The sequence below is a fragment of the Marmota flaviventris genome, chromosome 10 (assembly GCF_047511675.1).
Source record: "Marmota flaviventris isolate mMarFla1 chromosome 10, mMarFla1.hap1, whole genome shotgun sequence".
NCBI classification, from domain to species: Eukaryota; Metazoa; Chordata; class Mammalia; order Rodentia; family Sciuridae; genus Marmota; species Marmota flaviventris.
This window is the reverse complement of record NC_092507.1, coordinates 27,232,426-27,373,299: the sequence shown is the minus strand read 5'-3', so window position 1 is coordinate 27,373,299 and position 140,874 is coordinate 27,232,426. Positions and strand designations below refer to the sequence as shown.

General features: G+C 47.2%; 5 protein-coding genes and 1 long non-coding RNA gene across 9 annotated transcripts; 5 read left to right on the top strand and 1 right to left on the bottom strand.

Annotated features, from left to right (window-relative positions):
* Positions 1-20,627: 20,627 nt before the first annotated feature.
* Csf3r (colony stimulating factor 3 receptor) lies at positions 20,628-34,399 on the top strand. 4 transcript variants are annotated; one of them, XM_027937536.3, is made up of 17 exons: positions 20,628-20,810; positions 22,255-22,309; positions 24,125-24,208; positions 26,129-26,425; positions 27,714-27,837; positions 27,989-28,176; positions 28,818-28,969; positions 29,051-29,204; positions 29,298-29,377; positions 29,779-29,998; positions 30,902-31,090; positions 31,452-31,553; positions 32,309-32,455; positions 32,567-32,707; positions 32,862-32,955; positions 33,190-33,268; positions 33,664-34,399. In XM_027937536.3, exons 3-17 carry the CDS (start codon positions 24,145-24,147, stop codon positions 34,141-34,143), a joined length of 2,511 nt encoding a protein of 836 aa, XP_027793337.2. In that variant the 5' UTR covers positions 20,628-20,810; positions 22,255-22,309; positions 24,125-24,144; the 3' UTR covers positions 34,144-34,399. The 4 variants fall into 4 exon arrangements, with proteins under 4 accessions (XP_027793337.2, XP_027793334.2, XP_027793336.2 ...); XM_027937533.3 differs by having other exon boundaries at positions 20,630-20,810; positions 33,187-33,268; XM_027937535.3 differs by lacking the exon at positions 22,255-22,309 and having other exon boundaries at positions 20,630-20,810; positions 33,187-33,268.
* A 1,848-nt stretch (positions 34,400-36,247) lies between these two features.
* Positions 36,248-43,301, top strand: Mrps15 (mitochondrial ribosomal protein S15). The gene is made up of 8 exons (XM_027937302.2): positions 36,248-36,495; positions 36,781-36,822; positions 37,866-37,941; positions 38,898-38,946; positions 39,293-39,377; positions 41,212-41,270; positions 42,705-42,896; positions 43,134-43,301. Exons 1-8 carry the CDS (start codon positions 36,366-36,368, stop codon positions 43,284-43,286), a joined length of 786 nt encoding a protein of 261 aa, XP_027793103.1. The 5' UTR covers positions 36,248-36,365; the 3' UTR covers positions 43,287-43,301.
* A 3,488-nt stretch (positions 43,302-46,789) lies between these two features.
* Oscp1 (organic solute carrier partner 1) lies at positions 46,790-78,387 on the top strand. The gene is made up of 10 exons (XM_027937547.3): positions 46,790-46,988; positions 57,506-57,660; positions 63,414-63,581; positions 64,086-64,166; positions 72,640-72,743; positions 73,380-73,508; positions 74,570-74,639; positions 76,582-76,721; positions 77,619-77,682; positions 77,919-78,387. The coding sequence occupies exons 1-10, from the start codon at positions 46,877-46,879 to the stop codon at positions 78,033-78,035; spliced, it is 1,140 nt and encodes a 379-aa protein (XP_027793348.1). The 5' UTR covers positions 46,790-46,876; the 3' UTR covers positions 78,036-78,387.
* LOC139707443 (uncharacterized) lies at positions 63,565-80,423 on the bottom strand. Its single transcript, XR_011709011.1, has 3 exons — positions 80,379-80,423; positions 64,006-64,203; positions 63,565-63,635 (listed from the first exon to the last, which is right to left on the bottom strand). It is a non-coding gene; the product is annotated as an uncharacterized lncRNA (long non-coding RNA).
* Positions 80,424-85,351: 4,928 nt separating this feature from the next.
* Lsm10 (LSM10, U7 small nuclear RNA associated) lies at positions 85,352-88,149 on the top strand. Its single transcript, XM_027937290.2, has 2 exons — positions 85,352-85,476; positions 87,450-88,149. Exon 2 carries the CDS (start codon positions 87,474-87,476, stop codon positions 87,843-87,845), a length of 372 nt encoding a protein of 123 aa, XP_027793091.1. The 5' UTR covers positions 85,352-85,476; positions 87,450-87,473; the 3' UTR covers positions 87,846-88,149.
* A 6,862-nt stretch (positions 88,150-95,011) lies between these two features.
* On the top strand, positions 95,012-138,622 carry Stk40 (serine/threonine kinase 40). Its single transcript, XM_027936985.2, has 11 exons — positions 95,012-95,193; positions 116,202-116,321; positions 118,621-118,706; positions 119,067-119,210; positions 121,456-121,683; positions 122,618-122,670; positions 129,651-129,766; positions 134,192-134,336; positions 134,472-134,591; positions 134,952-135,036; positions 136,314-138,622. The coding sequence occupies exons 2-11, from the start codon at positions 116,210-116,212 to the stop codon at positions 136,530-136,532; spliced, it is 1,308 nt and encodes a 435-aa protein (XP_027792786.1). The 5' UTR covers positions 95,012-95,193; positions 116,202-116,209; the 3' UTR covers positions 136,533-138,622.
* The last annotated feature ends 2,252 nt before the right edge of the window (positions 138,623-140,874 follow it).

The following is a 140,874-nucleotide window of genomic DNA, read 5'->3' as shown; positions in this document are numbered from 1 at the left end:
AGGATTCTCAGTCCCCATCTCAGTGCTAAGTCAGCTTTGCAGGGGACCCACTGTGGCCACAGGCATGGGGGAGGCAGAGGGGCACTGGGGCCACACCCCAGGCTGCCTTGAAACAGCAGCTGCCCCATCACGCGCAGCGTCACTGTCCTCTGACCTTGGCAGATCCCACTCTGCTCTGTTCTGCTCCCCCAAGTCCATCCCCTCCCCCTCACCTCTGCAGATCTCATCCAACCACGGAAAAGCTGTTGAATCAAACACCAGACCCAAAACAAGATGGGGGCTCTGAGGGGGGCTCCCAGCAGAAGGAGCCCCTCCCCCATAGAATGAGGCCCACCGGGAGTCCCAGGAGGGCCAAAGGGCATAGGCTGGGAGGGACAGCTCACTCTGAATGCCCATCCCTCCTCTGCCCTGTCCAACAGAGCTCTCGACTTCTCTGTCCTCTCCTCCCCTCTCTCTTCCCTGCCCCCAAGAAGTTGGCACCTGAGACGTCTGGCTCCTTCCCTCTTCCATGCCCAGAAACAGAGCTCACCTAGGTCACCTGCACCTCACAGAGGCTTTTTCTCCATCTTTACCCTCCTTGGCTTCTCTTCCAAATTCTATGGACTTATGCATGTACAAACTGAGGCCGGGGCGGGGCTAATTACAAGTTCCCTGGTTCCTCAGCTGAAGTTGGGGACTCCACTAGACACCTGCACAAGGGCCTGGGCAGGTGGGACAGGCAGAGTGAGGATCTGCACTGAGGAGGTCTGGCCCCAGAGCCCGCGCTCTGACTGGCATCCCACGAGGTCTCAACTGACCACGCGGTTATGGTAGATCTCGAACACCTAAGTGCTTCAACTTCTTCCCAAAAGGACAGGACGCGGCTTTAACCAGGGAAAGGTTAATCCGCTCATCAGATCCTTACTGCTCAAGAGGAAGAACAACAATCTTAAGGGTCGCCATAGATGCTGGGATTGATCCTGAAATGTGGCTTTGACCTTCCTGGAAGTCAGGGCAAAAAATAAAACACCGAGTTGTGACAGTCTCACTACGAGAAGAGGAAGCAGGTCGGTTCCTCCACAGGGACAGATGTTTCCAGGAACCAGTTCTGAAAGAGGCTCCTCATACAGGGCCTCATGTCGGGATGTGGTATGACGTCACAAAATCTCCTAAGTCTTCTAAATAACTTGACCACAAGGACAGTAGAGGACTTTCAGTGTAACTGGGGGGCACTGAGACAGGTAATGTTGGAGGTGACATGTGGACTGCCTGTTGGTTGGAGCTCAGAAAAACTAGAACTTGGCCCACAGGTCTCAGTGGGCTACATTTTGTCTTTCAGAAACACAAGACGATGGTTGGTTTTCTGACAGGTCTCAGAGTACTGTGGGTAGGACAAAGACCCAGGCGTGGAAACTAGAGGTGCCCGAAGAAGGGGACTGACTGCCCTTCTGAAAGTTGAGAGCCGGGGTACATGTTCGTTTGTCAGGTGTCTATGAAGTGCCAGGACTTATACTAGGTGGAGTGAGGATCAGTGAAGGAAGTCATACAGGGATCTAATCTCCAAGAATTCAGTCATTAACAGGAAAACCCCAGATTTGGGGAGGGCACCTACTATATATCAAGCACGGAGCTGAGTATTTTTCATCTAGTATCTCATTTAATATTTCTGCCAGGCGCTATAGCACATGCCAATAATCCCATAGACTCAGGAGGCTTAGGCAAGAGAATCGAAAGTTCGAGGCCAGCCTCAGCAACCTAGCAAGATCCTCAGCAACTCATCAAGAATGTGTCTCAAAATAAAAAATAAAAAAGGGGTTCTGAGGTTGTGGTTCAGTGGTAGAGTGCTTACCTAGCATGTGTGAAGCACTGGGTTCGATTCTCAGCACCACATACACATAAATAAAATACAGGTGCATCAACCAACTAAAAACTATTAAAAAAAAAAGGGGGGGCTGGGGGGCCGGGCATGGTAGAGCACACCTATAATCCCAGAGGCTCAGGAGGCTGAGGCAAGAGGATCGCAAGTCCAAAGCCAGCCTCAGCAACTTAGTGAGGCTCTAAGCAACTTAGTGAGGCCCTAAGCAACTTAGTGAGACCCTAACTCTAAATAAAATATTTAAAAAGGGCTGAGGATGTGGCTCAGTGGTTAAGTACCTTGGGTTCTAATCCCTGGTACAAAACCAAAAGCAGGAATGTGGCTCAGTGGTTAAGTGTCCCTGTGTTCACTTCCCAGTACCAAAAATAAATAAAAATTAAAATATATATAAAGGGGCTGGGGATGTGGCTCAAGCGGTAGCGCACTCGCCTGGCAAGCGTGCGGCCCAGGTTCGATCCTCAGCACTACATACAAACAAAGATGTTGTGTCCGCCGAAAACTAAAATAAATATTAAAAAATTCTCTCTCTCTCTCTCTCTCTCTCTCTCTCTCTCTCTCTCTCTCATATAATATATATATATATATATATATATATATATATATATATATAATTTCCAACAAATCTATACAAATAAATTGTTATTGATAACCACAGCAGAGGTACAGACAGCAAACAAATCATCTCGGAGCACGGTCTCCCCAGTTGAGGCTTCAGGATTCCCAAAGAACATCCATATAAATCCACTCTTTAAAAACTATCACCAAACACAGAAGAAGGTGGTTGTCAGCAGGAAAAACAAACAGGAGATTTAAGTCTCTAAGGATGACAGAAATTGTATTCTATTACAGCCTATGAAATAACTTATAATTGAAGTTTTCAAAGAAACAAAATATCACACCAGGAAAATGATCAAGTAAAAAGAAATCATTAAAGAGACCGATCGGATTTGGAAAAGAACACAAAGGAATTTTTAGAAAGCACAGTGTTAGCTGTCAAAACTGAAAATCCCAACAAATAGGCTAAACAGCATATGAGACCTAGGACTGAGTCCGTGTGAGCTGCCAGACAGATCTAAAGAAAAAACAAAGCTTTTAGCAAAGACGAGCAGCTGAAAATAAGAAATAGGGGTTAAAAATTCTGGTGATAGAATGAAAGTCCCAGAAAGGAGTTGAAAGAGGGAGAGAAAGGAGAGGGGGGGATATTTGAAGAGACAATAGCTGAGAATCTTCCAAAACTGATGAAAAGCAGGACTTCACAGATACCCAGAGCACAACTGATATCTAACAAGGTAAATAAAAGGGAATTCACAGCTAGTCACCGTGGAGAAAGTGAGTAACACCAAAGAGAGAGACCTTAAAAGCAGCCACACAAAAATCCTACAAAGGAGGGATAATTAGACAACACACCTCTCCAAAGCTACACTGAAAGCCAGAGAACCGGAGTGTCTTCAAAGCTCTGAGAGAAAATAACTGTCAGCCTAGAATTGTGAACTTAGCAAAAAAATGTCTTGCAGAGGCTGAGGGTGAGACAGAGACATGGGGATTGTTTTCAGATAAAGAGAACCAAGAAGAGCTTATCAACTGCAAATCTTTACAAGAGGGAGCTCAGAAGAACGTGCTACACTAGAGACTATTCCAGAAGGGAGGGCTGATGTGCGAGAAAGAATGGTGAGAACAGACACGGGGGGATGAGATGGATGATCTGGAAGGTCGGATGATCTGTGGGTAGATCTATATAAACATCACGTAAGATAAGGACAACCTGGAGGAAGAGAAAGGAAAGAATTGAAACGCCACTCCAAAAAGCGTGCAAATCTCTAGGAGACCATCAAAGCCCAAGAGTCCCAAAGTCCTTGTGATTTGGGGGAAGCCGTTTAAAATGCTAATAACCTTAAACTGTATTGGGTATGCAGGATAGAATTTTAAATGCAAACACTGGGAATACAGAAGTAGGGTCTATACGCTGCAAATCAGTAAAGGGGCAGGAGAGAACAGAATAAGAAAATAAACAAACTCTATAAATCCAAAGGGAGGAGAAGTATGGGAGAAGGGGAGAAAAGTAGGTTAAGAGAGATCATAAAAATAAGTCAAAATGCGCCGATAATCGCAATCAGCTTCAAAATTCTAAATATGCCATTTAAAAGACATTGTCAGATTGGATTTTTTAAATTCAACTCTGCTATGTAGAACAGTGCATCAAAAACAGAGAGAAAGACAAAAGACCATAAAAACACTAACAACAACAAAAAAATGCTGGGACAGGGACAGTAAAAATCAAAAGGAAGAAAGAGACTTCAAGACGCAAAGTAATATTGACAGAACAGGTCACTATGTAAAGAAAGACTAAAAGTTCATTTGTCCTGGAAAACATGACAATTCTAAATCTGCATGTACCCAATAAAATGCTCTCAAAAACGACAGGACTACTGGGCAGGGTGGCAGGTGGTGCACGCCTGTAATCCCAGCAACTCAGGAGGCTGAGGCAGCAGGATCACAAGTTCAAAGCCAGCCTCAGGAACTTAGTGAGACCCTCAGAAACTTAGCAAGACCTTGTCTCAAAATAAAAATTAAAAGGACGGGGGGTGTAGCTCGGTGGTAAAGCAGCCCTGGATTCCATTTCCAGTACAAAAAAAAAAAAAAGATAAGACTTCAGTAGAAACAAGAAAAACTCACTGTCTTGGGGATAGATCTTAATGCCTCTCCATGATTGGTAGGTCAAGCAGACAGAAAATTAGTCAGATAGGATTGGAACCATATAACTAGCGAGCTTTAATGGGACTTAACAAAACTCTGCATCCAATCACTATAAAGGTTTGTTGTTATTGTTGTTGTTTTGTTTTGTTTCAGTCCTGGGGATTGAATCCAGGGCTCTGTGCTTGCTAGGCAAGTGCTCTGCCACTGAGCTGCATCCCCAACCACTTTCTAAATCATTTTAATTAACCACATACGAGGTTATAAAGCAAGGCTCAATCCACAGAATCATCACCTCCCAGACTCTCTTCTCTGTGTTTAAATTAGAACTCAGTACAATCAAATTCAAAATCAATCAGTTCAGAATCCACATACATTTGGAAACGCTAAGGCTTTCTTCTAAGTAATTCATAAGTTACAGAAGAAACCATGATGAAAACTTAAAGACATTTAAAATGATAATACAAATAGCTGTCTGTCAAAACGGCCAAATTGGCTGGGTGTCCAGGTGCACACCTATAATCCCAGCAATTCAAGAAGCTGAGGGAGGAGGATTGCAAGGTCAAAACCAGCCTCAGCACATGCGTATAATCTAGGCGGCTCAGGAGGCTGAGTCAGGAGGATCACAGGTTCAAAACCAGCCTCAGCAAAAGCAAGGAGCTAAGCAACTCAGTGAGACCCTGTCTCTAAATAAAATACAAAATAGGTCTGGGGATGTGGCTCAGTGGTTGAGTGCCCCTGAGTTCAATCCCTAATACCCCACTACAGAAAAAAAAAAAAAAACAGCTTTAGCAATTTAGTAAGACTTTCAGTAATTTACCAAGATGTTGTCTCAAAATAAAAACTAAAAAAGGCAGGGGTTATAGCCCAGTGGTAGAGTGCCCCCGGTTCAATCCCCAGTACTGTTGGGGGCGGGAAATGAGATTCACAGGTGAAACCATAAGAAGTTTATTTCCTATAAGTAAAGCGTAGAACAGTAGTTACCACAGGCTAGGAAGGGGAGCCAGAGAGGGCATAGAGAAAAGTTTGTTAGTGGGCACAAAAATATAGTTTAAGTGCTAATGTTCCATGGCATTTTAGGTTAACTATAGTTAATAATTTATTGTCTATTTCAAAATAGGTAGAAGAGGGGATTTTTGCAAGATCCTGATACAAATAAATGGAAAGTTTAAGGGTGATGGATACACTAATTGCCCTAACTTGATCATTACACATTCTATACATGTACAAAATATCAAACTGAACCCACAAATATGCAAAATTAGTATCCATTAAAAATACATTGATGGGGCTGGGGATGTGGCTCAAGTGGTAGTGCGTTCGCCTGGCATTCGCGGCGCTGGGTTCGATCCTCAGCACCACATACAAATAAAGATGTTGTATCCACCGAAAATTAAAAACTAAATATTAAAAATTTCTCTCTCTCTCTCTCTCTCTCTCTCTCTCTCTCTCTCTCTGAAAAAAAAAATACATTGAAAACTAAGATAGAGCCAGAATAGCACTTCTAATAAAATGTAGAGCCTTGAAAATTTTGGAAAAAAAAAAAAGAATGAACCCAATGGAAGTAATAATCAAAACTAAGAAGAGAAATTAATTAACTCAAAGCAAAGAGATAGTAAAAAAAAAATCAACAAAGTCAAAAATTGTTTTCTTTGGAGAACTAATAAAAAGACAAATGTCTGGCAGGATTGATTTTTTTTAAGTCACCAAAAATTGTTATTAAAAATAAAAAGGAACATATTTACAGAAGAGATTAGAAAGATAGGAAGTAAATACTATGAACAGCTCCATGTCACGGGGCAGACCATTCCAACTTGCCCAGATTAAGAGAGAACAGAAAAGACAGTGCTCAGTCCATTCTGAGGACAGTATAACCAGGCTTCCAAGATCGGATGGGCAGACTGTGAGGAGGAGGAGAACTACAGGGACTTCACTCAGGAGCAGAGACTCACAAGTCCGGACAAGCAGTGTATTAAATGAAAGAAGCTACAGCCAAATTGGGGAGATCCTAGAACTGCAAGACTATTTTAGTACCATAAATCTTGAAATGATCTTATCACATTAACAAACTCATGGAGAACACCTGCATCATCTTTTCCTGTTTTAAGTTATTTTCTTGTAAATTGACAATTTCTAATTGAATTTATGAGATACAAAGCCTTGTTGTGGTTTCTGAGTACCATCAAGCTAATTACCATATCCACCACCTCAAATGCTAATCTTGTCTGGCTGTAATAATATTTGATATTTGCTCTCTTAGCAATTTTGAAGTGTGCAATATGCTATTGTTAACTATCTTTCCAACAGATGCACAAGTATTTGGTGCGATTTAACCCATGATTTTTTAAAAACCTGAATGATAAACTAAGAGTAGAAGGGAGATTTCTTAAATAATAAAAGGTGATCTACCCAAAACCTCTCGAAAACTTTGTTCTTAATGGGAAATTTGCATTCCCTTTACAATAATGAAAAGATGAACATGCTCTCTGCCACTGCTTCTCTTCAAAGCCAAGCTGCCAGTGCCAGCCAGCGAAGTGAGACAAGAAGCTGAAATAAACCATATAAATATTGGAAGAGCCGCAAAGCTGACTAATACACTATGGGTAACACTTCTTCCATTAAAAGAGGATTGCAAGGGGAAAAAAAAAAAAGATTGGAAGGACAAAAATGTGCATCGCTCATGGATTATAAGTTTATTTACATTAAAAACTCAAAAATCTACAAGTGTTAGAATGAGTCAACAAAGTTGCTAGTATTTTAAAACATTAAATAAGAGCAATGGACCGGGCATGATGGTACATACGGGTAATCCCAGCAAGTCAGGAGGCTGAGGCAGGAGGAGTGTGAGTTTAAGGCCAGCCTCAGCAATTTAGTGAGGCCCTAAGTAACTCCGCAAGATCCTGTCTCAAAATTTAAAAATTTTAAAAAGGGCTGGGGATGTGGCTCAGTAGTTAAGTGCTCCTAGGTTTAATCCCTGATACCAAAAAAAAAAAAAAAAAAAAAAAAAGAGCATTGGAATTTAGGAGATATAATTCAAAAAACTTAGCATAAAAAGAATCATAAACCTGAAAGACAGAAAATACATACATCTAAAAAAAGAAAAAAATTCTTCATGGATAAGGAGATTCAGTATGTGAAGACACTAGATTCCAGGCTGGGGTGTGCTCCAGGGTCGAGCACTTGCCTAGCATGCATAAGACCTTGGGTTCTATCTCCAGCAGAGCAAAAAAATAAATAGGTAAATGAAGCTGTTGACTTCTTCTAAATTGGTCTATAATGTCAATGTAATGCTAATCAAGGTCATAACAGAACGGTTAGTGGATCTAGACAAGCTAATTCTAAAATTCCTAGGAAGAACAAAAAAACAAAAGTAGACACTGCTGGAAAAGAAAAATAAGGCATAGGGACTTCCCCTACCAAATATCAAGGTAAAGCCGAGCATTGACACATGAATGATCAAATAGACCCAGGGAGCAGAATGGAGAGGTCTGAACACCAACTATATACACAAGGGAATTTGATATAAGACATGGGTAGCACTACAGGTCACTGTGTGGCTTGGTGATAGAATGCTTGTCTAGCATGTTGAAGGTTCCAGGTTCAATCTCCAGCACTGGCAGAAGAAAAAAGGAATGATTCATTAGGGGAGTGGCTGGATATCTGGAATAAAGTTGGATATTTTTATTTTTTATTTTTGGTACTGAGGATTAAACCCAGGGTGCTCAACCACTGAGCCACATCCCCAGCCCTTTTTATATTCTATGTTGAGACAGGGTTTCACTGAGTTGCTTAGAGACTTGCTAAGTTGCTAAGGCTGGTTTTGAACCTGTGATCCTCCTGCCTTAGCCTCCCGAGCCGCTGGGATTACAGGTGTGCACCACTGCACCCGGTTTGTAGCTGGATCTTTTCCCCACATCCTAAATGGTACGTATTCCAGGTGGGTTAGAGATTTCAATGCAAAAGGCAAAATTTTTTTTTTTTAGAAAGACTGGAAGGGGAAATAGCTGTTTTCTAAGGGAGTCTGGATCACAAAGTTGACCTTGAAAACCATTCACTGGTAAAGAGATACTGGAACTTACGAGGCCACAGAGAAACCTATGAACATAAAACCTGCTCTTTTCTTTTTTGTTTTTTTAAGAGAGAGAGAATTTCTTAATATTTATTTTTTAGTTTTCCGTGGACGCAACATCTTTGTTTGTATGTGGTGCTGAGGATCGAACCCGGGCCGCACGCATGCCAGGCTACCGCTTGAGCCACATCCCCAGCCCAAAACTTTTAAACTCAGAAGAAAAATATAGAAAAATGTCTTTCTGACCTCCGAACAGAAAAGGCTTTCTTCAACAAGATAAAGAGCACCAACATAAAGAAACTATTCACAAATTACATTAAGAAATTTTCTCCACCAGGATATTACAAATAAAACGAAAAGACAAGCCACCAACTGAGAGGAGTCATTGGCAACATATACCATTGACCGTGCAGCTAGAAACATGAGCCAAAATGTGAACAGGCATTTCCAGAAGTGGAACATGAAAAAACCTCATTGATAATCAGGAAAATGCAAACTAAGACAACATATCAGAAATCTTCTTCTTTTTCTTCTTTTTTTTTCCCCCAGCACTGGGGATTAAACCCGGACTTCCTTGTGTTCACTAGGCAAGGGCTTTATCACTAAGCTACATCCCCCACTCCTTTTGGTTTAATTTTCTTTTTTTGAGACAGTCTTGCTAAGTCACCCTGGCTGGGCTCAAACTTGCAACCCTCCTGCCTCAGCTTCCCCAGTGACTGAATCTACAGGCATGCGCTGTCACACCCGGCCCATGAGATACAATTTTACACCAGTTAAACTGGCACAAATGAAGAAGGCTGATGTCCCAAGGGTTGAAAAGGACCTGGGTCAATGGGAATTTCTACACTCAGCTGGTAGGGATGTAAATTAGCACAAGCAGTTTGGAAAACAAAGTGGGCCCATTGGTAAGTTTGAACATCTGCATGTCCTACCTGCTTAGCAATTCTTCCAGAGAATCTCATGAACTCATGGACCAGGAAAGATAGACAAGAAAGTCCATCCTCAGGGGTGGGGGGAACTACCCCAAAAGCCATTAACGAGAAATGGATAAAACTAATTTGGAGTATAGTTATACAATGAACTATACAGAGGAAAAATTAGATAAGTTTTGTCAAAAGACAAAATTACAAAAAAAAATTAGTTATGAATCCAATCAGCTCTTATTCCAGATTCCTGCGCAGGGCAGCCTCCATTCTGCAAAATGGTACGGCAGCTCCCCTGGCCCTTGGCAGAAATGTGGGCTTTGTTGAGACGGAAATAAAAGAACAGGAAAGATTATCTCCTGTTACTTTTTTGTAAGGGTTAAAGCAGCAAGGTCTTCCTTTTAAAATCTTATTTTTCATAAAACAGCTTTACTGAGACATAATTCACATTATCATACAATATGCCCATTCAAAGTGTACCCTCCGACGGTTTATAATATGTTCACAGAGTTGTGTGACCATTTCCACAATCTGAGAACATTTTACCGCCCTCAAAAGAAATTCCATAATCATTGGCAGTCATTCCCATTTCTGTCGCCTTCCTATCCTCTCCCTCCAGCCCCCACATCCCTCTGTCCCAGGTAATCGCTTCTCTTCTTTCTGTTCGTATATATTTACCTATTACAGACATTGTAAAAATATTCCTCCTATCCTTTAACCAACATCTCCCCACCTGCCACCACACCCCAACTCCCAAGCCCCATTCTACTTTCTAATTCTCTAAGTCCAATTTTTTAATTTCCACATATGAATCAGATCAGGTAGTATCTGTCTTTCTGTGCCTGGTTGATTTCACTTAACGTAATGTCCTCTAGGTTTATCCACGTTACTGCAAATGACAAGATTTTGTTTCTTTTTTATGGCTGAATACTACTCCATTCCACATTTTTATAATCCATTCATCCATTGATAGATAGTTAGGTTGACTCCTTATCTCAGCTGTTGTGAATAAGGAGGCTCCAATAAACACTAGCATACATATAACTCTTCGACATGCTGATTTCACTTCCTTTGAACATATACCCAGTAGTGAGATTGCTGATCAGAGGGGACTTCCTAATTCTGCTGACTCAGCTACACTGGAATTTCTTGTTTTCAAGAAAAACTAGTCTGTTTTGGGATCTACTACCTGCTTCCTTAAAGTTTCAGTTTGATCTTGCGGTATTTAGCATGAATCACTCCATTTTATTTTGATCTTGTTTGTTGGGGCCTAGTGCAGGGAGCTCAAGCCCAAACTATAGCCCCCCCCCCAGGGGGCTGCCGATGGAGCTCAGTGGTAGAGCACTTGCTGGGCATGCCAGAGGCCCTGGGTTCAATCCCCACGCCCAAGGCTAAGAGAAAAAAAAATACTACAAACAGCCTCCCATAAAATTTTAATAGCTTCAATCACCCATCTCAAGACGGCAGAAGTGTGGTGTTTCACAAAACAAGCAAGTCATGAAATACTGTATACAGAGGAGAGCATTTTTATAAAGTTTGAAAACAAACAAACCACCAGGCGCTACGGCACATGCCTGTAAACCCAACAGCTCGGGAGGCTGAGGCAGGAGGATTGTGAGTTCAAAGCCAGCCTCAGCAATAACGAGGCGCTAAGCAATTCAGTGAGACCCTGTCTCTAAATAAAATTCAAACTAGGGCTGGGGATGTGGCTCAGTGGTCGAGTGCCCCTGAGTTCAATCCCCCGTACTCCCCTCTCCCCACACCAAAAAAAAAAAAAGAAAAGCAAACTAAGCAATGTGTTGTTTAGAGAAATGTACAAATGCACGAAGTACAACAGATTTTTTAAATGCAAAAAAAAAAAAAGAAATACAAAAATGTGATCACCCTATTTTGAAATGGAAAACAATGATAAACACAAAACCCAAGGTAGTGGTTACCTCTGGGAGCTGAGGAGACCGAGAAGTGGACAAGGAAGGAGTTTGGGGAGGATGAAAGGTCTGGGTGGTGTTCAGGAACTGCCTTCCCAACGAGCAGCCGTTAACACATCAGAGTTAAATCCAGGGCTGGGGATGTGGCTCAAGCGGTAGCGCACTCACCTGCCATGCGTGCGGCCCGGGTTCGATCCTCAGCACCACATACAAACAAAGATGTTGTGTCTGCCGAAAACTAAAAAATAAATATTGAAGTTCTTTCTCTCTCTTTAAAATAAATAAAGTTTAAATACAATGTAAAACTCAGTTCCTCAGTGGCACTAGCCGCCTTCAGGTGCTAGAGAGCCAAGGATGGCCAAGGCCCCCATGAGCTGCCCAGCACAGAGGAGGGCCGTTTCCCCATGGCAGATCTCCTGGACAGCCAGCTCTCCCCCAGGCCAGAGGTGGGCAGACTTTGTGTGTGTGTGTGTGTCAAGGGCCAGGTGGTGACTGCTTGGCTCCACTACTCAACTCTGCTGTCATCCCTCAGAAGCAGCCACAGGCAAGTTGTAAAGGAATCAAGGTCTCCACGTTCTCAGGTTCGTTCCTGACCTTTATCACTGTACTGTGGTCCTAGGTAAGATAATGACCTTGGTTTGTGGTTGCAGTTTTGTTGTTTGTGATAATGGGAATTGAACCCAGGCGCTCTACCTCTGAACTATGTGCTCTCCTAGCCCTTTATTCTTTATTAGTTTTTTAAAATTTGGAGATAGGTTTTGTTAAGTTGCTGAGGCTGGTCTCAAACCACTGATCCTCCGGCTCCGGACTCCTGAGTGGCTGCGATTACAGGTTTGCACACCCAGCTCATGACCTTGTTTCTTAAAAAATACACAGTGGGGTCTGGGGGTGTAGCTTAGTGGTAGAGCTCCAGCCTAGAGCGTGTTAAGCACTGGGTTCAATCTTCAGCACCACCTAAAAATAAATAAATAAATAAAGGTATTGTGTCCATCTATAACTTAAAAAAAATGTTTTAAAAAAAAAGAATAGAAATATATGATGGAAGAACCTAAGGGTAGAGAAAGATCACGTATACAACTTGCTCTCAAAGAGTTCAGGAACAAACATCATATAACATACACATGTATCCGTATCCATGCACACATCCAAACACATACAGAGACAGACAGACTGCCTGATACAGAAGAGAGATCAAGAAAGCAAATATGGTAAGACGGTGGGAACACTTTAAGGGTTGGTGTCATGGGTGTACAGGAGTTTTTAACTATGCTTGCAACTTTTCTATAAACCTCAAACCTTCTATAAAGCTCAAAGTAAGAGCTCAAAAACATATACAAATAGTCATATACGTTTATAATAATAAGGTTTAAATTTGCAATTAAAATTTTACTACAGTGTATAGACGTTATTCTTCAATAAAAAGTTTAAAACTCCCATCCCGAGGCTCAAACTGGACAGGGAGGTGGAAGGACAGGATTGCAGAACACCTGCGGCTCAGGTAAGGGACTCACCAGTGAGTTACCACTGGGTCAAAATTGGGGGCGGTGGTTAGGACAGCAGGAGTGGCTGATGACAGGAAATAGAGGGACAAGGTCTCAGAGGACTCTGAGCCCAGAAGGCAGGAGCCGGGGGCGGGGCTGGGAGCTAGTGGAGGAGTGAAAGGGGGGGTGGCAGGGTAAGGTAGTAGAGCTGGAGCCGACCCAGGTGATGGGAGGTCCCGGGTGGGTGTGAGCGAGGTAGGGAGTGGCTGAAGTGGAAAAGCCCCTGGAGGTGACCCAGGAAGGAACTGAGAAAAGAGCGCATGGGCACATCACCCATGCAGATGGCGGCAGGGTGGTGTAGAAAGGAGAGCAAGAGGCAGGTGGCCCAGTGGGGAGAATAAAGTCAAGAGGCGGAAGGCCAGCAGCGGGGAGAATGGGGACAGGTGAAGGCGAGGGTCTTTATTCTGTAACAGGGATTGAACCCAGGGGTGCTTAACCGCTGAGCCACAACCTCAGCCACACACACACACACACACACACACACACACACACACACACACACCTTTTTCTTTTTTTTCTTTTTTTCAGACAGAGTCTCACTAAGTTACTCAGAGCCTTACTAAGTTGCTGAGGCTGACTCTGAACTTGGGATCCTCCTGCCTCAGCCTCCAGAGCTACTAGGATTGAGGCTGGGGCAAGGCCCTGGGGTCACACTGGATACAAAACAGGACTGGGTTCCCTCTCCCAAGGAAGCTCATCATGAGGGCTGAAGCTGGCCTAGGGACCCTTTCCTTTGTCTGGCTGCCCAACCCCATCCACTAGCCACCAGTCTGCAGAAGGAAGGGTTTCCTCTGGGCCAAGATAAGCATCAGAGCTTTTATCTGACTTCAGCCTCAGATTTCCCCACCACCACAGCCGCCATCGCCATTCCCTCCCCAGCGGAGCCAAGGCCAGGAGAACAGAGATAAGGCCCTCCTGGGCAGCAGACCGCAGGTAGGGAGGACAAGAGGGAGGGAGGGCTTCCCTTTCGCCCACTCAGAAGCAGAATTCTATTTCCTTTCTCAGAGAAAGTCCCCCAGAGAGGGTCTGGGCACATGTCCCAGCCTCTTGGCAGCCTGGGGCCCTACAATTTGCTCACCAGCATTCAGCATCAATTATGTCCTAATTAATTCATTTCTCATTTGGGGCTCCAATCAAGGGCGGAAAATCCTGCCAATCTGAGCACCAGGGAAGCAGAAGAGCACGGTGCTGGCTGCCATAAGGTAGAAGAGACCACTCCAGACCTCTCAGCAGGTCCCTGGATGCCACTGCCACCCCACACACCCAGGACCCAACTTGCTGTCCAAGTTGTACAGCAGCTTTTTTTTTTTTTTTTCTGTACCAGGGACTGAACCCAGGGGTGCTTAACCACTGAGCAACATCCCCAGCCCTTTTTAAATATTTTATTTAAAGACAGGGTCTCACTAAGTTGCTTAGGGCCTCACTAAGTTGCTGAGGCTGGCTTTGGACTTATGATCCTCCTGCCTCAGCCTCCCCAGCCGCTGGGATGACAGGTGTGCAGCACAGCAGCCTTTCAGAGACACCTGCTCCCTGCCAGGCCCCAGGCTGGGAACTGGGGTCACAGATCCATTCCTGCCTTCAGGGAGCACCTGGGAGCCCAGAAAAGCAGCCACCAGTGCAGCCTGGGGAATCTGGGGTTTGGAGAGATGAAGGGGAAATAAGGAGAAGAGCGCTCCAAGCAGAGGACACAGAGCAGGGAAAAGGTAGCATGTGACCTCAGTGCTGGGAAGAGGCATGGACGATGGGTCCCGCTAAGACGAGGAAGGGGCGTTGGGAAAGGGCGAATCCAGAACTGAGGCCCCAGGGTGCAGAAGGTCAGGGGTCTAGTTTGGAATGGCCTCCAAAGCTATGAGCAAGGAACCGACGGATGGTTTCAGTTGGGCGGTGCCCAGCTGGGAGGTGAGGTTCTGAAGAAGCCACCAGCTGAGTGGAGTGTGCGCAGCATCTCGGGATCGGAGACAGGGAGACCAGGAGGAAGCCATCGTGGTCATCCAGACAAGCCATGGATGGCAGCTGGAACTTCTGCAAGGACCAGAAGATTGCAGAGAAGGGGCAGCACCCAGGGGAAGGCGTGCCGGGCCGGGTGAAGGGAGCAAGGAGCAGGGAAACTTCGGAACCAGTCCTGGCCTGCACACCATTCACCAAGACAGAAGGGCAAGCTTCCCCGAGAAAATGCAGAGGAGTTCAGCCGGGGACGTGACTGACGGGGGATGGCTGCGGAGTATCCAGGGGCAGCTGGACCCGAGAGGCAGGACTACAGGGTGCTTCTCAAAGGCATGCAGAGTCAGGGCCAACTATGAGTGGGTCCAGAATGCAGGTTCCCCCAGGACACAGCACTCCCAGGCCTGGGGGAGCCCCTTCGACTTGTTTGATGGTCCCCACATGCGTGATTCCCACTCCAGCCTCTACTCTAGGCCCTGAATCTTGCTGTTCCCCTGACCAGCACACCCTTCCCTCCTGTTACAAACCCCACCTGTCACTCATCTTCCAGCTGGAGTGCCACCTTGGCTCAGGGCTTAGAGCCAAGGGCAAGGGTGGGTCTGAAAGGGAGGTGGTGAATGCAGTCTGATTTACACACCAGCTGTGTGGCAGGGCAGCTCACTTTCCCTCTCTGGGCCTTAGTTTCCTAACCTTTCTGGAAAGATCTTTGAAATTAGGGAACTTATCATCTACAAAGATTCATACGATCAGATATGACCAGGACATTAAAGGTGTATCAGATGCCTTGAATACACAAAGAAGAAAAACTTTGCCACATTTTCTGAGCCTGGAAAGAAGATGAGGTGAGATTTCAACAGGCAGAGGCGGAGCCAGGGAGGGCCCTCCAGGTAGAGGGAACAGCTGAGCAAAGGCGGAGAGCTCAGGGTGTGTTCGGGGCAGCATGAGTGTCCAGATTCTGGTTTCTTTCTGAGTCAACAGCTCCAGTGCTTATAGTAAGCGGGCCACCCAAGTCCTGCAGGACAGTAAACACCTGTTTGCACAATCGAGGTCACACACAGGGGCTTGTTTGCACAATGACCTGTTTGCACAATCTCAGCCGACTGCTGTATTCCAGCCAAAGCAGGGCCTGGCAGAGGAGCACAGCCTCCTCTTCCGGACACTTCCGCTGGCTAGTCCACCCAGCCCAGCCCAGCCCCAGGTCCCCCTAGAACTCCTGGCTTTTGGGCCCACCCTGCAGCCCCACGCATCTCAGGCAATAACAGAAACAATGAGGACCTTAGCAGCTGGGCTGCTGAAGACAGGGGTTCCCTGCCAGGTTCCCTGGGGGAGATTCCAACCCACAGGCCACAGGCAGGGTCTGATGGAGGGGGTGGGGCAGAGGGCAGGACGGCCAAGGAGGAAGTATCCACAAAGCAGATACTGGGTGCCCATGGAAAGGATGACTCCTCATCTGTCTTGTGCTCTTCAGTTCATCATAGTAAACACTTGTTGAGCACTTACTGTTTGCCTGGCTCTGTTCCACGAACCTTACATGTCACTGATTTCTCTCAAGAATCCTATGAAGCGGGTACTATATAACCCCTCAGAGGTCCAACAACTTGTCCAAACAGGTATTGTAGTGGCACCCCCTTTCTCCACAGAAAAGTCTTCACTGGCCTTCTCCAGAAATCTTCACCAGGGCTGATTTTAGGACTGTCAGCAAAAGAGTCTCTACAAAAGAATTCAATGTAGATAAACTTCCTATTTTTGAGTCGCCCTGTTTTACTTGGCCACTGGCCGGGAAGAAATCGGCACTCCAGGTGCTGGACACCCACTTACTGGTTTTTCATAAACATGTATCCAGTATAGTAGTTTGTAGAAATGTGCAAACAAGGCCTCTGGCCTTGAGCTGGGCTTCACAGAGATGTCTACATTTTTAAGATAAGTTACAATTGGGCTCCATGGTAACAGCTGGCAGGGGGAGGAAAGAAAGGGGAGAAGAAGCTCCCCCCTTCTCAGGTGTTGTCCTTGAAGGGTTAACCTGCCCAGAACAGTGAAAGAAAAAGCTGCTTTATGTGAACTTCTGCAGACTGTGAACTTCTGAGCCCCTACCCTTACATGCTGGGTATCAAATTCTGAAACTCGGGGTTCAGGGGATTGATTGATTACAGCAAAAGCTGTGCCCTCTGAACCTGGCTGCAGCCAAATAAAGCTGTTTCCTGCTGTCTTAGGTGTCTTGCCTCGTCTGTCCCTACAACAGCATTAATCCCAAAACTAAGCAGTGTGACTTCTCAGCCCACGCTCTTAACCTCTTTATACTCAAGCGCCTCTCCGCAAAAGAAAGTTCTTCCTTAAATCTGACTTTCATTTCTGTAAATGTAACTTTCATTTCATATGTTTCAGTTTCATTTCACAGTGCAGGTCCTCAAAAAAGAGTGGAACACCAGTGAGACCAGAAAAATCTTGCTCCAAAATATTGAAGTGTGCAGAGAAAGGAAACAAGGAAAGCAATTTTATTGAACAGCTACTTTGTGCTGGTTACCAAGCTAGGCATTGAGCTTCTGAAAGGTCATTTAATCCTCACAAAACCCCTTGGGGGGGTAGTCATTATCCCTGTGACAGAAAAGGAAACAGAGGCTTGGAGAGGTGAAACCACTTCTCCAAGATTGGCAGCCCCACAGATAACCATTAGGTAGGTCTCCTCTTGTACCCCCCACGGTGCTGAGCTGGGGAAGCAGAGACAAGAAGGCCATTTCTTTATATATATATAAAATTTTATTTTTCTAGCTGTAGTTGGACACAATACCTTCATTTATTTATTTATTTATTTATTTATTTTTATGTGGTGCCGAGGATCGAACCCAGGGCCTCGCACGTGCTAGGCAAGTGCTCTGCCACTGAGCCACAACCCCAGCCCGAGAAGGCCATTTCTGCCCACAGAGTTCAAGCCTCATGCAGTGGGCGCAAAGCCAACCGTCCACTGCAGTGTTACAGGATGGGTGAGGAGGGGGGACCTGACACAGAAGCCCAAGCTGGTCAGGCACCGGGCCCAGCCAGCAGAGGTGATGGTCGGCAAGGGCACAGGCACCGGGCAGGCAGGGAAACGGGAGATTCAGCAAGATGAGAGCTTGAGGTGGTGCCTCTGGGGAAGCGGAGGCCCGGGAGGCAGGAGGGGGACTGGGGAGGCCCGTGTGTGCTGTTAGGAGTCAGGATGAGATGAAGGATTCTGCAGAGAGGCAGGGGGAGGAGAGGAGCCGCAGAAGTGCTGGCAAGACGGAGGCAAGAGCCGGAGCTGCCCTGGCTCACAAGGGCCCCGCACCCTCTCAACAAGCACTGCTTCCCAGCCATGAGCCAGGACCCTCCCCGGGAACACCTGATGGGAGGGGGTACATGGAAGAGGGGGTGGAAGGATGACTGATGAGGTCCTGGGGTGGGGACCTGGGGCAGGAGGGGATGGTGGCTCATTCACCAAGACGGGGCTTGCAGGAACTGGGGACAGGTTTGATGAAGCGGGGGAAGATCCACCCATTCAACCACTCATCCAGAAAATGCGTACTGAGGTCTCACTGTGAGATGGGCAGAGTCACCGAAGCCAGAGGTAAAGTTTTAATAGCGCAAACAACCACCACCCTCAAGGAACCCCTACCCTTCTAGGCAGGGTAGGGACAGCTAATACCAGATGCTCAAAAGGGAGATAGAGGAAAAGAGAGATGGGGAATGGGGGAGAGGCTGCAGTTTTCTTAAAGGAATCTCAGAGAAGACTTCAGGAGAAGGTGACAAGTGAGTCAAGACTTGAATAAGGGGAGGGAGTGACCCCATGTAGCTATCAAGAGGAAAGAATCCGGGGGTCAAAGAAATAGCAAGTGCAAAGGTCCTGGGGCAAGAAGTAGCCTGACATGTTCAAGAAACACATGTCAGGGGAAACAATGGCTGGGACAAATCAGCAAGAGGGACAGTAATAGGAGAGGGGCCAGGCAGGAAGCAGGGGTGCCTAGCAGACCTTGAAAGGGCTTTGACTTTGATGGACACTGAATGAAGTGGGAGCCACCAGAGGGCTGGGGCTAAGAGTGACAAGACTTGACTATTTGATCACCATCACTCTGGCTGCTGGAGAAGAGCAGACAGGTGCAGGAGGAGGAATAAATGGACACAGAAGACCAGGAAGGGGGCCGTCACCACCATCTGGGCGACAGGGAAGGGTGGCGTGGGCCTTTCTGTCACTGGCATAAGCGGTGAGTTTGTTTTCCAACATGTTGTCAGCAGGATATTCAACACAGCAGAGCCGCATTTCAGCGTGAGCGCCCATATGCCCAGGGCTCTGGCTATTTTCTGAAAGAAGAGTCATGGGATCTGGGGTGCACGGAGCCTGTGGAATGTGCCAGGGAGACGGCAGCAGGCATCTGTCTCGGTACTTGGACCCGGAACCAGACTGACACCTAGGACTGCCCCCTCACACCAGCCCCAGAAGCCCACATCCGCTAAAGGACGGCGTTACCAACAGACACACTGCCACCCTGCTGGTACCTGACCTTTAGTGGGCGGTGAATCTGTGACGCTGAGCAGATTCACAAAAAGGCACAAAAAGGCATCTGTCAACAACTGCAGATGAAAACCATAAAAAGTAGTTTATTTCCCTCAACTGGAAACATTCAGTGTAACACTGTGAGTAAACATCAGTCGTTTTTTAAAATATTTTATTAGCTGTTGATGGACCTTTATTTATTTATATGTGGTGCTGAGAATCGAACCCAGGGCCTTTCAACAAAATCCTAGGCCAGTGCTCTACCGCTGAGCCCCAGCCCCAGCCCCAACATTAGTCATTTTTAATGAGCATATGAAGACCCCAGGACGTACCCCATCAGGACGTACCTGTCTTGTCCCTGGAGCCCCCATTTCTCCATCTGCCTGGCCACGGGCAATGGCGGAGAAGATGGAGTGAAGGGGGGCTGTGTCTTGCTATAAACCCTTCAACCTGGAGGGCACCCTCCTGATGGCCACAAGGATCAGGGTCCTAAGATGTGTGTGGAAAGAGCTGGGGACCGAGGGAGCCTCAGAGCCAGGTGTGTTTCCCAGTGACACTCTCCCAGTGTTACGGTTTGGATGTGAGGTGTCCCCCAAAAGCTCACGTGGGGTCAATGCAAAAGGTACCGAGGGGAATGACCGGGTTATGGGATCCTTGACCTGATCGGTGGGTCGCGCCCCTGACGGGCTACGCTGAGTGGGGGCTGGAGGCAGGAGGGGCTGGCTGGAGGGGGCATGGGTCCGCGCCTCTGGGGTGTGTGTTTTGTATCTGGTGACTGGAGTCCCTCTGCTTCCTGATCGTCACGTGAGCCGCTTTCTTCCACCACTTCGTCCACCTCACCTCGAGCCCTGAGGGATGGAGCCAGCCGCCTATGGACTGAGATTTCTCAAACTCCGAGTCCCAAAATAAACTTTTCCTCCCCTAAAACTGTTCTCGTCAGGTCTTTTAGTCACAGCTGCAAAAAAAAGCTGACTCGAAAACCCACGGCGGGGGCACAGGGATGGCTCTGCCGGGCTGCAACCTGGTCCTGCCTGGCCTCCAGGCTCCGAGCCCAGGAAATCCGGAGGTAGGAGAGGGGGACACGGTTGCCACATACCCAGCCCTTAAGACCCTGGAGGCAGGAAGGCCGTCTGGCCTCACCAGTTGCCCTCACAGGCACCTTCCTGGGAGGAAGGGGCTGCCTGTGCCCGCAAAGGCACAGGGGAGGGACGAGGGAGGACGGGAAGGTGTCGCAATCCCCAGGCCCCCGGCCTGTCATTAACGACAGGGCTGGGGAAAGAAGCCCGACTGTGGCCCATTTCAGGAACTTGCCTTGAAGAGTGGAGAGCAGGAGGCCAGGCACGCCTGCCACGGGCTCCAGAGTGAGTAGGGGACACCCAGGGAGGGCTGAGTCCTGATCCACTCCCCCAGCTCTGCCAGGTGCCCGTGGCCGTGGGCCGGGCCAGGCTCCTGTCTTTGAGATGGGTCCCTGGGAACCAGGTGTCTCTCTGGGATTGCATCAGGGAAGTTGCACATACCAACTTCTCTGTGGGGACACGGAGCTGGGCTCACATCAGGGATGGCCGTAACCGTCCCCCTCTCCTGTCTCTGTCTCTCCGAGGCCGGTGTGGCTGCCTGTGCCAGGCAGCCAGCTCCCGTCTGGGTTTGCTTCACTCTCGGTTCCCATCTCTTCCCCTCAGCCGCCCCCTCTCCGAGTCTGTCCGTCTCTCGCACTTCTGTCTCTTAACCTTAAATTTGAGATGTCAGGTTATTTTCTTGGCCTCTGAGATGTCTCTGGGTCTCTTGGACTCTTTTTCTGTCTTTTGGAAACTCTATTTTGGAGCCTCTTCATTTCTTCTTCTTTTTTCTATTTTCTTTTTAACTGAAGGTTGAACTCAGGGGTGCTCTACTATTGATTTATATCTCCAATGCTTTTTTCTTTTTCTTTTTTTTTTTTTTTTTTTTTTTTTTTTGAGCCAGGTTCTCACTAAATTGCTTAGAATGGCCTTGAACTTATGATCCTCCTGCCTCGGCCTCCTGAGTCGCTGGGATTACAGGCACCTTACAAGGGGAAGCCAGAATGAGGCTTTGAAACTGCAGTGTGACTCAGCCCTCCCTGGGTGTCCCCTACTCACGCTGGAGCCCGTAGCAGTGCCTGGCCCACCTACTACCTCTCCAGCCTCATTCTTTATCTCTGTAGGTCTCTACCATTTCCAGCCGTGCCTACCTCAGTCCTTCGGTCCTGCTTTGTTTCTTTTCTGGTTTCTGTTTCTTTGTCTCTTTTCCTTTCTGCCCCTCCCTCTCTTTCTCTGAACCACCTTTGGGAAGCCCTCTCCTTTGACTCACTCCCAGCCCCATCCCCTCCCTCCCTCCCTCCCTCCCTCTTCCCACAGAAAGAATTTCAAAAGAGCAGCAATGGAGAAGGGAGCAGAGGAGGGAAGCAGAGTGTGCTGGGAGGAAGGGAGAGGGGAGAGAAAGAGGGTGGGGCAGCAGCCATTGCAGGCATCCTGAGTGCTGGGGACCGAGGGTCCAGGGAGCTGCAGAGCCCAGCAGAGGTGGCTGGAGTGGCAGGCACAGAGGGACAAGAAACTACAAGGGGAAGCCTAGAATGGGGCTTTGAAACTGCAGTGTGACCCAGACAAAAACAAGGTGGCAGTCCTAGGTGACTGTGACCATTCAGCCAGGGAGTAGGGGACTAAGCCATGCTGGGCTCCATGAGATGGCATCCTGCTTTATGGCTCATGGAAACCCCGGTGGTCACAGAGAGCCCATTTCATTGTCCCAACAACACTGAGAAGCGGGCACTATTGTCACCTCTTTACACAGATGGGGAGACTGAGGCTCAGAAGAGTGAAGTAACTTGTCCAAGGTCACGAAGCTGGTAAGTGGGAGAGCCAGAGGCCGGAGCAGGTGATCTGACTCGGCTCTGGGCTCCCAGCCTCTTTGCATCCTGGCCCTCTGGAGAGTAAGACTGTGCTCCAGGAAGTGGCAGCTCCCCTGCCCCTGGGTACCCAGGACTGCTGTGGGGACCAGGGACCAAAAATGCCCACATTCAGCAACCCAGGGGGAGGAGCCAGGGCTTCTCCGGGTTGACTGCCCACTCTGGACAAGAGCCAGTGTGTACCTCCCTAGGCAAAGCCTGGGCCTGCAGCTGACCCTTGCTAGGGCAGCAGAGCCAGAGAATGACCCAAACCACAGGGAGATGGGAACCAGGATCCCAAAATCTGCGTCTAAAAGGCTAAATCTTCCCCTGCCCATGTGTGTTGGGCCAGGGGGATAACCAAACTAGTGTGCGCTAGTGAGAAGGTTGCCAACCTCTGATTAGTGCTCTGGATGGCTGTGCAAGATTCTCGTGCACAAGTTACCTGGGTTAGGAGCAACTGGGGACTGAAATCCAGCCTGTCCCCCAGTTGGCAGAGGAAGGGGTGCTTTTTCCTCTGATTTGCACAGAGGTGACCTGGGGGCTAGCAGTCATCAGGTATCCTGATACTGCAATACGTAATGATAAATTAGGGGTTCAGGCAAGGCCCAGACAAGCAGGTCAGCCCATCAGGGCCATTCTTATCCAGTCCTCTGTCTGAGAGGGAGAGAAAGATTCTCCTAGCTTTCTCCCTGCAGAGCACAGGAGATCTGCTGGGGCCATGCAGGCTGGTCAGCGATCCCCACTGATCGGACATAGGGAGCCAACTAATGCTGGAGGATCAGGCATATGGCATGAGACCCCAGGGGCAGCAGGGTTGAGGGTTAGGCTGGACACCCACCCTGGTGATAAAAACATGTGTATACTCCCTAAACTGGAGCCAAAGCTCCCTCCATTTAGACACTGTGACAATGACTACAGAAGTCTGTAGTCATGTGCCCCCCAGAACTGGGGGCACTTGGGACGCCTTGTGTGCCCCACTTGATAGCCTCGCAGTCTGCTCTTTCCTGTAGCCGTTGCCATGGCAGCCAGCTTCCTGCGGGTGAGACCTGGAGCCCTGACCTCAGCCACTCTGTGGAGCTCTTAAGGGAGTCTGGGAGGACCTGGCAGGGCTCACCTACAGGACCTACTGGTACTCACAAACATGCAACTGGAGAGGCCAGGAACCTACGCCAAGGGGCCTCTCTGGACCAATGAACGGGAAGGCAGGAGTCAGTGAGGAGAGGTTTCTGTCCTGCCTCCCATCCAAGGGATAAATTGTCCCTTGGGTAGACAGTTTGGAGCAGTGTTCTACAGGGCTCCTTGGTCACTTTCAGTAGATCAACCCCAGTTGTCCACAGAGGACAGTCGACATCACAGCCCTAAGTTGGCTTGCCCTCTTGACCTGTTTCAATCTTGCCAATGTCTCACCTGCTTCTAGGATCTTCCCAAAATAAACTATCTGCATGAAACCCTTGTCTGAGGCTTTCTGGAGAGTGCCTGGCTTAGATAGAGGGAAAAGGGGAAGAATGTCACTCCTTGCTGCTCCTGTCCCTGCCCATTCCTGGAAGGCAGTATGATGACTATAGGGGTCACAGAGTCATTTTCTAATGGACCAGCACAGTGCAAAGCCCTTGTCTTTTATTATTTCGTGTCTTCTTCTCAAAGCCCTGTGAAGTATAGGCTGCTGTTAACTTCATTTTGCAAAGAAACTGAGGTTCAGATAGGTCAAGTAAGTTGGCTAAGCCAGCTCTGACTTCAAATCCTTCACCTTGACTACCCCCCATTTGCCTCCAGGTGAGCACCAAGTTGGCACTATGGCAGGGCTGGAAGCCTGCACCCTGACCAAAGCTGCCCTGATCATCCTGCTGCTGCCCGGAAGTGAGTGTGGTAGGGAGGTGGGGGGTGGGCAAAGAGGCGGGAGGATTATAGGAGCCATAGGTGGGGTAGCTGTGCACCCACCTGCAGGCCTCACCCACCAAGAGGAATGGTGAGAGGGCCTGGGGGGTCAGCCCAGGAAAGGTGGGGGTCCTACAGGTCTTATCTATACATCTCTACCAGGCTGTCAGACAAAACCTCTGGGTCTTTTGTAAGCTGCAAGGGGATCCAGGAGGAGCCACAGGAGACAGGTTTCATCCTAAAATGAGAAAGCCCAGGGAGAGTCCTCCAACCCCAGAAGCTCTGTCTTGAGAGGTAAAGAGCTTCCCATCTCTGAGGGTATGCAAGCTGAGGCCAGGATTGACAGGGGTCAGCAAACTTTGAGAGTAATATTTAGACTTTTCAGGCCATATACAGTCTCTGACATTCTTATGTGGTTTTTATTTTATTTGTTTTTATCCATTTAAAAATATAAAAAGGTTTCTTAGCCAGCAGACCATACAAAAATAGCTTAGGTGGTGTCGGGTAGTGTTTTGAAGTATACAACTTCATAGAGTCCCTTCCAGCCTGAAATCTGAGTCTGTGGAACAGTTAAAGCCCCACGTTGAGAATCGTGAACTTGCTCTGTCACCTTGGGCAAACAGCTCCTCCTCTCAAGACCTCAGCATCCCCATCAGCAAAATGGGCCTCAGAACACCTGAGAGAGGAGAGAGGCATCCGTGGGCCAGGTGTGTGTCCACTCATGATTCAAGAAATAGTCCCCACAGGCCTACTCTATGCCCAGAATGTAGCACTAAGCAAAACGGTCGAGGTCTCTGGCCTCACAAGACTTGAGAGTCTAAGTGGGTGGGGCGCAGTGCCTCATGCCTGTAATCCCAGCAGCTCGGGAACCTGAGGCAGGAGGATCGAGTTTAAAGCCAACCTCAGCAACTCAGCAAGGACCTAAGCAACTGAGACCCTGTCTTTAATTAAAATATAAAAAAGAGCTGGGGATTTAGCTCAGTGGTTAAGCACCCCTGGGTTTAATCCCCAGTACAAAATATATATATATATATACACACACACACACCCCACATGGCTGCAGCCAAGATGATGGTCTGAGTTGGAATGGAGCAAATGAGGCAGGGGTTCAGGTCACAGGGCTGGGAGAAGGATCCAGGTCTTTATCCTAATACTATCAGCAAGCACCTACATGCCAGGCACTGGCACGAGACCCCAGGGGCAGCAGGGTTGAGGGTTAGGCTGTGCCCAGGTGCCTTACGTGTGTGACCACATCTGTTTCTTCCAGTGACACTAAGGTAGGGACCATTTTTATCACCCTTTTATGGTCGTGAAAGGTGAGGCACAGAAAAACCTTAGTGACACACGCAAGAGTTCCATCATTAGCAAGCAACAGGTCCAGGATCTGAACCTGAGCGGTCTCATTCCAACGTCCAGGCTCTGCCCCGCCATGCCATGCTGTCTTCCACACTGGCGTTCCTTTCGAGGGCTGTGACAGAGGAGGGCTCACACAATCAGATTTGCCTCTTGAGGAGACTGTGGTGGCTGCAGGGTTCTTATCACTCTAAACATTGCTTTCATCATGCTCCGGGAGGGGACTCTGGTGGAGAGCTGGGCTGGCTTGCAAGGACTGATTGTGCACCCCTCTTCCCTGCTCTGGTTTGACATCAGTTGTGATGAGCGCATTCACACCATGGGAAGCAGCACGTGCTACAACTCAGGGTCTATAGAGCCGCTGACCATCACTGACCAGCACCACTGTTAGCCTCAAGCAGTGCCCATACCCACCCCCCCTCCAGGTCCCATGTCTTAAGGGACGAGGCAGGGAGATGAGAGCCCTGAACCCAGGCGTGCCCAAGGCCTAGACCCAGCGCAGGTCTGCCAGGCAGAGGAGTCCTTCATGGCCCACTCTCTTCCACCCAGGCTGGGAGGAGTGTGGGCACATCAGCCTCTCGGCCCCCATTGTCCGCCTGGGGGACCCCATCACAGCCTCCTGCATTATCAGCCAGAACTGCAGTTTCCTGGACCCGGAACCACAGATTCTCTGGAAATTGGGAGCACAGCAGCAGCCTGGGGGGAGTCAGCAGCGCCTGCCTGATGGAACCCAGAAGTCCACCATCACCCTGGCCCACCTCAACCACAGTCAGGCCTTCCTCTCCTGCTGCCTGCGCTGGGGCAACAGCCTGCAAGTCCTGGACCAAGCTGAGCTGCGGGCAGGCCGTAAGTCCTGCAGCCATCTGGCTGCTCTCCTCCAGTGCTCTCCTGCCAGCCCCAGTAGGTGCAGTTACCCAGGAGCTCTTGCTGGATAAGCACTCCATGGGTCTGATCCCAGGGAACTGTCCCTGTCAGTGGTAATACTATTTCGCCCCATTTTGCAGATAAGGAAATTGACATCTGGGAAGAATAAGTGACTTGCCAAAAGTCACACGCTAATAAGGTTGGAACAAGATTTATATCAGGCAGTGTGGCACTCAAGCAGGGTGGCAACCGCTACTTCTCTGTGGCTGAATAAGCCTCAGACCTAGGGGCGGGTCCAAAGAGGGCAGCCTCACCCACTAGGCTTGTGCCCAGCTTCTCCCCCATCCAAGTCTCAGCCTTCTTTCCAAATTGAGCAGGATGGAGTCAAGCTGAGGCATAAGGAGAAAACCAGGACCAAGGTTCTTATTTAAGAATCAGTAATAGCAGTTGGGCACAGTGGCTTACACCTATAATCCCAGAGGCTTGGGAGGCTGAGGCTAGAGGAATGAGAGAGTTTAAGGCCAGCCTTAGCAACTTAACAAGGGCCTAAGTAACTTAGCAAGACCCTGTCTCAAAATAAAAATTGAAAATTGAGGGCTGGGGTTGTGGTTCAGTGGTGGAACACTTGCCTAGCAGGCATGAGGCACTGAGTTCAATCTTTTTAAAATATATTTTTAGTTGTCAATGACTTTATTTGTGTATTTATATGTGGTGCTGAGAATTGAACCCAGTTCCTCACACATGCAAGGCAAGGGGATGTGGCTCAGTGGCTAAGTGCCCCTGGGTTCAATCCCTGGTACCAAAAAAAAAAGAATCAGTAATATCAAGTAACAGGTATGTAGGTATATAGCGCTTGCTACGTGCAGGACTGTTCTGAGTACTTCGTGTATGGAAGGCATTCAGTCATCATGATGACCAACAGCCCAGCTTTATGGATAAGGAAACGGAGTCACAGGGCAGCTAAGTAACATCAAGATCACGTGGCTAATGAATGGCAGCGCCAGAATGAAACCCAGATGCTACACGGCCACAGGAAAGGGGCCTGGGGGTGGGGAGGGTTAGATGCCAGGACCACAGGCTGGTGGGGTTTGGGATGCTTGGCCCTGTATATGCCTGCAACTGGCTTCCCCCAGAGATTCCCCTCCGTGGTCACACTGCAGTGGAGACCGGGGAATGGACAAGGTGACCCCAGAGGGACTCGCCCAGGCAAGAAACAAAGCAAGCAGAAGCTTTCTGAGTGGTCCCACCCAAAGCCCTCCATTCTTCCCAGACCCTCCTGCTGTACCCTCCAACCTGTCCTGCTTCATGAACCTCACGACCAACAGTCTCACCTGCCAGTGGGAGCCAGGACCCGACACCCACCTGCCCACCAACTTCACCCTAAAGAGCTTCAAGTGAGCAGGGGCCCTGGCCCAGCCCCCTTCCTCTGATCCTGGGTGGAGCCTGAGTGGGGCCATGGGGCTAGAGGTCCGGTGGCAGAGGTGGGAGGAGCAGGGGGCATCGTCTCCCTTCTCTGCTTGGCACCCAAGCCTGGCCTGTTGGCAGGAGCCGGAGCAACTGTCAGACCCAGGAGGACTCCATCCCGGACTGCGTGCCTGAGGAAGGGCAGAGCTCCTGCTCCATCCCCCGCAAACACCTGCTCTTGTACCAGAATATGGTCATCCAAGTGGAGGCAGAGAATGCGCTGGGGACCAGCCTGTCCCCAAAGCTGTGCCTTGATCCCATGGATGTTGGTGGGTGATACTGGGTGCAGGGGAGGAGAGAAGTCCCCAAAATGGGCAGACCCAGAGATGCACACAGAGAGAAACACAGACCTGGGGACAGACAAGGAGACCCCAGAAGACCCAGATAGAAAGGCAGAAAAGAGGGACCACAAGGGTACAGCTGGAGACAGGCATGAGGACACAGACCAAGAAACACATTCATCCTTTCTTTCTTTCAGCTAATTTCTTGAAGTGCCTACTGTGTACTAGGCACTGTTTGAGGTCCTAGGGATACAGCGGTGAATAAAACATCAAAAATTTCACCCTCAGAATGTTACATTCTGGTGGGCCAAATAAATAAAACAGAAGGTCAGATGACCAAGAAGGTGACAACTAAGTAGATCCTTAGAGAAACCAAGGGAGTAAGCCACTGCATAATTTGAGAGGAAAGTATTCCAAGCGGAAGTGACAATCAGTGCAAAGGCCCTGGGACAGGAGTATGAAACCACAGAAAAGTAACGTGGAGAGAGTGAAAAGACAGAAAGAAACAGAGACCACATGGATGGAGACCCAGGAAGGAAAATATAACCATGGACAGGGAGATAGGGAGAGCTAAGGCAGAGCTCTCTAGGGTGAGTCAGGGAGAGGTCTGAGAACCCCACTCCTTGCAGTGAAACTGGAGCCCCCTACACTGTGGGCCGTGGTCCCACGTCAGCCAGGCTGCCTGTGGCTACACTGGGAGCCATGGAAGCCGAGCCTGTTCATGGACCAGGAGTGTGAGCTGCGCCTCCGGCCACAGCGTGGAGAGGCCAACTGGACTCAGGTGAGGCGGGGGCACCCTCAGGGCCTGCAGGGGGCTGAAGGGAGGATCCAGAGACCCAGGCTCAGACTCCCACACCCCCAGGTGGCCACGCTGCCCTCCAGCATCCTCCAGCATGAGCTCTGTGGGCTCCCTCCAGCCACAGCCTACGCCCTGCAGATGCGCTGCATCCGCTCTCACCTGCCCGGCCACTGGAGCCGCTGGAGCCCCAGCCTGGAGCTGAGAACGGCTGATCCGGGTAAGTGGGAGGTGAGGGGTCTGCAGCAGCCATCAGGACCCTCCCCAGGGCCCTCCCCGACTAGACCCCCTCCTCCTCTCGCTCCATCCACAGCCCCCATCGTCAGACTGGACACATGGTGGCGGCACAGGCAGCTGGACCCCAGGACAAAGGGCGTGCAGCTGTTCTGGAAGGTGAGTCCCTCTGAAGCCAACCCTCCAACCCAGGCAGACCCCTGCAGCGGGCTCAGGACTCCAACAGGCCCAGGAGGCTTGGGGCATTTACAGGTGACTTGCAGTTTGCATGTGCCTAAGAAGCCGAGTAGTGACCCTCAGCAATGCAGCAACGCAGGACTCCCCTGGGCCCCAGAGTTCACTCAATGAGTGGTTAAAGGCCTGGAATGGCCACTGGCTTCTCCCTTCCCTCCCCCCTAGAACCTGGCACAGGGAACGGGGGAGGAGGGAGGGAGGAAGCTGGAAGCCTGGCTCCCTCTGGGGCTCAGCTCCTGTGACCTGCCCCCCCACACTAGAGGCTCTTCCCTGCTCAAAACAAGCTGAATACCCCCCTCTCTATTTTCCTCCTCTGCCTGCCACAGCCAACACCCCTGAAGGAATACAGTGGGCAGATCCAGGGGTACCTGCTCTCCTGGAGACCCTCTGGCCAGGCTGAGACAGCCCTGCCCCTCTGCAACACCACAGACCTTAACTGCACCTTCTGCCTGCCTTCAGAAGTCCAGGAGGTGAGCCTTGTGGCCTACAACACAGCGGGGACCTCTCATCCCACTCTCATCCCAGTGGACTTCCTGGAGAGCATCGGTAAGGGGAGCTGGCAGCCAGAAGAACACGGTGGGGGTGGGGGTATAAATTTGAAGGCCAGACTTCCTGGGTTGAAATCTAGTCCTCAAACTCACTGACAGTGTGACCCGGGCAAGTTACTCCCTTCCCTGGCCTCTGTCTACTCGAGCTCACAAATGGGGACGAAACTGTGCCTTCTGAGGGTCCTGACAAAAAGTAACTGCACCATACAGGTTAGCTATTAATACCATCATCAGCCAGAATCAGGTGGTGGTGTCAATACACACACACAGACACACACACACACACACACACACACACACACACACTGAGCTCTGCCTAGAAAGCTGAGTGATAAAGCCCTGAGCTTTTCCACCTACAACATGGTCCATGAGCTAACTGATCACCCACCACCCCTGCAGCATCCCTAAACATGGGCTCTCCTACTGCGGGATGCATAACCACAATATCAACAATAACAACTAAGGCTAGAGCTGTGTGACCTTCAATAAATCATTCAACCTCTCTCTGTTTTTCAATTTCCTCATTGATAAAATGGGGACAATAGTGGTACCTCCCTGGTGGGACAGTTAGAAGACTCAGTGAGTTAACCCACATCAAGGACTGTGCCTAGCACATACTAGGAACTCCACAGCGTTCAGGTCGTCATCCAGCACTGCTCACACTTGTCATTGTGCTGTGCCCGTAGTGCACACCATCTCACTTAATCTGCATCAAGACCCTACAGGACGGGAAATTTCATCATCACTTCCACTTTACATATGAGAAAACTGAGGCTCAGAGGTTGACCTGCCCAAGGTGTCCCAGCCAATAGGCAGCAAAGCTAGGATTTGAACCCAGGCTTCGGGTTCCAATGCCTGTGTTCTTCTCACCTTCATTCCACCGTGTCCACTCTGTCTCCAGGCCCACCCCTCACCAGACTCCAAGCCACAGCCCGAGATCCTCACAGTCTCTGGGTGCACTGGGAGCCCCCCAGCCCTCGGCCTCAGGGCTATCTGATAGAGTGGGGCCTGGGTCCCCCCAGCCCCAGCAGCATCAATAAGAGCTGGAAGATGGAATTTGACGAGAACATCACGGGGACCCTGCTGCAGGGTGAGATGGGCCTGAGAGGTGGGGCAGCTGGGCACTGATGGACAGGAGCAAGGGCAGCATCAACCGCCCTCGAGGCAGAGTCCCCAGCCTTGCTTGGGCCCTCCTCCTTCTCACCTCACATCCTCACATCCAGAAGTTCTTCCTGCAGTCCAACCTGGTCCCCTCTCTACAGTCCTGACCCACCACCCTGCTAGCGCTCTCCTGCACTTTTTCTCCCTAACCCCATCAAATGATCTAAGGAAGGGAATGTGACATTGAGCCCTGAGGCCAGGTTAGCCATGGCAACAGTCGGAGGTTAGATCCTGGTCCTCAGCAGAGGTCAGCCCCAACCAGAGCGCCTGCCCCCATTTTCTCTCTACAGAGAACATCAGGCCCTTTCAGCTCTATGAGATCACTGTGACGCCCCTATACCAAGGCACCGGGGGACCCTCCAAGAAAATCTACGCCTACTCCCAAGAGATGGGTTTGTCAGCCTTCAGGCCCCTCCCCCAAACCCCCTCCTCTCTCCTCCAGGGCCTGTGTGGGTCCCAGCAATCACAAATATGAGGGAACATGTCCTGCCTCTCCTGACTCCTGGCCCTGGAGAGGGTCACTCCCAGTCCTAAGATGACCCTCAGTTTACACCAGACCCCTGAAATCAGGTGGTGGGCTAATATAAAGTGGGACCAAATTGGCAGATTTCAGAGATGAAGTCTCATAAAATTGATCAATGGCCCTGACAGAAATCAGGTGCCACATCTGATAGATTCAGAGGGTGAGTGGCAGAGATCAGACAGTGAGTCAGACAAAAGCAGACCTGGCAGAAGCCAGCGTGGGGGAGTAGGTTTAAAGTCAAAGAGAACTGGACTCAAGTCCTGGCTCTGCTCCCTATTAGCAGTACATGTAATTGATAAAATCCCTGCAAAGCCAAGCGCAGTGGCACACACCTGTAATCCCAGCAACTCAGGAGGCTGAAGCAGGAGGATCCCAAGTTCCAAGTCAGCCTGGGCAATTTAGTGAGACCCTGTCTCAAAATAAAAATTAAAAAGGACTGGGGGTATAGCTCAGTGGTAGAGCACCCCTGGCCTCATCAGGACTGGGGGTGAGGGGAGGAGGATGTCCCCTTGGACTCTCTTTTCTCAGCCATCCACAGTATGTCCCAGTTCCTGGGTTCAGGGACCACAGAAGTCCAATCAGTTTCTTTGCCCTGAACCCCTCCCCTGTACTCTCTTCCCACAGCCCCCTCCAGTGCCCCAAGGCTCCATCTAAAGCACATTGGCAAGACCTGGGCACAGCTGGAGTGGGTACCTGAGCCCCCTGAGTTGGGGAAGAGCCCACTCACCCACTACACCATCTTCTGGACCAATCTCCAGGACCAGTCCTCCTGTGAGTCTATCCTCAGCCTCCCACAGTCCCAGAAGGCCCAGGAGGGGGTGCTTGGCAGTCACAGAGGCAGCCTCAGCACCCCAGCCTAAGCTGGCATGTGCCCCATCCCAGCCACCATCCTGAATGCCTCCTCCCGTGGCTTTGTCCTCCATGACCTGAAACCCGCAAGTTTGTACCACGTCCACCTCATGGCTGCCAGCCAGGCTGGGACCACCAACAGTACAGGCCTCACCCTGATGACCTTGGCCTTAGGTAAGGGGAAAGGGGGACTGGGCAGTGGAAGGGTGCCCACTCAAAGGATCCTAATTTGGAAGTAGACCTGGTCCTGCCTGGGGACCTGAGCCTGAGGAAGGAAACCCACCCTTCCTCACATGTCCTCACCTCTCTGGCTTTCCCCTCTCCCTAGGGGAGTCAGAGCTGTACATCTTCCTAGGCCTGTCTGGCCTCCTGGTTTTGTCCATCTGCCTCTGTAGAACTGCCTGGGTCTACTGCAGCCCCAGGTGAGTCCTCTGGGAGGAGTGACACCCAGCTACCCCTACCCACAGGGCACTGCAGGCCAGGGTGGGTCATCTAAGGCCCAGCCTGCCTAGACCTTGGGGCCCATGTCTGGGAAGCCTGACCCTCCACCTCCTCCTCTCTGCACTAAGGGGCAGCTGCTGGGGGAGCAGGACAAAGGATGGAAAGCTGGGAAGGCGTGCCTGACCCCGCCTTTACATGCCCCCCTTCTCCAGCAGGAAGAATCCCCTCTGGCCAAGCGTGCCAGACCCAGCCCACAGCAGCCTGGGCTCCTGGGTGCCGACCATCATGGCAGAGGTGAGGAACTGGAAGAGAGGGGACAGGGGCTGGAGATGTGGGAATCCCTTTCCTTCCCGAGGATGAGCGCACAGACCTCCCCGTCACTTGAAACAAGAATCCTTCCCTGTGGAGTGAAGCCACCCTGAGTTTGAGTCCCAACCTGGCCCATTTCAAGGATTCGGCCAGTCACCTCACTGTGAGATGAGAATATCCACAGTGCCAAGTCTGAGCAGCACATTGCTGCTCCTGTCAGACAGGTGTCAGGAATGTACAGGTGCCTTGCAAATATGATCCTGTGTGTTCCGCCAGATAGCAGCGGGGATGTCCTACAGCTGCCCCAACTCAAGAAGGGACAGTGGCTGGGGCAGACACCTGACATGAACCGTATCCTCACTCCATGTCCTTGTGTCCAGGAGACCTTCCAGCTGCCCAGTCTTTGGGACCCTGGCATGCCAACCATCACCAAGATCACCGTGCTAGAAGAAGAGGAGAAGAAGCCAGGGCCCTGGGAGTCCGGTGACAGCTCAGAGACCTGTGGCCTCCCCACCCTGGTCCAGGCCTATGTGCTCCAGGGGGACCCAAGGGCAGTTTCCACACAGTCCCAGCCCCAGTCTGGCACCAGTGACCAGGTCCTTTATGGGCAGGTGCTGGGCAGCCCCACCAGTCCAGAGCCTGGGCACTACCTCCGCTGTGACTCCACCCAGCCTCTCTTGGGGGGCCTCACCCCAAGTCCTAAGTCCTATGAGAATCTTTGGTTCCAGACCAGCCCCCTAGGGACCCCAGTGCCCCCACCCCAAAGCCAGGAGAACGACTGTGTCTTTGGGCCACTGGTTGACTTCCCCCTCTTGCAGGGACTCCAGGTCCATGGGGTAGAAGAACTAGAGAGCTTTTAAGGCTCCCTGAGTCTCCCCACCTGGGCCTGCCTCTTTAAGGGCCTGGACTATCCAGAGGAAGGGTCAATAAATCCATTCATCCCTAAAAACTACCTAGCCCCAGGAAAGGGCCCCCTGTCCCTCTCTTTCCCCCAAGTGACCATGTCCCAGGCCACCTGCATACTTTAAAAAACAGATAACACTCTGTTCCCCCCCACCCTCTAGCTTTTTGTGCTTGTTTTCTGTAATAATCGTCGTTTAAATTTTTTTATTTTTATTTTGGGTTTTGTTATTGTTTTTGGAAACTCTTGAGTGTACTTGAGTCTCTGTTTCTTCTCAGGGCCCTAGCAGTCGATTACAGTCTCCAAATCATCTTCCTCACTTTCCTCCCTTCCCTCCTTCCTTCTTTCCTTCAGCCAGCTCCTATCTAGCATCTAGACCCTGTGCCACAGCAGGATTTAAAAAATGGCTCAGCTCACTCGCTCTCTGAGGGCTCCCATTCTGATGATAGAGACTCAAAACTGATCATTATGGAACAGCAGTAAGTCTTGTGTGCAGGGAGTCAGAGCACTGTGGGACGTGGTAAAGAGACCTTGGAAAAGACTAACCCCTATTGGGGATCCATAATTGAAAACAAAATCTCCTGTCAACTCAGAAACCTTCCCTGTAAGGGCAAAAGAGCAAGAAAACAGTTTTATTATTGAATAAGAATGTGGTGTGCAGGGCAGGCAATCCACGAAAGAGATTGCAAAGACAGAAAGAAATGTTACCATTCTATAAAGCCAAGTGGATACAACTCATGCACATACTTTTTAAAGATGAACAACAACTTGAAGGGAGAATTTATAGCTGGAGGAGGTGGTGCATGCCTATAATCCCAGTAGCTCAGGAGGCTGGGTCAGTAAGATACCAAGTTCAAGGCCAGCCTCAGCAAAAAGCCAGGCGCTAAGAAACTCAGTGAGACCCTGTCTCTAATAAAATACAAAATAGAACTGGGGATGTGGCTCAGTGGTCAAGTGCCCCTGAGTTCAATCCCCAGAACCCCCAAAAAAGGAGAGATAAATAGTGTTCAAGTAAGAGGAGGACTTGATAGCTCCATTTGTCACACAGAGTTCATCCTAAATTCATCTGGTAAATGGGTTAGCTACCTGGGTTTGCTAATTTGCCTCTGGGCAAAGTAAAAATAAACTTTTCTTTATCACAGAAAGATTTGCAGATGGGAGACAGGCATCCGCAGGAAGTTAGGGTCCTACTCTCCCAAAGAAACCAGGAGAGAGATAAGGCACTAATATCCTTCAGGATTACATATCCCAGGCCCTTGAGAAATACCTTCCTGGGTTGTAAAACTGGTAAGAGGTTTACTTACCTTATAAAAAGATTTCCATGCATCTCAAAAGGAATAGAGAAAGAATTCACAATTACAAGTTTTCTTAAAAAAAAAAAATGCTCGAAGAAAAATGAGGGGAGAAGAGTCTTTTCGCACCGGTGAAAAATTAAACTTTAATTCTTATTTTTAATTTACATTTGCCCTTACACCCCTCGTTTCACAAATATTATCATAGTTAACAGTTATTGAATGTTTACTATTTAATCGAAGTGTTCTGCAAACAACTGCCACGATTAATCCTCTCTACAACCTAAAAGAGAGATGCTGTTACTACCGTTCCCACTTAATGGACAAGTACCTGGCCCAGAGAGGTTAAGTGACTTGCTCACAGAGTCACATAGTAACTGGCCGACTTAGGATTCCCGGACTTCCAAAACCGGCGATCTTAGTCACCAGGCTACAAGGCTGCATGAAACGACCCTGTGCCCCATTGATTCTGACAGGGTCTCATCGCGGACCTTCTGGGAGGGAGGGCAGAAGGAGAAGACGAAGAAGGTTACGGAAATTCCCCCTGAAAGCCCCGAAATGACCGAAGCACGAGGCTAGGGACGTAGGGATTAAGGTAGCATGCACGTCCAAGAAAAAGTAGCACTTTCGAGTTTATACAGCGCCGCACAACACTAACCACAGGGCCACGCCCCCAACCTGGCCCGCCTCTGACCAACTCCACCTAACGATCCGCGAACTCACCAAGTCCTGCCCGCCAATCCATTCTCTCGGTCCTCGTCTGCTCAGGCCGAGCAACTGCCTCGATTGGTCGAGCCTGAGCCATCATGGCGGCGCCCGTGTAGCCTTGTCCGTAACCGCGAAGGGGACGGTGGCTGCGGCGCGGGCCCGGTTGGGGTCGGAAGTCACCATGCTGAGGGCCGCATGGAGGGCCCTGAGTTCGGTTCGAACCCAGGCAATAACCCAGGCCCCAGCCTTTGGCCTGCTGGGGAGAGGGAACGCCAGGCTTCTCTCCGACCAGTGGGGCCTGCAGCCTCCAAGTGAGGAGCCGAGAAATGGGACTGCGGGAGTCGGGAGTAGGGGCCAGCAGGGATGGAGGATACCCGGGAACGCGATAGGGGAGAAGAGCAGCGACAGGATGAGGGAGAATGGTGGCTGGCCAAGGAGTGAGACGAGGTCGGGGAGACTTGGGCAGGGGCTGGAGGAGAAAAGGGGCCGGCTCAGCGGCACACCGACCGTGGAGGAAGGGTGATGCGAAGGGCGCAGAAAGAATCAGGGCTGGGTAGTTTAAGGAAATGGGTCTCAGTATTCTCTGTTCTGCGTAGGTCTCCTACAGGCGGCTCGTGGATATGCCGTCCAAAACCCAGGTAGGTGGACTTGGGGCAGGAGAGGCCGCCTGGAAGGCTTGGGGTGGCCAAAGGGACCCTGATAGCGAGTTAGAGCTATTTGATGGGTGGGCAAAGGGGTCAGAAGACCCCTTCAGAAGACTACGTCAACAATATGTAGATCCCTAAGCCAGAAGCCTTCATGAGGGTGGGGGAAGAAGGTATGAACAAGAGACTTCAAAGGGTGAATGCCTGAAAATGAGCTAGCCAGCAAGAGTGCAAGGCTGATACCACCCAGGCCTTCCTAGAATATAGCACTTTATGTCTCCCTTTGCATAACCATTACTAGGTAACTAAGTTGTTTGGGACAAGTTACTTTCTTTGAGTTTCATTTCTAAAATGAATGTAAAAGTATCCATTGGGGAGCTTTATTGTTAGGATTCTATGATAACACAAAGCAAACTTAGCACTGTGCTTAATAAATAATAGTATATATTAGAACTTACTGCTACTAGTGTTGTTTGTATAGCAGCAGAGCAGAGTCTGACTAGAGAGGACAAGTAGATCTACCCCATGTGTATCCCTCACCTCCAAGGGACAGCAGGGATGCAAACACCAAAGCTCAGCTTTTCCTGTGCTCTATACTTGATACTTATGTTTCAGCTGTCCTAAAGCTGTCCTTCCTCAACCCCCTTATTTAATTCTTGAACCAGCCAGCAAGTGTTTGTTGAAAGCTTATTCTGCGCTGGGCTATGGACTAGACTTGGGGGGGGGGGGGGGGTTGTACAAAGGGCATCGAACTCAGTCCTGTCCATTGGAGAGCCCAACCTAGTGGGGAATCTGATAACAGTAGAACCCAGGCAGGTATTTGAGAGGTGCAGGCACAGGTATGAGGTCTTGGGAAAGACCATCTCTTTGCAAATGAAATATCAAAGGAAGTGCCCACAGGGTTTGCAGAGGAAAAACTAAGCCCAGAGATATCCAATGCCGTGTCTGAGACCCTGGATGTCTCTCATAGGGTTGGGGAATATGTGAGGAGAAGCAGTCAGAGTTGACTTGGTGTTTTCCATCCCTATATTTGACAGTCCAGCCCAAGCAAGACAATGATCCACCCCCTTCCACGCTGCTCAAAGACTACCAGAACATCCCTGGAATTGAGAAGTAAGCAGGAAGAAACCCACTTGAGGAGGCAGGGAAAATTGGTGGGAGTGGGGAAAGAGACTTGACCTACTGTATCTTAGGCTTGATTATAAAATGAATAAGAGAGATATAAAGACCCAGGTATAGTCAAGGTGAATGGGCAGCAGGGACAGATGGGACTCTTGGAGCTCAACTACTTGCTTCCCCCCCACACACACACCCCAGTACCCTTGAGAGAAGACCTACTACTAGATAGCAAGGAGCTAACATGCTTTGTGGGTCTTTGTAGAAATTTCCATCTCTTGATCCTCACAAAAGCCCTGTGAGAGAAGAAACCATGTCCCCTGTCTTATAGAATATTAAGCTGCCCCATGTCATATATCTCCTAAGAGGCAGAGCTGGGGTTTGAATCCAGTGCCAATAGACACTCAGGTCCTCCTCAGTGGAAGCAGTGCTTCCACTCAAGGCATCCTACAGTCTCACTCAATGTGCAGTTTTGTCTTGAAGTGTCTCAAAGACATATTGACCCATGTCGTAGCTGAAAATGAAAATCCTCCCTTTGCCCTTCCTATGATAAGACTAGAACACTCAAGCCAACAGCTGCAATTTTCTGTAATTATCGTATCACTCCATGTTCTCAGCCCAGCAAGCCAGAGCCATGCAGACTTTTAAGCCCTGGAAAATGGCTCCCCACCTCCAGAGATCCTTATTTGTTGTAGAAGGAATTTCCAATCATCCTTTTTTTTTTTTTTTTTAATTATTTTTTAGTTGTAGATGGACACAATACCTTTACTTTATTTACTTTTATGTGGTGCTGAGGATCGAATCCAGGGCCTCACACGTGCTTAAGCAAGTGCTCTACCATGAGCCACATCCCCAGCCCCTCATCCTTGCTTTTTAAACTAAAGTGAAAACAGCATTTCTTCCACTCCCCCCTCCTCCCACACTTGTCATTCATTGCTCTGGTTTTTCCACAGGGTTGATGATGTTGTGAAGAGACTTTTGTCTTTGGAAATGGCCAACCAGGTGAGTGTCTGTGCCTTGGCCTCTCTAGGGCTCCCTCCTACCCTGGTTAGCACCCCACAATCCATGTTTCTCCAGTCTCAGCATGCATCCCAGCTTCACTCTGTGTCTACATGTCAGTACCCCCAGACTGAACACAAGCCATTTCTTTATAAGTGGCTTTAGCCTTGGGCTCATCATATGTGGATAGCCATGTTGTTTGACCAAGGTCGTCATGAGCCCTGTGCAGTCCAGCCCTGAGTTTTCTGGGCCTAGTTGCTATAATGGCAGGTATGGCCTTGCAGGCAGAAGGGCTAGTTCTTAGGGCATGACATACTGCACAGATTTTCTTAATCTTTGTCTTCAACAGAAAGAGAAGCTAAAAATCAAGCAAGAACAATTGATGAAAAAAGTTGTGGAAAACCCTGAGGACACCAGATCCCTGGAAGCTCGAAGTTGGTCAGAGGGCTCTTGGGGAGTGGGGGTGCAGGGGTGTCTGATAGCTGGTACCTGATCTAGGGCTCAAGTACACTTTATCTTGTGAAAAGGAGATATAAGGACCTAGGACAGTGAAAACTGGACTCTGGATCCAAGCTGTGTGTTCTGGAGTCAGCACCCAGGTCCTGCCTTGTACTTCTCTGTGAGCTTGGGCAAGTCCTCAAGTCCTCTCCAGAGCCTCTGTTACCTCTTCTGAATGAGCAGGAAGTTGCAGGTTAGGGCACAGTACTGCTGCCTAACTCATGGCAGGATTGAGAAGCTAGAACACAAAACACACCTTGGAAACTAAAGTTCAACTCTCTGATAAGAAAAGTAAGACAAAGAAACTAAACAAAACAAAAAAAGCAGGCTGGGGATATAGCTCAGTTGGTAGAGTGCTTCCCTCGCATGCACAAGACCCTTAGTTCAATTCCCAGCACCACCAAAAAAAAAAAAAAAAGGAAAAGACACATCTACAGAGCCCTTATGTTCCAGAGAGACACTATGAGCACTCCCGAGGGCATAATGTTCCTACTGAGGTTTCCAGCTGGAATTGGCAATAGTCCCCATTAGATGTTCTTGAAAAGCCCCGCCACCTCCCCCTGCTTTTGGTGGTGTTGATCTCCATCGACCACTAGGAGCAATGAGGTAGACTGGTGAACCTCTGGGGGGAGGGGTCTTTGTGTTTCCTCCCCCTTGCCTTTGGACTATATTATAGCCTCTACTTCCTTCTCCCCACCCCTGCCTCCACTCTGTTCTTCTCCCTGGCCAGAGATTAAATCTGGTGAATTCTTCTTAGCAAATAGCCAAAGCTAGACCCCAAGGAGGGGGTCTGGAGGCCCAACTCATGGTCCTTTCTAGCCCCTTTTGAAAAGGTGAGTTTCCAATTCCCTTCAGCCTCCCTGAACCCCTGACTGGCCTGGGGACATCTCATCCACCTAAGGGCTGCTTATCTTACCCTGCCTGTTTCTGTCTGATCACTGCTGAAATCTCCCAGGTTGGCAGGAACAGATGGGCTGTTTGTCAAGACATCAGTGAAGTGGTAACTAGAGTCCTCTTTAACCACAAGCATCGGTGCTATATCACTCAGTTTTCTGAAGGCCAGGCATTTTTTGCATAGTGTCTGCTCTGGAGATCCCTCAGTCTCTTTCTGCTCTGTAGCTAAGGTGGTATGCAGGGCCATGTGGTCAGAGCCAAGGTTCCCACTGCCCTCCCTGCAGTACACGCAGAATTCTGTGTGTGTCCTGGGAAAATGCCCACTTGAGTGACAGCTTCTCTGTGGAACCAACTTCCGCTTTTCCCCACTTTACAGGTGAGAATCAAGTAAGGTGAAGGGGATGTAGTCCAGGGCCTTGGGAGACAAGTGAGAGCTGACAGTCCTCGAAACTCAGTAGTGAAAGCACAGAAATAAGATGGCAGCTGGAAGAGTTCAAGCAAGGAGTAGATCCAGACACTCCTGGGATCCCATCAGCTGCATTGGCTGGACCTTGAGTACAGTATCAAATCATTAGCCATGAGAGAATGATGTGCTAGTTTCTGAATTTAACGAGAACGCTCTGAAGTTTTACCATTAAGAATGCTGTTTACTATGATTTTTAGATGATACCTTTATAAGATTAAGGAATTTCCCTTCCTAGAGGAAAGACAATGTAAAGTCTTTTGAGATCTTGTAATTTAAAGTGCTTTGGGATTATAAAGAGCAGTACAAGAGCATTGGTGATTGTTACTCCTTCATTTCTCAAAACATAATGCAGGCCTGGGCCCTTCCTTCCTCTGTGCCCAGCTCTCATCCTCTGTGGTTTGTGGTTTCAGTTGTTGCCTTAACCATCAAGATCCGCAATTATGAAGAACACATGCAGAAACATCGAAAGGTAAATCCTGAGCATCATTCACAGTTAAACAGCAGCATCTGGGGGAAAGGAGTCTGGGAGGTGAAGGGCTCTGGGTCCTATGAAGCCAGTGGCTGTAACATGATAGTGCCCTCATCAGCGTCAGTGGGAAAAACACTTCCCTCTGGCCTCCAAAGGGAAAATGGGAACCTTACAGAGCTGGACCAACTCACTAGTGGTTAAGAATGATGTTAAGTTGGGGTTGTGGCTCAGTGGTCGAGTGCTTGCCTAGCACATATGAAGCATTGCGTTTGATCCTTGGCACCACATAAAAATAAAATAAAGTACTGTGCCCATCTACAACTAAAAAAAAAAATTTTTTTTTTTTAAAGTTTAAAAAAAAAAAAAAGTTTAGAGCATGGTCACTGGGTCTGGCACACTGTGGGTGCTGAATAAATATTTGTGGAGTGCATGAATGGAGTCAGATTGCCCTGTTCAAATCTCAGCTCTGCCACTTCCATTTAACTAGCTGTGTGACTTTGGGGAAGTTACAGGTCTGAGCCTTGGTCTCTTATCTGTAAGTTGGGGAATATGAAAGTACCTGCTCACAGCATTGCCTGGGCTACCTGAAATGATAATAGCAGCCAGCATGATGGATAGGAAGTCTTGGGCCCTGTGCTGTATGCTTTACCTGCATTTCTCATTTTTAACCCTATAACTGTTGTTCTTTCCCATTTTACAGAGGGATAGTCCAGTCATGGAGAGATTACATTTTTCCTCAAGGCACACTACTAGGGAAGTAATGGTCAAGACTTGAAACAAACGAGTCAGCATTGCTGCAGATCCCACATGCTTGACCATTATGCCCTATCAGCACAGTGTCTAGCACAGAGCTGCTATAATTAGGCAAATTAGGCAGTTGTGATTTGTGTGTGTGTGTGTGAGTGTGTGTTGCTGGAGATCAAACCCAGGGCCTTGTGCATGTGAGGCAAGCACTCTACCAACTGAGCTATATCCCCAGCCCCAATTGTGATTATTTTTAATAAAATACACTGGCACTTTAGTGCTCTCTGGAGCTAGTTGCTCCTTGGAGATCACATTGGGTGTGGAATACCAGCCCCGCTGCAGAAGCCCCTCATAAAGCAGCCCCCAGCCATGGGCATGGATCTCCAGGAAGAGTACAAGGCCTTCCTTTGTCTCTACCCTAGCTAACAGTTTGCTAGCTGTGGAGAGACTGAGCAGGTGGTATAAGGGAAAGAGCATAAGATTTGGAGTTAGCTCAGTAGACCCGGATTCAAGACGCTACTTCAGCATCAACAGGTTTGAGGACCTTTTGTAAATCATAACATCTTTGAACCTTTATTTTCCCATCTGTAAAATGCAACCAACAATGACAGTGCCTTCTTCGGAACTGCACTAACATTTGTCACAACAATAACACTTAGAATACTAAAAGTAACACAGATTTTCCTGCAGGATAAAGCACACAAACGCTATCTACTGATGAGCATTGACCAGAGGAAAAAGATGCTTAAAAACCTTCGTAAGACCAACTATGATGTCTTTGAGAAGACATGCAGGGAACTGGGAATTGAGTACACCTTTCCCCCTCTCTATTACCGAACTGCTCACCGCCGCTTCGTGGCCAAGAGGGCTCTGTGCCTCCGGGTATGAATCAGAATTGCTCCTTTGGTCAGCCTCACTGGGGCTTTGATAAAGGGTGCAGAAGGGAGAGATAACCTGTCTTTGTTAGAAGCCTAGAACTGGCTTCAAGGAGGTCACAGGTCACCAACCCCATGGAGGAAGCCTGGGCTTACCACCTGAGGGAGATGGTTCCTACCTGACCTCCAAGTCATAGGTTTTGCATATGATTACAAAGTCTTCCTGCCTCCTTCCAACCCGCAGGTTTTCCAGGAGGCAAAAAAGCTGAAGAAACAAAAAAGGATATTAAAAGCTAAAGCTAAAGCTAAAGCTGCAGCAGCCCCAAAACAAGATGACCAGGAGAACCCAGAGAGCTCTTCCAAAGCCTGTGCAGATGTACTCAAAGAAAACCAATAAAGTCTGTTAAAATTATTTAATTCTGCCTTGAGTGATAGAAGACTCCATTCTTTTTGGCCCAAGAAAGAAGGGGTGGGGGTATTTTCTCATTGAGCTCTAGGATCTCAAGGGTGTCTGAGTTCCTGCCCTCTACCTCCTGAGAACACAGGCATACAGACCTGTCATCCAGGAGCATGTGTATCAGGGCAGGCAAGGCTGAGCACAGGGCAGCATGGTAGAAGAGTGGCTGGCTGGATGGGAAGGCCAGCTGTAGGAGTCCTAAAGGATGAGTAGGAGTTCACTAGGCAGAGAGGGAGGGACAACATCCAGGCAGAAGGGACTGCAGGTGCAAAGACAAGTCTAGAAGTGCATGTTGTGTTCAGGGAGCAGTGGAAGGCAAGCTAAGCCAAGAAACCTTCACGCTGTCCTCGAGGGAGTGGAGAGGAGGTTAAAGTCAAAACCAAAAGAGTGATGCTAACAGCAGGCCTCTGTTTTTAGTAATTAAGCAGCAGCTATGAGGAGGGTAGATGGGAAGGGAGAGATAAGAGAAATTCATTATTTGGGGGATAGGGGTTTTGGTGTTCACATTGAAAATCTGATTTAAAAAACAAAAAACTACTAGTCCTAGTAGTTTGCACGCCTGTAATCCCAGCTACTTGGCCAGGAGGATCACAAAATAAAAAGGCTAGGAATGTAGCTCAGTAGTAAAGTACTGGAGTTATCTCAAGGTCCCAAAAACGAAAACAAAAAACTATTAGTCCTATCATCAGGAAACTAAACTACACATATACAAACATTGCTTTTAAGATCCGTGTGTGTTGGGAGGGAGGTTTATAAATAACTCCTTCCCCATAAATCCCACCCACTTACACCAAGTGCCAAGGCCTCAGAGCCTGAGCATACTTTAGTGTTTGAAGCATCCAATGAAGACAATGTGTCAAATTCAGTGAGCAAAAGAAGAATAAGAAGATGAGGTCAGCAGACATCAGATACAGAGCTTTCTGGGTATGAAAATCTGCTCAGGCTGCCAAAACAAAGGACCAAGGACTAGGTGGATTGAACAACTTGTTTTCTCACAGTTCTAGAGGCTGTGAAATCTAAGATCAAGGTACTAGGCAATTTCATTTCTGGTGAGGGTGCTCTTCCTAGCTTGCAGAGGCCACCTTCTCATGTCTTTATATGGCCTTTCCTTGGTTTGTACACTGGAGGGATAGAGAAAAGGAAATCTCTTTTTCCTCTTTCTCTAAACCCATCAAGAAGGCCCTGCCCTCATGGCCTGACTCCTGTTACCTCCCAAATGCCCCATCTCCAAGTACTCTGTAATGGTGAAGTTAGAGCTTCAACATGTTAACAGCGGGGGTTGGGAGGGAGGACATAAACATTAAGTCCATAACTTGAGAAAAGACTTTGGACTTCTGAGAAGGGAAGCCATAGAAGAAAACCAATAAGGGAGAGGTAAGTTAAAGCACTATCCAAAGAGCAGTTAGAATAGATTCCAGACTCAGTAGGGAGGTTAGGACCAGAGCAGCTTGCAAGTTGCTAAGGTGGTTGAAACCATGAGTGTGAATGAAATTGCCTAGGGAGGGAGTGCAGTAGAAAAAGGGCCAGATTGGCATTAAAAGGATGATTCTCGAGGGCACAGCCTTACCCAGAATAGTTCAAGTTGAGAGGAAGGTATGGGTAGAACAGAGAGCCTGGGATCCTGCAGAATCAGAAGCAAGACAGAAGCTCTGAACAAAAAGTGAGCTGTTCTGGTATCACCTCCAAGAATAGTAGGGAAGGCCTTTAAAAGACAGGACTTCCAAGTGAACACAACTACTAAGAGATCTTATGCTAGAGGCCAAGCACCAACATTTTAGGGGGCTAGTGGAGGGAAAGGAGGAAGAAAAGGAAGACATGAATATATCAGGCTCTACAGAAAAGGCACTGCTTTTAGTGCTGGCTTAGGTACATTACCTTAACTACTAGTCAAAGCCATCTTTATACCTTACATTGGCTGATTATCCACATTTTACCATGAGAGAGGTAAGGCTCAGAAAGATTAAGTTATGTATCCAAGTTCACACAGCTGGTTAGAGACAGGTTTAGGATTCAAGCCAAGCTCCAAAGCTCATATTCTGCCCACTACAACATACTGCCTAGGTACTGAGAAAAAGTCTAAGAAGCTAAGAGAAGAGCCTTCACTATAGCAAACACAAATGCCTTTAGGAGCCAAGCTGGTAACAAATTCATGAAGGACTAGCACAAAGTAATGATGCTGTTTATTCTATTCCTATCCTAGTTATATTTCCTTTTAACACTGTACACAGACAAGGGGAAAATGACCAAATCAAAGATGGGCTGGCAACTTTGAACAGATCATAGTCCTTATGTTGATGTGTCAGTTAAGAGAAGGACCAAATAGTATTTGTGGTAAGGCAGTCTCAGTGAGGTGGAGGGAGCTTAATCCCAAATACTGTGAGGTGGGGAACAAAGATGTTAAGGAAGCTCAGAATCTAAGTGCAGACGATTTCATAAACTTTAGCTGGGAAGAGAAGGAAAAGAAAATAACTAGAGAGGGTGAAGGATACAGGGAGAAAGTAACATAGGAAGGACTTGAGCTTGGCTCATGTCAAGGCAAGGCTTTCCAATGGTATGGTTATGAGGAAGAGAAGGGGAGCAAATTGCCCAAAGGGGATAACTTGCTGATGAGAGGAGTTCTAAAGCGAGATGGGGGCAGGGTGGTGAGGATGACTCTGGAAAGGTCGTTGGGAGCCAGAGAGTCTTGGATGCCATGCCTAGGCATCTGGACTCTGGTCAGCCAAACAGCAAGAGATATGTCATATTAAAAGTCATGTCTTCTAGTCGGGCGCAGTGGCAGACGCCTGTAATCTCAGCAGTTTGGGAGTCTGAGACAGGAGGATGGCAAGTTCAAAGCCAACCTCAGCCCAAGGCGCTAAGCAACTCAGTGAGACCCTGTCCTAAATAAAATACTAAATAGGGCTGGGGATGTGGCTCAGTGATAGAGTGCCCCTGAGTTCAATCCCCAATACAAAAAAAAAAAAAAAAAAATTCATTGAGTGCTTTTGTGGCCTTTCCCATGATCTCACTGATTTCCTCTTCAGGGGTGGGCGTTACCTCAATTTTACCAACGAGTTAGCCGAGGCTCAAAAACCTACCCGAAGTCACCCAACAAGGAGACCGCGGAACAAGGCAGCCCAGGTCAGTCCGAGCGGAGTCGGCCGCGAGACGTTTTGCTGCGGCTCTCCTCGCTCACTGCCGGCAAGGCCGGAAGGGATGAGGCACGACCCGGTGGGCTGTGCGGGCCGAAGGACCGCGTCTGGACGGTGGCTGCGACCACCGCGGCTTAAGAAAATCCAAACCAGCGCGCCCCAAAGCAAGCCAGCGACCCTGCGGCACTCGGCTCGGACCAATCCCCAGGGCGGTCGCTGCCGCCCAACCCAATGAGCGTCCGCCCTCAGGGCACCTCTCACCAAACTGTCTTCTTATTGGCTCGCTCTTCCCGTCCGCGGCGTCGTCTTAGCAACCAGGCTACAAGACGCGGCTGGGCCTCCAGGCCCCTGTCTACAGTGCCCCAGGGCTCCTCACCTGCCCTACTGGCTTCCAGCACCATGTCTGTGCGGACGCTACCTCTGCTATTTTTGAACTTGGGCGGGGAGATGCTTTACATCCTGGACCAGCGGCTGCGGGCCCAGAATATCCCCGGAGACAAAGCCCGAAAAGGTGAGAGGCGCCGGGCAACACACCAGACCCGCACCCGGGTTCCCTCGCCCGCACTCTTAACACCCACAGCCAGACCTGCACCCTTCAGCCCAACTCCTCAACCAGGCCCACACTCCTTGCACACTTCACCCCTATAGTCAGAGACCTTTCTCACAAGCCACAACTCCCATCCAGTTGGAGACTCTCGGAAGTCAAATTCTCCAAAAGCGTCTTCCATTGGAATTTAACACCTCCATTGGATATAATTAGAGTCCCTAGCCTGCCTAATTTCCCTATTCCTCCAAATGGAAGAGGTGATCTAACAATTTCCCTTGAAAATAGGTCCCTTCCAAAAGTGGGAGTCCCAGCTGCTCACCATCTAGCAACATTATCCTTCGCCAGACCAAGCATCCTCTTTAACCTCCAGGAAAAGTTTCTGATTCTCCATTTCTCTATGTTGTGCCCTCCCGCATAAGCTGGAAATCAGTCTTGCTCATTTCAGAAGACATTTCTAGAAATGTAAGGTTCTAAGCCCAGCGCAATGGCCCATGCCTGCGACACGGGAGGCTAAAAAAGGAAAATCTCAAGTTAGAGGCCAGTCTCTGCAACTTACTGAGACCCTGTCTCAAAATAAAAAATAAAAGGGGCTAGAATGTAGCTCAGTGGTAGAGCACTCCTGGGTTCAATCCCAGTACCAAAGAAAAAAAAAAGAAGAATGGAAAAAAAGAGAAGAAAAAGAAATGGGTTCTAATATAGTGAAGATAAGTAAGAAAACATAAGGAAGTCATGTCTTTGCCTTAACAAGTGTTAGAGGGGAATGCAATTGTGAAAATATTTTGCTAGAGCTTCTAAATTGCAGAATCTGGTTTCCATATATGCCACATGTAATTCCCAGAGTAGTGACAACCCAGAACAGTCTGCCACTCTTTTCAACACTCTCTTTTCCTCATCTCTCAGCAAATAATTGTTTTCACCAAATTTTCTCAGATTAAATAAGAAGGAAATATTAAAATTCAAAGTAGAGGAGGAAAAGTTGATATCAAGGCAATTGGTATGACCACTGATTAAAACATCTATTCTCTACAAAAGTCTATGCCCAATTGATGTTATATATACATATTCAGATATTAATTATTGTATTCGTGTGATTCCAAGTGTGTGAATAAAAAGATAAGAGAACTTCCTATTGTACACCCCATCCATTCATTTTGCACACTACTGCCAGTGGGCTTTCTGGATTTTATCCAGATTTTATCTAGATCTGTTCAGACATCCCCCTGCTTAAAACCCTTTATCACACCTGGCAAGTTCAAAGCCAGCCTCAGCAATTTAACGAGGCCCTAAGCAACTTAGCAAGACCCTGTCTCAAAATAAAAAATAAAAAGGGCTGGTTTTTTTTTTTTTTTTTTTTTTTTTTTGAGCACCCCTGGGTTCAATCCCCAGTACCAAATAAAATAAAACCCTTTGTCAGTTTTCTTCTGCTGTCTGGGTGGAGGTCAAGTCCCTGTGCAGCACATTTTGGGGCCCTTCCGGATCTGATCTCCCACCACTGGCTGCCTCCTACTTCATATCCTAATAACACCAAACTACTTGTAGATCTCCACTGAAGCCATGTTCCTTCATGTCTCCATTCTTGTAATCCCCATCTCTCCATTCTTCCCTTTCCATTCTGAATCATCGTTCTTCAGGAGGCCTCCCCACAAGGGACCTGCCTATGTAGCACCTTAGCTCTTTTTTTTTTTTAAAGAGAGAGGGAGAGAGAGAATTTTAATATTTATTTTTTAGTATTTGGCGGACACAACATCTTTGTTTGTATGTGGTGCTGAGGATCGAACCCGGGCCGCACGCATGGCAGGCGAGCACGCTACCGCTTGAGCCACATCCCCAGCCCACACCTTAGCTCTTATAGCCCTCCACACCTGCTTCTGCCTAATCATTTGGCCATCTTATGTGAGAAAGATCTGTGTATGTCTCCCCCACCTGATTTTCTTATTCATCTTTGCACTGCAATGCCTAGCATAATGCCTGAATAAATCAGTGTTCGGTAAATGTTTGTTGAACCAATAATCTAAATTGGCAGTTTTATATGGCATTGTCATTTTTTTCTCAAGAGAGTTGTTTACCTTGGTGCCTATGTGATGTGATTTCATTCAGGCTAATGGCACCAGTGGGATAACAGGCCATGGTTTTCTACTAGTAGTCTGCATCTTGGAAAAGACAGTGTAAATTAGCAATTAAGAGAATATTCTCTGGAGTCACGTGGATCTGGGTCCAATGCCAGCTTTGCAGCTTTGCTATTTAACTAGTTGCATGACCTTGGGATGTAACCTCTATAAGCCTTTTACTTAAAAAAAAAAAAAAAAAAAAAAGTAATAATACATACATACCTGAAAACAAAGTTGTAACGATTGAATGAGACAGTGTATTTAACATGTTTAGCATAATGAATAATAGGTGTCATCTTTCAAGAGGAGATCTGGGTAAGGCCCTGTGAATAAAAGGACTGGCTTTGTCTTTAAGAGATATAGTCCCTCCAGTTTTTCAAGATTCAATTTTAGGGAATTTCAGCCTTCTATAGTAACTTACTGTCATACATTCGTTCCCCATAGTGTTTGACTGTCACACTGTGCAAGATGCTGGGTGGAACCTGATCCAGCCCTTCTATGCTTTCCCTGGAGGCAGGGCTATTGGTCAGTCAGTCCAAGTAACTGATTCTAAAACTGGGGCTATATCTTCCTAATGACAACAAAAAATGAAAAGACAATTTTTTAAATGAAGACTTTACCATTTACCAAAGACTCCTCTTAAATACCTTAGTGCCCACACTATTCTATCCACATAGGTAACATTATATGTTAGAGGGGAAACTAAAGCTATTTTGCCCAGGTTTACATAGCTGGTAAGAGCAGGAGTAAAGAATTTACCAAACCCAGAACATCAGGTTCTAGAACTCATACTCCTAACCACTGTGCCCTTAATTGCTGCACTATGCTGCCATATCTGGGGGGGGAACCATATCAGAATCTTTATGGGGCTTGTTAAATCAGGAGGAAAGGGGAAGCTTTGAAAAAAAGATATCCAATATGCCTACTGATCTTACAAAGGAAATAACAGAAAGTAGCCAGCGGATGGGATCTGTAGGCAACAGAGAAAGCCAGCTAGAGAGCATAGGGTTCAAAAAGCTGAGAACCCCTCATCTATTTCACTGTTAGCGTTGATGTGACTACAGGAGCAGGAGCCAGAGCTGCTTGACAGATGCCGTACACAGGCCTATAAAACACCAGACATGGTAAACTAGCCCTTGTGGAAGCCTTGAATGGAAATCGTATTTCTTCTAGATGTTTTCATTATCTTACACAACTAATTGGTCTCCTGGAGGCCATCCCTGTTCCCGCAAGGCTGATGCCAGGGTTGCGGCTCCCCTCACGAGGCTGCTCTAGCTTAGCATTCAGCAGAAGGAAGCGCACTTTTTATGGGGCAACTCTGAGTGTTGCATATTGAATGTTGTCCCACATTTGAAGCAATTGCAAAAACAATAAAAGCTACCTTTACCTCACTCCTGGCCTCTTAGAGACACTCACAAATTATATCCCGTTGCACTTCATTTACATCCCTCCTGTACAGGAGAGGAAATGGAGGCATGGGGGCCTTGAAGCGATTTTTTTCAAGACATGCAGATCCCAGTGGAGTACTGAGCAACCAAGTGGTGGTGAGGTTCTGTTTCTGAATTTCTAGTTCAAATTTCACAGTCAGCCCTCAATAGCCTTTGGGTTGCCTCCCACTCGAAACATAAGTAGAATTGTCACAAAGGAGTCATCTGGAGAAATAATAGAAAATGGAGCATGGTGTCTCTGGCCTGGATCCTCAGTAGGAAGGGCGCTGGGAGCTCACGGCACTGCAGAGCCCTCTGCTGGCGCCTCCTTGCCAGCGGGAGTGTCCCAGGGCCCCACAGCAGGCGCTGTCCAGTTCCATCTCCTTTTCAGTAGACGGTTCACATCCCTGAGAGAAGAAGGGTCCCTTGCAGCGCCACTGTCCTCAAACAGACCTTCAGAAAGATCAAAACTCCCCTTCTCCAATCACCTGTGCTAGACCACCTGTGGAATAACTGAAAGATGGAGATGTGACATTATGCCTAAGAAAACAGACTTGCTTTAAGAAGGCCAAACTTGGTGCTGCTTGCCCGATATTTTCTCTCCAAGAGCCTGTGATTCTTGGGGGAGAAAGATGGTGACTTTTCCGAGGAGAGTCTTGACCATTTGTGGCCAAAGGGACATGGCCCTGGGTGTACTTGCAGACTGGTTTTGTAGAAGGAGCTCTTGGTGCTGTGTAGGGAAGGCATGTCTGTGCTAAAATGTTTTTAGTGTTTTTAAAACGTGGATCTGTGTAGAACTCTATTTATCTGAGGGTGTTTTTTCTAAAAGGAAATCTCCCCCAAAAAAATAAAGAAAAAAATTCATCCTTAGGTAGAATCCAAAGACCTTCAGTAGAAAAATAAAAATGGAACTAAAAAAGAATCCAGTCAAGTGTATGATGTATGTTATCCATTTATCCCCCCAACCCTATGTGGTATGTGCTATATGATCCCTGTTTGAGGAGACTGAAGTTAAACAATTGCTTGAAGTATATATAGCTAGTCAGTGGTAGAGCCAGGTCTCACCTACAAAAGGTCTTGCTTCTCACAGATCTTTCTAACCAAGTACATTTTTCCTAATTTCGTATCCTCTTGGCCTTTCCCTGACTACCGTAGTTCTCAGAAGCTTTCTTTCTTCAGAAGCATAGTAGAGTTCACATCTTTAGTTTCTTCTTTTTACATGGAGATCATGTATCCATATATAAAGAAGAAAACTGAAACAAATATTTACATAATTTCCTTTTAATTCATATTTCATGTTTTCCAAACAGTTCCAACTGTACTCAAGAAGAGGAAATTTTACACTAATAAAAAGTCAGATTGTGTACAAAGACCCCTTTTCCTGCCTGTTCTTGGATTATTCTTCCTTGGGGTGTTAGTGTTGTTAAAGGCCTGCTGTGGGTGACGTGTGTTCTTGTAGCATTGAGGAGGATGACTTCCAGAGCTCTCAAGGTGAGCCTGGAGGTTTGGCCCTCCTGAGTTTCCTTTTGTCCTAGACTACTCCCTATGAGACCTTGACTTTCTTTGTGTTGTTTGTTTGTTTGTTTGTTTTGGGATATTATTATTTATCTAGTTTTTAAAACTTTTAAACTTTTTAAAGTTTCAAATGGAAGTCAGCATTCACGTTGGACATTAAATACAAACGTGAAAAAATAAAGTTTTGTAGACTCGATAATTGGATTGGTATTTGCAAAGCCTCCATGAAAATAATGTTCTTGCTTCATGAACTGGTGTTTTCTTTTTATATGCTTCATGTAGATGAATGGACAGAGGTGGACAGAAAACGAGGTATGCTATCTCTGGGCTGCATGTATTCCGTCTGTATCCACAGGTTCACCCAGTCTATCATCAGTGGGGCTAAGTGGGACCACTCTAAATATTTCTAAGTAAGAAAATAGGCATGAGTTTATGTATAGCTGAGACATGGGATATACATTTGAATCTTTTACTTAAGAGGAATAAACACATTGTGTAAGATGAAAACCAAGCAAATTTTGGCAAAAGGGCCACATTACATCTAAAGGACCTTTCTCCTCTTATAGTTACAATCATATCAGGGGCAGCTAGGCAAAGCTCCACTCCTGGGTAGGGTGTCCTATGTGGTAGTCCTAAAACAACTTTATTATAGTATCATATAACCAAAGAATTGTGCTTCAAAATTAGTGACCCTCCCCAAGCCATTCTTAACACACAGAGATACCTGTTGAGCAACAGAGAATCATGGAAGCATGTGGCTGCATGGCTGCCAGGATCGTGGGCACATGGGGTGACATCATGCATGCAGTAGCCTTATCATGCTAAATCTTCTGTTTCCCCTTCACACACAACTAGCAGCAAACCTGAAAATGTTGTCAACTGCTCAGAATAAAACCTTAGCTTTTCTCATCCTTGCTATGTCCAATACCTTTACATCATTTGACACTTGGGTGTGGTTTATGCCTGTCATCAGCCATCTTCCTCAATATTTAAAGGCTCTTATCACACCAAATATGCTGGGGAGAAGATGTTTAATACCTAAGAGCACAGGCATTAGAATAAACAGACCCCATTCTAATTTCAACTCTACCACTAACTGTGTGACTTTGGATTTTAATTTGTGTGTGTGTGTGTGTGTGTGTGTGTGTGTGTGTGTGTGTATGTTGCTAGGGATTGAACCCAGGGCCTCACTTATGTGTGGTAGACTAGCAGCTTTACCACTGAGCTACATCCCCAGCTTCTGATGTTGGATATGAAACTAAGACTCAATTTTCCTCCTCAATAGAATGAGGATAATAATCAGAGTTGTCCTGGAATTTAAATGAGGTAATATATATAAAGTTCTAAGCCAGGTGGTGGAACATGGTAAGGATTCAAAACTAGGTAACTATCCAGCAGAGTTTCCTAACTTTTTTTATCCTTAACTCCAAATTGCATGTTCCCATAAACAAGTGAATTTAGAGCAGAGGTAATTGATTAAAAATTCTATTGCTTCCATCAAGATAATTATTTCATCAGACTGGGCTCAAAGAGAAGCCCAATTGAAGTGCTTGCTTGATATGCTTTTATTATATTTCATAACCATCTTTTGACACCTCTCTTGAGCAATTTTTGGCTCATCCCTTGAGGCAGGGCAGAATTTTAAGTGCAAATTGTAGATCTTGAGAGTTTTCATATGCATAATTTAATCACTGGAATTTTCTTAATCTAAATGTGCAAAAATAATAAACTGACTTTATCATTTGATTCCAAGACTAGAAGCTTGATGGCTTGTTTTGTTATTGTTGTTCTTTCAGTACTGGGGATTGAACCCAGGATTGTTCTATCACTATGCCACATCCCCAGCCACTTTTATTTTTATTTCATTTTATTATTATTATTTGTGTGTGTGTGTGTGTGTGTGTTTTACTAGGAATTGAACCCAGGGGTGCTCTACCACTAATCTACATCCCCAGTCTTTTTATTTTTTATTTTGAGATAGGACCTTGCTAATTTGTGATCCTCCTGCCTCAGCCTTCTGAAAATCTGGGATTACAGGCATATTCTAGAAGCCTGATATGTTAAGAGCCCTGTTACCACTCTCCTGATATATTTGTGAAAAAAAACCTTCTGTCCCCTGCCTTAGCCTCTCTTCCTGATGAGCTCAGGGCTCCCACTGTGTTCCAGCTTAGAAATATGCAAATCTCATTTGAGTGCCAAAAACTAACCAAGACAAACTAAGAGTGTGATTAGAACTGTTGTTCCACAATAGCCAGGTTATGGAATCAGCCAGGTGCCCATCAACAATAACAACAACAAAAAAAAATAGATAAAGATGATGTGGTATATATACACTCAATGGAGTTTTACTTGGCCATAAAGAACTAAATTATGGCCAGGTGCTGTGGGACATGCCTTTAATCCCACAGACTTAGAAGGCTGAGGCAAGAGGATCCCAAGTTCAAGACCAGCCTCAGCAACTTAGCAAGGCCCTAAGCAGCTTAGTGAAACCCTGTCTCAAAATAAAAATAAAAAGGGCTGGGGATGTGGCTCAGTAGTAAAGTACCCCTGAGTTCAGTCCTCAGTACCAAAACAAAAACGAACTAAATTATGTTATTTGCAGAAAAATGGATAGAATTTGAGAGCATTATGTTAAGCAAAATAAGCCAGACTCAGAAAACCAAGGATTGTATATTTTCTCCCATATGTGGAAGCTGGAGAGAAAAAAGTGGGGGGAAAGCAGGAGGAATGTTGTGGGGAGCTATCTCATGGACACAGAAGAAGACCAGTAGAGGAAGGGAATCGGGGGAAGAAAAGGGGAGGTACTGGGGATTATGTGCATGTGTGATTGCCACAAATTAATCCACTAGTACATATTATATTACTATTATAATGTACCAATAGAAATTAATTTTTAAAAAGAAGAAAGCTCAAAGCAAAAAAAAAAAACTATGTAACTATGTTCAGGTGTAAATATGACGTGGGCTCATCGCAGGGCAAGGCTAACATCTTCTTCCTCTGCCCATGGTGTTTACCTCAATGTCTGGCACATAGTAGGCCTGCCTCAGCTGAGTGCCAGGGAAAGTAAGTCACAAGGAGAAGAAAACATGTTAATTGTGCCTCCACATTCCTTCCAGAGAATGACATGTGAAGTGGGATCCCAGGGCCCAACCGTATAACTTCCTTTCCCTCTTTGAGGGCATGTATGTGCACTGCTCTGCCCGAAGGGGCAGACCCACTGTCCTCTCCTCAACGGTGAATCTTCTGCAGCTCTTGTGCCGGGAGCTATGGTGATATAGAGCTTCTTCACCTCCCAGGGGAAAGGCTTCATTTTCTTTTTGCTTTTCCCAAATAGCTAACAATCACCTTGGGGTTCTCTTTCTTTTAGAATCAATTTGGGCTAAGCTACTTTCCTAGATCCTGGTAAGAGCTCAAAGACCCTAGAGAAAGGACTCAGCCCTTTGTAAGCATTAGCCCATCACAGCCCACAGGAGGCTTTAACTCAAATTCTTCCCCTTTTGCACTCCTATGCTTACCTACAGAAATCATGGAAATTCTTTACATTCTCTCTTCTGAGGACATATGTATGGCTTTTCAGTTGTATCTATTTCCTCACAAATTCTGCTTTTTTTCTTTCTCTCTCTCTCTCTTTTTTTTTTTTTTTGTACCCACGGATGCTTAACCACTGGACCACATCCCAGCCTTTTTTAATTTTTATTTTGAGACAGGGTATCACTAATTGCTTAGGGTCTCACTAAATTTCTGAGGCTAGGCTTGAACTTGCAATCCTCCTGCCTCGGCCTCCTGAGCCGCAGGGAGGGTACACCACTGCACCCAGTAAATTCTGCATTATATACACAGGCTGTGGTAAGAAGTTAGAAAATCCAGTTTATTGCAGGTCTTTGCTTGTTTTGGTCAAAGGGAAACAGCCAGGCCTGCGACAAAGCCAGAAGGTCCCTGTGTCTCTGAGCTGCCCACCTGGGGGCATGTTCCTCCTGCTAAGGGTGAGCTGTGGTGGTTGAATTGTCAGAAGTGAGGAACATCCCTGTTGGTAATGAACCTGTTTTTTCCTCTCTGAGGAACAGGATGGAGTCTAGAGTAAAATCCAAAGGTCAAGTGTCAGTTTAGCACTTCTATAAGGAGTCACAGTTGGTCAGCCCTTTGTGTCCTCTCTCCCCACTCTCTGAAGCCATTCCATTTAAGATTTAAGTACAGCCAGCCCCCAGCTTCCCTTCCCCCATAAAATGCCTTGAGGTGCTTTCAAATGCTGGTCTGAGCCCTCAGGTATTCATGTCAGTTACTACAGGTAGAGAGCCTGAAATAATAAGCCCCTGCTCCGCCTCGCTGTCACTCAACAGGTTCCCAGCCTCAGCCAGGCACTGGCATGTCCCAGGTGTTCCACGAAAGAAGGAAGAGTTTATGGCTTTCAGAAATAATCACTCATCACTCATGTTGAATAATTGACTTTGTATAATTATTTACAGCCCAGTTTTCTTTCAGATTTTAATTACTATGAATGTATTTTCTTGACATCTGCAAACTCTCACCTTTAGGCCAGAATAACTGGCTTAATTAAGAATAACCTGGGCTGGGGATGTGGCTCAAGCGGTAGCGCGCTCGCCTGGCATGCGTGCGGCCCGGGTTCGATACTCAGCACCACATACCAACAAAGATGTTGTGTCCGCCGAGAACTAAAAATAAATAAATAAATATTAAAAAAAAAAAAAAAGATATACATAAACGCTTAGTTGATAAAAAAAAAAAAAAGAATAACCTAGCAGTGAAAATATCTAAATGAATGAGGATCTAAAATTATAGCACTTTGGTTTACATATTCCTTTTACTCTCACCAGATGGAAATTTTTATTTGAACAACAGTTTGAGATATTTGACTATGGTATAAAATCAATATTATACACCAAGACATCTTAAATTATATTTCTGTAGAAACATGAGAAATGTTTTAATCTATAAACAATGGATAGCTATGTCTATTTCCAGAAAATGTTTTTTTAAATCAATTACCATTATTTGTCCCATTTTTATGAAATTTAATTTTAAGTAAAAATGTCCACATTAGCTTTTTTGAAAATGTGCTATTTCTCATTTTAAGGAAAAACTCTAATCTAAAATGCTACAGAAATGTTTTTTTCAAGGAAAAAAGAAACATTTCCTTTATTATCAAGTCAGATAATGTTTGTGAAATTGGTTTGTAACCTCTGAAGCGCAACCCACTTGTACATTGTCATCTTGGATGTTTGTCTGAAATGGTATCACAAAGCATTCTCGAGCCCTGCTTCCTCCTGGGTCCCAGTGTGAGCTGATCACACCAAGCACACAGCAACCAATTCCGTATATGCCCCACTGCCCACTTCATACCCAGAGAGCATTTCTGAATAAAGCTCCCTCTGGTACCTTCCTTGCTCAGTTGTATTCTCTCTTGTCTCTGCAGTACTGAATGACATCATTTCAACCATGTTCAACAGAAAGTTTATGGAGGAATTATTCAAACCCCAAGAGCTCTACTCCAAGAAGGCCCTAAGGACTGTCTACAACCGCCTCGCTCATGCCTCCATTATGAGACTGAACCAGGCCAGCATGGATAAGGTGAGCACACAGCCACTGTCATCATAGCTACATTTCTTGCACCTTTCATGGATGATCAAGACTGGGGTCAGATGAGATGATATTTGCAATGGTGCCTTGCAAAAAAAATAGGCACTTATAAATATTAGTAGTGATTGCTGACTTTTAAAGTTGGGAAGAACCTCAGAAGTCATCCACACCAACCTCTCCATTGGTTTATGTCATTCTACCTGCCCAAAGAGAGTACTGGTTTCATACCCATCATTATGAGCCCTGGAACCTATGTCTAACCCCAAACACAACCTCAAAACTTAATTCTGTTTCATTTATAACAAATTTCAATTCTGCAGTGAGGAAACCAGACTTTTTTTTAAGCAAATTAAGCCCAATGTGAGGCTTCACATCTACAATCCCAGCAACTCAGTAGGCTGAGGCAGGAGGATTACAAGTTCAAGGCCAGCCTGGCCAATTTAGAAAGACCCTGTCTCATGTAATCCCAGCAGCTTGGGAGGCTGAGGCAGGAGGACAAGTTCAAAGCCAGCCTCAGCAATTTAGCGAGGCCTTCAGCAACTCAGAGACCCTGTCTCTAAATAAAATACAAGAAAGGGCTGGGGATGTGGCTCAGTGGTTGACCACCCTTGGGTTCAATCCTCAGTAGCCATCCCCACTTAAAAAACCCTATCTCAAAATAAAAAATAAAAAGGGCTAGGGATGTAGCTCAGTGGTGAAGCACCCTGGATTCAATCCTCAGTACTGCAATAAATAAATATAGGGCAAATTAGGGGCTGGGGATGTGGCTCAAGCGGTAGCGCGCTCGCCTGGCATGCGTGCGGCCCAGGTTCGATCCTCAGCACCACATACAAACAAAGATGCTGTGTCCACCGAAAACTAAAAAATAAATAAAATTCATTCTCTCTCTCTCTCTCTCTCTCTCTCTCTCTCTTAAAATAAATAAATAAATATAGGGCAAATTTAAAAACAAGCAGTCTTAACTTATAGCATGAACATAGCCATTTGGGAAACAAATTAGGCATTCTGGTTTTTATTTGTTTTTTGTTTTTCTTTTTCTTTTCTCAGTACTCTAGATAGAACCCAGAATGCTCTACCACTGAGCTACATCCCAACTCTTTATTTTGTTTTGAGAAAAGATTGTCTCACTGTCCTTGAACTTATCATCCTTCTGTCTCAGCCTCCCAAGTAACTGTGCCACCACACCAGCTGATTTTTAAAATAATATCACATAAAAAAGTGGCAGAGGATAGTCAAGTCTTTTTAGAAGAATTCCAGATGTTTTACCAGGATATTTTACCTTCAGGGAGGGAAAGCATTACTCCTACTCATGAAGTATGGGCTGCACTTAGTGACTTCCTTTCAAAGAATAAGTTATGGGGAAAAAAAGGAGAAAACAATTAGCTCTATAGTGCAAAAACCTGACAAATGACCTCACTCAGGGAGTCAAGGTTCACACAACAGCGATGTGTCACGTTGATAGTGTGTACCCTGACATGCCTCATCTCTGTAGTCTTCCTCCCCAAACCCATAGTCCCAGTCTAACTATAAGAAAAGCATCAAACAAATGTCATTGTCATGATAGAAATACCTGACTGGTATTTAAAATATCAAGGTTACCAAAAACAAGAAAAGTCAGAAAAACTTTTATAGCCAACAGGATCCCAGGAAGATATGACAACTAAATATAATGTGGTATCCTGGGTGGGAGCCTGAAACAGAATAGGATGTTAGGGGGAAACTTGTGAAATCTCGTATAGTCTTTATAACTGTAATAACAAGTCCGTTTTAATATCTTCCATTATGTGCATTTTTTAAAATCATGAGGATTGACAACCAGTAGTAGGTGTGCAAAATCAATTCACTTATTCTTGGTACCTAGAAGAAGCCTCAGAGAGACAGAATACCTTTAACTACACCCTCTTAACCTCCTGCCACTTTTCTCTGGAAAGTTACTTTATCTCCCTGAGCCTGTTTTCTCACTGTACAATGAGGGGTAGACAATACTGAGATACAGACTTCCTCCTCTTCCTCTGCCTGCCCAAGTAAGTGGCAGCCATCTGCCACTCGGCATCACAGTCACTCTCAGACCTCTCACAAATCCCAAGATCATCAAAAACAGGACCAAGAAGTTCATCCAGTGCCAGTTAGCCCAGATTCGGGGGACAGGGAGCAAGTGCTCTACCACTGAGCCACACCGCCAGCCTAAGGATCCAGATCTTGGTGCCCAGCATTGGTTATAGGAACAAGAAGAAAACAAAGCATATGCTACCCTGTGTCTTCTGGAAGCTCCCAGGCCACAAGGAGCCAGAAGTGCTACCAGTGTGCAGCAAATCTAACTGTGCTGAGATTGCTCAGGGTTTCTCCCAAGAACCACAACACCATCATGGAAAGAGCAGCCCAGCTGGCCATCAGAGTCACGGATCCCAGTGCCAGGCTGCACAGGGAGGAAAATGAGTAGATAGCTCATGTGCACATTTATTTAGATAAAACCATTAAAACTGCATTTTAAAAATGAGGATAGTTATAGCTACTTGACCAGTTACTGAAAATTATTGCTCATCTCACTCTGCCTTTGAGAAGGTTTAGAATCAACATAGCATTTAGACTAAAAAAAAATCCCGAAAGCAGGGCGTGGTGATGCAGGAGCTCAGGAGGCTGAGGTGGGAGGATCACAAGTTCAAAGCTAGTCTCAGCAATTTAGTGAGGCCCTAAGCAAATCAGCAAGAACTTGTCTCTAAATAAAATGTAAAAAAAGGGCTGGGGATATGGCTTAGTGGTTAAGCACCCCTGGGTTCAATGCCTGGTACCAAAAAAAAAAAAAAAATTCCTGATTTCAAGTCTTAGCTGTGAGACCAAATTTACTGAATAACTCTCAACTTTTATTTCTACATCATAATGTGTTTTTATCATTTATTCCTATCACAGGGCCCCTATACACAACATGCACTGAAATTTTGATAATAATGGCAGAGTCTCGAGTCTATATCTCAGTATTGTACACCCCATCCTACACCCCTATACATGAACCATGCTGTCCTAGTGTAATCCACTTTCTAAGTGGAAATGTTTGGTTGCATGTTGAAGTAATGGGAGTGTGTAAAGGGTCTAGCAAGTGTCTTGGAATCTGGTCATCTTGGGCTGGGGAAGTAGCTCAGTGGTAGAGTACTTGCCTAGTTTGCCCAGTGCCAAGAGCAATCCCCAGCACCGCAAAGATACAAAAAGCCTGATCACCCTGAGCCCATCTCATGCTGCCACTTTCCAGCTACGTGGACTTAGGCAAGTTTCCTCCTTTTTTTTTTTTTTTTCTTTTGAACTGGGATAAGACCCACCTCATGGAGTTCTTGTGAATATAAAGTGCTGATCAAATGAAGGAATGTATACACATGTGCTTGACCCAACATTCAGATGATAGTAGTGTATATTCTCAATCCTGCCCCAGACATGTCCATACTAGACGTCATCTTCTCCCCTTCCTCCTCCTATCCTCCGCGCCCACTGATACCCCTGGTTATGGGTTATGGTGACCAGTCCTGCTTCCCCACATGTTGAAGTTTGAACATAGAGAAGCAAGCCAAGGCAAGCATATGAAGCAGGGTTTATTTAAAAAGGGGCAACATAGACTTCTCCTGCGAGGGAGAAGTGGGCCATAGTTGGTATCCTGGCATCCCAAGAAGCGAGGTGTTCTGCCCTTTTTATATGTCCTAGGCTTCCTTTGTTCTCCTGCTTTCCCCCTTATCTTTCTCCTTCCTTTGTACTTGACTAAGCCCAGGAATGCTCAGTGGGATGGCCAAAAGGGGGAAATAGGTGGGCTGAAGGGAGAAGGGCAGGATGGAGCAGCCAAGGACACATTAACAACCTTATAGCTCCCTGTAGGGAGGGGAGATTCCTAGGCAGGTAACCTTGGGAACAGATTAGAGCAGGGGCAGGTTCTTGATAAGATCCCTCAGGGGACAGTCTCCAACTTCCCAGACTCACTCAAAATTGGCCTCTTAGATCCGACCTGACTCAGTTTACCTACACTGACTGCCTAATTCTGGCTTCACCATCTCCTGTCCATTAGAGGCATCATCCCTCTCCCAGATGCTAGGCTGGAAATGCTGCAGTCCATTTGGATCACCCTCATTGTCATCTCCAAATCTAGCCAGACTGTCACCATGTACTAACAGCTTTTTCTTCTCAACGTGAAGAAAACAAAGGAACACAATCTTCTTTTCCTGCCTTCTCCATTCCCACCATTTCTCTTTTAGCCTTAGGTTTGGATTACGCCAGTGACATTCCTTTCCTTTGTCTAACCAGTAGACATCTATTCACACCTAGTAGGAACCAGGTATTAACTGGCCCCCCTAACTCTAGTTCCTCTCTTCTCTCTATCTCATTGCCAGAGTGACTAATCTTGTTTAATCACCACTTTGATTGTGTCAGCTCAGAAAACTTCAATAGTCCCCTAATCCCCACCATTTTTACTCTAAATTATTTTGCTTGCCTTTCCAAAACTTTTAATATTCTAACATTGCCATACTTCCCAACTTTATTTCCCACCATCCCCAACATGAAAATGACATGCTTCTTGGTGCCTCCAGGCCCTCACATGCCGCTATTCCCTCAACTGAGTCACCTTTCCTTTTCCTTTGGCCAGTCTGAACCCTGACACTTCCTCAGACCCATATCAGTCCACTTGTGCCACAGAGCCTGTCTTTTTTTTTTTTTTTTTAAGAGAGAGAGAGAGAATTTTTAATATTTATTTATTTATTTGTTTAGTTATTGGCGGACACAACATCTTTGTTTGTATGTGGTGCTGAGGATCGAACCCGGGCCACACGCATGCCAGGCAGGCGCGCTACCGCTTGTGCCACATCCCCAACCCTACAGAGCCTGTCTTGACCAGTTTGATCGTCACCAGTTTCGCCCCTTGGTCTTTCCTGGATGTTTGTACCACACATGGGGCTTGTTGCCATCTTAGTAAATGCTGTTCACATTTAAAAGTGGTCTTATATAGTTGTAGAACTTCTACTTGCCACTTTGACATATATCATCTCATTCCTTTCAGCAACCCTGCAATATTGGGAAATTGGGTAGTAGTTTTAACAGAAGAAAATGCAGGCTCAGAGACATTAAGAAAGCTGGCCAGGGGGCTGGGGATGTGGCTCAAGTGGTAGCGCGCTTGCCTGGCATACGTGCGGCCCAGGTTTGATCCTCAGCACCACATACAAACAAAGATGTTGTGTCTACCGAGAACTAAAAAAATAAATAAATATTAAAAAAAAAAGAAAAAGAAAAGAAAGAAAGCTGGCCAGGGCTGAGGGGTAGCTCAGTGGTAAAATGCATGCTTAGCATGTACAAAGCCCTCGATTCAATCCCCAGGATCTCAAAAAAAAGAAAAAGAAATTTGGCCAGGGTCATACAAAAATGTCAGCAGCAAAGGAGGACTTGAATTCAGGTTTCATTCCTTCAAGTTCAAGGGCCAGACCAGGACGCCACAGCTGCCAACATTGTTTCATATGTGTCCCATCAGCAATACATGTCACATGACCGGAAATTCTGGTTTTCCCAGGAATGCCCCAGGTTACTCCTGTTGTTCTGGCTTAAATACTAATATCACCCCCTTTTACTCTCAGAAGAACCTTGGCTTGGGTGATATGGTCACTTGAGCTGTGTGCTAAGCCCGGAGCTGGTTTTCAGTAAATGCTTGATTGAATCATTGTCAGAGACCCTGACATCTACTTTTATGGTCCTATTTATTTTGTTTTTGTATGGGTTGACAGCTCTATGACCTGATGACTATGGCTTTCAAATATCAAGTATTGCTGTGTCCACGTCCCAAGGATGTGCTGCTGGTCACTTTCAATCATTTAGATGCCATCAAGGGATTCATCCAAGACTCCCCAACCATCCTGAACCAAGTGGATGAGACTTTCCGACAGCTGACAGATGTAAGAGTACCACCAGTTTATCACCTCTCAGCTCCCAAACTTGTCCTCACTCCTCTGTAAGAGAGAACAGGGTGAGGAATGACAAAGGCAGCTACCCTTCTAGAACATTCCAAAAATCTTTAAGTATCCATTTTGTTAATATAGTAGGCATTATCCTCTTATGCCCTCCACTGTCACCTTCATAAGTGGAAAAGCAGCAGTACAGAGCGTAGCCATTTCTAACTTACCTGAAAGGGAGTTGGTTTCATTTTGCTAAACCTTGGGGAGCAAGCTCTTCAGGTGTGGAAAATGGGGGAGACAAAATGTATCGCTGCTCTGCTGTGGTATAATAGGGTTTTTCCACTGGGGAGGAAGGGTGCTGGCACTCCTGCTGCCCCTCTCCTTGCTTATCTGTCTCCCATCCCTGAGCACCCCCCACCCTCACCTGTCCACAGGTGAAAGTGAAGCACCCTTGTGTCACGCCTTATGAAAGTGAAGCACCCCTTTCTGTTTTGCCTTTGGCAGACGTACGGGGCTCTCTCTGCTGGGGAGTTCCAACTGATCCGTCAGACACTCCTCATCTTCTTCCAGGACCTGCACATCAGAGTAAGTGAGTGGGCAGCAGGGACTCTGCAGCTCTAACCTGGGGAAACATGGGTCATCAGGGCAGACAAGGGTGGAGACTTTGCCCACTTAGTGATGTCCATCATGGTTTGAATCCATGATAATACACATTCTGATAATCTAATAATACATAATCTGATAAGACAGTTTTTAAATGGACCAAGGAAAGGCAGACATAGTATATGCAGACAGATTATATGTAGTATATGCAGTATAAGGCAGACATAGTGGCACATGCAGGCTATAATCCCAGCAACTCGAAAGGATGAGGCAGGAGGATTTTTGCAAGTTCAAGGCCAGCCTCAGCAACTTCGCAAGACCTTGTTATAAAGTAAACATAAAACTATACAAACATACATATATGAAGGGCTGGGGTTGTGGCTCAGCAGTAGAGTGTTTACCTAGCACCGTACTGGGTTCGATCCTCAGCACCACATAAAATAAATAAATAAAATAAAGGTATTGTGTCCACCTACAATTAAAAATATTTTTAAAAAAATAAATATGGATATAAATTAAATAAAACTTTAAAAATAAAATAAAATGATAGAGTAGTAGTAGAGCATCCCTAGGTTCAATCCCCAGTACTGCCAAAAAAGGACCAAGGAAGACAATGATGCTACCATTCTTTCCCAGTTATGAGTTTCTTTGAAATATATTTTGGTGCCAGGCATGGTGGTGCACACTTGTAATCCCAGTGACAGGAGGCTAAAGCAAAGGGATCGCAAATTGGAGGCCAGCATAGGCAACTTAGTGAAACCCTGCCTCAAAATAAAAATTAGAAAAGGGCTCAGGATGTAGTTCAGTGGCAGAGTGTCCCTTTGTTCAGTCTCCAATACAGAAAGGAAGGAAGGAAGGAAGGAAGGAGGGAGGGAGGGAGGGAGGGAGGAAGATGGTTTTGTCTCTTGCTTCTCTAGAGGAAGTTGCTCTCAAAGCCTCAGTTCCAGCCTGACCTCAGTTCCAGAGTTCTATCCACCCTTATCATCCTCAACTTCTTCAGCACCACACACTGTCAAAAGGTTCCCTCCCTCCCAGGACACCACACCCTCCCTGCACTTCCATGCTCCTCCTCATCCTGGCCTTCCCTTCCCTTGCCCATCTCAAGGCTTCTCACTCCTTCCTTTCTCCCTGCCTATCTCCACTCCTGCCTCCTTCTGCCTCTGTCCACCCTCTGCTTTTTAGGCATCTCCCACCCCACCTCCTTAATCTGTGACTTCGAGTCTAACCTCTATTTTACCCTTGCCCAACACTGCCCCCAGGCTCACAGCTCCACCTGCTTGTAGTAACTCTCCGTAAGGATGCCCACCCCACCAGGTGAACAACTCAAGGTCTTTCCTAAATTCTGCAGTTCAAATGCTGTCCCAACTTTCAGCTTTTTTTTATGGGCACCATTGCCCCACTCCCTTGTCTCAGAAGCAGAGTGCCACCTTTGATTCCCCTTCCCTAATCTTCATCCAGTTGCTTCTAAGGCTCATAGAGTCTGCCCTTCCACAGCCACATCCTCCTTTCCATCCCTGCTGCCCCAGCCTAGCTCAGATTCCCATACTTCCTGCTGGCTACTGCCTCCCAGCTCATTCTCCCTCCTCCTGCAGACAGTTCTATATCTTAACTTTCAAAAGCAAAGGGATCGCAAATTCTGAGTTTGTAAATTTGTGGCCCATCTTTCCTGAACCTGATTTTGTTCTTTTCCATAATTTAGCAAATGAGATGAGAAAGATGGTATGATTGGCAGAATAAGCCCAGGCTTTGGAATTAGACATTTTTTTCTTCTTTTCTTGGTGCTGGGGATTGAACCCAGAGACATTCTACCACTGAATTACATCCCAGCTCTATTTATTTTTTATTTTGAGACTGGGTCTCAATAAGTTGCCCAGGTTTGGACTCAAACTGTGATCCTCCACCTCCTGAATAGCTGGAAGGATCATGGAGCTAGTGCCAGTGGTATATCTGACTCCATCTAGGCATGGTGGTACTTGCCTATAATCCCAAATTACTTCACTTGAAGCTTAGTTAATTCATCTGAAAAAATGGAAATTACACTAGCCAATTTAGTTTGTTAGGTGGATTAACTGAAGCAACATATGTAATATGTGTGTATTTGCTGATGATGCACAAATGGTGTAACGTGTTTCTGGAAGGTTATACAAGAAACCAGTCACGGTGGTTGCCTCTTGGGAGTAAGGAACTGAAAGGAGGACAGGAGTAGCAAAGAGACTTACTTTCTTTTCATCATATATACCCTTCTGAACCTTTTGAATTTCACACCTGTGCATGCATAATGTATTCACAAAATGAAATTCAAAAAAAAAGAAGAAATAGAGTATGTTTACTGCCTTATTATATTTCCCTTCTATGGGCCAGGAAAGACAAATAGATTTCAACTCTGCTGCCAATTTTATTTTTAACCCTCATGAATAATTTTGATGTATTTGCTATGGATGGAGTAATAACATCAATATAAATTAAGACTCTACTAGTCATCGATTAAGACAAAAAAATATTAAAGCTAAAGAAGATTAAGTTTCACATCAAATTTAAAATCAATTTTAAAATATTGAAAATTTCATATAGTATTGTTCTCAAGACCATGCATATTTTGGCATATTTTATGGATCACAATAATACAAACAGCTGTATTGATTTCTCAATTCTGACAAGATAAAATTCATAATAGTGAAAAGACTTACCCAATAACAATTTTATAGCAAAATCATTAAAATACATTAAACCACAAAATATATTAAGCTTTAATTGTTAAATGGATGGGCAATGAAACATCAGAATGTTTGCCAAGAAAAATAGGAATCACATGTCTTGGTAATATTCTGCCACTGATCTGTAACATCTGGGCTGGTTTTTCATGTTTGGTCTTTAATGGTATTTCTGCTCAGCTGCTATTTGTGATTGCCTATACAGATTTTCTGTTTTCAAAATGGTTTTTAGATTTGTAAGCAAAACAACTAAATCATGAAAACAGCTCTGCTCTAATAGCTCCCTGCTTATTAACCACAGCAAACACAAAATTACCTATTCAATATCTAAGCTTTCTGTGATATCACCAAGTAGCATGAAATGCGCTTAACATGCCCAAGCCCTGACCCGTGTACCAGAGCCTGAATAGAGATGACTACACCAATTCCACTTGGAATCCTCCATAGTTGTTTACAACCATCTCAATTCTTGATCCCCTGAGGGCTACACTCCGCTGACCTCTGGCCCACTCCCCGCCCTCATTCCTACTCCCGCATCCTTCCATCATGGACTTCCTTTCTGTCCTGTCCATTGTTTCCACTGTTGGAAAACATCATTCCATCTTAGGCTCTCCACAGAATAAGAAGAGACTGTACCTATGTCTGCACTCCATTATCCACACTCTTTAGGAATATTTCATCCCTGGAAAACAATCTAGTAAATATATATTGATGGCCTACTGTGTGCCAGGCACTGTTTTAATTGTTTGAGATTCACAATTTAGAAATATCAAGTCCCTGCCTTGAAGAGGTTCTATGCTAGGAGGAAGAGACTGGGAAGACAGATATGTTATGTTCTTGTACGAGAGCTTTTAGGAAGATGATAATATTGGGTAAAGTTATAAAAGGCAACAGGGGTGTTGTTGTATTAGACCAGCACTGTCCAATAGAACTCTCTGGATGATGGAAAAGCTCCATATTTGTGCCATCCAATTTGATAACAACTTGCCAGATGTGGCTCTTGAGCATTTGGAATAGGGACTAAGAAACTGAATTAATTAATTAATTTGTTTGTTTGTTTGTTTGTTTTGTAGTACTAGAAATTGAACCAGGGCCACCCCATGGTAGGCGAGTACTCTACCACTGAGCCACATCCCCAGCCCTTAGTTTAAATTTAAATAGCCACACTTAACTAGTAACTACTGCTTTGGAACAGCCCTTCTTTAAATGATAGAGTTAAGGACAGCCATAAATCAGTAATTTTCTCATACTGCAACAGTAATTCAGCCAAGGAAGAAATCAGGAAAACTGTCCCAGTCACAGTAACCTCAAAAATAAAATAAAATACTTGGGAATTAATCTAACTGTGGAGGTAAAAGGTTCTTCAATGAAAACCATAGAACACTGGAGAAGGAGATTGAAGAAGACTTTAGACAATGGAAAGACTGCCCATGTTTTTAGATAGGCAGACTCAATATTGTCAAAATGGCCGTATTACCAAAAGCAGTATGTAGATCTAATGCAATCCCCATCAAAATACCAATGACATTCTTCAGAGAATTAGAAGAAAAAAAAAATTCTTAAATTCATTTGGAAGAATAAAAGACCTAGAATAGCCAAAGCAATACTTACTTAAGCAAGAAAAGTGAAGTAGGAGGTGTAAGGACGCTGCACCACACTACGAATGGGAGACACCACACGACACAGATCACCGAAGAGGTTCCACTTTATTACAAAAGGCTGTGGGTTTATATAGACCTAAGGAGAGGTAGCAGGGCTGAGGTAGATAACGGGTCACCCGTTTATTGGCAAGCTCTTCCATATGTCAGTTCCGGAGCCCAAGAAGTTAATATTGGGGCTAAGGTTTCCCACCCGCAGGATTTGAACATTGGCGGGGGGTGGGGAGGGGGGGGGGACACTTTTCGCGCCAGTGAAAGGAAAAAAAGAGGAGAAAGAGGGTCGTTAGGCGCCATGTTGTGGTTTTTCTCTGGGGTGCTGCTGCCGTTATATGTTTTCCCAACAGGAGGCAGCCCAATACCTACTCTGAAATTACACTACAGGCTGTAGTAACAAAAACAGCATGGTATTGGCATCAAAATACACATGAAGACCAGTGGGAAGGAACAGAGACAAATCCACATACCTACAGCTGTCTGATATTTGACAAAGGTGCCAAAAATATATTTTGAAGACAGCCTTTTTAACAAATGATGCTAAGAAAACTGGATAGCTCTATGTAGAAAAAACGAAACTAGACCCCTGTCTCTCACCTTGCCCAAAACTCAAATTGAAATGGATCAAAGACTTAGGAATTAGAGCAGAAACTTTACAAGTACTAGAAAAAAACATAGGATCAATACTCTATCATATAGGTGCTGGCACTGACTTCCTTAACAAGACCTCCAAAGCACAAGAAGTAAAACCAAGAATCAATAAGTGGTATGTCATCAAACTAAAAAGCTTTTGCACAGCAAAGGAAATGTTATAAGTGTGAAGCAAGAGCCTACAGAATGGGATAAAATCTTGGCCAGCTACTCCTCCAGTAGAGGATTAAAATCCAGAATATACAGAGAACTCAAAAAACTTAACACCCAAACAACAAATAACCCAATCAATAAATGGGCAAAAGAACTAAATGGAAACTTCTAAAAAAAAAAAGAAACATAAATGGCCAATGAATATATGAAAAAAATGTTCAACATCTCTAGCAATCAGGGAGATGCAAATTAAAACTGCACTGAGATTCCACCTCACTCCAGTCAGAATGGGCAATGATCAAGAATACGAACAACAATAAATGCTGGCGAGATTGTGGGGAGAAAGGTACACTTGTACAGTGTTGGTGGGACTGCAGACTAGTACAACCACTCTGGAAAGCAGTTTGGAAGTTCCTCAAAAAACTAGGGATGGAACCACCCTATGACCCAGCTCTCTCAGTTCTCACCATTTTCCTAGAACATCTAAAATTGGCATACTAGAGTGACACAGCCACATCAATGTTTATAGCAGTATAATTCACAATAGCAAAATTATGGAATCAACCCAGATGCCCATTAATAGACAAATGAATAAATTATGGTACACACACACACACACACACACACACACGGGAGTTCTACTCAGCCATAAAAAAAGGAATGTAATTATGACATTTGCCAGTAAATGGATGGAAATGGAGAATATCATGCTAAGTGAAATAAGCACTCAAAGGTCGGATGTTGGGCTGGGGTGGTGGCTCAGCAGTAGAGCACTCGCCTAGCACGTGCAGGGCCCTCAGCACCACATAAAAATGAATGAATGGAATAAAGGCATTGTGTCCAACAACAACTAAAAAATAAATATTTTTTAAAAAAGAAAAAAGTCAAATGTTTTCTCTCATGTGTGGAAGCTAGAGTTAAATAAAGGAAGGAGGCAGGGAAGAATAGACAACATAAAGAACCTATCAAATATAAATTAATGAATGAGTGAAAGGAAGTCTAATAGAGGAAGAAGGATGGGAGGAGGGAGGATGGGAGGGAAAAGGAAGGATCATGAATTGAAATTGATTTCCACACATGAATGAGTTTGTAGGGATGAAGTCACACTTCGTATAACTGTAAAGCTCTAATAAAATAAAAAGGAGGGAGAGTGTTTAAAACAAAGGACACCCTAGGCAGGAGGCATGGCTCAGTCAGGCACTGAGGCATGTGACTGCCCGGCATAGGAGGGGAGAGGTGCAAGCAATTGAGTGTGGGGAACGCAGGATTCGGGAACATGGCTGCTCAGAGGGACAGGCCAGCTGCACCATCTAGCAGACAACAGAGAGCTGGTCAGACTTAAGAAGGCCAACAAGGGTAGAGAGTCTCTTTCACAGCAGAATGGAGGCTGGATTAAAACAGGAAGACAGAAGGCAAGGACACCCAGTAGGAGGCTCCTGCTGTGGCTGCAGGGGATGGCAGAGGTCTGCAGTGGGGAGCAGTCATGGGATAGAGAAGAAGGGATGGTTGTTCGATTGACAGGGCATGGCGGCTTCTCGGATCAGGCAGGGTGATGGAAGGGGGCTCAGCTTGCTGACTAGGTGATTGGGTGGTGTCATTTGCTGAATTCCAGAGGACCAGCTTGGGGAAGACAAAGGTGAGTCTTTTCCTGAGCAGCATGAATGTGGGGTGCATTTTGTGGAATCTTCAGGAGGACATGTCTACCGGGCAAGGATGGGTGAGTCTGGTGTCCAAAAAAAGAGGCCGAGAGGAAGCTTGAGGTGCAGAGGCCATCAGCAGAGAGGTGCCCTGGAGTATGGGGGAGGATGAGAGCACTAGGGAAAGAAAGGGACTGTGAGCCCCACCTCCAGCTAACGCCTGCAGAGGGGCTGGCGGACAGACAGACGGACCAGCGGTCCTGTGCAGCCAGACAGATTCTCAGGTCAAGCCCCCAGCCCCCAGGCCCTGCTTTTTATACATTATCTGGCTTAACTGTCACACTAACCCATTGATTAGGCTCTTCATTACTCCCAGTTTACCAAAAAGAAAACACATATACAGAAAGATCATGTCTCTTACAAAAGAAAACAAGAGCAGGGAGGAGGGTGTAGAGCACATGCTTTTATCATGTGGGAGGCCCTGAGTTCAACCCCAGCTTGGAAAAAAGGAAGGGAGGGGCTGGGGTTATAGCTCAGTGGTAGAGCGCTTGCCTGGCACATGTGAGGCACTGGGTTTGATCCTCAGCACCACATAAAATAGAATAAATAAAATTAAAGGTATTGTGTCCATCTACATCTAAAAATATTTTTAAAAGCCGGTGGGGGGGACCCCAGAGCCAAGAAGGCCCACGGATATTTGAGCCCAGACAGTCTAGTATCAGTGTGTCAAACTGCCAGTCTACATATCTCTGCACCATGCATTTCAATGCCTTGCACGCAACAGAGGCTTATTCTTGATATTACTAATAGAAACTTGTGGAACTGTAGAGTTGGAAGGGATCTTCAAGTTTATCTCATTTTACAGATGAGAAAGCCAAGACCCAGTAAAACTGATTAACTGCTGCAATCTTTATTGGGGTTTAAAGTGTGAATGGGCAGAACCTCAACACAGAATAACAAACAGAGAGTGGAAATGCATAATGTGTTTTCGGCCATGTGAAAGACCTGGGTGCACCCTGCTCTGGCCTCCACTGCTAGGCAGGCCAACATGTGGGTAGGAGCTCAGGGTCCAGTCAGAAACAGGAAAGGCGGACTCCGCAGCTCTGCCCTTTATGAGCGGGCTATCTCAACCTTGGAGTGCCAATTCCTCCTCTATAAAATGGTGATATGAGGTTCTTACAACACAAGGCTGACAGCTTCACGGAAAGTGAGCAGGGAACCAAGTGAGCAGGGTGTGGAATTTGGAGTCAGCCTTGGTTTTGAATCCCAGCCCTACCTCTTGTGCTCTCTTTGGGCAGGTCACTTCACTCTGAACCTCAGTTTCCTCATCGTCAAAATGGGGTAACATGGGCCGGGATTGTGGCTCAGTGGCAGAGCACTTGCCTCACACATATGAGGCACTGAGTTCGATCCTCAGCACTATGTAAAAATAAATAAGTAAAATAAAGGTACTATGGGGTAACAATGACTTACCTGGAAGGTTTACTATATGGTTCAAAAACCACTATAATTGTGCATGTTATTTATATAAGATCTTAGTGCTATAATCTCACAAGGTAACATCCCCAAACCATTACACACTTTTCCTCCTCAAATGTTTATGTTTATGAAAACATATTCATAAAAATAACACTAAACATATTTTTTCCAGGTGTCCATATTTCTAAAGGACAGAGTTCAAAATTCTAATGGTCGCTTTGTGTTGCCAGTGTCCGGACCTGTTCCCTGGGGAACTGAAGTGCCTGGACTCATCAGGTGAATTCTCAACAGTAATTATCCAACAGCTCTAGAGATGCCAAGAACCAGAATGTGGGCTCCACACAGGATGTGACACTGCCAAGCCCCCAGGTTCTGCTTGTCCTGCCCTTCCTGCAGCAAAGCTTAGCGATTAAGGAGGTCAGGCCAGGTACCGTGGTACATGCCTGTAATTCCATCGACTCGGGAGGCTGAGGCAGGATGATTGCAAGTTAGAGGCCAGCCTCAGCTACTTAGCAAGACTCTGTCTCGAAATAAAAAAATAAAAAGACTGGGGCTGGGATTCAGTGGTAGAGCACCCCTGGGCTCAGTGCCCAGTATCATATAAAAGGTTGGGATCTAATCCCAGCTTTCCTCCTTAGCAGAAGAGCTTGTGGCAAGGCACCCAATTCCCCAGGATTCATTTCCTCATCTTAAATGGGTGCTATGAGGATAAATAAGATAATCATTCCCTAAAATGTTTACATAGCACTTGGCACATAATATATGTTCAATCAATATGATTGCTACTATATTATGTATCTTTTTCTTGAAGAAGTGTATAAATATTTTTTGTTCTATTGTTCAAAGAATAAGGAAGCCTCCAGGACTACCCAGCTTGGAGAATATTCCATCATGTCATACTTTGTATTTCAGAATGTTCAACAACAAAGGGGAAGAAGTGAAGAAGACAGAATTCAAGCATGGTGGAAACTACGTCTCTGCACCCAAAGAAGGTTCTTTTGAACTTTATGGAGACCGAGTCTTGAAACTGGGAACTAACATGTAAGCAAGTTTTCCCTTCCTAAATGAACTCTAAAGGAGGTCACTTAAAAAACCTACCTGACTTCTGCTATGAAAATCCCTGCTGACAACTGGGGTACTTTCCCTAGATAAGTGCATGCAGGGCCCTGGCTTTTCCTAAGGCCATTCACAAGTATAAGGCAATCAACAGGCCAAAAAGGCGTATGCATTTAAATAGTCATAGAAGAGCCAAGCCAAAGGCTCCCTTCCTGTGAAAATCCAGAAACACACAGTCTTCATGTAATGTTATATGTCCTTTTTAAAAAAAAAAAAAAAAAATATTTTTTTAGTTGTAGATGGACACAATACCTTTATTTTATTTGTTTTATTTTTTCTTATGTGGTGTTGGGGATCGAGCCCAGTGCTTCATGCATGCCAGGCATGCACTCTACCACTGAGCCACAACCCCAGCCCCATGTCTTTTTTTTTTTTTTTTTCACCAAGGATTGAACTCAAGGGCACTTAGTCACAGAGCCACATCCACAGCCCTTTATTTTATTTTATTTAGAGACAGAGTCTCACTAAGTTGCTTAGGGCCTCCCTAAATTGCTGAGACTGGCTTTGAACTTGAGATCCTCCTGCATCAGCCTCCTGAGCCACTGGGATTACACTGCACCCAGTGCTACATGTCTTCAGTGATACTAAATAAAGCATTTCCACACTGTTCCCCAGCATTCTTCTCTGGAACAAAGTGAAATCTGAGTGGCTAGCACAAGGTTGTATTCTGTACTCATAACACCTTTATGAATGACATTTAATGTTTCAAAATAAAACTTATGCCTAGGGAGGCTGAGTCAGGAGGATCTCAAGTTCAAAGCCAGCCTCAACAATTTAGTGAGGACCTAAGCAACTGAGCAAAACCCTGTCTCAAAATAAAAAATAAAAAAGACTAGAGATGTAGCTCAGTGGTAGGGCACCCCGAGTTCAATCCCCAGTACCAAATAAATAAATCAATAAAAATAAAACTATGAACTGTATTTCCAAGTTAGAAGGAAGTCAGTGAAAAGGGACTAGATAACAACACCATTTTCTGTTGACACCAGGTACAGTGTAAACCGGACTGTGGAGACCCATATGTCTGCAGCATCAAAGAACTTAACCTCACAGACACAGGTGAGCTTCTGCCTCCCTCCCTTACCCTCACTGCTTCTTTCTAGGTACATAAGTCAGCATGAGGAAAAAGGTGGGAACTCTAGATTTTAAAACAAGCCAATATTTCCCTCATTGTTTGCAGTCTTTTCCATTCAGCCTTACAAGCACACAGGTTTTTAATTGTAGCTGTTCACAGAGCCTTCCAGTGATCTGACTAATTAAGTGATTTTAGGCTTGGTTCAACCACCATAATTAAGCAGGAACCACCCACCAGGACATGTGAAATAGCATTGTACCAGTGTCACGGGGTCCGCGGTTGCGGAGTCCAGCACTAGAATGTATGGTAATCATTAAAACATCCCTTTTCAGTGTTTCTCTATATGATGATGTGGTAGCTAAGTTCAAATGGGGGTTTTGTTTCTCTGAATTCCATCTTTACAAATTTTGTCGAACTGGATACCAGTTAGCTAGAGGACAAATCATGGAATAGTCAATTTTAAGTGAACATTTATTGAACTGCCTCTGTGGGCTGAGGACCCAGGGATATAATAAGCTAACATCAGCCAGGCACAGCAGCACAGGAGGCTGAGACAGGAAAATCGAGAGTTCAAAGCCAGCCTCAGCAAAAGTGAGGCACTAAGCAACTCAGTGAGACCCTGTCTCTAAATAAAATACAAAATAGGGCTGGGGATGTGGCTCAGTGGTTGAGTGCCCCTGAGTTCAATCCCTGGTACTGCACCCCTACCAAAAAAAAAGACCTGATATCAATGTGGTCCCATCCTGAGGGAGCTCATAGTTTAGTTCCCTGGGAAAGACAGCAATGGGAACAAATAATTATAATGAGGTGGAAGATGAGCTTGCTGGGTATTCTGTGACAGAAGAACATAGGTTCTGTCCAGCAGGGTGGGGGACAGGGGACAAGGATCAAGATGGCTTCTCAGGGGCTAGGGTTATGGTTCAGTGGTAGAGTGCTCGCCTACCATGCATGAGGCACTGGGTTCCATCCTCAGCACCCCATGAAAATAAAATAAAGGTATTATGTTCACCTACAACTAAAAATAAAAATTAAAAATAAAAAAAGAAGGCTTCTCAGAGGAGATGATATTGAAGTGGGGCTCCAAAGTGGGTAAAATGCTGAACTGCAAAGGAGGAGAAATGGTCATGCAGCTGGAGGTGACAGGAGGAGCAGCAGCACAGAGAAAGGAAAAAGCATCCTGTGTAGGGAAGCAGGGAGCCAGCGGTCTCCACATGGCTAGATCACAGCAGTCCTGAGCAGGAAGCCGACTGCACCAGACAGGGGCAGTGGGCCTGATTAGGGAGGGTATTAAATAAGTTGGTTTTGTTCTTTAAACAGGAATCAAAACAGGGTTTTGAACTTCAAAGACCCCTTTTTTCTCTATATATCTTTTTCAATCAAGTGCTACATGAGACAAGATCTGTGTTTTAGATAACTGGATTAGAGATTGCCAAGAGTCAGGTAGGAGAGCTGAAGGTGGGGTAAGGACAGTGAGGTGGGGAATGGCCTCGAGGGTGTCTTCCTAACTCTCACCACCAGAGGGCAGTATGGGAGCTCCTCAGGAATGGTGCCCTTGAAGCTGGAGACTTGAGCTACTTGTGATGCTGAGGGAAGTAGGTTGACATTAAGAGGAAGCAGTGTTCTTCTCTCCTCCAAGGAGGAAGGTAGTCTGAGGAGAAGTGTAGATCCGTGGGAACTTCCGCTCATCTTGAAAGAATGAAAATCTCTGGCTTGCTGCATTGTTAGATTCCCTCTATTGCTGACATGGATTAATTTTCTTTTGGTTAAGTCTGCTTTTATGCTTTTAGTTGGACCCAGGGATAAAGTGGTTTTTTTTTTTGTTTGTTTGTTTTTAATTATTTTATAATACCTCCATGGGTCTTTGGGGCCTTAGCAGGAAATGTGATCACCTTCGTGTGGTTACAAATCATGCAATTGTTTCTGCAGGAAAACATCACTCCAAACCCTCTTGCTAAAGAAGAGCTGAATTTCCTGGCCAGGCTGATGGGAGGGATGGAGATTAAGAAACCCAGCGGCCCAGAGCCAGGATTCCGGTTGAATCTCTTTACCACTGATGAAGAGGAGGAGTATGTTTTAAACCTGTTCTTTAAAGATATATAAAAATCCTAGGTGTGATAAGAACCTAAATATTACAATTACAAACCAATGACATATAAATACAGATATAGAGATCACAAATGAAATACCAACAATTTCAAAACCGAGCTAAAGACACCCCCTGCTAGGACTAAATGGTCTGAACCTTCTGGAATATTCAGGAAAAAAAAAAAAAGAGTGCTAATGTTTTACTTACCAGAGCATGGTAAGCATCAGAAGTCAAAATGATCATACTAAGAAAAGTTTGTTAAGAAATTAGAGAGAAGTTAATGTCTTTGAGATTTGACAGCCTCACCCAAACCAACCCAGTAGTGATTTGCCAAGATTTGTACAGTGTTTCAGTTGACAAAGCACTTTTACATTTTGAATCTCATGTGAGACGGAGGCTGCCTTCTACTTCCCTAGTCACTGAAATAACTTCTTTCATTTACTTCTGTGTGACAGGCACTCTGGTAAGTGTTGGGGACACCAACCTGAAGGGCAAAACCTAGAGCCTTTCCTCAGAACACTCCCAGCCTAATGGGAAAAATGAAGAAGTGCTTAAGTCATTTCAGTGCCATGTCATGAATGCTCTAATTGAGGACACAGTGACTGTTTTGGCACCAGTGGATTAAAGGGGTTGGAGTTTGCCAAGCAGAGGGAGAGGGAAAACATTCTTGGCAGAGTTTAGAGCGTGCAGCAGCTCAAAGACATAGAAGGACTTTCTGGGGGCGGGGAGGAGGTTGGTTGGAGATAAGGGTGGAAAGGTGAAGACAAATGGTAGAAGGCAGAGAAAAAATAGTTTGCCAAATTATCAAGAGTCAGCTCACAATGCTAGCAGGAAGACAGCTCTGACCTTGGACTCTTTTCTTTACCATCCCACCTAGACATGCAGCACAATCCAGGCCAGAAGAGTTAACCTACGACATTATCAACATACAAGCTATACAGGTGAGTACAGGGGATTTCACAAGAAAGATTCTTATTCTCCTCTTCATCTTTAATAACCTTGAACTTCAAAGACTCCTTCTCTCTAATCAGACTGTAACTAAAGTCCCTATTCTAACAAACAAGTGGGCAATTAAAGTGCATACCAATGGTGAGACTAAGAATCCAATACCCACTGCCCAAAGAGGCAGCCCTGCCCACACACCCTCTTCGTCCCTCTCACCTCATTTCTCTAATAGGACCAGCAACAAAAGGAAGAGCTGGCTCGGATCATGGGGGAGTTTGAGATCAAAGAGCAGCCAAGGCAGAGCTCCAGCAAGGGGGATGATCTGCTCGCCATGATGGATGAGTTATAGCCTTGCTGCCCGGGTGCCTCCTTCCAACCCTCCGGGGAGGGCTGCCTGATGAAGACCCCTGGCAAAGAAGGCTCCAGGATCCAAAATGATGCTGCTAGTTTTCCACTAAAGGAGGCTGTTACCTCTGGTTCCTGTTCATGATGTAAAGGACTCTGCAGGTCTCCCCCAGAGAGCACACCCTCTCCTGAAGGCATATGCATACACGTGTCTTCAGCAAAATATATTATGCCTTTGAAACCAGATTTTTCCCATTTATTCCTAACTCCTGGCAATCATTCAAAGCATCCTGGGCCAGACATTGAGCCCCAGAGTCAGTAAGGGGTCACTCCCATGATCATTTTCAGGTTTATGACTTCACCTTTCCTGTGGGAACCGACATCTCACTGATGGTTATAAATATATTATATAACAAAAACATCAGCATTTTCTGGGGTGTATTCTGCCCTGTATATGGTCTGAAATAAGAGGAAAAGGCAGTTGCCTCAATCCACGGGGCCCAGTTTAGACAGCCTTCCTCATCCGGCTCACTAGGAACTGTTACCTCCAAGGCAGGGTGAGCCAGGCCATGGAAGTCACCCTCAGCCAGGCCCCAAGTAGGGCACCTGGGGCATCTGTGCTTCTCTGCACATCTGCCTGTGCACGTGGCTTTGTCCCATTTGGAGTTGCGCACCAAGAGGGTGTTTGCCTGTCAGCCTCATTCTGTACTCCTTACCCCCAGAGGCTGCCTCAGCCGCGTAGTGTGCTTGCCTTCTAAAGACGCCAGCCTGGTGTGCAGTGACATCTGTCTCCTCTGTTCACTGTCAGTCACCAGGCAGAGCCTCGGGTTGGGTGCACAGGAAGCACATGTGGTGTTCTACTTTCCTTTGGGACCCGCAGAGCAACTTCCCTTGGGACCCTCATGAAGGATCTGGGGCCCAGCCTTGATGTTCCAGGAGGGAGCAGCAGCCCTGCACCACCACTCCCTCCCAGGACTAGGGAACAGTGGGTCCAGAGCCAGGCAATATCAGGGGCCTTTCATTCCTATAGAAGAGATTTCCAGATTGACAGAGGGTAGTACAAAAACTAAAATGAGCTGGGCATTGCCTAACACAGAGCCAAGTACAGGGATTGCTGTGGCCCCCACACTCTGGGAAAAATGGGGACAAACTTAGTTCTGAAATGTGAGGGCAGGGAAGCTGCCCCTCAACTGGCCCAAGGCATAGGGTTTGGATACAGAAAGATAAATGCGGGGGACAGGGGATACCAGGGCACTTAACCACTGAGCCTCATCCCCAGCCATCCCCTTTTTTTAGTTGTCAGTGGATATTTATTTATTTATTTATATGAGGTGCTAAGAATCGAACCCAGTGCCTCACACATGCCAGGCAAGAGCTCTACCACTGAGCCACAACCCCAGCCCCATCCCAAGTCCTTTTAATATTTTTTTTTTTTTTTTTTTTGAGACAGGACCTCGCTAAGTTGCTGAAGCTGACTTTGAACTTGCAATCCTCCTGCCTAGGCCTCCCAAGCTGCTGGGATTATAGGCATCCACTGCCACCATGCCGGCCACCAAATAAATTTAAATCACTTCCCACCCATTAAAGTTACACTTCCTTATCTATAAAGATACTACCTCCCCCACCCCCTGAAATAGTTCTGTTGGGAGGAGAAGCCTCCCTTGCTGTAACACCCATGCTGCACAAGTTCCTAGTGCCTTCTGATTAGTCTCCTTGAAGCAATCTGACCTGACTGGATGACAGGTGAAAGGAAAAGTTCTGTCCTGTTCTGAGCCTGGCTCTCTCCATGCTGCCACATTGGGAACCACATTGTCTGCTCTGAGCATATCCTGGGCCTTGGAGGTGGGCCACGAGCTGCCCAGAAGCAGCAGCCTCCTCCCTCCGCCTACCCCAGAGTGCTGGTGATTTCAAACGCATCCATCCTCTCACTAAATAAACAAGATACAGATCTCTGGTGAGGCAGATCTGTGATGAGGCAATCTTTGAGTTTCATGTCTCTAGACTTGCACAAATATTGAGAAAAACAGTTTATTTGCATGGTGGTTCAGGGCAACCTTGGAAAGCTGAGAGTCAGAAGGAGGTAAGAAGAAAGAAGACGGGGCTGGGATGTAGCTCAGGGGTGCAGGGCCCGGCTTCCATCCCAGTACTTCAAAGAACCAAACCAAAACCAAACAAAAAGGTAGATTCCTCCACCTAAAACGTGGGTAAGTACTAACAACACACGGGTGTTCACTGAAACTCGGGCCAATGGGGTGCAAGGGTCTTAGGCAACAGTGCCCAGTATACCCTTTGGTCAAAATCAGGACGCAGCACTCTGGGTCCATCCCCATCCCTCCCTCACATTTACCATGTCATCTTGGGTCAGTTATCCTTATGGAGCTTCAGTCCCCTCAGCCACCAGAAAGAAAAAGACCTAGTTCAATGGCTCCAATCCAGCTGGCCAGGTGAGTTAGTGTGTCTACAGAGTCCAAGCCCTGCCCCAGCGGGGGACCTGGGAGTTCAAACTTCCTTTCAGCTCTTCTGCGACTGTAACCTCTTCCCAACTAAGTTACAAACTGTTCCACTCTTGTCCTTAGAGGGTTAGAAGGCCCTGGAGGTTATGTGAGGCAAAGTTGTAGAAAAGCCCAAGGACTTGAATGGCTCCCAAAGAAAGTAGTAATAAAAACAGAGTGAAGGAGGTAGGATGTCAAATTGAGTCCACACTCAGCCAACCACTTTTAGCCAAGGATAGTGGCCCACACCTATAGCCCAGTGACTGTCAAGGCTGAGCCAAAGGATCACAATTTCCAAGCCAGGTTGGGAAACCTAGCAAGAACCTGTCTCAAAAAGTAAAAAAGGCTGTAGCTCAGTAGTGAAACACCCCTGGGCTCAATCCCCAGTACTGGAAAAAAAAAAAAAAACTTTTAAAGGTAAAATTCACTTTTTTCCTTAGATATTTATCCTGATAAGACAGAAACAGATTTTAGCATGACAGCCAGATCCCAGAGATGCCAGCTCTACATAGATCAAATGCCCTCAGTCACATGCCTCTGCTCTATGGCCATCTGCTTCATCACTCTGGTTTATGTCTCCTATAAAGTCACACTGTTCAAGCCACAAGAAGCCATAGAAAGACAAATGCAAATTTTAGAAAAAAAAAAAATATACTTAGCATAACACCTAATCTTAAAAACTTAAAATCTGAAAACTAATACAAACTTGACCTGCCCCTTCCTCCCTTTAAATTTGTCCTGGCAAACTCCTTCTCAGAAGCTACTTTCCTGGATAGCCGACAAGGGGGAGTTACAGGAAGGGACTAGAATAGGAAAACCCCTCCACAGCAGGCTTTCCCCGCATAGCTTGAGATTGGACATGGAGGAAATTCTCAGATCCTGACTCTGCTTTTCAAGTGAGAAGGCAGGATACAGTCCAACGGCCATGGAAATTAGTTTGGATTCTTTAGCTACCTTAACACTCCCCACCGTTGCCACCTCCATACTCCCATACACCCTGGATTCTTCTGGTTTCCGGCCAGCGGTACCTCTGATGAAAAAATAACATTTCCTGACAGATGTGATTCCAGATTGCATTGCCCAGCCACTAACAGTCCCAGCAGAGCAGGGGCCAGAACCCAGAACTCACATGTGCAGATCATTCTGCCCTTTACCCCTGCAAGCCTCCCTGACTTCCCCCTACCCCCCAAAATGTCAAGGCCAGCAGGTTTTCTGGGGGAAGCCATACTATGGGCTAAGGATATTAGACACAGGTTTTCTGGATTCCTGAACACTCCTCAGCTAAAGCTTCAATGGATAAGGAGATAATACCTGTTTTATATGCTCTCATCTCCTCCTCCTGTCCAAACTGCTCCCACCACACCCTTGGCCTCTGCTTCTCCATGGAGGCTTCTCTCCATCCTCGCCTATCTGGCTGCTCACTTGTTCCTCTCCAGCACTCACATGCCTGCTGCCGCACCTGCACTCCCTCCTGGATTCCTCCCACTCTGTCTGCACAGACCCGATCCCCATCCCACCCGGCTTTCTGAATGCTCTTCACCTTGCTATATACTTTTCTTCCTAAAACTCTCTCACCCTTTGGCTCTGTGGTCCTAACCATATTGCTTTCTGGACACACCTCCTCTCTCTCCCTCAGTGCCTTCTGATTGAGGGCTGTCTTATGTGTTAAAGAGTGTGAGCCACCATTTGAGAAAGTGTCAGAATGAAGGCTTGGGGTGGGGCTCAGTGGTAGAACATGTGCTTAGCAGGCATGAGGCCCCCAGCCCAATCCCCAGCACCAAAAAAGTACATGAAAATTAAAAAGTGTCAAAATATCCACATCCATATTCAAAAGATCCTTATTTCACCTCTGGCCTTTTCCATTCCTTACCCTTAGCTCTGGCTCTCACTCCATTTCTCACTCTGTTCTTTATTCTCATCCTTTTGCTAATGCTAGAGTTTATGACCCCTACAATGCTTAGTTTCCAATCTTCTGTGAAATAGTTTTGTATCACTTTTCCTTTTTTTTTTTTTTAATTTCTTTTTGTACTAGAGATTGAACCCAGGGGTGCTAAACCACTGAACCACATCCCAGCCCTTTTTACTGTTTGAGACAGGGACTTACTGAGTTGCTTAGGGCCTCACTAAGTTGCTAAGGCTGGCCTCAAAGGCTGTCTCAGCCTCCCAAGTTGCTGGGAGTACACGCAGTCGCCACCTTGCCGGCCCTTACATCACTTTCTCTCACAGCTGCCTTTACCTTTGATGGTTGCCTCTGCTCTCACCCGTGCTGCATGCCTGCTTCTCTGATGCTCCACAACCCCTGGCTCTTCAGTGTCTAAGCTAAAGTCATGTTTATTTAGTTTGCTTTGTTTTCAAAAAGCATAAAAAAATCCTGATGCAGTGGCATATACCTACAGACCAGCCCCAAACTTGCCATCCTCCTGTCTCAGTCTCCTGAATAGCTGGGATTACAGAAGAAACTTTTCAAATTAAATATAATACAAAAACCTCAACTGGCAAAGGAGCAAGTGGCAGGTCATTGGAGTGGATCAGGCAAAGGTCCGGGGCATCCATAAGACATTGCAGAGGGAAGTTGGGCCCTGTGTGTCAATTAGAGCAGGTGACCGGGGGAGACCACCCTAATTCTCAGGAATCTGTGACCCTCTGCAATTAGAAACAGAACTACATACAACTCATCTAAAGGAACAGAGAAATCTAAGATTCCTGACATGAACTCATTCAAGTGGCCCAACCTAGTCAAGATTTTCAGTTACAAAAAAATAAAACCAATTCTATCTATTTAAATAGAAAAGAAATTTACTGACAGGGCATCAGGCAACTCAAAGAATTGTCAGGAAGACTAGAGATCCATCAGAAAATGGCCAGGAAGGAACCAAGAAGGGTAGGCAGCAAGGGAAGGACTTCAGTACCAGCACCAGGAAGGAGGCACTCGATGACATAATCACCAGGACAGAGCAGAAACAGATCCTGCTGACTTGTGTCACTTGTTCCAGATTTAAAATTTGATATTGCCCCAGTTTAGCCATAAGCCCACATCATAACTAATAAGGATCAAAACAGTATCTGGCCTTTAAATCATCTATTGTAAGTCAGGCACAGTGGTGCATGCCTGTAATTCCAGCAACTCACAAGGCAGAGGCAGGAGAATCCCAAGTTCAAGGCCAGCATGAGCAATTCATCAAGACCCTGTCTCAAAATAAAACAGGCTGGGAATGTAGCTCAGTGATAGAGCACTTGCCAGAATGTGTGAGGCCCTGGATTCAATTCCCCAGTCTCAGTACTGTAAGATAAAAAGGGCAGGGGGGAGAGTGATAGGTTTAATGAATAAGAATTTCATAAATAATCTTTGCCAAAGAAGTTAGTAGAGTGTTGGAAATACAAGGTGGATTATAGTGAGTTGAGTAATTGGTGTAAGAAAGTGGAAGCCCTGTACAGAGCAGCAGTTTGCAAATTTTTCCGTCTCAGAATCCTTCATAATCACTATAAATACCTAAAAGTTTTTGTTTATATAGGTTATTAATATTTTTCTTAGAAGTTAAAGTATCAATTTAAAATAATAAAATCATTAGCATGAGTTTTTTAAAAAAATAACTATTTTCCAAAAGAAAAAAAAATTGTTGAGATGAGTGACTTCTGTATTTTTGCAAGTGTCATTAATATCTGTCATAACAAGACAGATGCATTTTCCTACCTGCTTCTGAATTCAGTCCTTCATGATAAGTTATTTTGGTTGAAATGTATAAAGGAAATCCTATCTCACACAGGTGTTAGCTGGAAGGGGATCACACTTGGGGAAGTGCTGGTAGAGAGGTCTCTCTTGAGTGTTTGACTATGGAAGATTGGAGACCAGTAACTTGCATGGAGGGGAAAGTTTTATTTTTTAGGACAAGAGACCAACTGTGGTCACAGGGCGGGAAAAGGGCAGGCTCCTAGGGGAAATGGAAATCAATGAAGAAGGCAAGAGTGAAGAAATAAAAAACTAAATTCTGAAGCTCCGCCTAAGTGCCTGGTTGCTCTTACAACTAAAAGAGGGACACTCAAATCTTGCAAATCTTCACAATTCTCTGAAATAGACATTAGCTTTCATTTTCCTAATGTGAAAACTGAGGCTGAGAGAAGCAACTTTCAAGGCTACAAACAGGGACCTTTTCAAAAAGGAAATAAAATCACCTTATGCTCTTTGATAGCTTATCAACACACTTCTAATACTAGATGAGGAAACTGAAGTCATACATACTGACGTCATACAATCAGCAAGGCGCAGATAGAACAGAGGCACTGTAACGAAGCCTGCTGCTCCTAACCATGAAATGCCATCTCCTGACCTTGGCTTACAAAGCCCTAAAGGCTGTGGCTCCTGCTCTCTCTCTGACCTCTTGATCCGCCACTCTCCCCAGCATCACTGGCCTTTCTGTTTCCCTCACATTGTCAGGGTCATTTTCACCAGCATCTTCGCATAAACTCTTCCCTCTAATTGCAGTGTTCCTCTCCTAGTTTTTGCAAGGTTGGCTTCAATTCACTCTTCTCAGCTCAAATGTCACCTCAGTGCATCCCTGATCCGTCCACCCAGAACCGATCACATCACTCTATTTTAATCGGTTTAAGGACGTTTATCCTATTTTCCCAGTTTGTTTTCACATGGGCTCTCTCGCGCAGCACCGTCAGCTCGGGGAGCCGGCAGATCTTGCTCCCCGCTGCACACGGGGAGCCGGGAAGGTGCGGGACCTTGAGAACCGGTCCGTGAGTGTGCGCGGAACGACGGCCGCACGGCTGCGCAGAAGAGTCTGGAAGCCCGACGCCGCGCGGCCTCTTGGGAGTTGTAGTCTGAGGCCTGGCTGTGGCCACGCGACCCGCGGTTGCCATGGCTTCTCAGCGCTGCGAAGGCAGGAGGCAACGCAGCTAGGCGCCGACCGGCCTTGGCCGCGACTGGGAAAGCGGAAGGAATCGCGCGCGGTGGGTTCGAGTCGGCGGAGTGCGGGGAGCACGAGGGCGGAGCGCGGGGGACCCCGGGGAGCGTCTTCTCCCCGACAAGCAGTGTAGCCGCTCTCCCTGCTCTGCTACCACTGCTGTGTGTGGAGAGCGGCCTCGGCGTCCCCGTTTACCAAGGGGCTGACAGGCTTCAAGACGCCAAGTGGCTGGCGCAGTTTCTCCCTCCTGGGAAGTGTCAGAGCCTGTCCTAGAGCCTGGGCCCAGGTTCCAGTGATTGCTCTTTGCAGTCACAGCGGCGGCCCCCAACCCTTGCTTGATCCCAGTCTCAGGCTGAAGGGTCTTTGGACCCTTCCCGGAACCAACCCTCAGCCCCCTCATCAGTGGAGTAACCTGCCTTGACGCTTCTAATGCTACTCTGCATGGCCTTGGTCGGGATTCTGAGTGAGATCGTAAAGGTTCCCCCACCTTGGACTTAGGGGTCTGAAAATGAGAGCTAGATAAAGCATCCTGAGCTCATTCAGTATCAGGGCATGTTGAAAGCAAAAGAAAGTATCTTCAATGTAGTGAAAGTCTGGTAGCCTTACGTAGCCTATGGTTTAATAAATGTATAAACAGGTTCAGGGACATTAAGTAACTGTCCTAGATTTACAGAGTAGGGAGTAGAGTGGGAATTCAACCTAGGTTTCAGTTTCTCTACTTTCAAAACCTGTGTACTTTTTTTTTTTTTTTTCTAATTTTTATTTTGAGACAGGGTCTCATTAAGTTGTTAAGGGCCTTGTTAAATTGCTGCAGCTGGCTTTGAACTTGTGATCCTCCTGCCTCAATCTTTCAAGCCCCTGAGATTACAGGTGTGGGCCACCATGCCCAGCTCAAACTCTTTTTTTTTTTTTAATATTTTCTTAATTGTAGATGGACACGATATCTTTATTTTATTTGTTTATTTTTATGTGGTGCCAGGGATGGATCCCAGTGCCTCACACATGCTAGGCAAGCACTCTACCACTGAGCAACAACCCTGGCCCATCAAAATCTTTTTTTCTTTCTTTGTTTCATTGATGGTGGTATTGGGGACTGAACCTAGGGATGCTCTATCACTGACTACATCCCCAGCTCTTCTTCTTCTTTTTTTTTTTTTTTTTTTTTTGAGACTGGGTTTCACAAAGTTGCTGAGGCTGGCCTCAGACTTGTGATCTTCCTGCCTCAGCCTTCCAAATCACCGGGACTAGAGGTGCACCTCCGCACCTGAGCTTGAACTCTGTTCCCTAGTCTCAGACTCCTGAGTAACTGGGAATATAGGTGTGCACTGCTACAGCCATCTTAAACTATACTTTGGAGTAGGCTTGTCTGCACATTAAAATTACCAAGGAATTTTTAAAAAGTAGGATGCTGGGGTCCTAACCCACTAACCAAATGAATCAGGATCTCTGTGATGTGGAGACCAGGTTAAAAACTTACCAAATGTGGGGCTGGGACTATGGCTCAGCAGTATAGCGCTTGCCTTGCACGTGTGAGGCACTGAGTTCCATCCTCAGCACCACATAAAAATAAACAAACAGAATGAGGGTATTATATCCATCTACAATTAAAAATATATATATTGAAAACATTAAAAAAAAAAAAAAAAAGCCTCACCAGATGATTCTAATGGTACAGTGAGCACTCAGAACCACTTGTATATAGCTTGGAGATCAGGCAGCTATGGATTTGAGTCCAGCATCTCCATTCAGCAGCTGTATAGGCTTGGGCAAGTTATAAGAATTACTCCTAGTCATATTTTCCCCATTTATAAAATAAGTATAACTAACCCTTGGTTTGCAAGGTGATCGAAGATTCTATGAGACATGGACAGTGAAACAGCTTTTGTCTATAGACGCAAAAACTGGGGAGGGGTCAGGCTTGGGGAGGTCTGTGCTGGAAATTTTGTTTGAGGATCTGGTGGAGATGTGTTGGCAATATACCCGCTGATGCACCTCCCATCTATGTGCTCCTGCCCACAGCAAGCAACCAGCCGGTGTGGCAGAATGGCAGTGAGCCACTCAGTGAAGGAGCGGACCATCTCCGAGAACAGCCTGATCATCCTGTTACAGGGTCTCCAGGGCCAGGTAACCACTGTGGACCTGCGGGATGAGAGTGTGGCCCGTGGACGAATTGACAACGTGGATGCTTTCATGAACATTCGCCTGGCCAAGGTCACCTACACGGACCGATGGGGGCATCAGGTTGAGCTGGATGACCTCTTTGTGACAGGCCGTAATGTCCGATACGTCCACATCCCGGATAACGTGAACATCACTGCTACAATCGAGGAGCAGCTGCAGATCATCCACCGTGTGCGCAACTTTGGCAGCAAGGGCCAAGGCCGGCAGGAGTTTCCTTCCAAAAAATATAAGTGAGGCTGCCCTTAGCAAGCTCTGACACCAACTCAGGTGCTTCCAGTGTTATGAACCAACTCCCTGTCACCCCTCCCTTCCTGGAACCTGGTGTCTGACCTACACCACCTGTCACCACTGCCTTTCACAGGGTTCCACTCCTCAGACTCTTCTTGGGACCCAGAATCCTATCTGTCTGCCTGTGGCCTTGGGGTAAATGACAACCCCTCTTTTTTTGCATACAAGTGTCTGGTTTACTATTTTAGGGAATCTGTCAAATAGTTCAACCCTCTCCCTGTGAGGATTATTAAATGTGCTTGGTCTCCAATTCCCCATTTCTCTCTCAATTGTGTTTATTTTCTTATAAAACCAAACTTAGATACAAAGAAGTCCATGTCTCATGCTTTCCCCACTGTGTGCTAGGCTTCCTGTGGCCCTGTGTAATAGGGCGCAGTATCTCAAACTTGGCTGCACATTGGAATCACCCCTCCCACACTTAGAGATTAAGATTTAATTGGTATGGCCCAAGCAGTAGGACTTTTTATGTTTCCCAGGTGATTCTAATACAAGGGAAAGATTGAGAACTTGGAGGAGAGTACGTCAGTGTGGTCAAGTGAAAGTGGCATTTCTATTCAGATACTGTTGAAAAGGCTATTAATATCATTGCTCTTTCCTGAAGTAGAGAGGTTGGAGTATTCTGGGCCTGAACCTTGGGTGTGGAAATTCAACCAACAGCAAATCAATCCTGATTCTGAATCATCCAGTCCTTAGGATTAAAACCCAAGTCTCCTGTGCTCATTCCAAACCTGCCACAGGCAGACAAGCATTTCAGTGAAAGTGGCTCTGTCCCTTGGAACCAGAGAGTTTGTGTTCATCAGATAGTCACAGCATGGCTGCCATGTGCCAAAGTCGCCTCCTCAGTACATGTTGCCAAATAAGATCCTGGACCTGTCTGGAGAAGAACTTATGATCTCGTGGGAATGTGGTCAGCAAAAAACAAGATGAAATCCTGCTTGAGAATTGCTGTGCCCTAGCTCTGGTAAGGCAGGGCAACTGACCTCAAGGCACTCACATTATTTGAGATTTTAGAGGAATGCTGTTGGACACTAGTAGCCCAAAGTCAACTGCATTCATGTTCTAGCTCAGTCTTTGTCTAAGTGTTATCGTGGACCCCCTCATCAGAAATAGCTGGGATGTGTGTAGGAAATGCATTTTCCTGGCTCCCCTGACCCCAGACTTGAACCAGAATTTGCATTATTAACACCCATGGCAATCCTTCTATATAGTGTGTTTATTTCAGTGTCTCAAGGTCCTAGAAGCCTCTTAAACTATGCCCTTGGATTTCAGGAGAGAACACAGGGTCCCAGTAGGGAGAAGTCCACCTTTCTGAGTTTCCAGTCCCCTGTGACAGCCAGAGTTAAGGAGACTGACACCACATGGTGACTGCTGGCAAAAGAAATGATGGGGTAGTTCCAGCAGGGAGGTCCTCAGTGTGGAAATGTCCATAGATCCTCAACAAGTGGGGAGACACGATGAACAGGCAGGGAGCCCCCACAGCAGCCTCCACAGAACTTGCCCATGTGTCTACAAATGTTTCCAAACTTGAAAAGGGCTCTTCCTGAGAGTTTGGCCTAGAAATGGAGGCAAGGTCTAGCTCTGAGACTTTAATAGTATGCTGGGGGTGTCTATGCCTCAGCAGGTCTAGCCAGGGAAGCCATAGGACTCATGTCCTTCCTGGACAAGACCATGGAATATAAATGGGAAGGAGCACACAAGCCCCGCAGAAACACATTTGCAAAGCCTCAGGTAAGAGCACAGCTGAGTCTGAAGGCCCCAAAGGTATGGGTCTTTATGACAGGTCCTGGATCGATGGGAAAGACTGCCAGGGTCCCAAGTAGAACTGAGGAAACTCAGTGCCCACCCGCCTATGGAAGGCCAGGAAGTCCCTGACTGCCACCAGTCAGCCATTCCATAGAGCATATGCCCCAGGCACAGTGGTGACAGCTGAGGGAACATCAGAAGGAACAAGGGTCTTGTCCTCAGGTGGCTGACATTCAAGTGGGCAGACACATAATATACAAACAAAGTAAAAATGTGTACAGATTCTGGGAAGGAAATAAACAGGGCCTTTTGTGAAAGATAAGTAGAGGTGGTTTTATTTTTGAAAGTGTAATCTGAGGAAGTGAAATTTAAACTGAGAAGGAGACTGCTTTTTAAAGAGCTGGGAGTGGTAGTACACCCCTGTAATCCCAGTGACCCAGGATGCTGAGGCAGGAGGATCACAAGTTCGAGGACAGCCTCAGCAATTTAGCAAGACCTCAGTGACTTAGTAAGACCCTATCTCAAAAAAAAAAAAAAAAAAAAAAAAGGCCTGGGGATGTAGCTCAATGGTAAAGCACTCCTGGGTTCAGACCTTAGTGCTCAATAATAAAGAAAAAAGGAAAGCAAAGGAAACTGCCAGTACAAAAGTCCTTCAGTGGGAAGCTGGGGTCTGGGTAGATAATACCATGTGACAACTGATGGACAGGCTGGGAAGGTAGAGAAATGGGAGGGGTGAGTGGGACAAATGAAACAAGGCCTGTGAGCCAGGAGTATTGCTGGTTATAATTTCTTTCTTTTTTCTTTTTTTTTTTTCAGGAGGAGTTTCTGGGGATTGAAACCAGGACCACCAGCTGTGCCCCCAGCCCCTGGTTCCAGTTTCTGACATGCAGGAACCAGAACTTGGATTTTCTTTAACTCACTCTGAGTTCCTATTTCACCCCCACTCAGCCAGAGTGGCAGAAACTTAACTGCAGTCAATTCCAAGTTCCCTGCATTTTCCTCTGAATTATGTTGGAATTGAAGGGCCCTTCCTTTCGGGGTGCCAAAGCCTTGAGGGTAGTCTGAAGTGATGGTCATCTAGTCCTCCTTTTCTTTAGTCTTTTGTCATCAGCCCTCAGAGGTTACTGCTGAGTCATTCTGCATATCACCCATACCCCTGTCAAGTTGAAGCCAGATTTAAAGTTAGGTAGTGGGGAGGGGAGGGGGGAGGGTGGAGGATGGGAAAGGCAGCGGAGCATAACAGACACTAGTATGGCAATATGTAAATCAATGGATGTGTAACTGATGTGATTCTGCAATCTGTGTATGGGGTGAAGGTGGGAGTTCATAACCCACTTGAATCAAAGTGTGGAATATGATATGTCAAGAAATTTGTAATATTTTAAACAACCAACAATAAAAAATTAAAAAAAAATAAAGTTAGGTAGTCAGTGTAGTTAGATAAATCGGGTCTAATGCCGAGTGAAATCTAAAATGGAGGCCATGCTGGCAATGATTCCGGAAACGCAGGACAACTCATGGAATGTTAATGAAGTCCCGAAAAGGCCCTAGGCCAAAGTCCACCTCAAAGAAATGTTAATGAACAGCCCCCAGCAAAAAGGTGCTGACTCAGAAGTCCTTCCTGACCAGATTACTTCTTTGGCCCACCTGTGTCCCACCCCTCGGGCCTTCCCACCTACATTCCATCACTGAAAGAACTATAAAAAGGGGAGACAACATCCCTTCCACGGATTCCACCTCTTGGGTCCCCTTCTTCCTCCGGGAGAAGTCTTTTCTGCTGTCCTTTAATAAACTTCTAATTTCTACTCTGACCTTGCCTCGGCGTGCTTCTTTGGTGTTATTCTTCAACATTGGGGAAGCAAGAACTCGTCACCTGTCAACAGCGGTAACAAGGTGACAGATTTTTTTTTTTCTTTCTTGCTTTTCCCCAGATCATGTGAGGCAGAGTGAATCCTTGGGTCTTAAGTTAGGTGGGCCCAATTTGATCAAATGCAGCACATAGCTCCAGAGTCGCATTTCTCTGGAGGGTTTTGTTACCTCTCTGGAGTCCCACCCTGGAAAATGAGCTTGGCTCTTGCTTTCCTTCAGTCCCTGAGACCTAGCTGACACCCTCTCTGCGGGCAGGGACCCATTTCCCACCCCAGACTCCCAGATCCTTGTCACACAGTTTTCTAAATATGTTTCTGCACAGAAATTCTTTTCATTCTTCCCTGAAGTCTGGCTTTTGGAATTCAGTAGCTAAAAATGGATTCTGCATTCTGTCCTATCTTTCATTTCCTGAAGTAACAAATGCAGAGTAACCTGTGTAAAGGAAGGGCCCAGGAATATCATGGAAAATGTACTTCAAGATGTTATTGTCTCATGGAGTCTGCATGGTGTGGCCTTTGCTCAAGCACACATGGCCTTCACTCAAGCACACACACATCCAACCTTCCTGCGCCTTCAGCCACTGTGGGGGCCTGGTTGATGTCAGAACCCCCAGGACTTCTAAGTGCTCAAGTGGCACAGAATGCCTTCCCTCTCCTCCCATTCCTGGAAAGAAGAGAAGAGTTCAGGGGTCTCTTATTTGTGGGGAGGTGACTACAAGGTCTCTGATGTAGCTAGGTGGGCATGCAGCTTACAGTTCACATTTCCCAGGGACATAGAAGAGATGTAGCTTGTCCAGCTCTCAACATGGCCGAGCTGGGTAGGACCTAAATTGGTCCAGTGAGTTCCAGAGTCTGGCATCCCCACCAGCAGGGGTTCTTTGAGTTCTCATCATTGTTCCAGAAAGACCCAGAGAGGGCTGGGGATATAATTCAGGGATAGAGCACCTCATAGGTTAACAGGCCCATTTTACATATATGCAAACAGACTCAGAGAGATTAAATGGTCTAATCAAGATGAGCAGCAGAGTGGGGATTTGAACTTAAGTCTGCTACCTTCAAATGCCATGATCTTAACTACAATACTATACATACTATTCAATTTCCCAGCTTTTTTTTTTTTTTTTTGTGATGCTAAAGATTGAACTCAGGCCCTCTTATATGCCAGGCAAGCACTCTGCTACTGAGCCACATCCCCAGTCCTTCCCAGCATTTAAAAAAAAAATTTGTAGTTGTAGATGGATAGCATGTGTTTATTTTATTTGTTTATTTTTATGTGGTGCTAAGGATCGAACCCAGTGCCTCACATGTGGTAGGCAAGCGCCCTATCACTGTGCTACAGCCCCAGCCTTCTTCCTAGCATTCTTGACATCACACTGAAGATGATGTAGGAGATGCTTCTTCTCCCCACTTCAGTGGTTGTACCCAGCCACAGTGTTAGAGCCATACCAGGCCTTAGAACTTGGCCCCACACCAAGGCCAAAAATTTGCAGGAAGGATGACTGGGGTTCAAAAGCCCCTGGGGTCAAGTGTCTCCTCCCTCCTTTGGTGACAAGCAGATCTTCCTATACCTTATTAAGCAACCATCTTGTGCTGTTGTGACAGGTGTCACTTTGTTACAGCAGCCAGTGAGCCAGAGTTGGAAAGCCAGCAGGAACATATCACTGTGTATGTGTCCCAGCAATCTCCTCATGTTGGTGTCCTGATGACAGTTTTTCATTTCCTCTGGCTGGCACCTTTAGTTTCTATTCATTGCCTCCTCTCCTCCCCTCTTTCTCTTCCTCCTTCTCCTCTTTGTAAAAATCCTATATTTTAAATCAGCTGAGAGTCTCCTGGGGATGGGGATGGTGGTATCAGTGCCAAGTGATTCATCTAGCCAATAATTAGAGTTCTGGAAAATCCAAAACTCATTCTTGTCAGAGTCAAGGCTTCCGGAATCCCTAGGCTTTCCCTTTATCAGAGAAAGAAGTGTGGTGGGTTGGGGTTTGATTTCTCTGTACCCATCTTTTGGTCATCTACCTCATGGAGGCTCTGCCACTGAGATGAGTGTGAGCACTCCCCGGGTCCTATAAGAAACTGTTTCCATAAATCACTCAGTCCTCACAGTGATCCTGTAAAGTGTTATCCCTATTTGGACAGTGGGAAGGTAAGGGAACTTGCATCTAGTTACCCAATTTGTAAGTGACAAAGAAGGGATTCAGATCCTAATTGGGATCCACCAGACTTGATTCAAATCATACCCCTGCGATTTTTAGCTGTGCATCTTTGGACAGGTTACTGCTCTTTTCTGAGTTCTAGCTTCCTCATCTGTAAACAGATGCCTAATGCTGATGTCTCTAACACAGTTTGGGTCACAACATGGGAGCTGCTCTAATTAGTATTGCTATTCATCCTGATCAGCAGCTCAGTGGACACCAGACATTCAGAGAAACAAAAGAAAGGGCACAATCAGAGGCAGTCAGACCTCACTCAGACCAGCCCTCATGTTCCAGGCAGGCATTGCCTGTGTGATGACAAAGGCACATACACATAAGTGCTTGGCCACACACCCAAGGAAAACCCAGCAGTGCACACAGGCTTGGCCACGTGTGCCTACATGTAGATTCAGGGTGGCCCAGAGAACAAATGGAAAGACAGCTAAACAATCACAAGCAGCAAGCACCCTGCTCACTTCTCTGAGACAAAGGAGTGGGGCTATAGCTGCTGCTGTTGCTGCCCCTGAGCCCTTCTAGCTGCTTCTGCATGCCAGGGGAGGGAAGCCAGGCTCTCAAAGGGCTCCAGTGAGTCACCAGCCTGATGCAATCCCTTTAAAGGGCTCATCTGCTAGTGCAAGAAGCTGATTCATGGAGGGCGTGGTTGCTGGAGGAGGAGGAGGAGAAAGGGATTGAAACTATATCAGGAGGGGCTGAAACTGTAGCGGAAGGGAGTGAGGTTAAATGACTGGAATCGTTAATAGGAACTCTTCACTGTAAACCTTCCTGGTCTGACCATCCTCAAGGTTTCTAAGGGCCGAGAGGCAAATGAATTGTGAGCATTGCGACAGGAATGCCTGTCTTTCATTGAGTCTAACTGCAGCGCTTTCCGCAGAGTTTCAGAAATCGAGAAATGAAAATCAAAGAAGGATCGCCTTTCTCTGATAAATACACAACAACCGACCGATCTTCCAACTGCCGGAGACTTCAACCCCAGCAGCACTAGTGTAGGGCCTGCGAGGTTCTGTGGAGTCTAGGTGGGGCGGTGCCTCCGTCCCAGCCTCACCGCACTCTTAGATTGTGGTTAAATACCGCCCCTTGGGGTCTCAGCCTCCTATGGTCTCACAGTCTTCGGCCCAGACCCCACCCTGAGCCAATCGTCTGTCCGATTCTGGAGTCTTACGTGAAGGCTTCCGCCCAACGTCAAGATGGCGCCGAAGCCCAGGGCGCGGGGCCGACGACGCAGCAAGGGGGTGGGGCGGGCTGCGGCGCGGGCCGGGGAGGGGCGGTGCGTCACTTCCGTTGTCAGGTGGCGGCGCCGCAGCCATGGAGGGAGGCGGCGGCTGCGGCGGCTGCTCGCGCGGCTGTTCTGGGAGGCGGCGGTGAGCGGCTCCCACGCCCCCGGCCCGGCCCTGGCCCTCCGGGACGGAGCGCCGAGCAGCCCCGGCTCCGGGCTGCGGACTATGGGCGAGCAGCGCTGATTACCCGGGGAAGGTGAGGCCGGGGGTCCAGAACTGGGAGCCGGGCGGGGGATGCGTGTTGGCCCGGCGGGCCTCGGCGGCTTTGGCGGTGGGACCCGGGTGACAGCTTGAAACCATCCGGGCGCGACAGAAATGGCAACAGCCGAATGCTTCCTCCTCCGCTGGGGGTCTGCTCTTCCCGGGCGGCGGGGGCGGCGACCTTCGGGAGCCTCAGTCTCCGCCGCAACCTTGGGAAGTGGGCACAGCCAGCCCTGCCCGGAGTCACTCAGCCACTGAGTGAAGTGTTGAGCGTTTGAATCCAGTCAGGTTTTCCCAGAGAGACGCCCTCGGCCTCTCCACGTTTCCCTCCTGATCCTAAGAGTGACTTGAAAGTTAGAGGACTAGTCCCCCGGGAGGACCAGCCGGGCTTCTTCCTGGAACCCTCACCCTTTGGCACCGGTATCATCGCTGCTGGGTAATTTTCGGATCCTGGGCGGCGTTCAGGTGCTATTCACAGGTACCTGCTTGCCAGGTCCACGTTTGGCTGGTCTTCCCCAAGGGGAGAGCTTGCTGTGGTCAGTGTTTCACCTGCCGTGCAGGTCAGGCCCGCCCATTCCCACGCCACTTGGCCCCACCTTCCAACCAGTAGATAGGGGCATTCATTTTTCTGAAGGCGTTCTCTGCCCAACCCCACTCCCCAGGTTTGTTTCCCTTTTGTTGGCGGAAGGAAGAGATGACAGCCGCCTTCTGTGGCAGAATAGACTTTGCTCTGTTTCCTCACTGGAGGAAACCGGTTGGCTTTGCTTGGTTTTGAGAACCCATTGGGGAAGAGGGTAGTCATGCTGGGCTGGGCGCCTTTCCCACTTGGCTGAGTAGTTTTGCATTAGATAAGGAAGAGCAGAATATGTAATTGTAGGGCCCAGAGAATCCCTACTTGTAAACAGTGCTTGTGAGCTCCTTCAGCTCTCTTTCATGACCTCCCTCTGCCTGTTTTTAATGGATTAGATCTAGACAGTCTAAAGGTAGTGGCCATTCATTCATTCCTCACAGAACAACAGGGTTTTTGCCTGGAGAGGCAAGTGTTGTATAATACGGTGGTTGAGAGAGGGCTTTGGAGCAGGTGTTACAGCGCTGGCCTGTAATTCTAGCAGCTGTGAGGACTCAGGCAGGAGGATGGCAAATTCAAAGCCAGCCTCAGCATATTAGCAAGACCCTGTCTCAAAATAAAAAATAAAATTGGCTAGGTATGTGACTCAGTGGCTAAGTGCCCTGGGTTCCATTCCTGCTACCAAAATAAAATTGAAAAGCAGACTGGGGATGTGGCTCAAAGAAGTTGGCTTTGGAACCAAGCTTCCTGAGTTCAAATTCTGGTAGCTTTCTAGCTCTTTGATCTTGGGCACTTTGTTTAACCTCTTTGTGCCTTCATTATTCTCATCTGTAAAACAAGGGTGATAGTATAGAGTTATTAGGAAGAGTTAAACATTAACACATGTAAAACACCTAGAACATGTCTGCCACACTAAGTAGAGTTCAAGGCCTTAGTTGTTTCTATTTCAAGGAGCTCACAGTATAGATAAAGAAGACTGACCTGTAAAAAGATAGTTGAAAGGTGATCTAAAAAAGCTAATAGTAGCAGGAGCAGAGTGCTGTGGGAGCCCAGCAGAGAAAGGCTAGCTCAGCCTGGGGTGTGGGACATGAGGTGACGAATACCATGGGAGGGCCTGGCAGAAGTGACTGTGGAGCCAAGACCAGAGGAGAGGAGGGGAAAACTTAGCCAGGTGAGAATGAAGAGGAAGGTGTTGTTCTGAGAAAGAAAGAGAGATTCGTAGTTTATTCCAAGAACCTCTGATTGTTCAATATAGTGTAGAAATTGGCATGGTACAAGGTAAAGCAATATAGGTTGACTAGAGGATACCACTTTATGCCCAGGTTACTGGGGAGTCCATGAACAGCTTTTAAGTGGAGGAGTAACATGATTTGATCCGTATTTTAAATAGATGTCCCTGGGATCCTTTTACAGGAAAAAAGAAAGAGGAGAGGACTGATAGGCTGGAGCCCTCTTCAGAGACCACTGTGGGCTTCTGAGGGAGGAGTGTTGGTACTATGGTAGGGGTCTCTGCTGAGAAAGCAGAGATAAGTGGGTACTCCCTGCATGGGCCTGGGCTTCTCTGTCTGGTGCAGAAGTGCCAGCCTGCCACATGTGCCCTTCTCTTCCTGGGATTGCAGATCACTTAAACAGCTGGGTAGGTGAGGCTGACCTCTCAGATAGCTGGTTGTAAGGGATATATTTGCTCATGTGTGCCTTTAATTTGACCTTTGAGGAAGGCAGTAGATTGTAGTGGTTTATTTGGTTCTGGGTTCTACACTAGGGGTAACATTTTCTCCATGCCCAACTTTCTCATCTGTAAAATAGGAACAATATGAGTACTTCCCTAGCAGGGCAGTTATAAGGATTAAGTAAGATGGTGCAGGTTGAATACTTGGTACTCACCAAATAGATGGTTGGTAAGTGTTAGCTTTTACTGCAGGCTGCTGGAAAGAACTTCTAGGAATTAGTTGAAGCAGTTCATGGTGACTAGAAATGTTTCCCACTGAGCTGTCAGAACTATCCTGAGGGAATCATAAGAATTTTATTATATTATATTTTTATTATATTCTTTCTGAAAAGAAAATCTATGGGGAGTTTACCCAGTCTGTATGGGAGCAGTGCAGATGATTCAGCTTGGCTTTTTAAAAGAACCATTTTTTTAAATAGAAGGAGGACTGCAGAGGGGGGAAAAAACAAAACAGCATTTTAAAGTACACATAGGAGAAAATGTATTTAGAATTTTTCTGTGAGTCCCTACTAGTGACCCTTGTCTGGAACCTAAATTGGCATAATCAGGAAGCATCAATCACTTTGATGAGTCTGGTGACTCAAAATACAGAAACCCAATTGCATACACGTGAGCTGCCAAGTATGGCTGGCTTGTGCTGGGTACTAAGAGGAGGAGGAGGAGAAGTAAGACCCTGCCTTGGAGGAAGTTGTATTCCAGCAGGGACAGGTGGGCACCTAACCCATAGACATTTGCACAGAGCTTGGTGAATCTGCTAGAAGTCTGTGCAGCATGTAGCGTGAACTAAGTAAATGGATGAAGAGATTGAAAACTTCAGAGAGTACTTAGAACTTGAACTGGATCTTGAGGAGTAAATAGAATTTTCTGGGAGTCCATGAAGCACTCAGAGGGGGAGCAGTGTGGCACAGGTGCAACTGTGTGGTATTTTAGGAGCCACAGGGGTTCCAGCACAGCTACAGGCAAGCTGTAGAGGTAAGCAGGCACCATGCTAAGATGCTTGAACTTTGTATTCTGTTAGTGATGGATGTCTGAAGTGGAGGAAATACAGTATTAGACCTGTGTCTTCCAAAGAGCCCTCTGGCTGTGGGATGAGGATGGACTGGAGTCCCAGTTGGAGCTGGGCAAGGTGGCTCACACCTGTAATCCCAGAAACTTGGCAGGCTGAGGCAGGAGGATCTCAAGTTCAAAATCAGCCTCAGCAGATTAGCCAGGTACTTAGCAACTCAGTGAGACCCTGTCTCTAAGTAAAATATAAAAAAGGGCTGGGTATGTGGCTCAGTGTTTTAAGCACCCTGGGTTCAATCCCCATACCCACCACCAAAAAAAAAATTAGGAATTAGTTGAAGGCTGGAGGCTGTTGGTAGTTATCAGAGCAAAGGCTAATGGGGGCTTGGATCAGAGAAGATGGGGATGGGGAGGAGGGCAGAGATCAGAAATGCTTGAGGGGAAATCCACTGGTCTTTAGGAGTATTTGGAAGTGATGATTTTGGGTGACAGTGAATGATAGTGCAGTGATCTGGTGGCTCAGGGAGAAAATAATAGCCAGTGGAATCTGCAGCTCCATTCAGTAAGCCCTGAGCTTACCCCCAAGGGGAGTATCAATTGCAAAGTCCTATGGAACCCTGTTGAGCTTTGGGGCAGGTGTGCTGCTTTTGTCTGAGTCAGCACCTGAAGAAGGGCAGCTTCCCTTTGCCTTTTTTCTGTCCAGGTTTGACTAGAGAGTGAATTTAATCAAATTTCAGAAACTCCAATACAGTCAGCCCTTCCGTCTGACGATTGCCACCCTGATTCAGCAAGCTATAGCAGATGAGGGATCTGAACAGCAGCAGACCCTCAGAGGAGAGAGACCTTTGTCAGCACCCCCTGTAGATGCTATTTGGAAAGAGACCTTGAGATTGGATTCACTGCCAGATGCTGGGTTATCAAATTGAATTTTGCTTCTCAGAACTCAGAACCATCAGGGATGTAAAAGGAAGCTGCCTCTTGTCCCCCTGGGTTCTGAGGGAGCTGGGAACTGTCCCTGAATCCAATGAGGCTATGAAGAGGGGAACAAGCCTGTTGGAATTTGGGAGTTTTTCACAGGTTTTGTCCTTGGGTTATGGTGTTAAATGAACAGAAAAGTGACCTGAAATAAGAGCATTTTTTTCTCCACCTGCTCAGATGATACTGTATCCTTGAAAGTGATTCTAGGCCCATAGCTGCCTCTGTATAACACCAGGCTCTGTAATGAAGAGCCAGGATGGGGAAAGTTGATCTTTCTTGCTTTGACTTACTTACTGTCTTAGAAATGGTTCCATTCTGGCACATGCATGTACGTGTCTGGGTCATTTGGGGCCATATTTTGTCCCATCTTGAGTGTAGTTTATTCAGCAAGCTCTCTGTTGATGATAAACATAGGTTATTTTCTGTCTTTGGCTCCCCAAAGCTGATGTAACTTTCTTCATACATATGAATTTATCTTTAGATATCTTTAGATATCTACATGATGCATTTCTAGAAGAGGGGTTGCTGCCCCAATTAGAATCTCTCTCGCTTTTTTTAAAAAGAATTTCTAGGCTGTCCATTTATAAGCTGGAGCAGCCTTACTCCCCCAGCAAGTCTATCTACTCCCGGGTTGAATAGATGGGCAAGAGCCCAGTGGTGTTGGAGTGGTCATTGGAATAGGAATTGGCAAAAGCAGGACTTTTCTATGTTTGGAGCAAAGCTGATATGAGGTATGTTAAGGGGACAGCAGTACTTCTAGGGAGAAGCTCTGTTCAGCCCCTTGTAGATCTTGAGATTAGCATAACCCAACATTCCATTGCTGATATCTGCCATTTCTGGAGAGGAAGAGACCTGCTACTTTTGCAGCAAGTATGTTGCTTCAGGCTTCAATGGGTTTAGGGTGTCTCAGTACATTCTATGCTGATTCTTCCCCTGAGGTATTTGCATCTAAAGAAACCGGAAGCAAAACAGCAAAAAAGAAGGATCCCCACAACCATCAGGTCCCTTGCTGAGTCCTCTGCAGTACTGTATTGACTCTGAGGAAGGAGGGCTTATCTCTGCTTTATAGAACAGCACAACTAGACTGAAGGGTTAAGTAGCCTATCATTTCAGAGCTAGTGAGGACAGAGCCAGGACTTCCAACCACATTTGTGCGATTCTGGAACCTGTGCCATTTCCTTCCTCCATCCTGATCAGGCTATGGCCCCAGGGAGGTGAGTCCACATAGACTCTTGGATTCATAGAACTTTGAAGCTTGAAAGGACCTTGACAAAGCTCAGCCAGTCCCTTCTTTGCCGGAAGAATGGAACTCCCACTGCCTAGAGACAAGTTTTTTCCCCTCCTGTCCTATGGGTAGTGGGTAAAAAGACTTTAAATCTATTTTATGTAGTAGTTAAGGGTATAGGCAGACCTGGCTTCAGAATCCAGCTGTGCCACCTGCTAGCAGAGTGAACTTGAACAAATCACTCTAACCTCAGTTTCTGCTTCTATAAAATAGGCATAACAGGGCTGGAATTGTGGCTTGGGCTGGAGTTGTGGCTCGCTGGTAGAGCGCTTGCCTAGCATGTGCGGGGCCCTGGGTTCGATTCTCAGCACCACATAAAAAATAAATAAAATAAAGGTATTGTGTCCAACTACAACTAAAATAAGTAAATAAATATTTTTTAAAAATAGGCATAACAATCCCCGTATCCACTATAGTATTGAGGATTAAACACAGGGTGTTTTGTCTGTAGCCTGTTTAGCCTAGCACCACTGTGTAGTCAGGACCCTGGCCCCAGCTATGATGGGGCCCAGGTGATGTCATTGCTGGAAGATCTGTAAGTATCACCAAAGGAGCCTCCTGAGCCAGCTGTCAGCCCTTCTTCATGCCATGTAGCAATCAGGAAGTTCCTCATAGAAATGTTTGCAAGCTGCCTAGGAGAGTTGAAGCTGTCCAGAAATGTTGACCTTGACCTTTCCATCCTCAATCTCCTGCATGGTACACATACATCTGGGCCACTTAACTTACCCCTGTTGCTATGTCATATCCTCTCAAGTTGCCTTCTGTGAAGCCCAGCCACCCTTGATTCCATTACTGTGCTTAATAATTCTAATGAGTTCAGAAAATCTTTAGTTTCTCAAAAATTGTTATTATTAAATTATTGCTATAGTAGTCTATGGTAAAATAGTCAAATAATACCAAAGAATATAAAATAGAACCCCCCCTCTCAATGGGCCCCTAGGTCCATTGCCTGGAGGTATCCACTATTAAATTTCTTCTAGAAGTGTCCTTCACATATTTGTTTTAATCTGCTTTTTCGCTGCTGTGACTAAAAGACCTGATAACAACAGTTAGAGGAGAAAAAGTTTATCAGTTTCAGAGGTCTCAGTCCATAGATAGCTGGCTCCATTTCTTGGGGCTGGAGTTGAGACTGAACATCATGGAGGAAGAACATGAAGGAGGGAAGTGGCTCAAGACAAGATGATCAAAGCAGAGAAGAACTCCACTCACTGGATACAAAATATAAACCCCAAAGCCACGCCCCCAAAGCCTACCTCCTCCAGCTGCACCCTCCCTGCCTTTAGTTACCATTCAGTTAATCCCCTCAGAGGATTAATACACTGATTGGGTTAAAGCTCTCACAACCCAATCATTTCACCTGTGAATGTTCTTGCATTATCTCACACGTGAGCTTTTGGTGGGTAACTCACATCCAAACCATAACAATATTCAAGGATATAGGGGTTTTTGTTTTAGTGTGTGTGGTACTAGAGGTAGAACCCAGGGCCTCATACATGCTAGATAAATACTCCTTTTATTTGGAGACAGAGTCTTGCTAAATTGTCCAGGGCTAGTCTTGAGCTTGTAATCCTCCTTCCTCAGCCTCCCGAGTACCTGGGATCACAGAAATGTGCCACTGTGCCCAGTTTTAATATTTTAAAAAAGTAGGATCATATTATACATATAGTACTGCAGTTGCTTTTGGGGGATAACTTTATTATAGATGTCTTTCTTAGGAGGTATGGACCTAGTCTTAAAGACTACATAGCATCCCATTATTAGAGGAACATAGGTTTCCAGGTCAGTCTTGGTGGGTGGACTAATATTTAGGTTGTTTCCTTTCTGGGATGTGTGGGTGTTTTTAATTGTTTTTGGTTTTGTTTTTTGCTACTGTGCATGGTTCCATAGGGACCCTGGTTGAGCTCATTCTTTTTTTTATTTTGATATATTTTTAGTTTTCAATGGACCTTTATTTTATTTATTTATATGCGATGCTGAGAATCAAACCCAAGGCCTCACACATGCTAGGCAAGTGCTCTACCACTGAGCTACAACCCCAGCCCAAGCCCATTTATTTTTATAAACTTACTTGAGTATACCCCAGATCTAGAATTACTGGACCTAGGCATGTGTATTTTCTTCTTTTTCATTGTTGGCTCTAGTTTCATTACATCTTCTGTGCAGTTTCTGGGCCTGAGATAGAGAAGCCCCCTCTTAAGACATACATTCGATAATAAATGTGCTCTTGCTAGTGCGTGTGGGATGTCTCATGGCCCTCAACATCAGCCCTGTCTGACCTCTCAGTGGCTCAGAGCAGGTGGGCTCTTACATGGGCCCACCCACGTGAATGGCCAGCTGAGGGGCACTTTGATGGTGGGGCTTGCTGCCTGCCTCTATAATCATACCAGGCAGCTTCTTGCCCTTCTGAGCAACCACAGCCACCAGCATTCCATAAAACTTCAAAAAGCAAACTGTATTGTTCACTGTCAAAGTTGTGAAATTTAATTTAAGGTTTTTATAGAGGCAATTAAGGAAAGGCAGTTTGTTGGCCCCACTCCAAATTCTCTTTTTCACAGGACAGTTGTGGTGATTTTTGCTGTTGAAAACAGTGTAAACAGGGAATTGTATGCACCTGGATCCAGCCTTGGCTTTCCTGGGTGACTCTGGAAGTCTGCGATAGAAGGAAGAGATAACATTTATCTAGTACCTCCTATATGCTGGTTTCTGGCAGTCCTTGGAGATACCCTCCTCAGGGGCAGTGGTGTTCCTCTCTAAGTGAGGAGGCTTTTAGCAGAGAAGCATGTGTCCAGGCCATACAGTGGACATAGAGGTGACTCTCAGGCTTAACCAGTCCATCTTTGGTCTCTTGCTGCTTTCTCCTACCTGATTTGGGCTGTCGTGAGTAGCAAGACTTGAACTCCTCATGGGATCCTATGGAGGCCTTGTACCTGGGCTGAGTTACCACATAAAGCAATGGCTGATATTTTGAGCTGAGGAGCCCCTGAGTCACATGCTCATGCCAGGATTTCCCTTGTTGCAATCTTCTAGCCCAAGGAAGCGGGAGCAGGTTGGCATGACACAGGAGAGACTTGCTTTGCTATCGCTGCACATGACAGAAGGCCCCTGCAGAGTCAAAGACCACCACAACTTTTTTCCAAGCCACTGTGCTTGGCTGCTTCCCCAGGCTGCTTCTCTAGAAGGGGAATCCCAGACCAGCACAGCCCAAGAAAGAGCTATTAAGTCTGTCCCTTCCTCCTCTAACACCCACACATAGTGACAGATATTTGTTGTCACATCAGCTGCTTCCGGAGGTAGGGAGGAGGGGTGAGCTGGTGACAGGGCTGGTAGCATTGCCCTGGATCCTGTTTTGGTGGTTCTTTTTTTTTTTTTTAAGAGCGAGAGAGAGAGAGAGAGAGAATTTTAATATTTATTTTTTAGTTGTTGGCGGACACAACATCTTTGTTTGTACGTGGTGCTGAGGATCGAACCCGGGCCGCACGCATGCCAGGCGAGCGCGCTATCGCTTGAACCACATCCCCAGCCCTGTTTTGGTGGTTCTTAAGTGACTGCTAGTAAAGTCCTTTGCCCCCAGGGGGAAGCCAGCCTGTCAGCATCCCCAGGGACTGTTTTCTTTTCCTTTTTTTAAAATATTTTTTAGTTATAGACGGATGCCATGTCTTTATTTTGTTTATTTTTATGTGGTGCTGAGGATTGAACCCAGGGCCTCACATGTGCGAGGCAAGTGCTCTGCCACTGAGTCACAACCCCAGCCCCTAGGGACTGTTTTCTTATTTGGCTGATCTTTTCCCCAGAAGAACCTGCAGAGAGATCTTCTGTCCACCTCTGTGTGCACAGCCCCAATGCTTTTCTTTAAGAATTCTTCTGGCATTCTCTGAGCAAGGGACCTTTAGCTTCCAGATCCTCCTTGTACCCTTCACAGAGGCCACAATGGACCCCAGTGGGGACTTCCTCAAGTCACTGGAGTAAAGAGGGGTGTGAGAATGATTACACAGTCTCTTGGTGTGGCGCTAATCCATGAATCCTGTCTCCTGGAGGAGACTCTGAGCTGGTTCCCCAAGCTGCAGACATAGGGCTTTTCAGCCCCTTGTGGTCCCCTGGCCTGCTGTACTCAGCACACTGGAATTATTCTGAGGAAAAGCAGCCATAGAGGACAGGTCTGGTGTGGATGTGCTGGGAAGAGCAGGCTGGGCACAGGGCCCTCTTTGTGAGCACCCCTCCTACTTCCCACTGGCTGAGTCACTTCCTCTCTGGCTGGTGCAGGTACTCTCCCACAAGCCTGGGAGCAAAAGCAGCTTCAGGGGCTGGGATTTACCCTGTGTACCCAGAAAACTCTGAGTAGAAGCCCTGGTTCACTTGTAACTCCTGGGCAGTAAAGCCCAGTGTTTAGAGAATTATGTGATATATATTCTTGACAAATTGGAGCTATGCATATCCTGAATTTTGAAAATGAACCAAATCATTACTCTGGGAACAGTGAAGATGACAGCACATGCACCAATCTATGTCATCAGGGAATCCTGGTTGAAGTCAGAGGATTGCTAATCCTCCTCTCCCTCCACCTCCCCATCCCCCCAGCATCCATCCTGAGCACAAAGCAAATGGCTCCCAGTGGTTCCTTCAAGCTACCAAGGAGAGGATTCAGGCCTCCTTCAGCAATGGCTATCATTACTGAATGACATTGCCCTGTAACAGGGTCTCCTTCCAGCCAGGCTAGCAGGAGTAGAAGAGAACAGGCCTCAGGGAACCTCCTTGTTTCCAGGCTTTGCTTTTTCAGTAATAAAGGGGGAAAAGTTGTGAGAATTAAAGAGAGAATAGTGCAATGGCACACGCCTGTAATCCCAAATATTTGGGAGGCTGGAGCAAAAGGATCACAAATTTGAGGCCAGCCTATCTCAAAATAAAAAGGACTAGGATGCCAGGTGTGGTGGTGTGCACCTGTAATCCCAGTGACTTGGGAGGCTAAGGAAGGAGGATAGTGAGTTCAAAGCCAGGCTCAGCAACTTAGCAAGGCCCTAAACACATAGTGAGACCCTGTCTCAAAATAAAAAAAAATAAAAGGGGCTTGTGTTGTGGCACAGTGGTTAAGGACCCCGGGGTTCAATCCCCAGTACCAGAAAAGAAGAAAAAAGAGGGGGAACCAGGATGTGGCTCCGTGGTGAAGTGCTTGCATATAGCAGGTGCAAGACCCTGGGTTCCATTCCCAGCACCACACAAAAAAAGAATCTAGGAAACCCCAGGAATGCTTTGTGGCAAATAGGAAGTACCCCTAAAATGGAAGTTAAAAGGCTAGGTGCCTGGAAAGATTTGCCACAAGGGAGGTCTCCTCAAGTGATAAAAACTGAGACTTGAACCCAGTATATGACCTCTTGATTTATCTTGCTTTTCCCAATTGGCGCTTGGATAACTGGTTCATGGTTTGAAGCCCTCAGATCTGTGAACTATGAATTTTGCTTGGTTTCTTGGGTTGAGTGTGGATAGAGAATGGGTCTGTAGGGTAAGTCCTTGATCCAGGTAGATGCAACTACATGTGAGCATTGAGGTGCAGTGAGGGTGGCTTACAGAGTGCTTGGTCAGAACAGGCGGGGGTTGGCTGTGGGGAGGCTGTCTTGGTAACACAACCTTTGACCTAGCCCTTTGACCAGAGAGGCTCTACAATTCCTCCTCCAGAATGTCATGGCCCTTCTCTTCCCCACTCACCTGCAGCTTTCTGGCTTGGCAGCCCTCAGTTTCCAGAAGTGCAGTTTGTTTACAGTAGGTCTGGAGGGTGCTGCCCTCTCTGTGGTTGATATTCCTAGAATTATGCAGGGTTAGGTGGAATGGGAATAGTGGCGAAAGCAGCATGGTCATGTAAATAGAATATGAGACTCAGTGATGGAAAACCTGTGTTCATGTCGTCTCAGCTTTAAGTAGCTAGCCAGGTGACTTTAAGTAGGTCTCAGTATCTCTAAACCTCAATTTTTTCCCCTAGAAATGTTTGTGTGTTTGGCGAGGGTGTCTATTATTATTAAATATTTGCGAGTGCTTTGAAAACTATAAAAACATGTACAAAAATTAGTTAGTTAATGTGGGCCTCCCACATGGACTCTTGAGTCTGAAATTCACCATCCAGAGAGACTCATTGGGAATTGATGAGGGAACAGGCAGCCCTCCAGCGTGGAAGGTGGTTTGTAAAGCATGGGTCCATGGGTTATCTTAGTTGGATCATATATTCAGATTCACATGGCTCACCTCTAGTCTTCTCCTGTCATTCCAGATATAATGAGAGTGGTAGGAGTTTTTTAGACCAACAGAAGGACCTTCACACCACAAACCTAGAGTGGTCTAGAAGACATGTTGCTGGTGTGAGTGGTAGCTAGGCTCTCACATTCGCACATCTTTCTGTAGGAAGGCAGATCTTTGTGCTGGTTGCAAAAGGGGTGTTCTTATATCAGGGGGTGTTCTGTCTCTTCTTGGGTGAGGAGTTCTGCACAAACTACATGTGTCATGAACAGGTTTGGTTCTTCTGCGGGGTTGGCTCTCCAGCAGCAATCACTGTTTAAGCATTGGTGATCAGCCCATTTAGACCCTGTCCTGCCCCATGCATTTATGACATGGGACTTTTCCTCATTAAACTACCCAACACTAATGTGACCCTTGTCTGCAGCTGTGATGCCCTCTCTCTTGCCATTAGCTGGCAGACATTGACTGGCTCAGGGTAAGAGACAGGGTATCAGATGTACTTTCTCTGGTCCTACTTAAGCCTCTAGTGTCAAGGAGGGTAGAACCATATTTTATATCTCCTTATCCAGCTGTTCCTATCCAATAGAGGCTTTAGTGCCTTCTAGATGCATAATGGACAGTCCCTCAGTTTTCTCTTTAAGCAGTTTATTAGACACTGAGAAAGTAGAGACAAATTGAACTTGAGCCTTCAGAAGCCCACCACCTGGGATGGAGGATCACAAATAAACCAGTGGTTACAGCCCAGTAGGAGAGGACAGAGTGGTGCTGTGGTTCTCTGGGAATTAGAGGAGTAGCAGCTGGCTCTGGCAAGCAGCCTTCCTTGAAGACCTGCTGCAGAAGGTGACAGTTCAGTGAGGATTGGAAGGAAGAGCCAGCCAGAGAGAAGGGCAGGGCAGGGATGTCCATGGCATACTTAGGGACTCATGAGTCATTTGTTGTGGCTGCATACAGGGTACATACATGAGCAGTGATGCAGGGAATGTAGCCTGGGTCTGACAGGTTCACTGAGGAGTTTAGGTTTTTTTTCCTGAAAATCATGGAAGCCCTTGCAGGACCTCCATGGCAGACAGACATACTGCAGCCTGTTGAAATCTGTTTGTCCAGCTAAGATGGAGTGATTCCTGCATCCTTCCTGATTAGCCTAAAGGAGAGCAGCGCCCCACTGTCCCACACCTGGTGCAGAGAAACCCTTTGAGGATGTGAACACAAAGGCACCTCAAGGTGGTGGACCTGGAGATTGCATGGAACCCTCACTTTTTTCCCATTCCTTTATGCTAAAAGACTAAAACTCCAGTTCATGCCAGCCTGGCTCTTCTTACCTAGTATGAGGTTCCAGATTTTGCCACTATGGCTGTGCATCCAAGGGTAGACTCCCTCCCCCTTTTGGGGGGGTACTGGGGATTGAACCCAGTGGAGTCTACCTCTAAGATATATCCCCACCTTTTATTTTTTATTCTGAGACAGGGTCACCCTAAGTTGCCAAGGTTAGCCTTAAATTTGTCATCCTCCTGCATCAGTCTTTCCAGTCACTAGAATTACAGGTAATCACCACCATGCCCAGCAGGCAGGCCCTTTGCACCTGTGCATTGGGTTTGGGGAATTATCCTAGTAGGTTGGACTTTCTCTTCTGCCTCTGAGTGCCTGAGAGTAAATTCCAGACATCATGACCTTCACCTCTAAATACTACAGCATATATTACAAGGACAATCTAAGAACAAGGAATTCTATGTAACCACAACACAATATTCAAATTCAGGAAATTTAACTGATACAACACTATTATCTGATATTAGATAATATTAATGTATATTCAGATTTTACCAGTTGCTTAATCATATCCTTTATATTTTTTTTTTTCCTCTAGGATTACCCCCGTGCCTTTACTTGGTATATGTCTTCAGTCTCCTTTAAGGTGGAATAGTGTCTTAGATTTTCTCTGACTATCTGACATTGATGTTTTTGAAACATATAGGCCCATTTTGATAAATATACCTCAATTTATTTGTCTCATCATTAGATTCAGTTTGTATTATTTTTGGGCGGGGGAGGGAATAGCATAAGTAATAGATGGATCTGTTCAGCACATCATATCAGTAAGCCCATGATGTCATTTTTCCATTATTGGTAATATTGACTTTGACCAGTTCCTTCAGTTTACAGCTTGCTTTTTTCATTTGTGGTGTCTTTAAACTCAGTGAATTTCACAAATCTTTGAATCATATGGGCTCAATTGTTTTGACAAATGCACACAGTTAGAAGCTATGTCTTTAAAGAATAAAAGTTTTCAAGGCCTGGGGTTTGTGGCTCAGTGGTAGAGTGCTTGCCTAGAACATCTGAGGCACTGGGTTCGATCCTCAGCACCACATAAAAATTAAAAAAAAAAATATGTTGTGTCCAATTATAATTAAAAAATACATATTTTAAAAGATAATAAGTAAATAAAATAAGGTTAAAAAAAAAAAAGAATAAAAGTTCTCCAGGTGCCAGGTAGGTTGAGTGGAGGTACAGGATCCCTGCCTTTGGTAGATAATATCAGAGGTAAAGACTAGAAGACAGAAGGCTGCACAGCTTAGGAAAACTTCCTTTTTATTGATTGATTGATTTTTTTTTTTTTTTTTTTTTGGTACTGGGGCCACTCAACCACTAAGCCATATCCCCAGCCCTTTTTATATATATTTATATTAGCTGGCTTTAAATTCATAATTCTCCTGCCTCAGTCTCCTGAGCTGCTGGGATTACAGGCGTGGACCACCATGTCCAGCTTACTGATTGATTTTTTTTCACAGCCAGAAAACCTAGGGATGGGGATTGGGACTACTGACAGGGACAGTCTGGATATTGAAGCTGTTAGCTTAATGTTACCTTGCAAAGTAGACATAGTCCTTTGCCTTCTAGCAGGCTTTGACAGCTGCTGACAAAACATTGCTCCCAGCTGTTCTTGTCCACACACATGCAAACGCATGCACGTTCACACAGTGAGGAATTCACTGGGATGGGACCATAGTTTGTTCCTTTATGGGGACTGTCCTTGGACTCTTCCTACATTGTTTTGGTTTACAAGGACCTCTCAGTCTCTCCAGAAACCAAGGTTGCTAAAAGGATGCTAGAATGAGGTTAAGAGTAGTCCTTTGTACATGTGTGGGCCCCACTGCTGCCTGTCATGTTTGCTGAGGGAAGGGTATTTGCTCTGCTCTGTGCCTGTGTGGGGACCGTGCCCACTTCTGGGTAAGTGGTTGGACCCTCCACACGCTGGCCAGGCTTCAGTTGCCTTACAGTGGTTGAAGCTGAGGACAGACTAAGCTGGGTAGGACAATGACTGTTTCCTTAGTTTAGTACCATCTTTCTTTGCAGTCCACCTCTCTTTGAAGATAATATCCATGAAGCCAAACAATGCTTTGTGTCAATGTCCTACCTGGCTATCCCACCCAACTCTGCTGTACCCTGGCACACTGTACCACCAGACTCTGGGCATCTGTAGCCTTAGAACCTTTCTATGTCTCTACAGCCTGGCTGGGAAAGCCAGGCTCACATTGCCCATCTACTTTAGATGACCTTAGCCCCAAATTGATAGCTAAAACTAGGCTTCCCCTACTCACACATGCTATGTTAGCTGTCTCAGAGTTGAGACCTTCTCATGATGAGACGCACACCCACTCCTCAGGCTTGTAAAAGCACACAGAAGCCCTTGCTTTCAGACTGAGAAGTATAGCTATAGCCTAAAGAAGGCAGAGCTGCCAGTCTGGGTTCTCCTTCAGTGCCCCCTCCTGACAACTCCCCTTCCCCCACCCACCATTGTTGCCTCACTGGTCTTCCTGTTAAGTTCAGGTTCTAAGGAGATTGATGCTGACATGTGAAGATAGAACAGGGAAGAGTTGACCAGTTCAGAGCTCTAGATACTTTACTTCTAAGCCAAGACACTGAGCAATGAATGCAGGAAACAGCAGGCACCTGAGCTAGGCTGGGCAGGACCCTTCACTCAAGCAGGAGGAGCAGCTATCTCTGGAAGGGCCAGGGCCCTAAGTCCTTGAGACCAGAGTATCCAGAGCTGAATCATCACACTGTATAGCCAAGATCCTTGCAAGCAGGCCTCCCCACGGGAGCATCTGTGAACCACTTGCAGGTGTGTCTCTGGAGGGACACTTATTAGGATGATTTGAGGGTGGGGAACATCTTTCCTGTGCATCAGTGGGTGCGGGGGCAGGAAAGTGTGTCCCCAAGAGCTTCATCTTTGCTCTCTTCACTAGTGAGCCCTGCCCCCACATCTTCCAATCTACTGAGCTTGCCTCTCCACCATGCTTGCTTTGCTTCCATCAACTCTGGGTATTATGAAAGGGTATTCGGGAAGGGAGGCAGCCTGGCTACCTCTTCCCCGCCAGCACCTTCTCCCTCTCCCTGCCCATCTGTTCCCATCCTTCTGTCTGCCTGTGTCTTGGAGCAGTTCCCGTGCCATTTGCTTGAGTTGAATCCTGAGTGGGGTAGGTGGGGTTGGTCTGAGCTCACTCATTGTCTGGGCTGCAGCTCCTCCTGGCAAACTGTCGTCTAGACCATGCGTAGGATGTAAGAAGCTTCTACACAGATGTGATGCAGCTCTCCAGTGCTCTCCAGGGATCAGGAAGAAGAAGAGGCTCAGCACCCCAGGGAAGATGGAGGATGGAATCAGAATATGTGATACCATTTATTTATTACCAGGGCAGCTTAGGACAAGCACAGGTCTGTTAACCCTGGAAATAACTCTCACCAACCATGGTGCACGTGCTGAAGTGCAGTGCTTTTATTTATATATATAAACCCATATTTATAAATATATATATGATACATGTAGATATATAAGCACACACATATAAGTACATGCATATGTATGTGAGTGTTTTTTCTTTATAGAACTTTCAGAGGTTCGGAATTTTTCTAGTGGTGCGGACAGACATTAAGCATACAAACATACAAATAAATACATAATTACAAAATGTGGGAAGTGCTATGAAGGAAATGACAGAGTACTATGAGACTAACTGGGATCAGGCTTCCTTGAGGAAATGATAGTTGCTTAGGAGTTAGCCACGCTAAGAGTGGGAATGCTGGGCCAGATGCAAGACTGCCCATCTTTATAAGATGTTTCTAGAAGCAGTTTCATTCTTCCCTGTTTTTTAGGTCACATTCGGATCTAACTGGCTTCTACTCATCTTGGGACTGCTGAGCCCACTGAGTTAACCACTCTTCAGAATGAAGCAGTAGCTCTGCTCCCCAGTGGCCAGCTCAGAGAACAAATCATAGCTGATGGGAAGGAAGCCTGGTAGCTTAAGCCAACAGTGCGTGGGGTCATCTTTCCAGTGCTCTTCTGGTGTTTGGATCAAGGGCCAGAACAGCAGCATGTGAGGATTCGTCCCACCTCTTGAATACCTATCTGTTCTCAGGATATGGGAGGTCTTTCAGGAATATCAGTAAAATCAAACTAAATGAAAAGACAAAAATATTTACATAAAATTTAACCTTTTATATTCAGAATAAGTTTAAAGATGAAGGAAAAACTGCATTCTATGTCAGTTATAGCCTTAATATATAAAGGACTCCTAAAAACAATAACACTAATAGACATATAACAGTAAAAAAAATGAAGAAAGAATATGAATGAAACCAATGTGATTCTATAACATGTACAATCAGAAAAATGAGAAATTAGGGGCTGTGGTTGTGGTTCAGTGGTAGAGTGCTCATCTTAGCACGTGCGAGGTGCTGGGTTCGATCCTCAGCACCACATAAAAATACATAAAATAAAGGCACTGTGTCCACCTACAACTAAAAAAATATATTTTTTTAAATGAGAAGTTATACTACATTTACACATGATAAAGTGCATAAATGTTTTCTGTCATGTGTAACTAATTAGAACAATAAAATTTATTTCCTTCATAAAAAATATGAAGGAAATTCACAAAAGAAATAATTCATACAGAGGCTGGGGTTGTGGCTCAGTGATAGAGCACTTACCTAGCAAGTGTGAGGCCCTGGATTCAATCCTCAGCACCACATAAAAATAAATAGATAGATAGATAAAATAGAGGTATTATGTAAAAAAGAAAAGAATACCTACAACTAGTAAGCATGTGAGATAGGTTAATCTCAGAAATTATTAAATGTGAATTTTTTAAATGATAGACTTCTTTTTTATTATTCATCATAATAGTCATTTTTAAGAGTAAGAAAATGATCCTGCACAGGTTCTGGGACTCTCCCCGACACAGTTGATGGGAGAAGAAGTTGGCATGACTTTTTTTTTTTTTTTTTGAGGTAGGTAATGGGGTACTGAACCCAGGAGCACTTTTCACAGAGCTGCATCCCTAGACTTTTTTACTTTTTGAATTAGGGCCTTGCCAAATTGCTGAGGCTGGAGATTGCAATCCTCTTGCCTCAGCCTCCTGAGTTGCTGAGATTACAGATGTGTGCCACCTCACTTGGTAGCACAGCTTTCTTGAGAACAGCCTGGTGTGGTATACATCATTAAATACCTTTAAAAATGTGTACCCCATTTGACCCTCAAGTCTCACTTCTTTGAATTTATCCTGAGAGAGTTAAGGATGCAAAATGTATACTTGTATGTGCAGGACTGTTAATAAAAAATAATAGTGGAAAGAATATGAATGTCCATATTGGAAGAGGCCAGATAAGTCATAATATATTTATACCAAGAAAACTGTAGCTGTCTCACATGATACCAAAAAAGAATATCTTCTTTGGGGTGTTTTTTACATTTGGTTTGGTTTTGGTTTTGGTACTGGAAATTGAAGCCAAGGGCACTTTGCCACTGCCACTAAGCTATATCCCAACCATATATATATATGTGTGTGTGTGTGCTAGGAATTGAACTCAGGGGCACTCAACCACTGAGCCATATCCCCAGCCCTATTTTATATTTTATTTTGAGACGGGGTCTCACTGAGTTGTTCCTTGCTTTTGCTGAGGCTGGCTTTGAATTCACAATCCTCCTGCCTCAGCTTCCCGGGTCACAGGGATTACAGTAGTAATCCTGGCCAACTTTTTATTTGAAGATGGGGTCTCATTAAATTGCCCAGGCTGGTCTCACACTTGTGATCTTCCTGCCTCAGCCTTCTAGGTATCTGGGATTACAGGTGTGTACCACTGTGCCTGACTATCAGGGTGGGTTTTGTTTTGTTTTGGTGACAGCTTTATTAGGATATATTTCCCATACTATAAATATCACACTTATAATAGGTGGGAGAAAAAGAAGCTCACAAAGTGGCATTACAGTTCATGCAAATTGTTGTAATAATGAAAGAGTTTTTTTTAATATTAGTATACACTCAGGAGAAGTCTGTCTGAATGTTAACAGCAGTTGCATCTGGGTGGTGAGAGGACACTTCCTTGTTTGTTTGTTTGTTTTCCGACATCTGTGTTCTCTAGTGTTTCTACAGGGAACATCAATTATTTTTATGTGAAGAAAGAATTTACGGGAGAATGTTGTTGTTCTGGGCCCTTAGGGAAGGGTGGCGGCTACAACCCTAATGTGGTCATCTGGTTTCTCTCTCTGGGCCCCTGGTTACCACTCCCTGCCTCACATTGGAACTACAGCAACACAGACTACTTGGAACTTGTTACTTTTGTGCCATTTCTTACCTCTGGATTTGCTCACCCAGACCCCTCCTCTAGAGGGTCCTTGCCTGGCACACCCCTGATACCTACTCAGGGAGATGTTGCCTGAGTCCTCGCCACACTGAGCAGCCTGTGAGCCCTGCCTTCCTTGTGTGCACCTTTCATTGCTCATCACCTCTGGGCTTTGCTTTCCTGAGACGTCTGACTTTCTGAAAGAAACAACTCTTTCTTTGTTGTTTTTAAATCCATGTCGAGAGGTTGTTGTTGTCCAGAAACTAGAATAAAAGGGCTCCTATGGCCCCTTTTATTGAACGCCTGGGGGAGATGGGGATTATTAGCAAGTCAGTGATCAGCGAACTCCAGTGGTGCTCTTCATCCGACTTTATGTGCACATTGTATTTTTTTCCCTTTAATTAAAGAGAAAAAAATTCATTTCGGGCTGGGGATGTGGCTCAAGCTGTAGCGCGCTCACCTGGTATGCGTGCGGCCTGGGTTTGATCCTTAGCACCCACCCACCACATACAAACAAAGATGTTGTTGTGCTTGCCAAATAAAAAATAAAATATTAAAAATTCTCTCTCTCTCTCTTTAAAAAAATATTGGGTTTGTGCTGAACTCGAACAGACATTTTAAAAAAAAATTCATTTCTTTCTTTATTTTTTTTTTAGATATACATGACAGAGCGTATTTTGACATCTTATACGTACATGGAATATAACTTATTCTGATTAGGATCCCATTTTTGTGGTTGTACATAATGTGGAGTAATTGGGGCTGGGGATGTGGCTCAACCGGTAGTGTGCTCGCCTGGCATGCGTGTAGCCCGGGTTCGATCCTCAGCACCACATACAAACAAAGATGCTGTGTCCGCCGAAAACTGAAAAAAAATAAATATAAAAAAAAATAATAATAATGTGGAGTAATTAAAGAAAAATTTAAAAGTAGGAGAGGGAAGAGGAAGTAGACCCCCCTCACCCATTGAAAACTTGGGTGTTCTTTCATTTCAGAGGAGCTCAAATTTTAGGTGGGGAAGTCCTCTGGGCTGTACTCCTCATCCTTCATGGGCACAGGTGTACCCGGCCTCCTGTATAACAGGTCATTTCCTAGGGCCCATGCCCCAGCACTCCTCAGACATGGCCCAGGGAGTGGGCACCATGGACCCTCTGGCTGTATGTGTTTGTGGAGGCAGGCCTCACCATGGGCACAGGTGCTTTAGGGCTGGGTGCAGTTGGATGGGACTGGCTCCCCTCCTGTCTGCCTGTGTTGTCTCTCAGGCTCCTCTTTGGCTTTGTCATCTCTATAAAGCCCAGATTCCTCCTCTGCATTTCACCAACCCTTTTGCATCAGGCTGGCTCCCCAATTATGTGGCTCCTATCTGCTGCCTTAAAGGATACCCTCTGTTAGCACCTAATTAATCCCAAGTGAAAGAACTGTATGTAGTTCTTTGTCACTGGGAACCTCGGATGCTCCTCCAGGTGGGGAGGAGGCAGCAGCAACAGTGGAGGGCCAGCAGTGGTAGTGTGTGATTGTTCCTGAATCAGATTCACAGACCAGGTTGGCGTAAGGGAGGCTGCCGACTTATTCATCAAATGAGATCTTTTCTGTCTTGTCTAGAGCTGAGAATGAAGCGGAGAGCATCAGACAGAGGAGCTGGGGAAACGTCGGCCAGAGCAAAGGCTCTAGGGAGTGGGATTTCTGGAAATAACGCCAAGAGAGCTGGACCATTCATCCTCGGTAAGTCTCCAACAAAGTGGGTGGGTGTGTTCAGGGTAGGGCCTGGCATGTGGGCTCACACAGTCAGACTGGCAGACAGCAGAGTGTGGTCCTGACCAGCCTTCAGCCTGAACCTTCACTTTACCACTTCATTTTGTTGTTGTGGCTTTTTGGTTTTGTTTTTATAACGCTGGGGATTGAATTTAGAGCATTATGTCACTGAAAGACCAGCCCCTAGATCACTCTGCCAATGGTTATCAGTTCTGTTGTTGTCATACCAGCCTTAGATCAGTGTACCCACAGCAAACACATAACCAAATTAGAACCCAAGGTTCATCATTGAAGACACTACTTTGACTATTCTTAGATGGCATGATTAATTTCACAGAGTATTTTGTATAGCAACCCTAACCCTTCTTATATGTACAGAAATCCCGTAGAATTGGTTGTTCCCAGTAGGCCAGAGGAGCAGCTGGTGTTTCTACATAATATCTGAGGCCAGCAAGTCATATGGTCAGGGTTGCAGGTGATGTAGGTCCTCAGGGGACCCTGATTCTCGTGTTGCTAGAGGCCAGGTATGACTTTTGCTTTGGGACAACATTTTGGACTTATGGGCATAGGAGATAGCTCAGACTTCAGACATTCATCAAATAGTTAATGGTACTTACTGCATACCAGGCCTGTGCTGTTTGCCAGGGATACAGCAATGATAAAGACAGATAAGTTCCTGCCCTCATGGAATTTAACACTCTAGTTAGAAATAAACAGAGTAAACAAGAAATAAGATCATCACTGGTGCTTGAAAAGTTGTGAAGGAAGTAAACAGATGGTGTGAGAATGAGAAAGACCTGTAGATAGTGCAACCAAGAAATGACTCTGAGGAAGTGACACTCAAGCTGACACCCCAGCATGAGAAGGAGCAGCCATGTGAAAATCAGGGGGAAGAATTCCAGGCAGAAGGGACAGCTTGTGCAGAGGTGCAAAGGAAGGAAAGGGCCGACTGTGTTAGGAATTAAGAGCCTGTTAGGATGCGGGGATGGGACAGTGCAGTAATGGAATGTACAAGTTAGAAGGTGGGCAGGACATAAAAGAGGTCCTGAGTTCAATCTCCAGAATTGCACACAAAAGCAAAAAAACTTAGAAAGGTGGGTTGGAACAAATCATGCAAGCCCTTAGAGAACAAAGGAAGGAGTTTGGGTTGTATGTTAAGAATAGCAGCCACTTGCAGTGGCACATGCAAGTTCAAAACCAGCCTCCGCAATTTAGCAAGGCCCTAAGCAACTCTGTGAGACCCTGTCTCTAAACAAAATACAGAATAGGGATAGGGATGTGGCTCAGTGGTCAAGTGCCCCTGAGTTCAGGTACCCTTCCCCACAAAAAAAAGAACAGCAGAGGCTGATGATGTAGCTCAGTAGTAGAGCACTTGTCTAGCATGCACGAGGCCCTGAGTTCAATTCCCAGCACCACAAGGAAAAAAAAAAAAGTAGGTAACTGTTAAGGATTTTTCAAGAGCAGTGGCATTGTGACGTGATCATCTTTCTGCTCTGAAAGATCAGGGAGATGCTGTTCCGGGACAGCAAGCACCATGTGTCTGCAGAAATACAGAAGGTCCCAACAACTGGCACTTAGCAGAGATCAGGTAGCTATATTGAAATCACTAGGGGAACCTGTTAAGCTGTAGTGTCCTAGATCCTCACTCTGGGGTCACTGGGTTAGAGGGTCATTTGGCAGCCTTTTCTCACAGATGCTCCCTAGAAATTCCAGTATAAGTAAAAACCTTTGTTTTGAGGAATGTGCCATCAAAAGCCAAGTGCATCTCAGGCAGATACTAGATGCATACACATCCTTTTTCCTTTTCTCCCTCACCCTTACCCTCTTCCTCCCTCCCTCCCTCCCTCCCTCCCTCCCTCCCTCTCTCCCTTTCCCCCCTCTCCCCCTCTCCCTCCCCCCCCCATCTCGGTCTCTATCTCTCCCCCCACTTTTCTTTCTTTCTTTTTTTTTTTGGTACCAGAAACTGAATTTGGTACCGCTCTACCACTAAGCCACATCCTCAGTCCTCTTTTATTATTATATATTTTGAGAAAAGTTCTCACTAAATTATCAAGGCTGGCCTCAAACTTGTGATCATCCGGCCTCAGCCTCCCAAGTAACTGGATTGTAGGCATCCCTCTCTATTTATGGAGAAAAGACTATGAGAATTCTCCACCAGGAGATTGAGTGGTCAGTCCAGTGGGGATGAACTGTGATACACACATGGGATTTTGACATGGGATTGTAATAGGGCTTCTGAAAAGTAAGCCAGTGGTCCTCTGTGCCCTAGGTCCTCGTTTGGGCAACTCACCAGTGCCAAGCATTGTGCAGTGTTTGGCAAGGAAGGATGGCACAGATGACTTTTATCAACTGAAGGTAAGCGAGACGGGAACCCACGGCCCATCCTGGCAGCCCATTCCACCCTCCTCTCTACCTTCACACCAGCATTGCTCCCATGAGCAAGAGTAGCACCATTTCTTTCCTGGAAGTAATCAAGTTCACACAGTTGTGCTCAGAATAACTCCCGATTTAAAGAGGTTTATGTGTGCATAAATGACATGCCTGTCACATTAAGAAAAATGGTTTCACTTCACTCTGTGTGTGTGTGTGTTTGTGTGAGTTGTGCACATGTATCACATGGTAGAAAGCAAATTCCCTGCTTCCCCTGTTGCAGTCATTCTGCTGGGTAAAGAAAGGTGTTTGTTCTTTTGGTTTTCTTTTTGTGCTTCCTTCAAGATCCTTACCCTTGAGGAGAGGGGTGACCAAGGCATAGAGAGCCAGGAGGAGAGGCAGGGCAAGATGCTGCTGCACACCGAGTACTCTCTGCTCTCCCTCCTGCACACGCAGGACGGTGTGGTCCACCACCACGGGCTCTTTCAGGTGAGTGACCTGTTCTCCATCCTCACCTAACCCCTCACCTAACCTCTCTTGCTGAGAGCACATGTTTCCATGAACAACTCCTAGCATATGACTCACTAGTATACCTGCCCTGCTGGGTGTATCAGGAACTCTGGGGTGGGTGGAAGTCAGGCTGGGGCCACACTAGCTTCTATAGCACTTCTGTGGTGCAGAAGCTTCTTTCAGCAGCCAGGCTTTTTTGAAAGATTGGTTTTCCAAGAAGAAAGGAAAGCAGGAAGTCACTTAAAGATGCCCAGGCTCAATTGGGCATAGTAGTGCATGCCTATAATACCAGCTACTCAGGAGGCTGAGACAAGAGGATCTCAAGTTGGAGGCCAATCTAGGCAATTTAGCAAGATCCTGTCTCACAATAAAAATTTTAAAAGGGCTAAGGGTATAGCTCTGTGATAAAGTGTTTTTCTAGCATACACAAGACCCTAGGTTTGATCCCTTCTATCAAAAAAATTAAAAAGGACATCAGGGCTCTTTTCAGTTGCATTGTCAGGAGCTGGGCATGCTGGGGCAGAAGGGAGGGCAGTGAGGAAGGGCCAGTAAGGGTCTTGTTAGATTTTTATAGGCACCACCAGGCCTTTTGTCTGCCCAGGCATTTCAGTTGGTTCAGCAAATGGCCTTGAGCTTCCAGGCTCTGATGTTCCAGGTTCCTCGGTACAGGTACTGGTTAGCAGATGATACTCTGAGAAGAGCCATCCTGGGGCAGAAATGAAGCTGTCTCTCTCTCTCGTAATGAAGAGCCAGGATGACCAGGAGGCCCCCAGCTCAGGCCTGGGAGCAGCCTCTGTGTTGGCAGAGCTTGTGCAGAACCTTCAGCCAGCCTGCCCAGGGCCAGCTCCTAAGGCAGATCTGATGTTTGAGAGGCAGTAGCATTCCAGGGAGGACACACATTTTGAAGCTGATAGCCCTGGAGTCAGGCTCTGGACTTGAGTCTTAGACTCCTTATCTGTAAAATGGAGAAAGCAATAATGGCACCTCCCTCAAAGGGTGGCCAGGAAGATTAATGAGTGTATGTGTAACACACCCAGCAGTTGTGGCACATTCTCATCATCATTGTTGTTTCAAGAATAACAACTCCTCATCAACTTGATTTCCTGACAAAACAAATGGAAAATGCCACCCACATCCCACATCCATACCCCATAAGGTCTCATTCTTAGATTTGCAGTTAGAGGCAACTCAGAGTATCATCAGGCAATTCTAAAGGTTAGAGTGTTTCCTTTAAATATGAAAGCATTGAGGGTATTTGTGATTTTTTAGTATTTCATCTCTGACATCTTTGAAAGTTTGGCGATGGTTTATGTCAGCCTGTTTGGGATGACACCACGGGCCTCCTTAAGATGATGGGATTAAAGTCTCCATGTTGTCCTTATTTTTATCTCACTTGGAATACTTTGCAACAAGGAGAGTGATTCTTGTATCCACAGTGTAGGTCACAGTGCCCACCTACTGAGCCCTGGCTTTGACACTGGACATAAGTTCTCTCATTTCTAATTCTCAACAATTGGGGAGGGGTATTGCCAGCTCCCTTTTACAGATGAGGAACCAGAGACTCAGGGAGGTTAAGAAAATTACCCCAGGTCCCACAGCTAAGACAAGGAGAAGCTGGGGCCAAACCCAGCTTTCTGAGGACAGAGCCACACTCTTAGCCATGATTATGTGACTACCTGGGAATGCTGCAACCTGGGAAAACAGTTGTGTTGGACACAGAACTGTGTGACTCTTGGAGCCTTTTAGGATTGACTACTCTTTAACTTAACTGTGTCTATCATAATGGACATTGAAAGGAAGTTACATTAGTGAGAAAAAGTGTTGGTGATGTGGTCATTTTAAAGCCAGTTACCTTGGTGGGAGTGTTGTGGAAGGAAGATGCCCCAAGGCCCACTTTTGCTGCCTGAGCATTAGGGTTTAAATACCCAGTTGACTTTAAATGCTCAGCTCAGATGCTAGTCCTTTGCATTATGAGCAAAGTATGAATTCTTAACCTGAGATGTTTTATCCTCAGCCCATTGGTCTTGGCACTTGGTGTGGGGAAGCTGAGTTGTGTTAAGCACTCCATCTGGCTCCTTGGGCCTCATTCTTCCACCTCCCACACCTGCAGTCTTCATCCAGGCTCTGGTTGGTTTGAGTGTACAGCTCCTGAGGAGATCCCAAACCCCTGGCCTTGGCCCTGCTGGGTCCACAGTCAAGCCCTGTCTGCCCACTTACCTCTCAGGATCGCACCTGTGAAATTGTTGAGGATACAGAATCTAGCCGAATGGTTAAGAAGATGAAGAAGCGCATCTGCCTTGTCCTGGACTGCCTCTGTGCACACGACTTCAGTGACAAGACTGCTGACTTGATCAACTTGCAACACTACGTCATCAAGGAGAAGAGGCTTAGCGAGCGGGAGACTGTGGTTATCTTCTATGACGTGGTACGCGTGGTGGAAGCCCTGCACCAGGTGAGAACCCACATATCCTGTAGCTCCCTGTTCTTTCCCCAGGGAGTGGCCAGGGCCCCATGTGTCACAGAAAACCATCCTTCTTGCTGCTGCTCAGCAGAAAGCAACTCTGTCCTGCTGTTTTGCAGCTGGGAGTGTTCAGAGAAAAGTGGCTGAAGGGCAGATGCCCTGAGTGGTGAGGCTCAGTGCCGCAGGCCACAGTCCACACATTCCCAGTTAAGGCTGACTGGATAGCCCTGCAGAGCCCCATGCAGTAATTCTCCTCAGTCCAGAAACTAAATTGTAGCCTCCCAACTCAGGTGGATATGAGATATCCCCCTGACAACTACAAAAAAACATCTGAGTTTTTTGTAGGATTGGGATGTTAGGCACCCCTAGGTATGGGGGTAGAGAAACCTGAGCCTCTTCCAGACACAAATATTTGGTGCTCTGAGCCTGTAGTAGTTGATTACAGAATCAAGACAGCTGTCTCTGAGCCCTAACCCCAGCCCAAAGCTTGTTTCCATGGAATGGTTGGTGGAAGAAGAAAAGAAGTTGCCAGGTACAATGGCACATACCTGTAATCCCAGGGACGCAGGAGACCCACAAATTTGAAATGAGCCTCAGCATCGTAGAGTGGCTCTAAGCAGCTCAGTGAGTCTCAAAATAAAAAATAAAAGTTGCTCAGGGATGTCGCTCAGTGGTAACCCCCCCCCCCCCAAATCTCCAGTACCAAAGATAGTGACTTTACCCATTCATTAGCTTCTGCCCTGAGGGAAGAAGGACTTAAGGAAACTGCCCTGGCTTATCCTTTTAGACACATGGCTAATGAGGTCTAAGAGACATATCCTAGGGTTTTTCCTTCCTTCAAAACCCTGGAGAGCCCCATTTTAATAGGCTGGCCCCAGTCCACCTCTAACTTTCATGTGCAAACCATATGCCTATTGGTTTTCAGAAAAATATTGTGCACAGAGACCTGAAACTTGGGAACATGGTGCTCAATAAAAGGTAAGACGGTTTCCTCTTCTGTGCTATAACTTTGGAGTTAGGATAGGCTACAGGCTACAGCTACTTAGTGCCCTGCAATTTTCCCATGGGAATCCTGGCTCAAAAAAGCCCACAATCCCAGGGTTCTGGAGTGAGGTGGCTGCTTCTGTCCTTTGCCACATGGGAATCTGATGCTCACTGAGACCAGACATAAAGAGCCTCACAGAGCGGGTCTGGAGAGGATTGGGGCTGTCATCCCCAGCATGACATGATCATTGGTCATGCCTGGCTTCTAGTGCATGCTTAGTAAATAACTGTAAAAATGAGCAAACGGTGAAGAAATGAGTGAAAGGAGACCTTGCCATAGGTCGGGTTCCTCAGGGAACAGACGGGATGTGTGTGAGGAGGTTCACTGGGCAGAGCGCTCAGAGAGGAAAAGGTGGCATTGAGACAAGGGGAAGGCTGAAGCACAGGGAAGTCACAGCAGACCCTCAGCCTGAAAGTGTGGGAGCCGGATGCCCGTCAGACCTCCCAGCTCAGAGAAAGGGGGCATGACCTCTGTGCCTCACAACCACCAGACTCTGGAAGTGCTGTGCCTAAGGAGGGGCATAGCCTGGAGTAAGCAGCAGTTTCTTTTGGCCCTTGGAACTTCCTGGAGAGGGCACAACTCTTGAGTGGTCAGAAACCAGCACTCCAGCATCAGAAAGAGAACACCTCGGTCTTGGGGGACATCTGAGTGACTTATCCCAGTAATATCTGTGAACCAAGGCAGAGGACCATCTCAGGTCATCAATCCACCCCAACAGAGGGCCTGAGCCACTCTGAAGTGATCTCAGGCAGTGGTAGAGGAGCATCAATCAGGCAGAGACTCAGGGAAAACAGGTCTGGAGGGGACTGCTCTGGGCCACCACAGTCCTAGAAACCTCAGGGCTAGGAAGGGAGCATCTCCCCTCACCTGCTCTTCTGAGTCTCCCTCCTTTACTCTCTCACCTCTAAGTGGGCTCAAAAACTTCTAAATGGCCAGCAGTACAGATTCACAGCAGAAATGACAGGGTGATTTGTTTCGTGATGTGGTCAGCCCAGCCCAGGAAGGGCCCTGAGCCTGCTGTCCCTGTAAAACCACAATGGTCAGGGGAAAAGAAGCTGCAGTGAGGTACGCTCTGGAGAGGAGGGTGAGGGCAGCAGATGGCCAAGCTGTCTCCATCCTTCTGCCAACCCCTAGTATAGATCTTGGTGCTGCAGCTCTTACCCCCCAGGGAGATCAGCATCTGATGAGGTGTGACCAAAGACAGCACAGATTGAAGACAAATGTGGGTGCACATGCAAGGGTAGTGAGTCTGCCAGCTGAGTTGATTTATGAAGGACGAGTAAAGATTTGCCAGCCTGAGAAAATACAGAGATGAGAACATGACCCTGTCATTCTCTGAAGGGCAGAGGGAGGGAAACAGGAAATTCCAGGGCTGCTTGAACCCCATCTGGCTAAGTGAGGAGTTAGGGAAGATGAAGGAGCATGACCTGGGGGTCAGACCTGGCTTATGTCCCAGGGTTGCTGTCTCTTACTTATTTTTGGAGACCATGAGAGTTTGTCCGTGTGTGTGTGTGTGTGTTTTCCTAGGCATTAAGCTAAGGGGTGCTTTACAGTGAACTACACCCTTTTTATTTTTTAATTATTTTTTTTTATTTGAGAACAGGGTCTTGCTACTCTCAAGTCACAGGGATTACAGGCATGCACCACTGTGCCTGGCCTAAACATTACCTGAGCTCCTGTTTCCTCATTTGTGAAAGTGGAGATGATTTTACTTTCCTGGAAAGAGTGGCTTTAGATGCAAATAAGTGGATGTGAAACTGTCTGTAGGGGTTTGATTCATCAGAAGGGTACCCCTGAGTGCTGATCCAGCGGGGCCTGGAGGTTCCTTTGACTGAGAGACAGGAGGACAGGCCATGTGCTGGCTTTCCCCTGGAGATGGGGCCTGCTGTGTGGTGAATGGTTGATGAGGGTGGCCAGCAGTTCACAGCCCCACCTCTGAATCACAAGAGAAGCACAGGTGTTGGACAGTGCTGGCCACCAAGGCCTCATTTGTGGGGAGTGTATTGTTTTAGAGGGAGACTTGGGTCCTGCACAACCCTAGGTCTTGTGGCACTTTGGGCCAGTCACTGCCCTTCCCTGGACTGCCGGCCCCTGATTACAAAGAGATAGCTTCTGGATATATGTTCTGTCCAGGTGGACTTGAGAATTCAGGACTTCCACCGCAGCCACTCTGCTCTAAGTGAGCATCCAAAGGGTTTTCAGGGGAACATGGAGTCAGGGCTCCTGCTAGCCAAGCAAACCAGCACCCTCCCCGCCACCCTCCACCTCACTGCTAGGGACGGAACCCAGGGCACCTGGCATATGCTAAGCAGTCACTCTACCACTGAGCTCCATCCCCAGCATGCTGGGCCTCTTTGTGACTCTGGTGGGTTTGCTTCTCCTCACTTCCCCTGGCTCCCTAGGTTCTGGAACATAATCGGGAGGTCATACCTCTGGAACATGCCAGTACAGCTGTAGCAGCTCTGTGGCGGGGTGTGTGTTGCTCAGGTCACACTTCCTTAATCTGATAATTCCCTTTTCTGAGTCTTAGACCAGGCAGAGGACACACCCCCATAAATGACTGCCTTTCATTTAAATAGCAGGCGCTCCAGAAGCAGGGAAGGGGGTGTGATGCAGAACTCCTCCCTGCTCCCTGTGTGTCCTTGACACACCCCTCCTTCTGAGGCCTTACTTTCTTGGTCTCTTAGTCAGGAGAGGCAGGCAGGCCATGGCGTTTCACTGCTTCTCTGCAGCGGGACAGAGAGCACCCCCAGGAAGGAAAGGGGAGTAGTGCTTGTGCGGTGGCTGCAAGGTCAGCTTCCCCAGGCTTTGGGTTAAAGGAAAGGGCTGAAATCCTGAGTCCTCTTTCGGGTTATGTGAGGTTGGCCGTGGTTTCTTCTCCTTCCCCCTTCCTTTTGTGTTGGCAAGTTGCATACCAATTCCTAGAAGAGGAAAGGAACACTGTGGTAGCCCAGAGGGCCATAGCTGAAGCGTGACTCACTCAGAGCAGACCCTGCTGACGCATGTCGCCCCCCTCTACCCCTCACTGTCCTCACTCTCTTGTGGGGACCAGCTAGGAGATCTGGGACTCCTGAGGATAGCTGCGAGCCACCCGGCCCACGTTGGTGGTGGTGGCGGGTGGCAGAGGAGCATTGCCAAGCTTTGGGAGGTCTCAAGGCTGCCGTGTTGCTTCCTGTGGGAGAGACTGCAGGCACTTCTGTGGTAGAACAGGCCTGGGCCCCCCTTCAACCCAAGTCCCAGCCACTCTTTCCTGAGCTCCACCTTGTGCCATGGCAAAGAGGTTCAGCCACCTTGGCACATGTGCTTTAGGGCCTGTCGTCACCCACTGCCTCATGGATAGTGTCTTTCCTGGGGTTTCCCATCAGTAGCCCCTGGCAGAGGATGAGGATGATGGCAGCTTGCTATGTAGCAGGCACAGGCCAGCCACCTTCAGTGGGCTTCCCTTGGTAGACGCCAACATGGTCCTGAGTCAGGCACTAGTGTTCTCCCTGTATCACAGAGGGAAACAGGCTTAGCAAGAGTCACACAGCAAGGAGGTAAGGACAAGGACCCAAAGATCTTGAGTCCTGAGCCAACTGTCCCCTCCCCTAAGCTGTCCTCCTGCTGTCTTCAGCCTCAGAGCCCACAGGATACACTTGCAGCTTCAGTGGCTGGGAAGAGAAAATACAGTGCTGCTCTGTGGGAACCTTCCAGACCAGAGGCCCAAGCAGTCTTATGTTCAAGGCAAAAACATAGGGGGTTCAGAGCTGGGGCCACCCATTTCTCAAGGTACTCATGACCCTTGCTGAGACCCTTTGCCTGCACTCTGAGGCTCTGGCCACCAGTCACAATTCTGTAGGGTGGGCCTGCGTGAGAGCTGGAACCCACATTCCCACCGGGAATGCAGAGGACAGAAGAGCCTTTGTTTGCATCAAGCTCTTTGCCAGCAGAATTCCCCGAGATAGCTGCAGGGCTCTGGAGCCTCTTGGATGCAACTCTGGGGAAATCCACCCTTAGCCACACACCCTGTACCTCTGAGCCCACGTCCTCCCCACCATAGAGACTGTGCTGTAAAGAGACAGCTTGGCCCCTGTGAAGCTTCCCTTGCTGCCATACCCCCAGCTGCTGTACCCACCCAGCTGACACAGGGATAAGACAGCTTGGTAGGAGGTACTCTTCCTCACTGGCACCCCCCACGGGGGCCTCTTAGAGAGAGCCAGTGGATCCCTCTAACCCCCAAGTGTGCAGAAGGCTCCTCTCTGGGGACTTTTTTTTTTTCTCCTGGTACCATGGATTGAACTCAGGGGCACTCGACCACTGAGCCACATCCCCAGCCCTATTTTGTATTTTATTTAGAGACAGGGTCTCACTGAGTTGCTTAGCACCTCACCATTGCTGAGGCTGGCTTTGAACTCACGATTCTCCTGTCTCAGCCTCCCAAGCCACTGGGATTACGTCCGGCCTGAGGACTTCTTTTTAGTCCACATTGTGAACTTCCTAGAAAGGCTCAGAGCCCAGAGCCACTGCCCCAAGACTCTCAGAGACAGGGAATCCTCTTTTCTGGGTCAGGGTAGAGTCTGAAGTACAAAACACAGGATGAATCAGCCTTGAAAGAACAGAAGGAAAATTCAGCCATGTGCTGGGCACTGCCCAGAGTCACAGCTGGGCGTCAGTCAGTCCTGGTGGCAGGCTCTGGATATTACAGCCTAGGGTTGGACCCTACTCCTTTCTCATTAGCTATAGAACCTTAAGTCTCCGTTTCTCTGTGCTTTAGTTGCACCATCTGAAACAAGGCAGTGAGAAAGGCTCCCTGCTAGGCTGCGTGAGGGGCGAGAACAGGCCTCTTTCTTACTAAGTGCTCAACTGATAATGACAAGGGGGATTGGGAGAAGGGGGCAATAGTGCCACCCAAGGATGAACTCCAGAATCCTCTATCACCTGAACTCCCCACGTTGGTCATTTCCTCCAAAATAAATTGTGCCCCCCACCTTCTCAGGAACTCCCCAAAGCATGTAGGAGCACCCCAACTTATGCCAAGGGTCTTCCTGGAGAGTCCAACCCTGTCTTGACTAAATGACCTCTCTGTGCCTACCTGCTCCACCTGAAGGGACCATGTTCCTCACCTGATGCTAATGTTAGTGGCTCCTAGCCCAGACTCTGTTGTTCCAGGTGAAAAACACCAGGAAGCGTTCCACCGTGCTGCAGGGATTTGAAAATTGTTGGAGTAAACCAGCTCATGAACACATTATCTTTTTTCTTTTTTTTAGTTGTAGATGGAAACAATATTTTATTTATTTGTTTTTATGTAGTGCTGAGGATCGAAACCAGTGCCTCACGCATGCAAGGCAAGCACTCTACCACTAAGCAACAACCCCAGCCCTGGCCACATTATCTTATTCATGTGACACTGCAGTATGCCCTCTAAGTTTGGTGGCCTCAGCTGGCCCACAGAGCCCAGTGTACTGTGATCCTCAGCATCTGTTGGGCCCGTGCCTCACATGCCAGGGAGTGTCAGACCTGGCAAAGTGCTCCCTGCTACCCGGCCCTCACAGGGCCCTTGTCTGTGTCCAGCACTCTCTTGGGAGGAAGCTGAGTAGAGGGCCAACTGCCCAAAGCTCCATTCGCCCAGCCTGCCTGAGGACCCCAAGTGGCCTCACCAGCTCACAGGGCCTGCTCTCTGGAATGGACTGCCCTTAGTAGAAGACCTCACCCCCAGTAGTAGGTGGAGAGTCGGGGGTGGGGGGCCTTGGAACAGTAGTTTGGAGCCTAGAAAGGGCCATTGAAGACTCAGTCCTAAGTGGGTAGGCCATCCCCCTGCATTTAGGCTCCTTGTCACCCAGCCACCCTGCATCTACACCAGTGTGCACCCTCTGCCACAAAGAGGAGAAAGCCAAGTTCTGTTTGCTCATAAGAATGAGGGGTCTCTCGCCATCTGCTGGTTCCACTTGTTGACAAAGATCCTACTGTCCTGGAATTGCCCAGAAAGGTTCCCAGGCCATCCTTCTAATGGCAGGATCTGCCAGGCATGCTCTAGCCTGTAGTGGGTTTTTGGAAAGTCAGAGTAACTGCAGGCATGCTGTTGCTGCTCTGTGCAGTGACAGCTGTGCTGCTCTCCTTCCCTGGTGTCCTGTCAGCCTCTGAGAACTGCAGGGATGAGAAGAGTGTTGGGGTGGTTCAGGCTTTTTTCGGCCCCTGTACTGTGGCTGATTGAATGCCAGCACAGGCCAGAGGCTCCTTGGAGAAACCCAGCACCCACCAGAAAGGCTGGGCTGTACTGTTAGCAGGGTCCTTGGCACCATCACAGTGTAGGACCAGCTTCCACATTGTCCCAGGGCACGTGGAAAGTGTACCTGCAGGGCCAGGATCCCCAAGTGTGCTCATCCCCGGGGAGGCACACTCTTCTGCTCTGTTGCCTTCTCTGCAGTGGTTGAAGGATTTGGTGAGGCAGGGTGTTGGAGGCTCAAGGGCTGCCCTCTGACCACCACACAGTGCAGAGTGGGAAGGTTTTAAGGTCACTCACCTCTGCTAGAATTTTCTAATGTGTGAATGAAGGAATCTAACTAAATTTCTAGATCACTCCCAACCTAGAATATCATGTGAGGCTGTTTTGGAGAAATCTCTGAAAATTGTTCTAAGCAAGCCCTGGTCTGTACCCCCTGAGCCTCAGCCAGAGTGCCAGGTTCAGAGAAAGCCCCTGCAACACAGAGGGTAGAGCAGCACAGATTCTTGCTGGACATTTCAGCAGGTGGCCAGAAAAGGATGTGATTAGGATTTCTATGCTCCCTGGGATGGAGGCAGCTGTTTTGCCTTTTGAAGAGAAGCCTACTGCCTTTGTTCAGGATTAATGGCTAGCCCAGCCGGGGTGCCCCACTCTTGTCTAGTACCCCTGACTATTGACACCAAGATTTGTTCACCCTCTACCTCCCTTTCCCAGGACACATCGGATAACCATCACTAACTTCTGCCTCGGGAAGCATCTTGTGAGTGAGGGGGACCTGCTGAAGGACCAGAGAGGGAGCCCTGCTTACATCAGTCCTGATGTGCTCAGCGGTACGTGTGGGCTGCACATAGGCGGGCTCTGCAGCAGTGCACACGCTGAACAAGTGCCTCCTGTCAGCAGGCCCTGGGATAGGTGCTAGAGCTTCACTGGTGGCCCGAACCAGTACTCTTCCTCCGTATACAAAATCTGCAGTCTAATGGAAGATGGACTGGTCACACTCATGCATGAGATTAGTGCTAGGAGGGAAAGACACAGAATTTCACAGAGACCCTAAGAAGGCACTTGCAGGGCTTTCCCAGTAAGTGACATTTAAGCTGCGATCTTTTTTTTTTTTTTAACACTTATTCTTTAGGTGGAGATGGACACAACACAATGCCTTTATTTGTATGTGGTGCTGAGGATCAAACCCGGGTCCGCCCGTGCTAGGCGAGCGCTCTACCACTGAGCCACAATCCCAGCCCCTAAGCTGCGATCTTAAAGAGAACTATGAACTCCTTGGGGTGTTGGTGGGGGCGGTGGGGGTGGCAGGGCTGCCAGTGACCTGGCTTAGGCTGAGTATCCCAGAGGTAGCATGGTGCACTGGAAGAACTTCAGACTCTCAGACAGTGAGCTTAGTTGATGGAAGTTGGAGAGAGGTGGGCAGAGCCCTGATCACAGGAGCTCAATCAACATGGGCTGTTGAGAAACACCATTTGTCTCAGGTGTGAAAGGAAGCTGCTGAGCCAGCCTCAACCAGGTACACCTCAGTGGACTTCATGCATCCATTCTACTCGTCCTTGCTGGGCCTACCAGATCCTTTGTTCTATAAGTCTTGTTCTAGGAACTTTTTTTCCCCACTACTGGGGATTGAACCCAGGGATGCTCTGCTCCTGAGGATACTCCTCAGCCTTTTTTTTTTTTTTTTTGGTGTGTGTGTGTGTGTGTGGTGCTGGGGATCAAACCCAGGGCCTTGTGCAAGCATTCTACCAACTGAGCTATATCCCCAGCCCACCCCAGCCCTTTTTATATTTCACTTTGAGACAGGTTTTTACTCAGTTGCCCCGGCTGTCTGCAGTCATGAGATCTTCCTGAGTTGCTGGGACTGCAAACGTGCATAGCCATCCTTAGCTCCCCTAGATACTTTGGATGTAGCAGTGAATAAGCAGATGAACACTGCTGCCCTCAGGGAGCTCCCTTTCTACGGGGATGAAGCAGGCAGTACACGAATATGTAAACTGTTGAGCTGTCACCTGCTGTCATATATCCAAGTGGCAGGCACTGTGCTGAGCACATGGTGTACATAATTTGCTTAGAACCACACAGCTATCCTACACGGGAAATAGCCCAAGTCCCTTTTAATAGATGAGGAAACCAAGGCTTAGAGAGATGACATTTCTTGTTAAAATATCAGCTAAGTGGTTGGGGATGTGGCTCAAGTGGTAACACGCTCGCCTGGCATGCTTGAGGCAAAGATACTGTGTCCACCTACAAAAAACTAAAAAACAAATATTAAAAAAAAATCATAGCTAACAGTAAATCTGAAAACTGAGCCTCGTTTCAGGCATGCCTCCCATTAAGCTCCATGCCCCTATTCCACTGTAGACTCTGTTTCCTTCCCTGTTCCCCTGGTCCTCTGCAAAATTGGATCCCTCCAGTCCTGGTCTCTTAGGAACCAGGCAGGGACTTAGACCACCTCTCATTCAGGTCATCCCCAACACACTTGTATGCACCCTCTCCTTGTAGCAACAGGACCAGCCTCTTCCCAAGTCACATGTCATCCTGGGAGCAGGCTGCTGTGACTTGCCACAAACATTTGTAACCCTTTGGAAGCCTCTCCTGAGCTGTGGCCTTTTGCTGGAGAAAGCATGATGACCAGTAAGTTATCATCCTCCACCAGAGCTTCCCATGTGCCAGGGACAGTGTTGCCACACCCCAGGCCTGGGCATTTTGGATGGACTCCCAGCTTCTGCTGGAAGGATTTGGGTGCCAGGGATGCATCCTAGCTTGCTGAGCACAACCCTCCATGATTGTCCCCAAAGCATCCCTATAGGTGACTGAGCCAGGAAGGTTAGCCAGGCTTCTCCCTTACTCAGGAATGTGAGGGTGGGGTCTGAGACAATCTGCAGGACTTGGTTTGGGGACCAGCTCTGGTCAAGGCTCCTCCTTGGTGGTGCTATGCAATGGTGGCCTCCATGCGGCTACCTGTGACCTGTCCGGCTGCTGTTCTAGACTTGTGCTAGTAGTCGTGGAGAAGGAAACAAAGGAACCTGCTGCACCAGAAGGAGTCATAGGCAGGGGAACCAGAGGCCTGGGTTTTGTGACCTTAGCCCTCTGTGCCTTTCTCTGTACTGCAGCCTTGAGAGAACTTGGGAGGGGCTCGTCTCTACAGAACCACCTGCCATATAGTCAAAGCAGATTCTTCCCTCACACAGCCATTGCAGCTGGCAGTAGCACCATCCCCTTAACAGATGTAGAGACAGGCTCTGATAAGAAGGTTCCATGGCACTCCATGAAGGTGCAAACCAAGGCCTGTGCCACCACTTCCTGAACAACCCACTACAGGGTGACCCAGAAAAGTGGTGTTGCCCAGGCAGTGCTGGGCTCCTTGTGAAATGACAAGTGTCCAGAATCATCTCTTCCACACCATAGAGAGCTAAGTTGCCTGTGGGGATTTGGACTGCCTCAGCCTGCTAGTCCACAGGATATATCATAGGCCTGGACTGCTTGGAAGGCTTCAGTGGTTCTCACATTTTGCATTTGGAGGAGTGGGTCAGGCAGCAACTGACCAGTGAGAGGTGCTCTATTGCTGATGGAGAGATAATTGGTTGCCCTGAAAATAGGAAAGCAACAGGCCTTTTGCAGTTAGACATGGGCCACTCACCTGCTATGTGGCCTTGGGCAGATAACTTTGCTGTTGCCTGACTGTCATCCAGTTGTGAAGGACAGTTAGTAAAATGAGTGTTTCTTCCAGTGCTGTCAAAAAGCAAGGACTCAGGCAGGTGTGGTGGCACACATCTGTAATCCCAGGGGCTCAGGAGCCTGAGGCAAGAGGATCGTGAGTTCAAAGCCAGCCTCAGCAAAAGTGAGGCACTTAAGCAACTCAGTGAGACCCTGTCTCTGAATGAAATACAAATTAGGTCTAGGGATCTGGCTCGGTAGTCAAGTGCCCCTGAGTTCAATCCCCAGTACTTTAAAAAAAAAAAAAAAAAAAAAGGTAAGGACTCCATTAGAATTAGAATCTGCTTCCCTCTTTCCTAGTGTCTTAATCCATTTTCTGTTGCAATAACCATGTGCCAGAGACTAGTAATTTATGAAGAATAAAAGTTTATAAGCTAGGGCTGGGGTTGTGGCTAGAGTGCTCGCTTGCATGCTTGAAGCACTGAGTTCCATCCTTAGCACCACATAAATGTAAAATAAAAATGTTGTGTCCACTTAAAACTAAAAAATAATCATTTAAAAAAATTGTTTTAAAAAGTTTAAGCTAGACATGGTACTGCACGCCTGTCATCCCGGCCCATTTTGGGAGGCTGAGGAAAAAGGATCACAAATTCAAAGCCAGCCTGGACAACTTAGTGATACCCTATGGCAAAGTAAAAATAAGGGCTGAGGAGGGCTGGGGATATAGCTCAGTTGGCAGAGTGTTTGCCTCGCATGCACAAGGCCCGGGGTTCAATCCCCAGCACCACACACGCACCCCAAAAAAATACGGCTGAGGATGAGCTCAGTGGCACAGCACCTCTGGGTTCAATCCTCAGAAGTGTAAAATGAAAAAAAAAGTAACACAGAGTCAGACTGGTTTATAAAAGACTCCCTCAAGATCTAGTCCAGAAACCCCATCAGTCCAGGTGAATCGGAATGAGATTTCAGTGAACCTGAATGGGACATTCAAACCATGGCACAGAGTAAGGAAACTGCAACACAGAGGTTGACAAAGCGAATGTTCAAGTCTGTTCTGGGCACTGGACTCAGCAGGGAGCACAGCACAGCACAGCCAGTGCCTGCCTCTGAGAACTTGCCTTCCGGTGGGGGAGCTGAGAGTGACATAAGAAAGTGGCAATCCGTGCCATGAAGGAACCACGGGATGAGAGGAGAGCAGTGGGGAGTGGGAGTGGCTGACTTGCCCAGAGCCACATGGCTGTTCTGTAAACATTATTGACCACTTGCTTTGGGAGCCTCTCTGCTGCCACCAAGTCAGGCCCAGCTCCCAGGGGCTTGTAGTTCGTCAGAGCAGGTGGCATGGTGGAGCGTGATTCCTCCCTACACAGATGAGGGGGTCAGGAAAGGTATTGCCCGTGGAGCCAGGTTTCCTGGCGACAGGGACTCCAAGCAGAAGCTCAAGCTGCATTGTGCTTGCTCTGGGAGCAAGTGTGTGAAGGGGACCAGGAGTGAGAATGGCAGCTGGCGAGACACCCAGGTGAGATTGTAGGCACTAGCTGACCAGCTGAGGGGTGTCCATGGCCCTTTTTGCCACTGAGTTTGGTGTTCTCTGCCCCCAGGCCGGCCATACAGGGGCAAACCGAGCGACATGTGGGCCCTGGGCGTGGTGCTCTTCACCATGCTCTACGGGCAGTTCCCCTTCTACGACAGCATCCCACAGGAGCTCTTCCGCAAGATCAAGGCCGCTGAGTACACCATTCCCGAGTGAGTCCTGCGTCCAGGGAGGGGATGGTCCTACCCTGTGGGCTCATAATGGGAGACAGCACAGGGCGCCCTAGAGTCAGAGACCCAGCCCTTTGGTGCCCTGCTGAGCCCTCTTTCCTCCATTTCTGTGGTCAGGGATGGACGTGTCTCTGAGAACACTGTGTGTCTCATCCGGAAACTGCTGGTCCTTGACCCCCAGCAGCGCCTGGCTGCTACCGATGTCCTGGAAGCCCTCAGTGCTATCATTGCATCATGGTAAGTGGGCTAGCACTGGGCTGAGCACCCAGGTGTCCTGTCTGTCCTGTGCAGAAAAGAGGTCACTCCGAGCCCATTTCTCTGCCAGTCAGATGTCCAGATTTTCCCAAAGGGCAAGATTAGGAGAGTGTAGGCAGAGTGCAAGATAGAGCGTCTCCCGCAGGGCCAGATCCTGCCAGCTGTGGGATGGGCATTGCCTGAATTCCCACCACGCCACAGGAAGAGCATTTCTTCTTTATTGGATGAGCAAATGAGCTCAGAGAAGCAGTCAGTTGTATCAGGCCAGAGTGTCTGACCCCAGCCAAGCCTGGAATAGTGGGGGCTGTCTGGAGCCAGCCTGACCAGTCTGCCTTCCTGCAGGCAGTCCCTGTCATCTCTGAGCGGGCCTTTGCAAGTGGTTCCTGACATCGATGACCAGATGAGCAATGCAGACAGCTCCCAGGAGGTGAGTGGGGAAGGCAGATGGGGAGGGTTCCAGGCGGCAGCCCCTCGCAGGCACAGGGCCTCCTCAGCTTCTCCCCAGCCCTTGGAGTGGGGAAGGAGAAAAGTGCCTCACCTGAGCTGCCGCAGCCTGCCTGTGTCCTCCTCAGCTAGCACTCCCATGGTCCCATTACCAGCTTCTGGGAGGCCCACAGCAGGCGGCCCTGCCTGGCCCTCTGAGCTTCCTCTTCCTGCCCAAGTCACATTTCTCTGCCCCTCTGACTCACTGGGTTCTTTCTCATTCTTCCTGCTTTTCATTTTCCAGATGATTCATTCATCCCTGTTTTCTCTTCTCCCGGTTCCCTACACTGGAGAAAGTGCTAGGCCTTGGTTAGGGTAGGGACCTGAGCACCAGGCAGAAACCGTCAGTGATCATAGGCTGCCCCCTCGATGTCAGGCTTGGCCGAGCCCTGGGGGAACACGAGGCCTGAAATACACTGTAAGCACCTCTTCCCTTCCTGGCCTACCTTGGCAAGCAGTGGGCGGGCAGGAGCAGGAGGATCCATGCCTGGGACCACAGCAAAGCATCTAGGCCCTTGAGAAGAGAAGGTTTCAGGCCTATCCTCCACCTCCCACCTTCCCTGGGCTGTTGAGCAGCTGAAATCATCGTCACTAGTACGCACCAAGTGCCCACCCCAGTATGTCTCAGTCAGCCCTCCCCACGGCCTGTGTTCTTATCCCCTTCCCAAGGGTAGAAATAGGTTCACAGAAGTAAAATGATTTCCCCAAAGTCACACAGCTTTGAAGAAGTTAGAGCTGAACCTTGAACCCAAGTCTGATTCTAAAGCCCACTTCCTCTGTGATGACTGGTGCAGTTTCAGTCACTGCCTGCCTGTGTCTGGGGAGCCCAGCAGCGGGCCCCACGTGTAGGACTGATAGAAACACCCCAGGCCTTGCTCTTACCCTTGGTCTACACTGGCCCCTGTCAGGGCTCAGAGAATGTTTGTGAGGGGAGACAGCCACTCCTCTCATGGTGAGGAAGCTAATGTCACCTCTCTTGGGTGAGTGGGAAAGGGCACAGGTGTGTGCTGCAGCTGAAGCCTGCTGCAGCGACGCCCAGGGGCAGCCAGCAGTGTGCCGTGCCATCGGCCAGAGGCCAACACTCAGGGACCCACACATGGCTCCAGGCTCAGTGGTGCCCAAAGTGTGGTGTCTAGGAAGGACCTCAGGAGCCAGGTGCCATACTCACCCTGTCTTCTCTCTCTGCTGCCCTCTTTGTTTTGGTCCCTCTGGGCCTCACAGGCAAAGGTGACAGAGGAGTGCTCTCAATACGAGTTTGAGAACTACATGCGGCAGCAGCTGCTGCTGGCCGAGGAGAAGAGCTCCATTCATGAGGCCCGGAGCTGGGTGCCCAAGAGACAGTTCGGCAGCGTGCCACCAGTGCGACGCCTGGGCCACGACGCACAGCCCATGACCTCTTTGGACACCGCTATCCTGGCACAGCGCTACCTGCGGAAATAGCAGCCTCAGCCAGGGGCACCAGCCCCAGCACCACCTCTTCCGGCCCCCAGCCCTGTTGAGGCTGGGCCCTATAGTGCTGGACTCTCCCAGGCTGCAACAGGGATAGGGCAGGGACAGGGACAGCCCAGGTCACATGTGGGGTCAGCAGAGGTACCACAAAGCTACCTTTTGGAATGATTGCTTGATTGTTTGGTTTTTAAATCTGAGAGGCCTAGATGACTAATCTGCTTTTAATCATGACATTTTAATCTACCTCTGTCTCTAACCACGCTGTCTCTGGACTGAGCGACAGAAGGAGGGAGCCCACCCACTCCCCCAAGCCCTGATCCAGCTGGCGCCTGCCCGGCTTGGGGGCTGCTGCTCCCCACAGTCAAATAAGCTGAAAGTGCAGCTCGCTGCTGGCTCCCAGAATGAGTGCCACCCCACACTGCCCAGTCCCCCAGTCTGCGCCATCCCTCCCTTCTGACCCCCGGCCCCTCAGTCCGAGCTTTGGAAAACCTTCACCTCATCTTATTCAAATATATTTATTTTTTTACTGAAACCAAGTTCTCTCCTATCCTTAGGTGGCTCAGCCCGTGGCCAGTCCCTGTGGCTGGACAGCAGGGGTCCATGGTCCACATGTGGGCTCCCTCCACACCTCCAGGCAAAGAGGGGTCCTCCTTGCTGGACCTCTCTGCTCCCAGCCCACTGGGCTTGTGTCCAGTGATGGGAGTTCTTTCTAAACTTGGCTTTCTCTCATCTCAGTAGCTTTTCTGAGGTGTTGCACATGCGTGTTAGCCCTGCTTCCTTCTCCATCCTTCACGTGGTACCAGGTAACATGGAGCCCAATGTGAAGGGAGCCTGTGACCGGGTTGGGGAGGGTACTGTGGGCCTGGCTGGGGACAGGGCCCTGCTTGCATGCTGTCTTGCCTCCACCCCTGGTGTTCGGAGAATGAACCGTGGGGTGTCTCCCCTCCCACCTTGCCTCAGTAGATGGGGTGTCTCCCCCGACAGACCCTGGCCAGGGGCCTCCATGGGGTGGGAGGCTTGTGGGGAGAATCGCAGGGGTTGAGGACCTGCCCGCCTGGCCTGAGAACAGCCCTGCTGCCTCTTGAGCCGAGATTTTGAAGTGGATGCCCGTCTTGCCAGAAATGCTGTTCTCACCAGAATGCCCTCCTCTCCCCGTTTCCCTCACTGATCCTTGGCTCTTTCTGGTGCCAAGCAAAGACCCTTCCCCAGAGGCCTACCTGCCGTGTATCCTCAGAGAGTCTGAGTGTCCCCTTCGGGCAGCGTAAGGCCCTTTCTACCTGTCCTTGCTCCCCATTGGGGATGCAACAATGTTTCCCAGAGTGTGAGCTGTCCACCCCCCAACACAAGGGGGGGAAAAAACTGACTCACTGTGAGTGACCTTGGGCAAGTTCCCAAACCTCCTCGTGCCTCAGTTTCCCCATCTGGAAAAAATGGGGCCACCTCTTGCCAGCAGTAGCAGGGCCGCCCACGCCCCTTCCTTCCCATGCTCCCAATCCAGCACTTGGGCGCCTTGTGCCTCTGCCTTGGTGGGTCTGTGGGAGCCCACCTGAGCTCAGCACTTACTCCCTGAGCACCCAGCTCTGCCTCTAGCTCAGCCGTCCAGCCGCTGAGAGCCAGGGCATGGTGCTGTGGGGTGGGGAGGCCTCTTTTCTATATTTATTTGATAAAGAAAATTCTCCTAAGGGAGCAGAAATGTAGTCGGCCTGGGCTCCCAGCCCTGTGACTGTCCTCCAGTGAGGCTCTGAGGCCTGGCCAGGGCCTGCCTTGGTAGGGCCTCTGCCCAGCAGCCCCTTGGGCCTGCTTTCCATGTGTGATTTGTCTCCTTTTCAAAGCAATATCCTCAGGTCTGCAAAGCCCTAGCAGACAGACTGGTTCCTTCCAAGGTCAACCCGTGCGTCTGGTTACACTTCTGGTGAAACAAATGAGAGGAGATCGGGTCTGCCCTCACTGGTGTCACACACTGGGAGAAGTCCTATTGTAAAGAAAATGGAAAAAGTCACAAAAAAGTTTGTATAAAGACATATTTTTGTACTACATGGGGACTCTTCCTGCATGTCAGCAATAAAACTTCCTGATCTGGAGCCACTGTGGCCTGTATGTCTGCCGTTCTTGCCCTGCTCCATGCCTCCCTCTCTGGCCCCCACCCCACCCTGTCCCTTCCCATTCCAGCAAGGCAGGTCCTGGCAGCTCTGGGCTCTGCTAGCAGGGGCACCCCAACCCCAGCCAGCAAGCAGCACCCTGTGTTCAGGTGGCCAGAACAGGGAGGGGACTCGGTACCAGCCCCCATTCTCCCAGGCCTTTGTCCAGCCTCTAGCTAAGTCTCGGGATGAAAGCTGCCTGCTTGACCTGGCCAGGCAGGAGGGGTCCCAGAGCCTCTGCAACTGGAGAGTTCTGATTCTTTTGGTCAAAGACTGGTGTGGCCAGAAAGACTGCCCACATGTCCATGCCTGTCCAGGGCAGCTGGGATTAGAAGGGCCAGACCAGGCCTTTTCCTGCACCACCCTCCCTGCCCTCCCCTCTGTAGGAAGCTCAGGGGGTTCCTTCCTTGCTTCCTTCCTTCTCATGCCTAAATTTAGACTGTAGATTGTATTTCCTGAGCAGTGAAGCTAGAGGTAAGCCAGCCCCTCCCTCCGCCAGACCCTCACCCAGGCCCAGCACAAAAGGGGCAGATCCTTTCTGGGCACGTGTCTAAAGCAAGAGATGCTTCCCCAAGAGGTATGAAGGCCCTGGTACCTGCCCTTGCTCCAGGACAGCCCCTCTGCCACCAGTCCCCTCGCCCCATGTCTGCCGACAGCCCCTCTCCACCCCAGCAGCCCAGGTGTCTTTGGTTCCACCTGTTGCCTTTGGTCCATACCCTGCTTGTCCTGGATACCCACCCTGTCGGGAGGTGCCGTGGCTCCCAGCCCACCCCACTGCACCTGGACCTGAATCCACTCGCAGTCCCACTCCTGCCCTTCCACCCCTCCAGTCTCAGTGTGCAGACGGCTCCCGGGCACCTACACAGTGCCAGGCTTATGTTCAGCGACACAAGGCCACAAGTCCCTTGCAGGCAGGGTTTTGTCTTGCTCACCCCTGTGGCCTCGGCACGGAGAACTAGGCCTGACACAGTGGCACACACAACTGTGGATTTATTGATCAGAAAGGGGATTGTTTGTCTTCCCCAAGTTATTACTGGGCTCCCTGGAAGCAAGGTAGTTACCCCAAAGTGGATGTGATCGGCCTCCTCTGCTCCTGAGAGGTCAAAACAAAGTAAGAACTAAGAAGTTTCCATCCCTTTTGGCCACCCCCCGGCCTCCAGGGTCCTCAGGGAGAGCAGTTTCAGAGAAGCCAGACTTACTGCCGGCCGAGCTGTCTAAAGTGGGAAAGGAAGTGAGGAAACAGAGCCCTGGTGGCTGAGCTGTTCCAGCTCCAGAGCCAAGTCAGCCTGTATCTGTCTCTCTTCCCGGCCACCCCAGCCCCTACTCCAGCATTAACCCTCTCCGGGCTTTGGCACAGGCACCAGCCGGTGGCCAGAGTGTGCCTCCTATACTCCTCACACCCCTCCAGTGGCTTCCACCCCATGCAGGAATCCAAAGGCCCTCATGGCTCCTGAAGGTCCACACTGAGGCTCCTGCCTGCCACCTCCTGACTCCTCACCCCTCCCCTTCACCTACTCTGTCCCCACCACACAGGGCTCCCATCCCGAGCCAGCACAGCTTCCACCCCGGCCTTGGCACTGGCACCCTTTCCAGAAGTCTCTTTCCCCAGATATCCACCTGCACAGCTCCCACCCTTTTGGCAGTTCGCTGCTCAGAATGTCACCTCAGATCCTTCCCTCGCCACACCTACCTGGTCTTCTGGAACCCTTATTTGTTGTTCACTGTGCACATCAAAACCTGACCTGCCACTCAATTAGTGATTCTCTCTCCCAAACTCAATTGCTGAGCTGCTTGGAGGACAGCAAGAACCTTTTCTGTCATCTACTGGAGTTGGGTGTGGGGGGTGCAGTAGTCACCACAATGACTTGGGGTCAGTGCTAGCATTTAGAGGGTGGGGGCCAGGGATCTCGGACAACCCCATGAGGACACCAGACTCTGCAGCCTGCACAACATAAGGGGAAACCTGTTTATAATGACCAGAGCCAGGATCCAACTCCATCTCACACATAGACAAAGGGCACAACATAATAAATGTTGAATTTTCTGGGAATCTAACTGCTGGGTAGAGTGGAGGAAATTTGTACTTTACATTGTTCAGAACCTTAGCCAGGTTCATTTCACACGACACAACTGCAGCATTCCAGCATCTGCCTGCATACAGGTGTCGCCCTCCAGCAAGGGGTCATTCCAAAAAT

Bases quoted from the DNA above. Each gene is read 5' to 3' on its own strand.
- Mrps15 (XM_027937302.2), top strand. From the start codon at position 36,366: ATGCTGAGGGCCGCATGGAGGGCCCTGAGTTCGGTTCGAACCCAGGCA. The intron at 36,496-36,780 runs GTGAGGAGCCGA...TGTTCTGCGTAG, and splicing joins GTGGGGCCTGCAGCCTCCAA to GTCTCCTACAGGCGGCTCGT. The intron at 42,897-43,133 runs GTATGAATCAGA...TCCAACCCGCAG, and splicing joins AGAGGGCTCTGTGCCTCCGG to GTTTTCCAGGAGGCAAAAAA.
- Oscp1 (XM_027937547.3), top strand. From the start codon at position 46,877: ATGTCTGTGCGGACGCTACCTCTGCTATTTTTGAACTTGGGCGGGGAG. The intron at 76,722-77,618 runs GTATGTTTTAAA...CATCCCACCTAG, and splicing joins ACCACTGATGAAGAGGAGGA to ACATGCAGCACAATCCAGGC. The intron at 77,683-77,918 runs GTGAGTACAGGG...TTTCTCTAATAG, and splicing joins TCAACATACAAGCTATACAG to GACCAGCAACAAAAGGAAGA.
- Stk40 (XM_027936985.2), top strand. From the start codon at position 116,210: ATGAAGCGGAGAGCATCAGACAGAGGAGCTGGGGAAACGTCGGCCAGA. The intron at 121,684-122,617 runs GTGAGAACCCAC...ATTGGTTTTCAG, and splicing joins TGGTGGAAGCCCTGCACCAG to AAAAATATTGTGCACAGAGA. The intron at 122,671-129,650 runs GTAAGACGGTTT...TCCCTTTCCCAG, and splicing joins AACATGGTGCTCAATAAAAG to GACACATCGGATAACCATCA.
- Csf3r (XM_027937535.3), top strand. From the start codon at position 24,145: ATGGCAGGGCTGGAAGCCTGCACCCTGACCAAAGCTGCCCTGATCATC. The intron at 28,177-28,817 runs GTGGGTGATACT...CACTCCTTGCAG, and splicing joins CCTTGATCCCATGGATGTTG to TGAAACTGGAGCCCCCTACA. The intron at 32,456-32,566 runs GTGAGTCTATCC...GCCCCATCCCAG, and splicing joins TCTCCAGGACCAGTCCTCCT to CCACCATCCTGAATGCCTCC.
- Lsm10 (XM_027937290.2), top strand. From the start codon at position 87,474: ATGGCAGTGAGCCACTCAGTGAAGGAGCGGACCATCTCCGAGAACAGC.